Genomic DNA, 144,179 nt, shown 5'->3' with positions numbered 1-144,179 from the left:
ATAAATAACTTAATTTGCCACATTATACAATAAAATCATAACCGAAAATGGGTTCGTAAGTAGGAGATTTTGAACTTTAAAGCAGTTTTCATAGGCCTTATACATTATTTTTTTCTGGGCTTATAAAAAGATTTATCTAAAAAATACTCGATTGTTTCAAAGGCCAAGATGTATTCTACTCGCCGTATTTAATTAAAGCATCTGAAACATTTCTAGGCGACCAAATTTTCAAACCAAAAACACATGATTTTGCATTACTACGTTTGGCATCGCCTTAACAGGTGTGTAATAATATTGTTTTAAGGTAGAGAGCAATTGCGGTTAGTGCAATGAGGCTAAAAAAGTAGAGGAGAAAAGGGTAAAAATATACACATATCCATATATCCAAAATATAACATAACTTCAATTTAAATTTTCTCAATTTATGTATTGTGTAATTTCAAAAGTTACTTCAATTTAATTGTTATGTTATAATATGCTCAAAATACCATGTAATTAGGTTCTTGTCTCAGACGGTGTAAACTTGTCTATGACACGAAATAAAAACTCTTCCATTTTGTCAGCCTTGCCAAGCACGTTGTTTCATTCAGAATCTAATTAATGTCGTATTATTAATAGTTACTCATCAATATTTTCTTATTTCACTAGGACTGGTTGTCTTTATGTAACTCATCATTCCAGTGTGACGCGGCCGTCCACCGTGGATTTCCGCTCGCTCAGCAAACTAAGCAACGCAGTACAGTAATACATTTGTGAGGCAGAGACCAGTCCCGCTTCCGAGAGCCGTTCATTTCATGTGGGTGGAGGGGTGTGGAAGTCGCATGAAACCATAGACATATGAATATTAGTAGACCTGCCCTAAGTGATTAAAAGCGTATTATCCCCACTCCCCATACCGGTTCCATTGGAGCCGGCTGTGCTCGCGTATGGCCTCAAGTGAAATTTGAAAACGTGACGTCATCATTCTTGTGCGAACTATGGTCGAGGCATCATCGGTTCATTTTACGAAATAACACGGCAAAATGTTGACTTGTGCTATGAAAACTTGTAAAAATAGATGTGAAAAAGAGAATAAACCCAATTGTCTTATTACATTCTATATATCCTTTTTTTTTCTTTATTTTAAGCATATTCACATCGTATAATATGGATCAGTTGTAGAAACATATTCTATCACATCGAGAAACGTCTGGACGCCAAACACAAAGCTGGTTGGTTTGCTGGGAAGTAAATTATGAACATTTATAAAATTGTCTTAACTAAATACTTAAACGAAATATTCGACTCTGAAAATAGAAGAATTTTTTTGCCGAATTTGGACTTCGCAAATTTGTTCATAACGTGGCGAGTAATTTGCGCTCCCATGTAAAAATGTCTATTCATTCAAAAGCAGATTTTACTTTTAAGAACTAAATGGTGATATTATAATGCGAGATGCCTATTTACTGTCAGATTGCTTTATTGACGAATCGCAGTCAGCTTTACCCCCTTCGTTCTTCAACAGTTGATTTTACCCCTCGCCATTATCTTCTCGTCTATTAATTCCTATGTCTGTGCATGAAACGGTAGCTGACATGGTCGCGCGTTGTTTAGTATGAGGCGCGCCGCAAACTAAGAACACTTCCGAAGTTGAAGTTTCAGTTTGACGGGGTCTATCTTGTGTTTGTGTCTAGTAATTAACGTGTTATTATTATTATAATTTTTACGTAGGTAATAGTTTGCAGATATAATGCTTTTAAAAATGTTTGTGTCTTCGCACTATTTGACCCCACAAACCGCCACTGTTAAGAAAGATAATATAAGTGGCTGGACTAGAATACTAAAATAATATACATGTCTCTATGCATGGCCCTGTAGATATGCATTCTATCACGCAATTGTATTTACTATACAAGACTAAACCTACATCCGTTAATAGATAATAATTGCAATGTTACGATGTTTCCAAAGGCAAGGACAAATGTCCTTATTTCATAGAGTTATGAAAACGATTCACGTTTGTGCATAGTATTGTGCAGAGTATTTAAACGGGGTAGGCAGTAGGAAAACAGCGCATTTTTAGCTTTAAGGCGAAGCTTAGTGCCAAATCACTATTTTGATTAATCTTTATAACGAATTGGTGTACATTATGAAAACCAAAAAATATGTTTTAGTTTAATTGAAGGTTTTCCTATCGCTTCGCTTGAGTAGAATACAAATAAAAAAATAAATTAGTCAATAAAAAATATAAATGCAAATTACTACAAAAAATATTTTCTCAATAGAAATGTATGAACGCATAAAGGAAGCAACTTTTAAAAAATATAGTTTTATAGCTAAGATTATCTGTGACATTTTCACTTGATTAACTTTTTTGCTTTCTAATAAAATTATTTACAACATAAGTAAAAACCAGTTTTTTGCTTGAAATCGAACGTTTCTAGACTTCGTTTGTCGAGCGATTTTAATGCCTATTACCTACGATATAAGGTATACCAAGAATATACAATTTTTTGTCTTGTAGCTCCCTCTTACTAGACGTTTGATTGGGATGGATTACAGATTTTTTATTTATTTCTTTCATTTGCGAGACACACCTTTTACAGGGTTTTCCAATAAGAGGTGTTATTTTGATATTCAATCGTAAAAGATCAATGGTTTGGTTGCTTGTGTGGCACGTAGCGCCGTCTTGTTGAAAGTAAACGTTGTCCAGATCAATACCATCTAATTCCGGCCATAAAAAATCATTAATCATCTCTCGATAGCGCAATCCATTCACCGTAACTGTTGCTCCAGCCTTATCTTCGAAAAAGTAAGGTCCAATGACTCCGCCGGACCATAAACCGCACCAAACAGTCACACGTTGAGAGGCTTTTCAACAATAACTCTTGGGTTTTCCGAGCCCCAGATGCGACAATTTTGCTTGTTGACAATGGGCCTCGTCACTCGAGATGATTTGCATTTGATTCACTCAAGTTAATTTTAATAATTTAAATGCGTTGTTGAAGCGTGTATCCTTCCATTTTTATTAATAACGTAGTTTCTACTTGTCAAATGTTAAAAAATAACAGCTTTAAAAGTAACATCTACCGAAAAAGCGGGCTATTCAAAATAACACCTCTTATTGGAAAACCCTGTATATTTATTTATCAAAAAATTATACACATAATATATTATATTTTTGACATATTACATAAGTTACATTTGACATATTACATATTTTTTATAACAAACTAAGTGTTAATGTATAATGTTATTAATAGCAGCCCAATTGAGAATAACTCGTTTTAAATGAGAGATGAAATATCCAAAAAAAGCTACATTTATGCAAATTACAACTCAATTACTGGATAATATATGTTTTTAAGAAAGCCAACGTAATATCAAGGACAATCATTTCGTTGATGAAATTTTAATAATTAAAAATAATCTTGTAATAACAGTAATTAATATAGGTACCAACAAATGGCACTGATTCCTACATTTGTGATTTTTACCAAAAAGTTCGATCTTTTTCGACACTAAAACAAAAGAGTCCCTTGAATGCGCATTGCGCACATGTGTTCATTTTTGGTTAGAATACAATCCAATTTTTTTTTAACATTATATGTTCTTCATTTTGCATACTGTGAGTAATTAAGGGTGGGCAGTGCTTATGTACCTAGGTGGAAAGCACGTTTTAACCTAATAGGTTATAAGCACAACCATGTTTCCTCCACTGCATTATAACAACAGTACTAATTGTTAAGCTAAGCTGCTCTATATATATATATGCTGCTATGAAAAAATAGCTGTTTCTAATTTTGAAATGTTATGTTAGGGCGGTCACTTGATTCGTAGCCGGAACTTCGCGCGTATTTTGGTAGGTGGAATGCACAACCATGTTTCCTCCACTGCATTATAGCAACAGTACTAATTGCTAAACTAAGCTGCTATCTATATATATATATTTCTAAACTAAGCTGCTATGTAAAAAAAATAGCTGTTTCTTACATATATAATAGCCTAATCTGCCCTAGAATGTGGCCCGCGAGGCTTTTGATGTGGACCGCGAGCATTTTTTAAAAAAGGGCTAAAAAAATTACTTACCATTCATTTTCTTTTTTTTTCGCGGTTTTCTTTCACGATGTTTCAGATACATTTTTAAGATATTATTACAAAACCCAGAAATAAGTATAACATGGCTGACAGCTACTTACAAATGAACTTACTTTACTAGAAAGCAGTTTAGACACAAATAAATAGGTGGTAATAAGAAATTAAATGTGTTATAAAAATGTATAACAGCAATGCTAATTAATCTGGGGACTCGCCCACAAATTAAATTACAATTGTAGATTCATCTGCAGGCGCATTTTAAAAGTAAACCATTATTGTATTTGAAGTGCAGTCATAAAAATTCTAGTCACAAACTATGAGCTGCAAAAATTGGAGGAAACCATTTTCGTATTCTTGATGTAGTTTTAATTAAAGTTGGGAACTCGCACAAATATTCAGTCTTAAATTAAAAGCAGTTCTGTCTTCTCTTATATTCTACTCTTATATTATGTTTTATACTTACATTATGTACAAACTGTGACACTATTCTTATATTACGCTTTATACTTACATCATGTACAAACTGTGACACTACTCTTATATGATGCTTTATACTAACATCATGTACAAACTGTGACACTACTCTCATATTATGCTTTATACTTACATCATGTACAAACTGTGACACTACTCTTATATTATGCGTTATACTTACATCATGTACAAACTGTGACACTACTCTTATATTATGCTTTATACTTTCATCATGTAAATACTGTGACTTATATTTTGTTTTATACTTACATCATGTACAAACTATGACACTACTATTAAATTATGCTTTACACTTACATCATGTACAAACTTTGCCATAGAAACTAATGGCAAGGCATGGTCCTGGGATTAAATTTACATTAAATTAAGAAAAAAAGAGTTGCGTTTGAACGGATGTATTTTATAATTTATTTGAATAGATCATTTTAAAAACTAAATCATTTGACGTTTTACACAATATTTCACCAAGCTATTTAATCGTTTGCCTGCAAGATTTCCAACGTTCACACCACTGGCTCCACTGTTAATGTCCGCTAATAAATCATCCATACTTTTAGCTTCATTGGCTTCTGAAAGAGTAAATGGAATTACAACTAGAGCCATCACTAGTCCAAACACCATCTTCGTTTTGCAGTGTTCCCTGAACACCTCTTCAGGGTAGCATACGTTGGGGTCGCAGCCCATCAGGGTGATGTTCTTCTGTAGGGTGCTATAGTAAAGGTCAAGGAGGTCATCGAAATGAAGGTCCAAAAGTTCTTCATCCATAGCCAAGAAGAGCATGTAGGCAATATCAGTAACTGTTGAAGCGAATCTAATCACTTGCCAATCTATCAATATAACATCGGTCACCTTCCCTTCCTGGAAAAGATAAATTAAATTACATTAGAAATTTTATACTTTTTTTAAGTTCTGGTCTTGTAAAACTGTTTCAAGCACAATTTTCAATTAATTATTGTGTTGACAACCATTACTCTAAATGGTTAGTTATCGGTTTTGTAGGGTTTGAAACACGTTTATTAGTAAGATCCAAAATCTTATATTATAATGTTAGCACTTTATACAAAATAACTATAATGTATTGTCACCATGAAACAGGCAGTTGCCTAGTATGATGATTCAAAGTATCCTTGTCTTGTAAACTTCAATTAAATACCACGTATTTTATAAATAAATAAAAAAATAATATGACTTTTTTTTAATTTAATTAAAATCAAATTAAAAAAATATAATTTTTAAGTTCTGCAAGTATTTTTTGGTTTTTGTTATTGTTACAGCTGTTTCGGCTTTCAAGGCCATTTTCAAACTATGGTTTTAGCCACGTTTAGACGACTTATTAATGTGACTTTCTTTCTCTCTTTCTTTCTTTCTCAACCAGATTCAAAGAACATTTAAGATGTTATAATAATAAAAAGCACTTTTTCGAAATTCGCAGAACATCTCTTAGTAAATAATCACGTCCCGCTTGACAACAATGAACTTAAACCCTTGCATATAGAAAGAATGGGCCTTAGATTAAATTTACTTGAGCAATTAGAAATCAATAAAAGAACCAATGACCCTAATATAACATTAATTAATAAAGTAAGGAAAATTATTTATTCCCCGCTTCTAAGTATGTTCACAAAACCTAAACAATATAACACATTTAAATAAATTAATAACTGCTACATCATTATTAAACAATTAAGATAACATTAATGTGGGGAAAACAGACTTTAAAATACCCCCACAGAATATAAATTCTATTGTCCAATTATTTTATCAGTAAATTGGTTTAACAGGTAATAAATCATTTTAAATTGGGAAGGGGTAAAATAGAATCATAAAAATAAGTCGTCTAAACGTGGCTAAAACCACAGTTTAAAAATGGCCCTGAAAGCTGAAACAGCTGTAACAATAACAAAAACCCCAAAAAATACTTGCAGAACTTCATAATTATATTATTTAATTTGATTTTAATAATTTTAAAAAAAAATGGAGTTCTTAGAATTAAACACAAAAACAATAAATATAATAATATGACGACCTCCGTGGTCGAGGGGTTAAGTTCTCGACTAGCAAGCCGGAGGTCGTCTTGTCACTTGTCTCATTTAAGGCGATGTAATATTTTAAATTGAGCCGCTATCAATAACAACCCTTACGTAGATGGCGATAAGGTTTAAATTCCCGCTTAACACCATCCGCCTGTTTTGATTTATGCAAGAAAAAAACATGGCCAAAAAGTGCCTTTTATTTTATTTTGTGGATGTTCAGGCATAAATATCTTTTTTTTCCTATCATTTTATAAATAACTTAATTTTCCACATTATACATTAAATCATTACCGAAAATGGGTTCGTAAGTAGGAGATTTTGAACTTTAAAGCAGTTTTCATAGGCCTATACATTATTTTTTCTGGGCTTATAAAAAGACTTATTTAAAAAATACTCGATTATTTCAAAGGCCAAGATGTATTCTACTCGTATTTAATTAAAGCATCTGAAACATTTCTAGGCGACCAAATTTTCAAACCAAAGACACATGATTTTGCATTACTACGTATGTCATCGCCTTAAATAATATATAGTATATTTGCGGTGTTGTAAGAGTATCTTATGAAGATCAGAGTGGAAGATACTCTCAGTGTCGCCATGGTGAAGGAATACCGTTCAGAATTGAAACGTTACTTGAATTGGCTTTAGCATTTTTTGTTGACCAGATCTGAATAGCCAGGTACTTCCTCACCTTCCTCTCCCCCATTAACTCAACCAACCTTCAACCTCACAACATACAATTAGGGATGCAATGATCTCACTGGCTAACAGATGCTTGAGAGCAGTTGGGACTCTTGTGCAGTATTCACATAAAAAACAACAATCTTTTTAAAGAAAGACGAAAGTTCCCGGGTTACGAATAACCTTTCAATAGTTAAAAAACTCCTACCATCGTTAAAAGCGGAAAATGTTGCTTGTGCAATGATGGAGAACTTGACTGGTAGAGGAATGTCCCAAAAATAATTAAAGCAAAATATGGTAAGTGGTTATGGGATGGAACTTACTTACCAAGATGAAAATTGAAATTTTTTTGTTTATATAAATAATCGCCTGCAATATACAGGGTGTATCGGCACGTACCCGACAAACTTTAACCAGCTATTCCTTAGCACATTTGGAGTAAAAAATGTTATGGGTGCTTTGCTGTCTGGTAACATTTTTTTTAATAAAAAATTTACTATTCATATTTTCACCACATGTCACCAATGTTTTATCCTTTGTCAAAGTTTGAAAACCCATCTGGCAATATTTTGTTTGAGTTTCGTTGAATAATGTACGTACGTACCTACGCTGGCGCGCTTTTACAATCACAACGAAATGGCACGGCACCATTCGTTTCATTTTTAACTATTATTATTTAGTGTGTACGAAAGAGCGAGGACACTTTTTGACACACTTGCTAATAACAGCTGTTGAACACGAGATTCAATGCAAATGACAGTGACGGAGTTTGGATTTTTTATTTATTTTTGTGTTTTTAAGGGAAAAAAAATGTTACCGGACAGCAAAGCGCCCATAACATTTTTTACTCCAAATGTGCTGAGGAATAGCTGGTTAAAGTTTGTCGGGTTCTTGCCGATACACCCTGTATGTAATAGATGGGTTATTTGGATTTGAATAATGTACACCTATGAATTATTTAATACCTAGGAACATCAAGTCAAATTTGAAAATGTCACACTCATATTTGCTTATTAACATCAGAATATCATCATTTAAATAATATATATTACTTTAAAATATCTACAAATGTTTACGTCTCTAGAAATATTAAGTACCCTAGAGATGATATTTCACAAAAATGGCCCTATAAAGATTATCCTAGTATTATTGTAGGAAAAAAGAACAACACTTCAGTGCAATCACGTCATGATAACTTTATATATAGTTATAATTTATATAATATATTATTATTATACAACCATGATAATGCGTTAAATACGAATATGCCACACGTAATGGTAGATAATAATTATTTATACATTAAAAATAAAACATTTTAAGAACGATAAGTAATTGGTGCAGTAAAGCTCAATGTCCGTTTGATACTATAATAATATTTGAACACGATATAACACTTCTCTCATCACTAAATGTATGTGCATACATTTCGTTAGTGTTAATGACACCAAATGAGTAAGTAAAAAAATTTTGAAAATACCTCCATATTCAAAACAAAATATATAGAAATTATGATTGTCTCATGGAATGGAAAACCATCTTTAATCGCATTTGATTGGTCTTTTTTAGATGCGTAATAGATATCAAAATATGACAAAATTACTACAAACTCCCCTGAAAATAATTAGCTTACCGTTTTTATTTTTATTTTATAGAACTCTGTTATATTTATGCTTTATTTTAACTATAAACGATGATTTTAAAACGCGTGACAAACATTATCAACACAGCTAGTTCGAGGATGCCTTCTCATGGCCAACGAGTTGTCCCTTGAAATAGTAACATTAAATAGCAGAACTTTTTATAAATCGTCGATATTATTTTTTTTTTGTTTACATTAATGAGAAAAAAATTTATAAATTCTCAATGCACAGAACAACAAATATATATGACCGCCACATGATTGCTTCATTATAATTATAATATTGCGCATATTGTATAAATATTATGAACTAAATAATAGTTTAATTCAATTTACCGAGATGTGTACAATATAATATTTGTTTTATTTACCTCGTATTTGAATAGCATATTGTTATTCCAGCAGTCTCCGTGGCAAATAACATTGTAAGGATCAGTTAAACTGGCGTCTAAAGAATTAATCAATGGTCTGCCGATATCCTTTCCAAAACTCTCAACTTTTGGTCTATTTTTTGGTTCTATGCTGGAAATAATCGTTTCTATCGTGTGCCCAGCAATTTCTGACATTCGTTCTCCGTAGTTTTGTGAATGGGGAAGTTGATCAGTCATGGAAGAGAATTTAGCAGGATCTTTTTCTTTCAAGACGAATGAAGTAGCGTGGAACCTGGCGAGATTTTTAATGACCAAGGAGAGGTGTTCGAAGTCCATCGACGTCCTTTTATTGTGCATGACGAATCCATCATCAGACAAGTCTTTCATGAGCATCATCTCTTGGAATTCTTCCATGCTGCTTTTGTAGAGTTTGGCGAAAGCGAATCGGTCTTCCGCTGGGATGCTGTACTCTTCTTGTATCTTATCCAGAGTGGGTAAAACATCTGTGTACGAATAAATCTCATTCTTATAAAACGAGGATATGGGTATTGATTCACGAGTACCAGGTGTAACTGGGGCTGTTTTCATAATCAAGTTGATTGTCTTTTGGCCATTTTTCAGTGCTTCTATTTTGATCCTGGTTATTTTTCCAATATAATTATCCCCAGTGAAAGCGTCTTCTTTAAACTTAACTTCAAAATCTTTTAAGTTTGCGTTCTTAGCAATTTCATCGACAATCCTTTGTACATCATTGCTGAGGCTTGATGGAACGCTTTCGCGATTAGTAGTCATCTTGTATAATGGATGGGTGAACGATATAACCGAGCGAGACGAACGAATATTATATTGCAACTGATTGGAGAATCGCCTGTGTCTCTTTTATATAAACGGAAATCACGACGTGGAGCACATCAGTTTAGAGGCACACAAACATAGTTTTATTTTATAACATACATAAACGTATCTTATAAAATGAAACTATTTTTAGCATTGATAAGAGAGATCAGAAGTTTGTGCAGCTTTTGTCTTCCATTGGTACTGAAATTTTAATACGCGTTCAAACCGTTCAGTCAGTGAACATTAATATCTTCAATTGGGGGACCTCAGAAAGCAAAAAAAAAAGAAAGCAAACCTTCGATGCCAACGGCTTGTTTTTTTAGCAAATTCGTTAATGTTATGAGTCGCATTGTATCTCGTCCAACTGAAATGTCTGTGTGAAACATCAAATTAATACATAATTATTTTTTATTAAAACACAAATAACATTGTTTACATCACTTTATTTCGATACAAAATCTCAACATGTTTCATGAACCAAGTTCACTTCATCAAAGTTATAACTTTAGTATACTTGTGCTCCTGATGAAGTGAACTTGGTTCATGAAACATGTTGAGATTTTGTATCGAAATAAAGTGATGTAAACAATGTTATTTGTGTTTTAATAAAAAATAAATAATGCCATCACAAAGTGAAAAGCAGTTAGAAGAAGTTTTCTTCGAAAAACATAATTATTTATTAGCATTTCGTCGGGCGTTAAAACCGTTACATCGGGATCTGGGTCCTGAGTCAAATATCTTACCGCTCTGCCAACTCAGTATGTATAGATATGAACAAAATGGCTGAAAGCAGGATCTTAAACAAATAACAGCTTATTAATTGCAAATATGCGTATGACTATATTATAAAATGATTACAAGATAATGGCGATAAAATATATCAATACATTTATCTTGAGTAGTAATTTATAAATGCTTTCTTTATTTGATATCAAATTTCTTCTTGAATGATTTTCATCAGTGTTTTCATTTATTTTCGAGTGTGTTCGCGTGATTATTTATCGCACTCAATGGAATTATTGTTCGAAATGAGTCTTATAATTCAATTTTCAGCCGCAACCAACTCGTGCGTCAGTTTTTTGTCTTGTAACCGACTTATACCAGTTACTTTACATGGAAAAAATGTAGGTGAGAAAAGATGAATGTGCACAAAAGACATCCAGTTGTGGGTTATAATAGAGTAACATTCAGAGAGCAATAGATTGTGATCTGAAGAGATCTAAATCAGGGGCGGATTAACTATTAGTTAATCTGAACGCGCAAAATCGGGCCCCGCTGTGACTAGGGCGCAATAAAATATATTATTCAACAGATAATCACATACTTTACCACACAAACGTGCTCTCACTTTGAAGCCGTTTCGGACACTAAAGATAAATAACTTGCGTCGTGGTTTATATAATGCGGTGATGCAAGTAACAATATCTAGCTATTAAAAAACTGTTTTTATTTATTTAAGCATTGTTTTAATACTTTTTAAACTGATTTTATTCTCTAATCGTTTAAACGACATTGACGTGGTGATAATTTTTATATTTAAAATTCTCCTGTATTTAGAATTAAAGAATATAATCGAACTTTAAGCTATTTTTAGAGGTTCTGTAAATATTTTTTTACGCAATTGTTTCAAACATTTTAAGATGTTTTGTTTTCTCATTGTTTGGAAGAATAAATTATTTGTTCAAAACATAATATTATTTTCAAATAAACAATACAGAAATTTCTAAAAACTGCTTCAAAAACCGCAATTATGCTGCGCTTGCGATAATATCCCCTTAACTACTTACGTTGTCGAATTACTCGGTCATGGGTACCTTAATACAACACGTTCAAATTTTGTTTTATGATTATTTTGCATTGAAATATTTATTCAAAAATAATTATTATTTTACTAATTATATTTTCAGAATGTACAAGAGAATAAACGGAAATAGATACGAAATGAATTTGTTTAATTCACATCCTATCTACTTATGGTTACCAATAAATGACAACTGTGACTATTGGTATGTATATTGAAAAACGGTGTCAGAAGTACAGTCACTCGCATGCAAACAAAAATCTCTTATTATTTCAATAAATATGTGTAATGCATAAAGCCGGGAATACACATGCCTGTAGCTGGCACACTTGCATGCAAGCTCTTGCACATGCCAGCTACTATCATGTGTATACGCTAACTTGCATGCCTGTACCTGCCTTGCAAGTAGATTGCACAACATTTGATTTACTGGCATGCAAGTTGAGGGAGGGGACGAGGGGGGCTATGAAACCGGCATGTGTGAACGTCGCGTCAGGTACGGGCATGCCAGTAGCTTTTCTCTCATTAAATTAGCCACACATTGTACTGCCAATTGCAATACGATGATATTTAATTCACTTCGAATGTTTTCCATTGCCAAAAAGCTTGAGACTACTCAGTCTCAGAGTGATTTGAGACACGTACTGTCTAGTGACTGGCATGTGTATACGTCTTGCAAATACAGGCATGCAAGGACGCAACTTGCATGCAAGTTTAACTTGCATGTGTATTCTCATTGCGCCAGTAACTTGTACATGCCATTAACATGCATGCAAGCTACTGTTCCATTTTACAGGCATGTGTATCGCCGCCTTAACGTTCACAATAATAAATCTTTTAAATAATTAATACCGTATTTGAGGTTTTTAAAGAAAACAAATTTAAACAGTAAAAAATATGTGTATTTTGAGAATAATAAATAGGTAAAAGCACAGTCATAAAATATAATACAAATCACGAAACAATTGCGAAAGTATAAATAAATGATAAAAAATAGCTTAAAAATAATCAAAACAATCATTATTACTAATTTAGGAAAACAATTTTAGTAATATTTAACAGAACTTAATAAAAACAAGCATTAGTTGCAGAAATTACAGTCAGAAAATAAAATAATAACATCAAAAGTTAAACAAGAACAGTAACGAAACAAAAAATTATAACTTATCTAATAAAGTGCTATCTGAGTCATTTGCGGCGAGAGAAATTAACTGCATATAAACATCATTAATTTTTTTAAGACAGAGTAATGGACCAATAGATTCGTGAGAAAGTGCTTAAACATAATCCTTATTGAAACTAGATGCTATCTGAGTTATGTTCAGAGGAGTCATCAAATCGCAAACATTGTGTTCTTGACTCGGAATTGGGTGGAACAAGTAAATTTAACACTTCAGAGGGAAGTGAGCTCGATTTTTTTTCTTGGAACTTCTCTAAAACTATTTATTATTGGATCTGATGTAATTAATAGCATGGTTAACATATCTCTGTTTGTTGATGTTCGGTTGATTTTTCTGGTGTGCCTAAATCTTCTACAGTCTTTATTTCGCGCCTCTTCTGACAGCTGCCCAATAGGTACAATGCACGAACTAATCACATCAAATGAATGGTATAATAGTTTATGAACAGTTGGTGGCATGGTATACCAATCATATAGGTTAAGATATAACTCCTTAGTGTCATTTTTATTTATTTTATTTTTGTTTATTGCAGAACTTCAGCTTTTCTTTTGTAATGTTAATAAGAGCCGATGAGTACCACGCTGGGAAGTTGGTTGGTTTCAGAACTTTCTTTGGAACAAAGTCATCTATCAAGGCGTCGATGAGTAGGTAAAAGCTGTTAACCGCCGTGTTAACGTCCTGTGCGTTTAAAACAGAAGACCAGTCAGTTTTTGACAGAGCGTCATTGACTAGGTCATAGTTGACTTTATTGAATAACTTGATCGTCTGGGGTGAGGAAGTGGTTGTGGGGGCGTAAATATTGAGTTCAATTATTAAGGATGTGTGATGTGCATCTTCCGGAACCAGAGGAGAGTCAGCAGGAGAGACGCAGACTGTGGTGTTACAGAGCACTAGGTCAAGTGTTCTACCGTACCTGTTTGGAATGTGGTTGTATTGTTTTAAATCCGAATAAGATAGACAGTTAAGGAGGGTGGTGGAGCAGATGTCAGTACCACGGGGATGATATGCGGTGTTCCAGCTGATGTTAGGCATGTTGTAATCGCCAATTAATAGAAAGATATCGTTTGGATAGTTTGTGGTTAAGTCGGAAATTCTGGACGTATGACTGTTGAGAAAGGATAAACGCTGAGTATTTGATAGCTTTGGACCGACTCCGGGTAAGTACGAACAACAGATGTGAATATTGGATTTACGGCGTTTTGGGTCTTTTAATGCTAGTGAAATCCAAATTTCTTCAGCTTCCGAGCTCCACGACTCGCGTGAGTGAACAGTAAATTCTTTTTTTATAGCAATTGCGACACCACCTCCTTTGATTTTACCCGTTAGGGGCGTGTCTCTATATTTTCTGTAAATATTATACCTGGGGTCGAAGAGCTCGTTGTCAGATATGCTGTCTACTAACCATGTTTCAGTAATTAAAATTATATCGAATTCATTTGACAAAACATTATGATAAAACTCTTTCGTTTTACTACAAAGGCCACGCGCGTTTTGATAAAAAATTATTAATTTTTCTGACATAAGAGGGCGAAGTAAATTACCGATTTATTGTTGTCTGCCACAAGTCCACTGGGATATGCATTAGGCGAGTGTAACGCTTGATAATATATTGAATGTGCAAGTGTGTAGGTATGATTGTTAAACATTTTAGCGGCTGTTATGGATAGAATGAGTGTGTTGTTGTGATGTGTTGTGAGCGTGGGAGTAAAGGATGGATAGTTATGATTTAATGAGTTATAAAAGAAGTAAGTAGACAAGGTAGAGGGTTTTGTAGTTATAACAAGTTTGATAATTGAGCCAGGCCAGATATTAGGATTGCGGGAGAGGCATCGTTCTTCCTTATGTATATTTTGGAGTTTCGCACCCATAAAAAATTGAAATTGTTAGCGTTTTTAAACTCTTTCGCGGAACGTAATAGATATTTATTTTTTCTTGTAAGTTGGTCGTTAATAAATATTTTCCCTCCGGCTAAACCTATGCTACTGCAATCGAGTCCTTTCTTCTTCTTGATGGCGGCAATCAGTTCGTCCTTCAGTTTCTTGCTAACAAGTTTGGCCACAATGTTTCGGGGGCGGGTATCGCGAGGAGTAGCAAGTCCGGAACCATCGGGTAGAGGATGTAGGCGTATTTTTACCCTGCTGGCGTAAACAATGTCTTCTCTGTTTATCTTTTGTCCCACTTTGGTTGCAATTTTAATAATCGTGTCGGCAATGTCTTCGTTGGTATTTTCAGAGATGCCGAAGATTTCGATGTTGTTTTCGAGCAGCTGTTGGTCGTGGTTATTATTCCTTTTGTCTAGGTGGTTAACTATTCTCGTAAGCTCCGCAATCTCGCCTTCGAGCCTAACTGATTTTGTTTTTTCTTCTTTAAGGTCCAGGTCCATTGTTTTTAGTTTTCCTTCATAATCATCGATTTTTTTTGACATGTAGTCTATTGTTTTTATGAGGTCCCTTATTTCGGATTTAAAAGACATTTGAAAACTATCACATTTTAAGTCGATGTGCTTCAGTATTTCGGAGTCCTCGGACTGCAGCTTCTTAGGAGGCATTGCAAGTTATTTAAATATTTTGGAATTTGTTTACCTCAGTCACGGCCAATAGGAGTGAGCAACAACAGCAGTAAGCCAATAACGAGGCAGCAGAAGAAATGGCGGCGATTACACCCAATCACAGCTGTCAAAACAAGAGTGACAGTTAGTTTTACACGGATCACTGATATTAGGTTATAAATGCTGAGTTTAGATTTGAATTAAAAGCAATTTTTTCTGCACAGAGTCCGTGGATAACAGTCACACTTATGGATTGCACTTAGCACTATTCGTTTTACTGGAACTAGATTCCGATGGTGTAGAAATGAACAATATTAACGGTTAATACAACAGGTGTAACTTGAGCCGGTAAATGTATCTATGGACTCATGCACATACTGTTCAAAATGTTCGATGTTAATGCTATACCCAGAAGCTATTGTACTCAAAATTGTGCAAAACTCACTTGCAAATTAGGGTTAGAGTAGAACCCGAACGAAATCTTTCTTTTATAACTTGCGATTGAACACTAATCAAACGTTCCACAGTGTGATTTAAGATCGCCTGTAATTGAATTTCTGCACGAGTTTCGCTAATTGTGATGAATTCCTCGCTCGGACCACATGCTTCTTTTGCTTTCCTCAAGCTATAAAATGACGGATATAGGTAATGACCGGCTTTAATGGCGTTTTTACGCATGACTTTGTATGAATGCGAAGTTAGTTTGCAATCTACATAAACACTTAGCGCTTATTCGATGGTTAATGTGCGCTGTTCCTTTAATTGTCGACGATCCCTCCATACTTTTGCCACTTCATCAGAAAAAATTTCCGAGATTTCCTTCAAGAGATCGGCAACGGTACGTTTTCCAGTTGCACGAACTGACATCTGTGCGGCAAACGAAAGTTCGACAAAGGTCCTCGTATTCACTAAGTTACACACTTTCATTATTTTATTTCAATCACTGCACGCCTCAAAATCCTTGGCGGGCCTTCCAGTGGATGTAGATGGCTGATTTCTGTCCAATTGAGAATTTTAACGTAAATCTTCAATTACAAAAACGTTTTCACTGCCTTGAAGCCACTCACCAAATTTAACAACAAATCTTTTGAGAATCCGAGAGGCTGCGATCCACTTTTTGGTTATATTCAAAGATATTAACTGTACTTGGGTTTTCAATTTTTTTTCACAGCTTGCACTGAGATTTTGACGTTCAAATTTACTTAAAATATGATTATATTCCCTGAAACCTTTCTTTCTTAGGTAAACTTCTCCACGTCTCGAAAAATTCCTGCCTGGAAATCTGGTATGTGGTGCCTGTGAAATGACAAAATATGATTGGTGAGCATTAATGAGCAAAAATATCGAAACTGATTTCAATAGAAAATTAATTGTTCAATCCATAAAAATAAAATCACGGAACCTTATTCATACTTTATCCGAAATAAATTCTCGTAGTTAGAGAGAAATAAGAATTAAGAAGTTAGAAATTAAATATTTTTAAACCACAAAAAATACACAAGTTAAACATTATTTAAAAAATAAACTGTAATATTTTTTATTAAAATTTTACAATTATAATATACTGCATACCTTCCAAAGTAGCCTCCATTTTTTTAGAACCAAAATAAAATACTTTAAACACATTAACAACCTTACAGCTCCCGCGACAAGATGCGAATAAAAGCAACTGATAATTCATTAATTAATTTACCTAACTTTGGGGCTCTGGTATGAGTCAACCCGTGCATTAATTACCCCAATTACAAAAGCATTTGTCACACTAACTACCTGTTCATACCCCCATGACGTCATTTTTCAAGAATTCCAAAGTGAGTTTTTTTCCGTCTAGCTGTATTAAACGAAACACAGTGCGGCGTCGCGAGGAGGTAAGAGAAACGAGGGGCGTTCATAATTATATAGTCGTTTCACCCATACAATAATATTATTTGAATGTGTTTCTAATGCGTTCTGTTCATTTGACTATGTATAAAGTTATTTGTAGTCATTTTATTTATTCGCACTAATTTGTTGTGGTAACCCATTTCTCATGCGTTTCGTTATTCGATTTAAATCTAGAAATAGGATCATACCATATTTTTTGTTTGATTAGTGTGACATGTCAATGAAGCATAGCTAGTTCTGTACCAATAGGTGGCCAATACTATGTTGTATTTCAATGCTCTTGACATTTACATTACGTCAGACACACACACACACACACCCTCACACACACACACACACACACACACACACACACACACCCACACACACACACACACACACACACACACACACACACACACACACACACCCTCACACACACACACACACACACACACACACACACACACACACACACACACCCTCACACACACACACACACACACACACACACACACACACACACACACACACACACACACACCCCCTCTCATACTCGGACACACACAAAAGCGGAGATGTATACCATTGTTAGATAATTATATGTAACTTGTTATCAACCTTATATTCACAATAAAATACCCGCGTCATCGTGATAAGATAAATATCAATTTAAAACTTGACAGATAAATAAAACTGGTTTTCAGGGGCGTGCCGTGATTTTTAAAATAAATAATCAGAAACACAAATAATTTGGCAACATTTCGTGCGAAAATTACATAAGTTCATGAACTTGGAATTCATAAAATTTGCAATCAAAGTAGAAATCTCTAAAGAATTATTTTTATTACCTAGTTTTGTTTTAGTAATGGCATTTGAAGATACATTTATTTTGGAATATTTTTATGTTGTTAAAAACGTTTTTTTTATTTAAAATCAACAAAGTTTCTCTACGACGCTGTTTATTATAAATAGGCCGTTATCTTGATTATCAGTACACAAAATACGTGGTTAGGTACTTTTTCTGTAAGTAAGTAATTAGATAAGAACATTATGTTTTTAAATGTTTTGGTTTTATTTTATTTAAAATATATTAATGTTCTTTTGATGCTTCAAGAGCGCATTGCATTTCAAGGAATCTTTCTGAAAAGGATTGTATTTAATATATAGTATAACTGTATTTAAAATATATTATAATTATATAATAAATAATTCACATAATTGACTGTTTTCCAAATTTAGTCATTAATTTATTTTATTAAATCTAAACATGAAATAGAACAACATGCAGAAAATTAATTTGACATGATTTAAATAATTTAATTATACATGCTTTTAATTCCCAATGTCCGAATAATCACCTGACATTAGCGGAACGTCCCTGCTGTTGATAAACGTTATGTTTATATTTAAAAAGAGCGGATAGCTAATCAAAACCAGTTGAAGATAAACAGCAATGCGGGGCGCACGCTATTGAATATTTGCTAAAATGGCCAATAACCTAGATAATGGTTCCGCGGCTCCGTTAACCAGTGAAGATATAAAAAACCTTATCGAACAAATTGCTAGTGAAGTTCAAATCAAAGACTATGAAATTGTATTTAAGGAACAAGAATTCACAGGAGATAACTATTTGGGGGAAATTACACGCGTTCAAATAAAACCGGTAAACAATGGCCAAAAAGGACTTCATTTGGTTGTGAAAAAAGCGCCCACAGAAGGAACCTCCAGATCCACGATGCCAATACACGACGTTTATGTTACAGAAATGTTCGCCTACACCGATATCATCCCTGCTTTTTATAGGCTCGATGATCAGTTTAACATTCCAAGTGAAGATAGATTCCTAACCGCTCATTTCTACAAGGGACTCAACGAAGAATTTAAAGAAATCATCATTTTGAAGGATGTTTTCGATGACGGTTTTGTCATGAGCAACAAAAGAACTCCTTTAGATTACGACCACGTTGCTTTAGTCCTTAAAAACTTGGCCAGGATACACGCAGGCTCTTTTGTCATGAGAGAAAAATACCCAGAACAATTTTCCAAATTAACTGACCATATTCCGAAAGTGGCTAACTTTGGAGAGCAAATGATGTCGATGCTAGAGAACATTGCTCGCACGTACATCCACAGGATAGAGTGTCCCAAAAACAAAGCTAAGTTAATATCTTTCCTTGGAAAAACGAAAGAAAGATTTTATGAAAAACTGGACTCCAACTTATCAGAACCGTATAATATTATTTGTCACGGGGATACGTGGAATAACAATATGCTATTTAAATACAACAAGGTAAATAATTTTCTTATTTTCAAATTAGTATTTATTACATTACATTTGTAACATGTTATCATATTTTCCTACTTGCTACGCTAGCTTCACCGCGTTGTAGCAAGTAGTCTTCGACTTTTTTTAGTAAAATCACAAAAGGTATTAAAACAGATTCTCTATCATAGTCAATAAAATTATCATCATTTATTATCTGGCCATTTAGGCCGTTGGAGAACCGCTTATTAAGTAACGCCATTACACGCAATATTGCGAATTCGACTCATTGTACTCATGCATACATACTCATACATACACCGGTCGGTGGCCGAGTTGACATCGCGCTTGGCGTAGTGTGTTCAATTCCTCGGCTGGCTAAGTCCTCCATCACAACACAAGCAACTTTTTCAGCTTACTGTGGTGGTAGTAGGAGATTTTCAAATATTGTTACGTAACCCGGGAATGTTTGTCTTTCTTTAAAAAAAAAAATACATACGAGTGATTGTGAAGTGTTTAGATGGTGTTTAACCTTTACTCGATAACTACATAAGCATAAGATCATTCTCTCGTCAGTTTCTTTTTGCTGCTTACCAGAGCCAGCCGACACAAGTAGCAAACTGGCGCCAAGATATGGGACTACGATATTTTGGTATTTAGTATATAATATCATTTAATGTTGACTTTTTAAAAATTAAAAATTAATTGTATTATAAATTTTGACATTAATAATTTTTATATTGATAATTTTTTTACTGGAATATAATTTAAGAATTCTAGAATAAAGAATTTTTGAATTCTTTATTAAGAATTTTAAAAATCTCCATACCAAATACCCTACCCACAGGTATCGTTCAGAGCAATGATAACGTCACGCACCCCTCCGCCTCTTACCGCTCGAATTGCGGTCGTGTTGGCGGGTAAAAAAATTAACTTTAATTAATTTAACTGTGAAAACGAACTTAAAAAGTAAAACAAAAAATGCTCGAATTTAAGTTTTAATATCGATATTGATTGAAATAATTGTCTCAAATCCCTTATTGTCTTGGCCATCAATAATCTTGCAGGACAAGGTGTTGGCCGTGAATTGTTTCGTGTTCCGTCAAAATTGCAGTAGGTACAAATAAAACAAATTCACAACACAAAAAAAACTCCCGCAATAAATCCGCCAAACTTGTAAAAACTTGAACAAAAATCTCGAAATTATTTATTAATATTAATAGCGCTCGATATTGTGAAAATTTTGGTAGCGAGTAGGTGTCAAACAAAGATTTTGGATTGAATCATCGATACAGTAATGTATTTTTACAGACAAAATTATTTATTCATATTCATATTGAAATTTTAAAGCATAAATTGCAAAAAGTGTATTTTCATAAAATAATTAAATATACGCCATCTATGAACGCGTTAGTTATAACGATCGTTGCGTTTATTTTGATCGTTATGTTTATTGATGCACCAAAAGACAACCTTACGATAACGGATTACTTTACACAATAAAGAAGTTACAATATTTTACATTGCGTGTTTACTAAATCATTGTAACGATTTATTGCAGGATAACAAAGTGGAGCAAGTGGTGTTCATAGACTGGCAAATAGTGAGATTTGCTTCTCCCTTGGCTGACGTATGCTACATGTTCTGCATGTCAACAGATCAACAGCTGCTAGACTCTCACCTGAACCAACTTCTGGATCTCTACTATGAGGCCCTCGGACTGAGAATGAAGAACATGGGTTGTGACGTTGAAAAATCCCTACCTAGAGAAGTTTTCATGGAACATTTCAGAAGTTACATGCCTTTTGGTCTGGCGATGGCAACTGGAGGTCTACCAATAGCCCTGAGCGATCCAGGAGATGCCAAGCCAATAGGAGACTATGAAATTAAAGATGGAATAGTCGAAGTTAGCGATACACCTCTTAATGAGGTCACTTTCCAAAGAATCTCTGGATTGGTAGATTTCTTCGTGAAACACGATTTGATGTAAGACTTACTTTACCTGCAGCAGTAGGACAATGTATTTATTTAACCTGTTCATCCCCGCATAATGTTTCCACAAATAGAGAATATTATGTGATAACACCTTAGATAGTTATTTGATTTTTTTTGTATAATTTTATTTTGCTCTGTAGTTTATTTATTATTAATAATTGTGTTTAATTCGAAAAACTCAATTTAATTTTCACTAAACAATAATGGTTATAAAATTTAATAATGTTATTATTAAGTTCTGCAAGTATTTTAGTCTTAATTATATGATCATATAATAGGTCGTCTCAACGTGGCCTAGCCACAGTTTGAAAATGACCTTGATTGCCGAAACAGCTGTCACAATAATAAAAACTAAAATACTTGCAGATCTTAATAATAATATTATTAAATAAAATTTCTATAAAAATAATATATTTATTTATTTAGTTTATTTTATATGAATAGTACAAATTATACTGTATTTATTATACATAATTAAAGTGCCTCAGTAACAATCTTTTGTATTTTTAAGTGATAAATTGAAGATGCCCACTAACTCGATATAATTATTTAACTCCATAAGTATTCTGAGTAATGAAGAATACATATGGTAGTTAGTCCTTAGTTAATTTCTGCACTGAAATAAATCCCGTCTTTTAGTGTTAAGTAGTGGAATCCGAACACAACATTTATAAAAAACATCAAAAGTACATAAACAATACACAAGACAACATAATAAACTATACACACATTCAGCAAATACTGAAAGTGGTAAAAGAAACATAGGCCACGAGGGTGTACACTGTACACATATACAATCTCCTTCCCACTAGCTTGACATCAGTAAATAGAATGAATATATTTAAGAAAAAACTGTTTGCTCCTAAGATCAGCGAGCTAAATTAAAATGTACTTATGTAAGTTAATAAAAAGGTAGTAAACCGTAATATTTAAATTTTTGTTTTTAATGTGTACTTTTAAGTTAAGAAAGTGAAATCTGTATATTTATTTTAACTTTAAATAAAGCCAATGAATGCAAACAGTTTTGGACTATTAAATGCATCATTTTGAATTTTATGTAGAAATACTAAGGACGGGTTGTTTCGGAGAATTTGAACAATTCATCAAATTTCAACGTTCATTTTCGGGTTCTGTGAAAGTCCTATTCAAGTTCTGTTATTAAATCATTGTAGGCTAGTTGCTTGACAAAACTGAAATAAAAACAGAACTTGAAAAAATCTTTCACAGAGCTTGAAATTGAACGTTGAAATTTGATGAATTGTTCAAATTCTCCGAAACCACCCGACACCCACCCACACCCACACCACACCCACTTAAAAATTTAAAAATTGTACACCCACTTAAAAATTTAGGCGTATTAGATCTATCAAAAAATTTATATATAAAGATGCAAAAGTCGGTCATTTTGAATACATGTAGGATAACAAAAGATTTTTTAAATATTTATGTTGAGGGATCAGTAGGATTTATAGGCCCTGTTAGAAGTTCTACCGAGCCGAACCCTCTGATATGAAAATATCTGGAGACGGTGAATTTTTTTTCCCATTTGATATCTGGTGATTTGACGTGTTGTTGTTCTTGTATTGTTTTGTATTTATTTTACTTATATAATGCACTTACATAGTGTTGATTGACTAGCTGATCATTTGTGGAAAAGTGAGTGGAAGGGTTAAGTTTTTCCTTTGGGGAAGACTTAACCCGGACAACTAAATCGGAAGTTTAAAAAAAAAAAAAAAAAAAAAAAAATAATATATGATAATTATTAAAATATATATTATAATTTTAATTATATTAAAATATTATTATTATTAAATTATATGATATTATACCATATTTTTAAAAATTAAATATTAATAATATGATAATATTTTGGAATCAAAGAAAAGACTGCGATTGACTTGTACGAGGAAAGATACAAGGTAAAAGTGTCGCCATGTGGTATTTTTGTGAAAAAGGAATGGCCATACTTGGGGGCAAGTCCAGATGGATTGGTTGGAGAAAATGGTATAGCGGAAGTAAAATGCCTGCCCTCAATCGGAAACAAAACTATTTTTGACGCAGCTCTGGAAGATAATATCTTCGTTGCCGTGCAGAATGGAATACTTGTGTTGAAGAAGTCACATAATTATTCATTTCAAGTTCAAGGACAATTATTCATTACAAGAAAGGACTTCTGTGACATTATAATTTATTCTGAAAGTGGAGTAGAAGTAATAAGAATATATCCTGACAATGAATTTGAGCTAAAAGTGTTACCACGCCTGACAAAGTTTTTCAACGAATCACTTTTGCCAGAGTTAGCGGATAGCCGAATTCAACGCGGTATGAAAATTAGAGAACCTGACCATGTTGTCAATGCTCTACAAGCCATATATGATAATATTTTGTAATCCTACATGTATTTAAAATGACTGACTTTTGCATTTTTATATACAAATTTTTTGATAGATCTAATACGCCTAAATTTTTTATAAGAGAGCTAGGTATAATGCCAGTAGCCGAAATTACAAATGGTAATATTTTTATAGTGAGAATGCCAAATTCTTTTGAACTCATTTCCCAAATCTGTGTATTTTATTATTTTTTCAAAAACAGATCTTTCGTTGAAACGTTGCTTGAAATGGCTTTAGCCGTGTTTGGTGACCAAATCTGCAAATAGCCAGGTAGATTCACTTATTCAATAAATAATACCCGTTCTGCGGTCTAAATTTAAATAATGATGTTAAAATTGTACTACCTACATGTAAAACCCCTCAGGGCTAAATAAGTAGATTTTTTTTTTCTAAATATTTATTACGATAACCATGGTTTACCGAGATTAACCAAGGTCAACCATGGGGCAGGACCACAATGATATTTTTTCCGTGGCCCAGGAGACACGCTTGTACACCCACTTCCAGTTATATTATTTTTTTCTTCTACTTTTTACGTCTAGCAGTACATTTTTGAATTGAATACCACACAAGAGTCTCAATCGCTCCCGTCTGGAGTCAGTGAGACTATGGCCTATCCCCAATTGGAGAATGTTGCGAGACTGAAGGTAGGTGAGGGGAATGAGACGAGGAAGAGGAAGGTGGGGAAGTACCAGGATATTCAGTTCTGGTCACCAAACACTAAATAAATAATATATGATAATTATGAACTATAATTATGATAAGGTCACCAAACACGGCCAAAGCCATTCCAAGCTAGCTTAATATTCTGAATGGTGGTTTTACACCAGGGCGATACTGAGAGTATCTTGCACTATGGCCACAAATATTCTATATATTATATTTAATTAAATTGTGAAATAACACCAAATAATCAAATAAAATTTATTTGCACATTCCGGAATTTGAACCCGCGTCCTTCGGATTGCTTTTCGAGAGCCTTACTCCTCGACCACGGAGACCGTCGAAGTAATAATGAAAAAATCTGGTCATGAAAAAAAAACATTCACAGACCTTTTACCGTTATTTGTCCTAACTTGGAGTTTTTTCTACAAAATTGGCTCGTCTATATTTTCAGGTTCTATAAGTACTCTAGGACGTACCTAATAGTATTACTAAGATGTTTTGCAAACACGCCATATTTGTATGCCAAAAAATTCTCGAGTGTTTAAAACAAATTTAAAAATTAAATAAACATACCAAGCTCTGCTTATTTAAACAAACATCTGACACCTTGATTAAGAATAGGTAGATAAAACAATTAAAAAAATAGATTTAATAAAAAAAACTCTTCCCTCGTGCCCTTCGGGGTCTTGTAAAACAAAAATCTATCATGAACTGTTTTGTCATCCGCGTAGTAATGAATTGGTGAACATGGTAAAAGATCGATGATTTGCAATAAAACAAAGTAGTAAAGGGATGTTATGCTGTAAAAATGTAATTGTATATTACAAAGAAATTAAAATCAACCAGCTATGATTAAAGGAAGGGGGGGGGGGTAAATTAACGGTACTCATGGTGAGGCACTCTTCACTCGATGATTTTCTAAGTAAATCGGTTTTTAATTTCATCGTCATTTCACTGTTGAAAATATTACTGCGTATCGACAGAAGACAAAGGGCGCGGCTTCAGTTGGATTTCTTACTTCCAAGGGCGTAGGGACGCGGGGGTTGTGCAGCGGGGTTGCAGGAATCGCCAGATGATTCTCTTGTAAGGGCGATGGTCTTTGGCGATTCAGTGACGGAAACACGGACAGGCTATATGGCCCACATATGTCTATAACGGCGGCGGTGAAGGCGAGAATGGTGGCGGCTTATCTATTGTCTATCTCAAGTAGGGAAAGCAATAAATCTCCAACATTATATGGCTGCTTAAAATGAGAAGTGTTGAAGTCCCACCCGCTCCGCTATAGGTGTCACCAAAGATAAAATGTAAAATGTTGTATGAAAAAGTGACAGTATTAATTTATAAACACATTGAAACGAAAGGAAAGAAGCAACCGCAAGCAGCGTTATGCGTTGTTTGCGGTTGCTTCATTCCTTTCTCAAAGACAAATAAATAGCACTATCTTTTTTATGTCAATACAAACATGGGATGCTAGGAAGAGGAATGTAGGTATATTTTTTACAATGCGTAATAATACAAAAAATAGTGCAATCTGGTAACTGAAATTCATAACTTTTATAACGATGATAACGAAGATTTACATTACCGCCATCTTACTGTTTTCAGGCAAACGTTTTTAAAATAAATTCTAGTTAGAAAAAATATTGTTTTGGAAATGAACAACAGAGTTCTTGTGTGTCGAAAATAGTTGATTTTGACAGGTCTACACTCGGCCTTAAGAGTGATTGTATACCTAACAAAATCAACTATTTTCGACACACACGAACTCTGTTGTTCATTTCCAAAACAATATTTTTTCTAACTAGAATTTATTTTAAAAACGTTTGCCTGAAAACAGTAAGATGGCGGTAATGTAAATCTTCGTTATAAAAGTTATGAATTTCAGTTACCAGATGGCACTATTTTTTTGTATTATTTATTTAATTAGAATATAAACGAATATATACAAGGTAACATTTAATTTAATTGTATGTATTTTAATATTTTTACAGAAAGCCTGACATTTTTTTTTTTTATGCTTCCGATTTTGTTGTCCGGGTTAAATCTTCCCCATAGGAAAAACTAAACCCTTCCACTCACTTTTCCACAAATGATCATCTAGTCCAGGGGTCTCCAAACTTTTCAGCCGGCGGGCCACATTGACTACTTCAGTGAGTTCAGAGGGCCAAAACCGTTTTAATTTCTAGACACTCATATTTTCTGTCCTAGGGATGGGGGGGGGGGTAGACAATAGATTTTTCAGGGATGAAAAAATAGCTTTAGATAACGTAGCTTTGAAGATAATTTTTGATACTCGTTTCTCAGACCTTGATATCTTTGCGAATCAAATAAAGATTTTTCAAAAAAATCCTCTCGATATATTCGCGCGATACTTGTGGACGCAATGTATTGGTGCCAAGTACCTCGCCAACGAGCATATTTATTTATTCGCACGAAAAAATTCGCGGAGTTTTCGCCCCTTCTGAGCAAGGTCTTAGCCATTAGCTGTCACGGGTCCTTGATGACACTGGTCATAAGATGTCGCGGGCCGGATGGAAGACACTGGCGGGCCGGATACGGCCCGCGGGCCGTAGTTTGGAGACCCCTGATCTAGTCAATCAACACTATGCAAGTGCATTATATAAGCAAAATAAATACAAAACAATACAAGAACAACACTTCAACTCACAAAAGATCAAATGGGAAAATAATTCACCGACTCCAGATATTTTCATATCAGAGGGTTCGGCTCGGTAGAACTTCTAACAGGGCCTATAAATCCTACTGATCCCTCAACATAAATATTTAAAAAATCTTTTGTTATCCTACATGTATTCAAAATGACCGACTTTTGCATCTTTATATATAATTTTTTTGAAAGATCTAATAAGCCTAAATTTTTAATTAGAGAGCTAGGTATAATGCCAGTAGCCGAAATAACGAATGGTAATATTTTTATAGTCTGAGAATGCCAAATTCTTTTTATTTCATTTCCTAAATCTGTGTATTTTCTTATTTTTTCGCTAACAGATTTTTGAATATTACAGGAATTTGGTATAGCGACATCAATGATATAAGTTAATTTTTTTAATTTTTTCATGTAAAACTATATCGGGTCTATTATGACTAATCGCTTATATTATTATTATTTCTTCATATATCTTTAGTCCTGATTTTCCATATTATGACATGTATGATGATGTATGTGCCAATTTCTTAATTATGTATATCTCTATTAAAAACATTTTGGCATTTGGTTTTACATAGTTTTATGCACAATAATTAACACATTAAATTCAATAGATAACAATGAATTAAATGAAATAATATAAATAAATAATTTTTTAAGTACTTAAAATTTTAAATACCAAAATACTTTTAACAAAATAAAATTTTATTGATTCTGTGGTCCAGAATAAATATCTAGGTTCAGATATAAATGCTAATACTTCTTTATTTGCGTACACCGGGTTCGAACCCGCGACCTTCGGAATGGGAGTCCAAAGCCTCACCCCGGACTACGCCGGCCGTCAGATGCACGCATTGTAAAAAATATGCCTACATCTGGTCAAAAAACAGAGTACCTGTGTTCGTTCTACCTCGGTCAACAAAAACCGTTATAAATAACATTATTGTTTTCTAAGGCCCACAGAAACGCCATCGGGCCCAAAATTCGCTTGTATTCAACAGTCCTTTGTGAAGCAAAACGCCAGATTTGGCAACATTCAGTTCATTTACAACAATGCCACTCAGCACTCAGAACTAAAAAGCGCCTTGCGCGGGTGGACATTTTTGTAAGTTGTTTTACAGTGGACGGTAAATTGATATCCCGACCTAAAAATGTCCGACCGCCCTCTGCAATGGAGCGAACTGGCGCGTTATGAAATGATACATTTTTACTAAGGATATCGGTGTAAAAAAATTGTCGCACGCCTGCGCCCAGTAGGTACGTTTGTATACAAGATGCAACAAGATATTCATTCAAACTTCTCACTTTCAATAGACAGTTTGTTGTCAGGTCTGGTATGTTTCTGGATGTCAAAAAAATAAAACATATTTTTTATATACCGCACAAGAGTCTCAACCGCTCCCGTCTGGAACAGCGAGACTGTGGCATCCCCAATCTGAGTACTAGGGTGAAGGTATTGGGGAGGGGAAGAAGATGGGAAGACAAATGTAGAAAAGTACCTGGCTATTTATATCCGGTCACTAAACACGGCAAAAGCTTAGAAATAACGTTTCCATTCGGAATGGTGGTCTCACACCAGGGCGATACTGAGAGTAAATTTCACTCTGGATCGTGCTGCAAACACACTTTATATTATGTTTAATGTATTAATTGTGAAATAACACAAACAAATAAAAATTTATTTGCGCACGCCGGGTTTGACCGTCAGATGACCTTTATGAGCGTTGACTCACACTTGCACCATAATCACGTGGCACTAGCAATTACGCTTGCTCGCTTAGACTTTCAAAATACTCTAGCCACAAAATATGGCAGTCAGGTTATTTGTGTTTGGTCTTTTCATTCATGTTTTTTTAGAATAATTTACAAAAACAATAATAAATATCGAGATATGGCCCGACTCAACAGGATGACGACCTCCGTGACGTCGCGGGTTACAATCTTGGCGTGCACGAGTACCAACCTACATTTTATTTTAATAATTTGTGTTATTTCACAATGTACATAAGTATTATATTTGCGGCATTTTCCAGAGCGTTAGATACTGTCAGTATCGCCCCGATGAAAGACCACAAATCATTATTTAAATTTAGACCGCAGAACGGGTATTATTTATTGAATAAGTGAATCTACCTGGCTATTCAGATTTGGTCACCAAACACGGCTAAAGCCATTCCAAGCAACGTTTCAATTCTGAATGGTGGTCTTACACCAGGCGATACTGAGAGTATCTTTCACTATGGAACGTACCGCGCATATACCATACGTATATTAATTCATTAATTGTGAATAACACAAATTAACCAAATAAAATTTACTTGCCCACCCCGATATTCGATCCCGCAAACTTCGAGGCGAGAGTTTTACAGTATAGTGTACAGAATAGCATAACCTAAGCCAGTGGCCGTTTGGCTTGAATAACTGAAACCGATTTATACATTGAATATTGGCGGACATGGGAAGAGTCGATAGCGAACCATGATAGCGCCATCTGTTGGGATATTTAAAAGAAGCTTTTAGTTCGATGTTCTACCGTATTTAAAATTTCAAATAGGCGCCAGCAGACGGCCTATTTTAAAATTAAATTAAAAATCTTAGTGTTCTTTCTTAAATTGTAGTATAAAAAATATTAAATTAACTTCAAAAAATGGAAAAATATAATACCAATAATTTTTCGTTTAGTTTTGTTAAATAAACGTATCCAAAGTTTTATAATCTGCATTTTAAAAACAAGTACAATTAGTGTTTATGAAAAAATTAAACTACGAACCTATTTTATTTATTTTTTAGTTTTTTTTTCGTACATTTAAAGAAAACCCCTTCAGGTATTTTTTGACGATATTCAGCCTTTAATAGTATTTTTTAAAACGCACGTATTACGGTCTGAAAAAGGTCATATTTTCGATTTGATTTTAATAATTACTAAGCCTATGTTAATTTAAAAAATATATTTAAAAAAATTTACTTGTTGAAAACACTATCATAATCGATTTGCTTAATAATATAATCATTATTTTAAATTAATAAAAAACTACACTCGGCCTTAAGTAAGGTCTGTTTTCATTGCACCAAATTAACAATTTGTTGATATTATCTTGAAGAATATTAGAATGATAAATATTTTGAAGAATTCTCAGAAATGTTGAGGTCATCGGCCAAAAGTAAAAACCCGTCCTTAGATAATAAACAACGTGATCGTCATCTCCTTGTATGCGTTCACAGTTCGTAACAAATGCATAAAAAAACAATATTTTTTTAAAAGAGCTAAAAGTGTTTGGAAATGTGCAACACAGATGTCACTGGGTACTGTATTGGTGATTTTTAGACCCAGTGACATCTGTGTTGCACATTTCCAAACACTTTTAGCTCTTTTAAAAAAAATATTGTTTTTCTATGCATTTGTTACGAACTGTGAACGTATACAAGGAGATGACGATCACGTTGTATAAATTGTTGATGTGTTTAAAGCAAGTCTATTAAAACGAGCACACTAGAAACTTATGTGAACACAAGATGTCAAAAAGTATGCTCTGTAATTATTCTAAAAATAAAATTTATGTTATAGCTGAAAACAAAAATAGCCATTTCAGTTATAAATGATTTATTGTAAAATTAATTATAAAATAATCATAAAATGTGTTGAACAAATGAATTCAAAATATAATAATGTTGAAAAATATTCCTAGTTCTAGATTCAAAATGTTATTAAAATTGTAAAAATGTATTTCTGTCATATTAAAAAATTTAAAATTAGTAATTCTAAGACACATAAAAAAACTCGAGACAAACAATAACATTAATTAATACACTCAAAAATAATTATTGTAAATGCTTGCGTGAAAAAAAAAATATGGTTAAAAATTAAATCTAAATCATGTCAACGAAATTTGATCTAAGTCGGAAGACAATTTGTCAAATTCACCACTTATATCTAGTCATATTTTATCTCATAACCTTATTTTTTTCTGGAGCGTCAATATAATGAAAAAATGTAACATAAAAATAGAGAAGAAGAAAATAATGGTTGAAAAAATATTTGTTTGAATGTTTGTTATGGAAAATTATCTGAAATTAAATGAGGTTACGTTTCACGAAATAATTCAATATGCCATTCATCCTGGCCTTGGTTTCTGGACTCACGTGTATCATTTTCTCAGCTGAATCAAAATCAGCGTCTAACTTCCTGGCCTCTCCGGGTTCCTTCAACACAAATGGCAAAGCCATGAGCTCCATGACGAGCCCAAATAGCTTGGTCTTTTCAAAGTGTGCCATGAACACTTCTTCGGGGTAGCACTGTTTCACATCGCACTCCATGCTGGCCAGGGTGAGCTTGAGGGTTCTGTAGTAGACATTCAGGAGGAATTGCAGGTTCTTCTCGATGCTTTCTCCGTCCATCAACATGAAGAACATGTGGGCCAGGTCTGTGCAGGGACTGGCGTACCTGGAGATCTGCCAGTCAACCATGATCACTTCGATCACCCTTCTGCCCTGAAAATCAATAATATTATATTTTATTTCACTGGAAAGAATGAAATACGTGTTTTATATTACACTATCCATATTCAATACAACAAAGACACTAGAAGAGATATTGGTGAATCGATTAGTTCTTCTCCCATTTTGACACAGTTACTTGTTTCATTTTAATCTTATCCGGCACTCCATCTAGTTATAAAATACGCTTCGTTGTCAGTTTGTTTATGACTCCATTATTAATTTATTGATACAGGTTAGATATTAATAAAATAAATATTTCAGTAAACCCATGCAAACTCTCTGCATATAACGAACACAATTAGTAAATACATAAAGAGGGTTGTTTAGATCTCCATCAAAGGTATTTCTTATTGTGTTGGATTAAATATTTATACCAAGTCAGTGGGCATCTTCAATTTATGACTAAACAAATACAAAATATTGTTACTGAGGTAGTTCAGTTATGTATACAACTGTATAATTTTTACTATTCAGATGTTAAAGTTCCTAAAAATGGCGTTAATGAATAAATAAATGTTTCCCAAAATTAGAATAAATGTTGTGTTTACCGAATAGTGAAAGAGCATATTGTTGCCCCAACAGTCTCCATGGCAGATGACATTGTAAGGAACAGTTTGAGATGCATCTAAAGCTCTATCCATTATATCTCCTGATTTTGCAGCAAAATCCTCCAATTTCTTTCTGGTTACGGGGTCGTCGACAATGCACAACGTTTTTAGAATAGTTGCCGGGACGGACTCTCGCACTTTCACCCCATAGTTCATGGAGTTGCAAATGTTTTCGATGAATTTAGAAAATACTGTTGGTTCCTTTTCCTTCAACGCAAATGAACCGGCGTGCACTTTGGCTAAGTATTGCACGATTTTAGAGGTGTGCTCCATGTTAAATGGCTTCCTCTTGTCCCACATCATAAAACCTTCGCAGGAGAGGTCCTGCATAATGATCTTCTCTTTAAATTCGTCGGTTATCGCTTTGTAACATTTTGCGGTCCTGAATCGTTGGTTCGCTGGAATCTTATAGTCTTCCTGGAGTCTGTGAAAGGTCGGCAGGACCTTGTTGTACATATAAGCTTCAGTCCGGTAGAATTGCGCAATGGGGTTGATCTCTCTCGCAATCGGGCAGACGGGTGCGTGCTTCATGAAAAGACCGATGGATTTCAGTGCACTGGCTTTTGCAGGTTTAATTTTAACCCTGGTTATGTCTCCCATAAAATTGTCTCCCGTAAATAAATCTTCCTTGGCACTTATTTCACAATTCTCCAATCCATACTCCCTTGCGATTTCTGCAATCATTTTGAGAAACTTTACACTAAAACTGTCCATGGTGGGATTTTTTTCGAAAGAGTGCTGAATGTTTTAACAAATCTTATATATGATATAGGTATTTCAATAATGGCGACTCTCTTATGAACAGAGACAACCAAAAAATATAGATCGTTATTTGAATTGGGCTTATTTTTATTTATAAATATGAACAATTTTATTCATTACAAAGGCTTAAAAAAATGGCATTTAATAAAAATCGATAAATATTTATAATGACAACTTACGTTTCCTCAGTGCTTTTTTCATTGCTATAAGCCTGGAAAGTCTGCCTTGAAAAGACATTTTGAGTTCCTTAAATAATTTCCTGTCAATCACTTCACTTATTTAATGGCTTTTCTATATTTTATGTCCAATTTAACAACACAAATAATGTATTACAGTCAAGAATTTAAATCGGACAGCAATAACCTAGTGAATAAATCACATAAAACGTTCCTACCATGAATAAAATTATCCAAACTTGCAGCAATGGTCTTAATCATATATTAACGCCGTAATATTTATGTAGGTACTTCTTATGATCAACAAAATGCAACAATCAAAATTTCAGAGGGTAGGTATCTATTACAAAGCGATAATTTTAAATTCTACAATCTCTTCCAGTATCCTACAGAGGTTTGTTTTTGTTTTGGGGAACATTCCATTGAAATGCATTTGAAACAGACACAACATCTTCAGGGGGCCTTGTGTAAAATTTTGCAAATTTTAGATACGAAAATTTAACACATTCTTTGCGGGAAACGAGAAAACTCGTCATACGCCTTTTTACAGTAAGACGCGGGAGAAGAGTTTACTCGTTTTGTTGTGCAAAGCGGTAAGGAGCGGGAATCTTGTAAACAAGGGCTTCTAAATGGGTGCGTGGTCATGTGTTTTGTCGGCGGTACCCGATCTATCTACCTGTCAATACAATGAGTTTGAAACACAACAAAAAAATTAAATCGTTGTCGCGTATGTTCCGCTCACAAACTACGCAGTGAAACGCGGTACATGTGCAAGTTTTGCAATGTGCCCCTGCATAAAGGAAAGTGTTTCGAACGCTATCACACATTGAATCACTATTAGGTTATAGTTTTCTTTTTATATGTATTGAAAATTTATAAATAATCTTGTAATTTTGTATGAATTAATTTCGATATGTTATTTCGATTGCGAAATACTGATTTTTTTATGATTCCAAAGAAGGTAGAAAGTTTTTGTTCATAAAAAAGGGTATTACACATACATTGCTAAGTAAATAAATAGAGACATCTTTTTCAAGTAAAACACTGAAAGTTTCATCGAAAAATATCAAATAGATCATAAGATATTAATATTTTGCGGAAAGTCTAATTTTGGCGCTAAAATTTAAAAAAACACCCGCGCTTCGCCCCCAATTTGGCGGTAAAATGCCCAACCATATAGTGTTAACAGCACAGACATAGGAATTAATAGACGAGAAGATAATGGCGAGGGGTAAAATCAACTGTTGAAGAACGAAGGGGGTTAAGCTGACTGTGATTCGTCAATAAATCAATCTGACAGTAAATAGGCATCTCGCATTATAATATCACCATTTAGTTCTTAAAAGTAAAATCTGCTTTTGAATGAATAGACATTTTTACATGGGAGCGCAAATTACTCGCCACGTTATGAACTAATTTGCGAAGTCCAAATTCGGCAAAGTAAATTTCTTCTGTTTGCAGAGTCGTAGTTAGTTTCAGAGTATTTAGTTAAGACACTTTTACAAATGTTTCATAATTTACTTACCCCAGTAAACAACGATGAGCACACTTGAGAATCGCTACATTGTGATGTGATAGTATATGTTTCTAAAACTGATCCATATAATACGGTGTGAATAAGCTTAAAATAAAGTAAAATAATGCTTACTTATGGAATGTAATACGACAATTGGGTTTATTCTCTTTTTCACATCTATTTTTACAAGTTTTCATATCACAAGTCAAAATTTTGCCGTGTTATTTCGTAAAATGAACCGATGATGCCTCGACCATAGTTCGCACAAGAATGATGACGTCACGTTTTCAAATTTCACTTGAGGCCATACGCGAGCCCAGCCGGCTCCAATGGAACCGGTATGGGGAGTGGGGATAATACGCTTTTAATCACTTGGGCAGGTCTACTAATATTCATATGAGGCAGTCTTTCTAACAGGGAAAGATTTTTTTCAGATCGGTTTCTAGGCTTCATGTCTCCAGGCCATAGGTGGCTAACATGCTCTAATCCCAATGTAAGGCGCACTTGCGTCAATATCAATACAGAGTAAACATATTATAATATTATCAGAGTGCTCAGTATAGTAATTTCTTGATTTATTCAAACATTCGATTTGGAAAATATATCAAATTAATCAGACATCCTTGGAGTTGGCAGTTGTGTAATAAAACATCAGTAAATTGATCCTCATTATATGTTCTAAGAAATATCACCAACACAATGCTGTTGGATCAACACGTCCATTAAGTCGCTAATTATTATCAATTAAATGACCATCAGTATTTTTAGTTAATCATAATTTATTATGCGTTCCGTCATGCATGCATAAAATACCTAATAGCTTATTCTGTAAGTGTGTTGAGGCGTGATAAACATTTTAACAAGAGGGCTGCATTTTAGCATTTTAAAATAGTTATCGTAGACGTCATTTATAAACATCTAAGACTGCTGTCATCTTAAATGTGTTGCATTTTTATTAAATATGGTATTAAATGTTGTTCATTTTTATTAAATATAGTATTAAATGTGTTGAATTTTTATTAAATATGGTATTAAATATGCTGTATTTTTTGTGTAAAAATAAAGGTAGCTAAATTTTTTCGAGGGTTTATTACATAGGTAACATGCTATAATACATTTAATAAATGTTAAATAACATACATGAAATGTTAAATACTACACATTAAATATTAAATACTATACATGAAATATTAATTTAGTAACTAAATAAAATATAGTTACTTGAAATAAACAGGACAATGAAATTTATAATCTGTTTACGTAAAAATTTCTATTATTGAAAATATTTGACAAATTTCACGAGAACTAAATAATAATAATATTTGGCTAATTTATATAGCGCCGTTTTCGTGAGAAATCACCTCAAGGGCGCTGTACAAATATATTTCTTAAATAGGTACCTAATGCTAGAACTACTGACTTATCTCGACTTATATCTAGTGATTTACGACTAAGGCCTATAGAAACAAATAGTTTTCTTCGGGCACACAGAAACACCCACAACACATTTCTGAGAGTTTATACATTTGGTTACAAATATTGTATAACAATAGATTTAAATTAATTAAGAATTAACAATTTTTAAAATTTTAATTTTTAGACGGAATCATTTGATAAGAATTGATAACAATTTGACCAGATCTGTGGACACACAATCCACGTAATGATATGTTTTTTACCATTCTGGCATTAAAAAATCCACTTTGAAAGATGCATCAGATTCACGACATTATTACACATTTTTGCTAGTCACTCGTATCATTTCAATAAACTTGTGTCATTTTTTTACAACACAATACAATAACTCTACAACAATGGATATCTAGTTGGACTAGAAATAATAACCATCATGGTGATCCAAGGTCGGTATAATCTCAATTACAAGACCCAAATAAAGTATACGAGTAAAGTGTAACTCTAATGAATGTATTGTGGCATGACAAGTATTTTATAGCGCTTTTTTAACATTTATTTATTTTGTTACTTTGTTGACACCAAATGATGTTTGATGATTTTAACCTCGACTTGAATACCGGAGACATTGTTTTACATGATTTATTGGTGTTTGCCAAAATTATACTTAAGGCGAAGCTTAATGCAAAATCACTATTTTGATTAATCTTTATAACGAATTGGTGTACATTATGAATACCACAAAGTATGCTTTAGATAAATTGAAGGTTTTCCTATCGCTTCGCTTGAGTAGAATACAAATAAAAAAATAAATTACTCAATAAAAAATATAAATGCAAACTACTAAAAAAAATATTTTTTCAATAGAAATGTATGAACGCATAAAGGAAACAACTTTTCAAAAATACAGTATTATAGCTAAGATTATCTGTGACAGTTTCACTTGATTAACTTTTTTACTTTCTTATAAAATTATTCACAAAATAAATAAATACCAGTTTTTTGCTTGAAATCGAACGTCTCTAGACTCCGTTTGTCAAGCGATTTTAATGCCTATTACCTACGATATAAGGTGTATACCAAAAATATACACATTTTTGGCTTGTAGCTTCCTCTTAATTTCACGTTCCTCTAAATAATGTTAAATTAATAAAACTGATGCATTACTTGTTAGATTTGGTAAAATATACGAAGTCTGTTCTATATTATTTATACCGGGTGTTAAGATACGTACCTGAGTATTCCTATGTAAAAGTAACCAGAAAAGGCGTTCTAAAATAAATAAATATGGTCACGGATTGGAACTAACAAATTCTTTACCAGAAATGATAAACTTGATTTTTTTAACTCTTGACAGGCAAGATGCCAACCAAAACGTCTGTAACCAAGTGGGTCTTCCGACGACCCCTTGCATTTTTATGTCATATTGGCTTTTAAACAATAGAAATCCCAAGTATTCAGTCAATTATTATTGGAAATTATGTATTTGCGCAGAAATACGTAAAATACTAAAATGATATGTCAAGTATTTAAGCTAATATAAGGAGGATAGTAATTTTGGGTACTACCTACACCCCCACTTGGCTGCGGGATAGTTAATGTTGGTCCAAATTAATGTAAAAACTGAATATTTTAACATCCGGAATCACGGGTTAAATAAGTCAGATACGCCTCTTAACTCTTAACACCCTGTATAGAAAGTTATTGATGTCACCTAACCTAATACAAACTAACTAACCTAGTACTTTTTTCCTTTTTGTGCATTGACATCCAATAATAATGGGTGTTCATATTATGAGCAAGAAAGAATTTATGTCGAAATTAGCATAAAATTGGGTATATTTAAACATTTTTGGATGATTTATTAGTACCTATTTCTGAACCATTGCATCTATAATTTGAGAAAAAAAATTGCGAATAAACCTTCTTTTGAATAAATGGGTAAACCAAAATCTCATTTTCGCAGTTACATTTTCAAAGACTTAAAAAGTTATTTTTACGCCTCCGTGGAACGTATCATTTGCGTATCCAATATATTATCAATCTTATTTTATTCTAGGGATGACCAACTACCATTCAGTAGAATTTTATTTTTATTTTAATTAATGATCATGTATTGAACACTGAGATTCTAACATAAAACAACCTATTTGTGCCTGAATACCATATTCGTGGATGTCACCACAACTTTTTGTATTGTCGAACGAGTGGTTAAAATCTGTATCTGGTCCTCGATTCTCGACGAAGTCATCCCACTCGAACATCGAGTGGTTCGACCCACTCGTTTGAGTGGAATGACTTATGTAATGGAATAACTTATGGAATGGCGTATGTAACGTCGACAAGATTTGAGAATAAGAATTTCGATCAATGTATGTACTTTCGACGGCGATTGCGAGCGGCCTGGATTGGAGAATCGATAACCTAAACTCATCTATGGGGATATCGACCCGCTATCTGAATGACAAATTCGAAATATTCTTTGAAACCCTCATTAAGTTTACAAGATTTTTCGCACCACATCCTAATAATGTATCAATAGTACTTTTACAATAAATAAGGTAATATTAAATAACCTGTAATGTTGTAATATTATTTATATTATATAATGTAAGTACATGAATAAAATCAAATAAATGAAATGTTAATAACACGAAATTTATCGTTTATTGAGTAAAGCAGTTCCCACAATGTAAATTCCTATTTCTAAAAATTGAATAGCGTATGTAATACAATTTTAGAATCTCTATTAACCCTTAAGGAACTTTTGTTAATCCAATTTTTTGGCTTATTAACCTATCATGTGGATTTAAATAAATAGGGGAAAATATTTTTTTCAATGTGATTTATCAAAGATATTGATATAGTTATTACAAAGTAACACTGCTCCAGTTGCATTTTTTTATGGAAGCAGTTTTGCAGATCTGAAAGACATGTAACCCAACTTTACAAGCGGATTCCCATTTCTGACTGTCTATCCATGACCGATATGCGGTGCCTTTCCATCTGGAAGTACATCAAAATAACTTTATATTGACAAAATACAGTAACACAAATGTAAATTTAGGGTCAGTGAAGGTTTCTCTAGTGGACTTGTGGTAAGCTTGAAGTAACACAAGGTAAATTTAGGGTCAATGAAGGTTTCTCTAGTGGACTTGTGGTAAGCTTGAAGTAACACAAGGTAAATTTAGGGTCAGTGAAGGTTTCTCTAGTGGACTTGTGGTAAGCTTGAAGTAACACAAGGTAAATTTAGGGTCAGTGAAGGTTTCTCTAGTGGACTTGTGGTAAGCTTGAAGTAACACAAAGTAAATTTAGGGTCAGTGAAGGTTTCTCTAGTGGACTTGTGGTACGCTTAAAGTAACACAAGGTAAACTTAGGGTCAGTGAAGGTTTCTCTAGTTGACTTGTGTTACGCTTGAAGTAACACAAGCATGTCTTTGTCCGGTTATTATGACGGTAGTAGGAGTTGTTTCAAACATCTACATATTCATTGTCAGGTTATTCGTATCCCGAGAATTTTTTCTTTCATTTTGTCTTTTTATTGTTGAAAAGGATGCATAAATTTTATTTTAATAATATGTATATCTATATGGGACGTCTGGGATCGCACTAACCTCCCCACATCCTGTAATAAAAAATATTATTATATTTATGTAAAACAATGTTTAAAATGATTGTAACTTTCCATTGATATAGCTTAGTTTGAGTAAAAATACATGTTACAGATAACAGTATTTTTTTTCTTTATTAAATAATTATTCAATTAAGTAAAATCATTAATGTTAACAAAAATAATTCATAAAATTAATTTTCACTTCTCTTGATTTTTAATGTTTCTCTTCTATAGAAGCTGGCGCTTGTGTCTAGAAGAGTGGTGAGCATCAAGATGAAGAATATTTAGGACGGGTTGTTTCGGAGAATTTGAACAATTCATCAAATTTCAACGTCCATTTTCGGGTTCTGTGAAAGACTTATCCAAGTTCCGTTTTTATATCATTGTAGGCTAGTTGCTTGACAAAACTGAAATAAAAACAGAACTTGAAAAAATCTTTCACAGAACTTGAAAATGAACGTTGAAATTTGATGAATTGTTCAGATTCTCCGAAACAACCCGTCCTTAGTGTTTGTAGTTATGATTTAATGAAATATGAATATTAAAATTTACAATTAACTAAGAAGATAGTTTCATCATTTTGGTGTTTTTACGTTGACTTTCTCTTTAATCGCTTTTAGTAGGTGTTTATCGTTTTCGATTGTTTTGATATTTTCGGGTAGGCTGTTGAAGTATTTTTTCCCTAGATATATGTAATGATGTTGAGCAAAAGAGGAATGAAAAAAGTAATGGATTCATTCATAGAAGCTCTAAACAGCAACAATAACAGCAAATGTGAATAATAACGGGATTTCTTTGTAATTGTGTTTTTAAACGTGTATATAATTAACATTTATTGATTTGATATATTGATTCATAGAGATACAAGGATCACTAAATTACAAATAATTATATACATTTTGAAGTTTCAAGCTCATTAAAAAAATGTTTGTTATTTTTTAAGATAAAATCTTTACATTTGTAAAGCCGGAACGGTAATTATACGAAATTCCCTCTACAAAAAAAATACAAAAATCACAAAGTTCACCCCGAAAATTATTAAAAATATATTTTGTTCTATTGTTTAACATGCGTTAGGTATGAACAAATTCACAGTGTTTCTTTAAATGCTGCTTTAGATATTTGTTAAGAGATTTCTGCTCTATTTTAAATATTTCACGTTTTATTAAATATTTTCGTTACAACAGAGCCTAAATAGGCTACAAAGTAAAATCTTTACTTAAAATCACAACTTTTCTAATTTTTATATGTATAGACTGTTCTCGTCAGGCTATATATGTATGTATACGTATATCTTCAATAGTAACGGAAAAAATATTATTTTTAAAATATAATGAAAACTTATTCACATCAAGTAATTCCTATACTGTTAACAATAAAACAGTATACCTCTTACAAATAAACTTTTTTTTTATTCTACGCAACTAATAAAAAAAACCACTTACCATAAATTAATGGTTATATAAGAGTTGTGTAAAATTGTAAACATTTTTATTAGTAAGGCCCTATATGTATTATTTGTATTAATATAATGAGAAAATCAATAATTAGTTTCTCAGTGAAGTAAATTGCACATAACCATATTGTAAACTGTTGATTTCCCAAAAATGAAATAAATATTTTAATTTATTGAGAAATTGTCGGTATGGCAAGAAAACTATGGCTAAATTACTCTACTTATATTTAAAAACGAAATTATCAATGTTTGTAATGTATCTCAATGGGTACATATTCAATAAATATGTAGAAGGTGAAAACTATTAAAATTGAACCAATTAACTAAAGGGCTAGTCTGCTTATGAAAAGTAGGTAGCAATTTTAATTATATTAGGTGCATAATAGCACTTTTATTCACTTACTGTACTGTACTTCTACAAATTCAACTGTTATATTTCTGTAGTACCAAATGTATTGAAATCTATTATTTGGGAAAATAAATACCTCGTTAAAAACAATATTTAACATTAAAATGTTGGCGCTATTCCAGAATCACGGTAACAGCCAGAGTTGTATATTCACTAAAGAGGAAATGGTCGGCCATTGAAGATCAGCACAAAGCCGTTGTTAAACAATTAAATAATACATATAAACAATTGACCTCGATGGTGGACCAAACAGCCTTCCATACCCGACCCGCTTTGGCCAGGGCCTGCGGTCTGCTGGTGGCTATTTTAACCTAACACACTTACTACACAACTGACGCATAACTAGTAATTCTTTAAACAGTAAAACACGCTTCCAAAAAGTGTGTTTCTATTTCCTCCTATTTGATAAATCAAAACCAAAACTTCCCTCAATCATGAGAATTGTAAGTAGTTACTTAAATATCTATCTACTTAATTGTAAATCATATATTGTATGTAATTTTTTTTATTTAATTTAAGAATAAGGAATTGTACAACTTTTTTAACTCTGTCCAAAGACTCTTTTAAAGAATGCGGCGCTTCCCTCCAGTCACCTAAATCTGGATCTATCTGTACTTATTCACTCTGGTAACCGGATAAATCATCACATCTTTAAAAAGTTATATAAAGTCATGGAAAGCGATGAAACAAAAACTTTACTAACTGGGTTATGTAGGTTAGGTTAGGTTAGGTTAGGTTAAAAAAAATTCATCGTTTCTAATGACTTTATATCAATTTTTAAAAGTGTGTTGAATTGTCACTGTGTTGAGTTATTATGGAACCGTTTCCGCGTTTATTGTATTTTTATATGTATTATAAAATTAAAAGTATACTTTTCATAAATACGGAGATAATAGATAAATTTGACAACCCTGCCTCGTGGATTGATGAAACGTCAGCAAAATAATTATTTAATGCAATGGTTACGTAACCAACCTATGTATCTTCACGATAGCTCCAAAACGTTAGTGGGACGTGAGAAACATAGCACGTTAGACCGCGCGCTGCACACCGACAAAATATCTACAATAGTTCCGGTACTAACAAATATAAAATATTTGGACTAGCTTGTTGTGAAGTTGTGGACTCATCATCATGCATTCCCAAGAATCTGTCGAGATCCCCGGAGAGCATTTCACAAGTGTTATCCGCGATGTAATTGAAAAGGAAAACATCACTGACTATACAACGTTTGTGACTTCTGCTTCAGCCAAAGGAGAAAACTATATTGGACTACTCTTTAGAATCAAAATAGTTGGACTTAAAAATGGGGAAAAAATTAAACTGTCTTTGGTACTGAAAATTCCCCCACAGTCAATTCTCATGAGGGAGAAATTCCCTTTGGAAGCTGTTTATATAAGAGAAGCCAAAGTTTACAATGTGCTTCTTCCAGAATTGTGCTCTTTACAAGATAAGTTCAACGTTCCACAATCAGAAAGATTCAAACCTGTCAAATGTTATAGAGCTGAATCGGAAACACTAAAAGAAATGTTACTTCTCGAGGACATGTGTGACAGGGGTTACAGAATGATAAATAGAAGAGAATCATTGGACTGCAAACATCTAAAACTGATACTTAAGAAACTAGCCAGTTACCACGCCTTGTCGTTTGTGCTAAAGAAAGTGGACCTAGAAAAGTTCAAGGAATTATCGAAGATGGCCTCAGGGATGGAGGACTACAATCCCAAGTTCAGATACTTTCTGGAGCTCAGTAGGAACAGAGCCATAGAAGCGTTGGACGATCCCTACATGGTGGAGAAAGTAACGGAATGGGGTGCTGAACTTGTTGACAAAATGGCGTTTTTTATTTCCCCTGAGAATGTCGATCCCTACTCCGTGATGTGCCATGGAGACTGCTGGATCAATAACACTTTGTTCCGATTTGAGGTAATTTACTTATTTATTTGTATCTTTAATTTGTTTACCTTCAAAGAAATACTCAACTACTACTATTAACAATGATGTTTGTACTTTTACCTTATCCACAAGAAACAATAATGTTAAAATTTTACTTGTATTAAAATATTGTATTTATTATTTTCTACGCATATAAATCAGATAAGGAACAACATCAAAAATGTAGTTTTAAAAACATAACCAATCGAAATTATTGTTCAACTCTCGTCTCACATTATAAACAGAAATCAGAATCCGTTAAAATTATTGTTCAACTCTCGGCTCACAATTTAAACAAAAATCGGAATCCATTAAAATTATTGTTCAACTCCCGGCTCACATCATAAACAGAAATCGGAATCCATTAAAATTATTGTTCAACTCTCGGCTCACATTATAAACAGAAATCAGAATCCATTAAAATTACTGTTCATCTCTCGGCTCACATCATATACAGAAATCAGAATCCATTAAAATTATTGGTCAACTCTCGGCTGACATTATAAACAGAAATCATAATCCATCAAAATATCCATTTAAATCAAGTGCAACTTTTCACAACATCTAAATTACATCTATTTTTCCAAGAGAAGGGGACTTTTTGGACCGTAGCTCAGTATGTAATTGTTTCAAAAAGTCAGTGTGACTGTCAGAAAAACCTGTAGGTATGTGATAATATGTAGGTACCCATGTCATAAATAATTATATATGTCTACCTACCTATTTTGAATTGGCTTCGAATTTTAGTAGTATTAACAAATTAACAGATGAGTGGGTATATGTGTGTGAGACTATATATTATAAATGTGAATGAAGCAAAAAGTGTGAGCCGAGACAGAGTTGTGTGGTGATTTATCATTTGTGCGTGTCCCTGGAGCGAACGCTGGATAGTTAGTTAGTTATTTATCTTCTTTGTGAAAAATTATAATTGGTTTAGTGTTCATAATTATGTAAAGATAACTTCAGTAAGAAAACACTGTAAATTTATGAATTAAATAAATAAAACAATACGTATATAAAAATGAGGGTAGATAAGAAAGGCAAATACTGGTATGTGACAACAATATAATTAACGGCGGTAATTCTTAATTACATAAACCATAGTTAAATTTTGAGAATTTTATTTCAAATTTATTTTAAGGAACAATTAAAACAGTAATGAACATATTAAAATATGTTTATACAAAATAATTCACGCCCATCTTGATACTGCATTATATTTTAGCAATATTGAAATAAATGTTCCTGATTCTCAGTTTTTAAGACGCCACAGCATATTTCACCTGAATACATTAAAAAATAATATCGCCTAGTTTAGCCCTCTGTCCCAAATGTTTCGACTATATAATAAGATGGAGTGTGCTGAGGTACACATTTTGGTTGATAATTTAAATGGATTCAGAAAAAATAATTCTGCCATTGCTAAAAAATATGTTGCGCTGATTATATTATATATTATCTATTCGTATCTCTATTTTTTTCTCTTGTGTATTTATATATAAACCTTTTGGAAGAAATTTAATGATCGTGAACACCCTATCAACATCCGTTGAGTAGTTTAGAAGAACTAAGCGCACAAACAGGCAGACGCGGATAGTGACTTACACTCTTTATTGGTAGATATGTATTTTCTTATTCTTAGTGAACAATAATTTGAAATAATAAAAATATATCTGTAGATCTTCATCGGTCAGCATTTTTAGACGTTTCTGTAGAAAAAAACTGTTGCATTCACTTCCACTATCTGACAAAAATGAGCCATTTTTATTAAGCCAGAGCTCATTCTTTTCGTAAAGACAAATTTCATAGGTCGAGCTTACCACGAAAATAATGACAAAAGAGCCTTCCGCATAGTAAATATTTACTTAAAATAATGACAAAAGAGCCTTCCGCATAGTAAATATTTACTTAAAATAATGACAAAAGAGCCTTCCGCGTAGCAAATATTTACTTAAAATTATGACAAAAGAGCCTTCCGCATAACTTACTTACTTAAAATTTAAATTATGAAAATAACAGGGAATATTACGAATTTACACCAAAACTCACAAATCTACAGCCGAAGATACACCTTGCTTATAAAGATTTCTCTCCTTATTTATGTATAAATAAATTTGGTGTTCCAGTAGGTCTTTTTGTGTGAAACCGCACAAGAGTTCCAACTGCTCCCAACCGTCTGGAGCCAGTGTGACTATGGTATCCCCAATTGGGGTATGTTGTGAGGCTGAAGGTAGCGGGGAAGGAGAAGAGGAAGGAGGTGGGGAAGTACCTGGCTATCCAGACATGGTCACCAAACATGACTTAAGCCATTTCAAGCAACGTATCAATTCTGAATGGTGGTCTTACACTAGGGCGATACTGAGAGTATATTTAACTCTGGGACGTGCCGCAAATACACTATTTATTATTTTTATTAAATAAATTGTGAAATATCACAAATTTATCAAATAAAATTTACTTGCGCACGCCGGGATTTGAACCCGCGACCTCCAGATTGCTAGACGAGAGCCTTTCCTCTCGACCACAGAGGGCGATTGATTAATTGATTTTTCTTCATAATCTGCAATAAACGCAACTTCTATAAAAAAATCTTCCCAACAAATTATGAACATTACAAAATAATACAAATTTAATTTCGTAAAATGGCTTGCAAAGTATGTACTTTCAAGTAGTTAGATTATTAGCAAAATATATATGCACCTACTCTTACTGAGTATTGAGGTCAACCACTGTATGAATAATCTTTAAAGTTATAATTTGCGACAGTTAAAAAAATTATAAAATATTTCTGAGCTACCAAAAATTACGAGCATTAAATACCGTTTTACAAGTTAGATTTTATTGTGTTTTCTTTCGAATGATTTTTTATACAGAAATTCTAGACGTGTTTAATTTCTGTGTTACTATCAACTAAATCAGAGTAATTTTAATTAAAACAAAAAAACTATTGAGTCGCCCGCACCATCTAAAATAAATAAAGAATTTCAGCCGTGAGGACATATTTTTTATTCGTCTTTTAAATTCCAATTTATGGAAAAAAAAACTGAGAAACGAGAGTTTTATCAAGTATTTTGCAATTCTTTTTTTCCACAGTAATTTGTTTGTAATATACATATAATTGTACTAATTATCTTTTTAAACTATTGTAATTTTTATTTATGCATTGCATAGTATTGTCTTTCAGTATTACTTTAAATTTTTATATAATTTATTAATTCTTCTCCGCCAATATTTTTCTAAATTTAACATTTCCTAAATCTGTCACTATCATGTAAATGAAATATTTTTACTATATATTCCTGTTCAAATACCCAAGAATATTAATAATACGTCTAACTCCAGTAAAATACTGGCAGTATTGACTTGTTATGGCTGACAACTCTGGCCGCTAGTGTAGCACGGCGCAAACTTGCACAAAATACATTAAAATGTTTGAAAGAAAACCAAGCCTCAGAACTCTTGCCGTTAGGAGGCGCTAGCGTAGCATACTGCCATCAGAATGCATGGGAAATGTCAAATGTTGGAATTACTATAATTGTTCTACAGTATTTGCTTTCACCTACCTCAGAACAGGTTATACCTAGTGAGGTATGTAAAGTAAAGTATTCAATCAAATTACATAGAAAATTATTCATGGTAACCATTAATACCGTTGTTCTCTTTTTTTGGAAGTCGAATAAAAATTAAAAATATTAAATACATATCTAACAGAAATGGGTACTAATAAGTGTTTATTTAAATACATTTCCGACAGCGGTATTAAATTTTGGTGTTGTAAATTTAACTGTAGGTAAACTGAAAGTAGCAATAACCTCATAAAAGAAAAACATCTAAGAATAAGAATTTTAATACGATACTTAATTTGTAAACATTCTTGATAAGCAAAAGTTGAGTCTCCTCGGTTCATTTTATTGTTTTTTTTTTCGCTTTTAGCAACCCTGTTATAGAGGTGCATACGTGTAGTTAAAAATGTTAATGCTCGATAAAGGTGTTGAAGTGTGACAGTTTATCATCAGATTGTGTACCAAAACGTTATTACAACAGTTACAGTCATATCCCAGTGTTTACAACCATTTTTCGTGTCGGTTTAAGTTACAATGGAAAATCACGATGGTGTTGATATTCCAGAACAATACCTCGGTGCTATCAGTGATGTTATTAAACAAAAAAGAATAAAAGAATTTTCAGTGAGTGCATCGCCCGCTTCAAAAAAAGGTGAAAATTTCCTCGGCCTTCTTTACAGGTTAAAAGTTGAAGGCATTACAGAAAACGGCGAAGTAACTGATTTTAGTCTGATCTTAAAAGTACCCTTTCAATCTCCGATAATGCGGGAAAGATTTCCTTTATCAGAAATCTACACGAGAGAAGTTAATGTTTACAATATTATACTTCCAGAATTATCTGCCTTGCAGGAAGAATTCGATATTCCTGAAAGTGAAAGATTTCACCACGTCAAATGCTTTAAGGCAGACTATAAATTAATGGAAGAAATGTTGCTGCTAGAAGATATGGTAGAAAAAGGTTTCAAATTAGCGGACAGGAGAAAATCTTTGGACATCAAATACCTGAAACTGGCTTTGAAAAGCTTGGCAAGCTTTCATTCTTTGTCTTTCGTCCTGAAAAAGCAGAACCCTAAAAGATTTCTTGATTTGGTTAAGTACACCGGCGGAATAAGTGATTACGATAAAGACTATATGTATTTCTTTGAACTGTCGCGAGACAGAGCAATAAAAGCAATGGAAGATCGCCTTCACATTGAAAAATTACAGGATTACGGAGTCGACATGCACAAAAAGCTGGAATATTATCTCAGTTCGGATACCGTGGAGCCTTATTCGGTCATCTGCCATGGAGATGTTTGGAATAATAACTTATTGTTTAGAATTGAGGTAAACAACTATTATATGAAATCCTATGCCCGGACTGGTGCGATTCTAATTATTTTCAATAATAATATTATTGAGTTAAATCCAAAAGCTGAAATCATTTAAATCTATCCTCGCGCTGCATCCGATGTTATAATAATTTGTTCAATACAGTAACACAAACCTGAATCTTTACTTTACAAATGTTGCGTTATACTTGTCTATTAATACAATATTGTATTTTCTAATAACTCCATCTTCATTTGTAACTTTGTTAACCCCTCCAGCGTTTGAAGGTCATATATGACCAGCGTTTGAAGGTCATATATGACCAGCGTTTGAAGGTCATATATGACCGGGCGTCCATATTTTAAAAAAGTAGTTTTATCTTTTTTTCTATCATACAGATATACAAAAAAAAATGACGTTAGAAAGAAAAATAATTACTCTTTCCAGTTTGCCTCAAATATTTATACTGGAAACAATTAATAAAATCCTAATAATAGGCAAAATGAATAATCCATATTTCGCGCCGCTATCGCACATATCGGTTTAATTATAAAAATTAATTCTTTTTTTTTTAACGAGATATAAGTGAATGAACAGTTACGAATTGCCCAAACAAAACGAATTTGTTTTTGAAATATCGAGTTCTGTCAATTTTTTATGATTGGAGTAAAAAGTCAAGTAAAAATGTAGACATTTTTCACGTTTGATATTAATATTTTATTATTTTGAAATAGTATAACTTTTATTTTAAATGCATCCACCGGAAAGATAAATTTGTCTTGTTTCTAAAACAGTATTTTTTTTTACGGAAAATTGAAAAATTAAGATATATCGCATTTGAAATACACAAAAACCTTGCAAATTGAACAAATGTGATGAAAGTACTGAAGGGTTAACTATAAAATGTTATAATTAGTTTGATATTAAAATTAGAGCCAAAAACATTACAAGCAAATAACTGTATTGTTTAGATTAGTATGTTATACAATACTAGCTGTACCCCCTAAGCGTTGCTGTGGCTCATTCTGTCTGTGCAGATACAGAAACAATAGCGCGTGTTGCCTCTACGTCCAACAGATAGCGTTGTTTTTCAAAAAAGCATGTTTTTTCCTGTCACAGGTGACATCTATATAATATAAAAACACACGATCATTCGAATGCAAATTGCAAAGAAATCGGTAAAAAACTTTCGGAGATTTTAAACAAACGAACATATTTACTTTTGTATTTATAAAAAAAGAAAAACGAAATTTCCCACTAATGCTTATTCTGTACGACTAATAAAATATGTGTAATTAATAATTACAGGAAGACGAGCCCGTGGACGTTGTTCTCCTGGACTGGCAAATTACCCGCCACTGCTCTCCTCTCACTGACATAGCCTACCTCTTCTTCAGCGGCACGGACTATGATCTGAGAAAGAACCACTTCCAAGAGTTGTTGGACTATTACCATGACTGCCTGGCCAAGAGTCTCAGCTACATGGATTGTGACATTGAAGAACACTTCCCAAAGTCTATTTTTGTGGAGCACCAGAAGAAGATACTTCCTTACGGGCTGTTCATGTCCTTCATGCTTCTTCCAGCTGTCCTGGGAGAAGCTGAAGATGTCCCAGACATGGACGCGTTATTGGCAAAGGAAGAAATTCTTCAAAGTGATCTGAAGTTTGAAAATAAGCAGGCTTCGAATCGCTATCAGATGCGCATGAGAGGGGTGGTTCAAACATGCCTTGACATGAATTTAATATGAATAATTACTGATTATTTTCTACAAAGTGATCTGAAGTTTGAAAATAAGCAGGCTTCAAATCGCTATCAGATGCGCATGAGTGGGGTGGTTCAAACATGCCTTGACATGAATTTAATATCAATAATTACTGATTATTTTCGATTAGCACAAATTGCAGCACGCCAAATTAAAATTGGAAATTAATTTATTTAAATATTTTAGTATAACGTAAAACAATGTATTATGTTTTTAGGTACTTGTTGTATTTTATAAAATTATTTGTATTTTAGTTTTATTGAATTTCATAAATAATATTATATTAGTCTAAATTATTGGCTCAATCTCTAATTTGAATGAATAGAATGAAGATACAGGTAAACAGAAAACAGGGACGATTTACGCACATTTTATTTTTTAGTATTTAGATAATAATGAGAGGTAAGTATTTCAGTTTCCAGAAAAATAAAATAAATTTTAGTAGCTATTTCATTAAAAACGGATAATTTGACGTATTTTCTTCACATCATGTTTTGACATAATTATGTTAAAATAGTTATTTTTAAATTATTTCTCAAGTAAACATAAACTAAGAACCTATTATAGGAACACAGTATCATATTTTGGGTTACCTAAATAAAAAAGAAAAAAATTAAACTTAAAAATTTCGCACCAATAACAATGGCCGCCAAGTGAACAATCGATTTTAAATTTAACGAAATAACTATGTATTATTTTCACTAGTACAACGTGTTTTTTTTTAATATAAAGATACATATTAAGCGTGTCTCTATTTTCTGCATATTTACCAAGATTCTACTAAGAAAACGCTCGTTTTTTCCCTGAACTAGGTCCGGTGGACATTTTTCAGTGGGTCATTCATGTGGCTATTTCATGAGTAGGTATAAAAATTCTTTGAATGGTTATCCTTCTCATGAGAGGTGCTAATGAACATTGTGTGTCTAATGTTATTATATAGTTGCTCAATCTATCAATTATATCTATCAATTATCTTTATTTATCTATCAATTATATAGTTGCTCAATCTCATATGTAATTCACAATTAATACCAACACATGATATTTTCTTATTAACACTGTCAAAAGTTATAAAAAGCAAATAATTATACATTAGCTTAGATTACCCAAGGTTCACACAAAAAGTTAAAATATGTGTGGATAGTGTGTGTAGAGTTTGACAGATAAAAGCCTATTTTAGTTTTTTGCATCAGGCATGATAATATACTTTGTGGCAATCGATTTATCGTATTATATGTTTTTTCATGAGGATGATAATATACTTTGTGGCAATCGATTTATCGTATTTTATGTTTTTTCATGAGGCATGATAATATACTTTGTGGCAATCGATTAATCGTATTTTATGTTTTTTCATGAGGCATTATAATATACTTTGTGGCAATCGATTTATCGTATTTTATGTTTTTTCATGAGGCATGATAACATACTTTGTGGCAATCGATTTATCGTATTTTATGTTTTTTCATGAGGCATAATAATATACTTTGTGGCAATCGATTTATCGTATTATATGTTTTTTCATGAGGCATGATAATATACTTTGTGGCAATCGATTTATCATATTTTATGTTTTTTCATGCAGTATGATAATATACTTTGTGGCAATCGATTTATTGTATTTTATGTTCTGACTTACCATTGCGTGCGAATTGGTGTACTGAATGGATCAAAAAAATATATTTATCAATGATTTAGTATATTAGTATATTAATATATTTAATAATTTTGTTTTTGTCAGGAAACATCGCTACTAATTCAGTATCTTTGGGCATTTTCGGGGTAAGAGGGGACTGCGGGCAGGTGTTCCAAATAAGGTCGAAAAACTTTTTTTGAATTTTCGATACTAGTGGTGTGCACAAATACATTCAAACGTGTCCTCTTTAAAATAATTTGCCTTAAATTCTTATTATTAGTAACATACATGTAACTTGTTATTTCCAATTACCTGTTGTATTATACTAACATGTTATTTCCAATTACCTGTTACATTACACTAACTTGTTATTTCCGATTACCTGTTGTGTTACACTAACATGTTATTTTCGTACACTATGACTTAAATAAAGCATTTTTTAATTAAGGAAATTATAAATCTTTTCTTACATTATTTGTTTGCTAATTTATTAAATTAGAAAAGGAAAAGTCCGCCAGAGAGACGAAAGACGAGTGGACGTATTTTAATAAGTTAGACATGTGAGTATGAAAATTATTTAATAGTTGATAAATAATAAAGTTACTAAATGAATTTACATGCATTTATTTCTAAGAAAGACAAATATTCTCGGGTTACGAATAACCTGGCAATATTTTAAAATATCCTACTACCATCACAGTAAGCAGTAAATATTGCTCGTATTGTGGTGGGGGACTTAGCCAGCCGGGGAATTGAGCATACGAAGCTGGGGTGGGACTAGGGCTGCCACCTCTCCGGGTTTGACCCGAAGTCTACGGGTTTGCATGGTGCATGTCGGGGCTACGGGTTTAACACCGATATATCCGGGTCAGACCGGGCGGTGGCAGCGAAGCGAAAGACGACCATCACGGCGCGGACCAAAAAATTAATGAGAAATATTCTGACACCAAAGTCGTTAAAGCAAATTGTAATTGTCACGTTATTCACAACGCTGGAAGAATTCGCATGAAAGCTTTAACATACGACGTGGAAAACTTGATTATAAAAGTGTATGCGGAATATTCGAACAGTGCAAAATGCACGAGAGAATTACAAACATTTTATGAGGAGTTCGAAATTGAATACTGAAAAGTTTTAAGACATGGGCCAACTAGATGAATTAAAAAAAGCCAATGAGGTTTACAGGAGAATTCTTGAATACATACAGAAATATTATGATTTTGAGGATTCTGTATTCAAATTTTTTTCCAAATTCGATCTAATAAGTGCACTAAGTTACGAAGTGAAGTGTGGAAGCTGTATTAGAAGTATTTCCTCAGTTCGTACAATCTAGTGATTCTACATTGCCTGTTGATTTACGATGGGTTCAGTTATTCAAAGTCACCTTAACCTTCACCGAACTGCCAAAAATAATTGGAAAAAAAATTTCAATCCCCATAAGCAATGCTTTTGTTGAACGCGTCTTTTCTTTAATGGGAAATTTGTAGACATACGAGCGAAACTCCTTGTCAGTGGACATGGCAAAGTCAGAGTTAATTGTGAAGATTAATTACAATATGAATTGCAAAGAATTTTTTAAGTTTTTGAAGAAACCTGAGCAAGAAAAGATGCTTAAACAATCCCTACAGAATGAAAAATATGGTTTCAAGTGCTATGTTTTTTCTTGCTTTTCAAGTCAGTTTAGCACTAGCTAGGTCATTTATATTTAAAAAAAAACATTACGAATAGTAATTTACCATGATATTTTGCCTTAATTAAATAATTCATACTAAAAAAGTTTTATTTTAATTAAATAAACTATATTTATAAAATCTCCGGGTCTACTGTTTTTTAAAGGTGGCAGCCCTAGGTGGGACCCAAACGCGATGCCAACTCAGCCAGTGACCTGTCATATTGGTACCTATAAGTTCTGATTAAAGGCGATTTATAGATCACATCTTCGATTTAATCATAGATCATGCAATTTTTTATGTGAATTTGGATTTTTATTCAGTTTTCCATACAATCCGGTAATCCGTCGCCATTAACTCTCAAATTGTGTCAGAAAGGCGTGATTCTACTGTTTTTACTTTATTTTGATTTATTTATATGAATTAAAATGGAAAAGAATAGTATTGGGTGTTAGGATGGAAAATAAAATAATGTATTTGTTTGTATACTTTGATAATAATAATTGTCTTTATTCTGGAAAATGGGGAGGTTAGTTTCATTTATCCCATGGGCCAGACGCAGATTGGATTGGGCCAATGTAGCTTTAGCTAAGTTTTGGAATTTAAAATAGAAGGCCGTAAAGCCATGACACTTTTGAACGCGAAGATGACCAAAAACCGAAAACATTTCCATCAATAAAAAAAACATTTCAATAAAACAACAAAAGATTAAATTATTATTATAAACCGCCCACCACACAAAACTGTCAGGGCAGAATCAAAAAATTACATTTCGACAAAAGTAAATTGCACTGAACTGGGTTCAGCGGACAAACTGGTGATTTACTGCGTTTAGTATCGCACATAAGTATATTTATGAGCCCATATTTCAGACAAGTTATCAGCTGCTGCCAAAAACACATCACTCTAGGCTCTTGGTGAAAAAAATGCCTTCCTCTGCTTTTGAGATGTGTACAAATCATTATCGAGCAAAAACCAAATCCGGTGGAGTTTCTTTCTATTCGCATGTACTTAAAAATCACTTATTATTTCAATAAATGAAATTATTCACAATGACTTTCGAATAAAATAAAGTGAAACAGCGAACGCAGAAACACATAAGACTTGAAGGACAACCTAGTGACAGTACGTCGTATTCTACTACTCTGCTCGCTCGTTTGTTCCTCAAGATCGGGGGTAAAAGCGACCCACCAGGTGAGTGGTTTATTTATGCGGCCCACTGACGGGTGAGCAGTCTGAGTAAGCATGACGTCGCTCGCTTCGACGTCATCGACGTCATGCTTACCGCGGACATGCTCGTCGCTCGCTAGTGGGCCGTGGTGTCGCGAGGAGGCAAGAGAAACGAGGGGCATAATTATAATATAGCCGTTTCACCCGTACGCATATTCTTTCATTGGCTACCTCTTCCTAATGCGTTCCGTTCGTTTATTTTTGGCATGGAACGCATTATAGTATTTTAAATGGATTTATATGGGAAAAATTGATTCGCTTAACGAGTGTTTCATCTAACAAGTAAGATTCTGGAACGAATTAAGCTCGTTATGAGAGGTCCCAGTGTATGTGTAATAACTTTAATCAATAGTAATGGAAAATAAAATCTTATATTTAAGTCGTCTCATAAGTGGCATAACCTCAGTTTAAACAGCTGTCACAATTACTGTAAAACCCAAAATACTTGCGGAACTTAATAATAACATTATTAAATTTGATAACAAGTCCATTATGACTTGAGGTGTTTATAGAGTCCGCTTCAGGTTCAACAGTAGAGCCAGCTCACAAAGTTTTTTTTTAAATTATCGTCTATCGTTGCTTTTTACCATATGACCAGTCCATTCCCATTCAATTTAGCGATGCTTTCAGCAACATCTTGGGTATTCGATTGTTCAGTTTTGAAAGACAACCATTTATTAACAGAAATGAGACAAACTCCCCAGATTTCACTTGTAAACATTTACTGTAATGATCATCCACGATAAAAATTGCTAATAAATTTTTTTTTTCCTTTTTCCAATACATGGATAATATTTTCCGATACTTACCCGTTAAAAGGAAGCTACAAGCCAAAAATGTGTATATTCTTAGTATACCTTATATTGTAGGTAATAGGAATTAAAATCGCTTGACAAACGGAGTCTAGAAACGTTTGATTTCAAGCACAAAACTGTTTTTTATTTAATTTGTAAATAATTTTATAAGAAAGCAAAAAAGTTAATCAAATGAAACTGTCACAGATAATCTTAGCTATAATACTGTGTTAATTTTTTTAAGTCGTTTCCTTTATGCGTTCAAACATTTCTATTGAAAAATATTTTTTTTAGTAGTTTACATTTATGTTTTTTATTGAGTAATTTATTTTTTATTTGTATTCTACTCAAGCAAAACGATGGAAAACCTTCAATTTATCTAAAGCATATTTTTTGATATTCATAATGTACACCAATTCGTTATAAAGATTAATCAAAATAGTGATTTGGCATTGCTTCGCCTTATATCTTTGGCATCTGTGTATAATCATTATCTCTGTCAGTGGATTTCTTTAGAATAACTATGGTTAAGGCACGGGGCAACGTTCGAACACGGTGCTTGCTTGGTTGGTTTCAGGCTCCCTCGTTGTGTGAATTTCCGTACAACGTGAAGGTAGCAGTTAAAGATAAAATCATCGCAAACAAACGTCAAGAAGAGTGAACGTAGAAAGAAACATGGCGGATGTGTAAATTGTTCGTTGTTGCTACTTGGCAAACTTACATCAGTGATTGTTACTAAAATATTAAGTGTGTATTTAGATTTTATTAATACCTCCGTAAAATGGCGGAAGCTGCCGTTGAAGGCAGGCCACCTCCGGCCCGGTTCTTTTGTCACAAATGCAATATTGAATTTGAACATGATGTTTTACAGGTATTAAATAAAATCAATATTCAATATTTTTCATATTTTACTCTATATCTAGTAAACTGAAGAATCAGTTATTATAAATGTCATTTAAAGCAGAGTTTTGTCATTTCGTGCTGCCTATTGTCCGTTATATGTATTAGTTCAGACAACGCAATTCCATCAAAACATGACAGGGTTTGAATTGACGTAACCTTGTGAAATCTGTATTTTTATCATTGAAGAGCAAATTGTTTAATCTCGCAATAGCCCGATGTGCGTAATCTAGTTATTAGGTAGTCACCTGTTTTATCTGCTTCGAAAAACAAATAAAAGTAATTGGGTTTGGGTGTATTTATAGAATATCATTAGATTCCCAATTCGTAAATATAAATTATTACATTTTAACGTAGTACCTGTTTGTTGGCAGACCACTGCCGTGACTTTTGACATTTAATTAAATGTTATCAAATTGTTGACTAAGCTCTGTCCACTTGTGTTTATAAATAATACATCATCTAGTATTTCTGTTGCAAAGTTCAGACAAAATGGTATTTGCATTCGGTATAGTTGAAGGCAGTGAAAGAAGGGGACAAAAGGTGAAATCTTAGCCTGAATTTATACAAATACACGAAACAATGATTTGCAATTCAATCTAAAATTGTACGAAAATAAATCTTTATTTTGTGCAGTGCGTTTATTTCTGTCGGTATTATATTTCATTGAGCAATTAACACCCATTTCAAAGGCATTATTTGCAACGCATTTTTTATATACTTGCAGTGGGCCATTATGTTTTAGAAATAAACTATTTTCAACACTTGTGCAATCAAAATTGATGTGTAATAATGAATATTTTATTATTGAGGAAGTGCCCTGCTAATCTCAAATGAGTGTCAGTGGTTCATTTATAGGTTTGATTCGTTTTTAAAGGAACGCGATTCCTATGTGTGTACATTATCATATCTGAGAATGAATGTGGATTTTAATACCTATCTTTCTATCTTATCTTGCTCACAATATAAACGATACAACTTTTAACCTTTGGAATACCAGATTCCCATAGCTACAACTTCCGTCGTGAGGGGAATGAAGGTGCTCTGCGCGCCGTGCGCTTGCTAACTGTAATTTCGTATTAACTCTAGTCTTTTACAAATGTTTTTGTAAGTAATTGAAGAACTCGGGCGCAGATAATGTCTACCTTCATTTTTGTCACTATTGAATTGAGTATGCCCTCTTTGACAAAACAAAATAAGCTATCTGTCTTTCGAACAACCATCGCATTTGGTTGATCGGTTGGATCCCTGGCCATAATTGGTTGATCGGTTGGATCCTTGGCCATCATTGATTGATCGGTTGGATCCCTGGCCTTCATTGTTTGGCAAAGAAACCCATGAAAAGGTATTGCTTGATATATGACATATCCAACTCACAGTGGATACAAATCTTGCTTTGCCGATAGGGATCTTTGGAACCAGAGGTTAATATGTATATTTATTATCGTTGTTATTTTTAGTGTGAAGAGCACTTGAGGTGAACCTTCACAAAACTGCGCTACAGAAATTAACTATATAATTATCAAATAATAGCCACACCTCTAACTTATGATATTTCCCATACATTCTGATGGCAGTATACTATACAAACCTTGGGTTCTGCGGTTTGGTTTTCTATAATTTTTTTTTACAGTTTTTGTGTGAAATATTTTCTTTGTTTTACGTTAATAAATTATAGAAATCGAAAATTAAAAAAATATATATTTGGTAACCTGCGTAGACCTTACTCCTTTTTTCATATTTAACTACATATGTTTTATTAATATTGATCAAAATGCAAATTAGAAAGTGCACTTGCCACCAAGAACTACATAAATTCAACTATTTGCCGCCATTCTCCGGAAGGCATTCCAACATACTACACTAGCGCCTCTAGTGGCCAGCGTTGAGTATTGCCAATTGTATAATAATATTTTACTGGATTTGGTGAATTATTATTATTATTTTTCTGAGGAATTTGTTTATTATCTAGTAAGCCACAGCAGCGATTAATTTTTTTTATCATCACCACCACCTTTCATTTTGTTTGTATTGCATTGTGACTGATATCTTTAAAAAAACACATTTTTCAGATCTTTTAGTATCTATATTGTTTTTTTATGAATCAAAATGCACCTTATCTGTAAACCATAAAACCAATCTCAATACCTTGACAAATAGAACACATGAAAAAGAATAATAAAAGCTAACATTCATATTTAGTTATAAGGTATGTTATTATAGCCTTCTTGAAACTAAATTCCGTGCAGTTAAACACATCTACTATTTATGAGAAAGTATTGCAAAATGCAAGCAATCTAGGTACAAGTTAGCATCTAAATGACTCATTCCTCATATTGTTGTTGCAATTAAAAATATGTTTTTAGTATTTCTAATTGGTGTATGGAACGTAATTATACTAAGGGGGTATTTCACTATCTCTGATTATGTTCTGACTAAGCACTAATCCGCGGATTAGTCATTTTTTCGTTTTCACTATATCTGAATAATGCTAACGCTCGGGTCAAAGTTCGATTTGACTAATCAGTGCTCGAACCTCACGTTAGGCGCTATTCCTCGAATCAAAGATGGCGTCAAAACATTCCGAGTTTGACAGCGGAGAAGTGAGTCGAATTTTGTTGAATGAATTTGAATGCTTGTATGATCCATCCTGAATTATGTGATTGTGTTCAAAATAAGAAACAATGTATTAATTCGACACGAATCTATCTAAAATGACCTGATAATCAACATAACATAACCGAAAAAATGCACACTTTGCGGTGTGCGGACTGTGACGCATGACAGCCGTGGCAGTAGATGGAGTAACTGCAAACATTTTGCGATGTTGCCAGCCTATTTCGAGTGTTATCTATCCGGAAGCTCGGCAACAATGGTGAAACGGTCGCCGTTGAATAACGAAGTTATTCTGATCTTTAAAGCTAGCCAACGGATAGCTAGTCAGATATTTAGCCCGACATAGTGAAATACCCCCTAAGTGAATCAGGGCTCTCCATAATACCATTCACATTTTTAAAAATAAATGTTAAGTCCTATGCAAGTCTTCTATCTGAGAGTTTTAATAATTTTAATTCTTTCATTAAGGGCGGCTTGCACAAACTATTGCAAATTTTATTTAACGAAACGAATTTAAGACCCTAAATACACTCAACTTAAATGCGTTTAGTTGCGTCCTGCACCACGCAGTTGGGTGGCAATTCTAGTTAAACGTCATTAACGCATCGGTAAAACAGTTACCGCGTGGTTACCGCCATTAACGCGTCGATAAAACAGCTACGATGTTTCATTTTACTTGAAGTGTCAAAATATTTTGTGATTGTGTGTGGTTTAATAGTGTGTTCATTTATTTTACGAAGAAAAAGTTAAAGCAAATAGACATAATGATGAAATAAGACAAAAAGAGCTTCTGTTGTTGGAATTAAAAATAAAACAATTATCCGAGTAATTTTTTTTTTTTTATTTCTTTTACATATTACATTGTTTTAAAGTATTATAAGAATGCTGTAGGTATGATTAGAAGTTTACAACCTTGCAAAGTACTCCTCGATAAGGAGTGTTAGCTCCAAATTACGAGCATCTCGCTGATGTTTTTATTGGTGTTGAATTTTAACTGAGGTTCAATTTCTTGCACTAATAATGATGTAATTTCTTTACTGAGACGAAATCTTCTTTGAAACTATTTGGCACTAAGTGTTTCAAATAAATTTGTTCTTGTGTTTATTTCTCCGACTAAAACGGTCTACTTATATATCTCGTATATTTAAGTATAATTTATTTATCATAATATGTCTATCTATAATTTATTTGTCATTATAGTCAGAATACAAATCCCAAATGTTCATTGTGAATTCAAGTTAAAATGGGATAGATTTTAACCACAATCAGAAATCGAAGAGATAACCTAAAAAAAAATTGACAGTACTGCTTTACGAGTAGGGCTAAACACGTTTAACTCGGTTAAACAGCCCCTTTTGGGTATTTAACTTTGATAGTTCTTTAAACGCATTTAACGACTCAAATTTTTTGATGCAAGACGCCAAGTCGACTTAAATCAAATAATGTGTTTAAAATGATATTTAAACCAAATTTAACTTATGGTGGAAGCCGCCCTAAGTGGTTATAATTTATGTTTTTATGCTGAATAATTTCAATGGAATCAGAGTGGGTTTTAAAGAGAGGGGGCCAGATAGAAGAATTATATTCAACTTGACTTTAAACTAAAAAAAATATATATAAAAATATTCTGCCATTACGGCGCTCTGCCACTACGGGGAATGAAGCCAAGCATTTTTAATCCTTTATTTTTTACTATATTAAATTTGATGTATGTGAGAAATCCAACAAATCAAATCCAAACAAATCATTTTTTTTATTATTATTATTTTAATATAGATCATATAGGTTACATTAATACATACATATTTTGCAAAATATAATATTTAGGTTCATAATTGGTCATGTATTATCCACCCTCTTGTATGTTTTCACCCTGTATGATTACATTTTGAGAAATGGTTATAATACATACATATTTTGCAAAATATAATATTTAGGTTCATAATTGGTCATGTATTATCCACCCTCTTGTATGTTTTCACCCTGTATGATTACATTTTGAGAAATGGTTATTTTTATACACACCTCTAGATATGTCAGCTTAGAATAGAAAATCAAATATTGATAAAAAAGATCTAAAATATCTACTTTTTGAAATAATATATCATTTTTCCCGTCTTCATATTTTGATCATTACTTATTTGCAAAAAAGTTATGGAGGAACAAGTTCTACCCATTTCAAGATAAAAAAAATTTATGCATTCGAAATATATACCGTTTATAAAGTTTAGTTAGTCGGTTTATAGCAATCGACCTGTTATGCTTATAATTATTATGTTGGAAAGGATAAATGGCTAAGACGTCATATAACAGTATGACACTTTACCCATATACCCTTTCCATCGTCTATATAGTGACCGTACAAATATATATTTTTAAATTGTGCTCATGATTTGTTATTTTAAAACTTGATAATTATATTTAACTTATCACCATCGGAAAATAAGTTTCTCTAAGGGTAATTAAAGTCAAACATACTAATTTCAGTTGTCTGTGATGTGCATTATTCCTGCTTGAAATTGATCTCGTCCAATGAACTCAAATTTGCTTTGAATTTAAGTGTTCATTTAAAGTTGGAGCTGTTTGTGTGAAGAATAATTCAGACAAGCAATAAAGTAGGAACCTACCTATTATATAATATTTTAACTGTAAATTATTTGAATTGTCTTTTCCCAAATTGGAATTGCTAGTATGATTGTGTAAAAGGGAATGATTGTGAGCATTATGCACATAATTATACTACTCAGAATGTTGTCATTGTGAGATAAGAAATTGACATGGAAGGATTATTTACTGGCGTCAAGTAAAATGTCACTATGCGTTTCTTGTAGGATGAGCAAACGTTTAGACTTAATATATCATTCTCAAAAGATATCAATTCTTGGACAAAATACACCTAGAGATAACCAACAGATAAGAATCGATAGATATTTCCAAGCAGTTTTTCAGATGATGATTTATATCAGGGCTATCCAACTGTTGGTAGTCTGAGGACCACATCTAAAGCCCTACCATTAGAGTTAGGATTTTCAAAATTTCATAGAAGAGAAAAGTCACAATGCTTTTAAGGTTTTACTAGAGAAATCTTTGTAAATTTATAAAACAGTCAAATCATTTCTTATGTCTACGTAAATAGCCTAAAATTATTCTTTTCGAAAATCAATAAAAGATTCGAAGATATGATGGTTTCCCAATTAAAGTCACAAAGTGCTGGAGATGCTGAAAAACTTTTCATGCAGCTGTTGGTAACACTGTTGTGTTCGTTGCTTCCCCCCTCCCAAACAAGTTTACTCCCACCTCACTGGAAACAACAGTCTTGGCTTGGCAGTAGTTTGTAATGGAGCTCCCGCTGTGTGTTCGTTCAGTTATTCAGCTGATGGCAACACTGTTGTGTCTGTTGCTTCCCCCCTCCCAAACAAGTTTACTCCCACCTCACTGGAAACAACAGTCTTGGCTTGGCAGTAGTTTGTAATGGAGCTCCCGCTGTGTGTTCGTTCAGTTATTCAGCTGATGGCAACACTGTTGTGTCTGTTGCTTCCCCCCCTCCCAAACAAGTTTACTCCCACCTCACTGGAAACAACAGTCTTGGCTTGGCAGTAGTTTGTAATGGAGCTCCCGCTGTGTGTTCGTTCAGTTATTCAGCTGATGGCAACACTGTTGTGTCTGTTGCTTCCCCCCCTCCCAAACAAGTTTACTCCCACCTCACTGGAAACAACAGTCTTGGCTTGGCAGTAGTTTGTAATGGAGCTCCCGTTGTGTGTTCATTCAGTTATTCAGCTGATGGCAACACTGTTGTGTTTGTTGCTTCCCCCGCTCCCAAACAAGTTTACTCCCACCTCACTGGAAACAACAGTCTTGGCTTGGCAGTAGTTTGTAATGGAGCTCCCGCTGTGTGTTCATTCAGTTATTCAGCTGATGGCAACACTGTTGTGTTTGTTGCTTCCCCCGCTCCCAAACAAGTTTACTCCCACCTCACTGGAAACAACAGTCTTGCCTTGGCAGTAGTTTGTAATGGAGCTCCCGCTGTGTGTTCATTCAGTTATTCAGCTGATGGCAACACTGTTGTGTTTGTTGCTTCCCCCGCTCCCAAACAAGTTTACTCCCACCTCACTGGAAACAACAGTCTTGGCTTGGCAGTAGTTTGTAATGGAGCTCCCGCTGTGTGTTCATTCAGTTATTCAGCTGATGGCAACACTGTTGTGTTTGTTGCTTCCCCCGCTCCCAAACAAGTTTACTCCCACCTCACTGGGAACAACAGTCTTGGCTTGGCAGTAGTTTGTAATGGAGCTCCCGCTGTGTGTTCGTTCAGTTATTCAGCTGATGGCAACACTGTTGTGTTTGTTGCTTCCCCCGCTCCCAAACAAGTTTACTCCCACCTCACTTGAAACAACAGTCTTGCCACAGTGCATACAAAAATGCATTGACCTAAATGGCGAATACGTAGAAAAATATTCAAACTTTAAAAATGTAAAAATTAATTTTTTCTGTATTTCTAAAAAATGGGAAACTTTCTTTGGGAGTACCCTCTTACTGTGGAAATAATGTTGGAACATTATTAACCTTTCCTTATCTGTGGTGTGTATTTACTACACATTGCTTCTAATAACTCTATTACTATAATAAATTCTGGGTTCAGATTTTAGGTATTCCTCTGTTATACATTTATGCACTGAATTAAAAAATAATATTTTACATAGTTTTCAAATTCAATTAAAAATCAGAGTGTTACACCAATATAATCAACCGTGTGACACTGCTACGCGAAGAGTGTGCGAGGAAATGACACGCTATTGATGTCCCGCTTTAGTTCGCTATGCAGGAACATCAGAAATCCACACGTCCGCAGTTTTACGTCCAGCGCCCATCCAGCACCTGCAGCCAGTCGGTCGCGGACCGTCGTTAGATAAGGACTCCTTGCACGTTTGTTTAGCATCTGCCGATGGTTTTTTCATGTTTTCAGCAATTAAATTACAATTATTATCACTTTTGATATAAAATATAATAAACATAAGCGATTAACTATGAATGTTCATATTTTTCCCATATTAAATCGCTTATTTTGAGATGTGTATTGACTACACAGCACCGGAACGCGTGGATTTTTTTAGCACTAGATTGTTTAGAAGATAATGAATGATTCATTGGTATTGCAGAGATCAACAACCAATATATCTATTGCACATTAAAATTGTTCATTATAGTTTTTTTAAAAATGTATGCATCCAACCCAAAAACTGCAAGAATGTACAATCTTCATTTTTGCAAAGCTAATTAAGTGAAAAATGGGAGATGTATTATTCGGTGACCTGATAAATCATCAAAATGATAATTCATCACATCTTTAAAAAGTTATATAAAGTCATGGAAAGTGATGAAACAAAAAAAAATTATTAACTGGGTTAAGTAGGTTAGGTTAAATTTTTTTCTTTTCATCATTTCTAATGACTTTATATCACTTTTTAAAGGTGTGTTGAATTGTCGATGTGTTGATTTATCATGGAACCGTATTATTCCATGTTTATTTAACGCCCAGAGGACTTGTACATGTAGGTGGTACAATTTTAATGACAGACAGTTTTGAAACATGAGAAAGAAATAATAAAAATAAAATTACATTAAAAAATAATATATGCACGAAACAAAATTAAAAATAACAAGAACATAAATTAAAAAATACAGCAATTTGACTGGTTTACAAAAATATAACTTCCATTTAGGAATAGTGTTGAAATAAGTCTTTTACGTGATCCACAAAATTTGCAAAGTTAATATTAAATATATCAGATGGAATATTATTGATTTCCCATAGTGTGAAACCGTTGTATTGGGGAGTTCGCAATGTAATTGCGCTTATGTGTGTTGCAGTGGAATAGTGTATTTTGTCTTGTTGTTATTGTAGGTATTCGTAAGTTTATGAGTTGCAGAAGTTCGCAACAGTCGAATTTAGAATCTTGAATAAAAAAGTTAGGTCATTTATTTTATGCCTGTCTTCCAATGTGTGTATTTAATAAGAAATGATATTATAAAGTACGTGTGTATTCAATTCCCAACAGTGCTAAATGTATTAAGATTAATTTTAAAATTGATATTTGGGTGCTACATGCTATCAATGACTTTGTTAAATTTAAGGTTAAACGCAACGCTCGTTGTATTCTACGTGTTCACAGATGGCGTTAATTAAAGAATTTTGTTTAAATACGCTTTTGCAAGGTATTGCTTTTCAGTATTAAGACAAATTATTTGTTTGCGCCCTCATATATGCAATATGAATATGAATAAATAGTTTTGTCCATATAAAAACTCAATTCTATCGAGAAAGGCATACAAATACAATATTGGATTGAATCATCGGTAAAATATTGTATTTGTGTGCCTTTCTCGAAAGAATTAAGTCTTTAAACGAACAAAACTATTGATTCATATTCATATTGCGTATATACGGGCGCAACAAATGATTTGTCTTAATATTGTAAAGCAATACCTTGTAAAAGCGTATTTAAACAAAATTAATTGATTAACGCCATCTGTGAACACGTAGAATACAACGAGCGTTGCGTTTAACCTTAACAGGGTTTTAAAAAAACACTTTAGATTTTATAAAGAACATAGATAAATAAATAAACTACGTGGAAAACAGTGTTGTCGAAACAATCGTTTTTATGCAAATCCATTCAAATTATTCTCCTTCACAGCAAAAATCGTTTTAAAATCTCAAATCACATATGTATGTACATAGCCTATGGTGACAGCCAGACTTCATTGAAACCGACGGTTTGTGGGATCGTTGCTTAGCATATTTGTCATAATTATGGTGATATGGTTTTATTTTCTCATTTTTTCATTTGTTAGTAATGTTGCAACATGTCTGGAATTTTCTAATTGTATGCAAATTTTTGATAGTAAAATGAAAAAATATAGATTTATGGAGAAATGGAATTTTTTTCTCTCTTGCGTGGATTGTACTCAAAACTTATGAATGATTTGATTAAAATACAGAAATACCTTCTTACTTATTACATATAAATTTATTTGACTTTCATTGTGCGAAGGCTCACTGCAGTCAAATGAAATGCTTAACAGCTCATGTCTCAGAACTCAGACTGCCAGTTTTTTTTCCACGTAAGGGCTCAATTACCAAATTTGAGCCTCCAGACTGCCGATCTATCGACGTCCTTAGACTGTGCTAAAATTCAATATAATAGACAATGAGCATTATAAAACAAAAATGTCGGTCAGAGTAACCTTTTGCCATCTGAACAAATGTCGGTCAGAGTAAACTTTTGCCATCTGAACAAATGTCGGTCAGAGTAACCTTTTGCCATCTAAACAAATGTCGGTCAGAGTAACCTTTTGCCATCTGAACAAATGTCGGTCAGAGTAACCTTTTGCCATCTGAACAAATTCCATCCATTCATCCATTTGTGATCAGATTTCTCTTGAAAGTTCTTTTTTGTTGTTACTGAAACATGGCTCAAGTCAAAAGAGTTACGAGTGCTTTAAATTATATCTTTTCCCGTACATATTCCCTACAGATAATCTGGTTCATCTGATCATCCGTATGGTTTCGGTATGATAAATAGAAAATTCTATTGTTCTGCACCGATTATCGTAGTGTCAAAATATAAATATTGTTCAAAAGACAATCAAGAAGACCAGATTATGTTTATTACTTATTGTGGACATGCGTTACTCTTCGGTATTGTGAATGTCATGTGTATTTGTGATTTTTTGTTGAAATTTTTTGACAAATACTTTCACTATACCATCCCAAAATATTATTTCTTCTTGTAACTTTAATACCCTTTCCGTATGGGGATCGGTACGAAAATAAGTGTCGTGTAAAGCTAGCTTTAATATCAGTTTTGTCTCAATTTTAGGATTACACCTGTCCATTTTGTTCTGGAGGTTTCATAGAGCAATTAGAAGACACGGATCCATCCCGCGGACCCCCGCCCGCCAGGACTGGCAGCACCCGGAGACCCTCTACCTCCGTCGATGACCCCAACGTCATAGATATGACCAATCTAGACGATTCCGAAGAATTCTCACAAGTAAGCATCAAACCAATTGGCATCTTAATCTGATTGTTCTCCTTGCAGATTTATGCCGGGTCTAAACGCATGTAATATGTAATCTAACGCAAATTTTTTGTATTTGTGGCGCTATGGTCCTTGCAGATAATGTCCGTGATGACAATTACACTGATCCATCGCCTATCAGTTTTGCAGTGCACGTTTTGCCGGCTGTCATAACGGGTGGTGTGTTTGGTTGGCATTTCAATTCGCGTTGTGTGCATCCATAAGCTTCGCGTTTTCATTTTTTTAACTGAAAGTTTTTGAAACATGGAATAGTTATTATAAAAATAGAAATGAAGTGTGATATGTACCAAAAAAATCCTACAACAGCAAAGCCTGTAGACTTTTTCTTTTTATAAGATAAATGTTATAAAAATTTAAAAAAAAAACAGTAATGTGACTTTCTCCGTGGAAGTTTTAACAAAACTTTAAAATATGTTATTAATATATTATTAATCTTTTCTAAATAACAAATGTAGATCCTAGGAAATAAATTGTACAGCGCCCTTGAGGTGATTTTTCACAAAAACGGCGCTCTACAAATTATCCAATTATTATTATTATTGTTTTGAAAAGTAATTAATTGTTATTGGTACAATACGATTTTAAAAATAAAATAAACAAAGGTATGAATATATATTCTAGATACTCTCAGTATCGTCCTGATATAAGACCACCATTCAAAATAGAAACGTTGCTTGAAATGGCTTTGGCCGTGTTTGGTGACCAGATCTGAATAGCCAGGTACTTCCCCACCTCCCCCTCCCTACTACCGTCAGCCTCACAACTTACCCCGATTGGGGATGCCATAGTCTCACTGGCTCTAGACGGTTGGGAGCAGACTATTGTGTGGTTTAACATAAAAATGAACGTATGTAATTGCACAAGTGCTGTAAGTAAATATGTATTACTACAGATGACTCTTGATTAAATTAGAAAAATATATCTATTTCAGCCAAGTGTATTTTAGCCAAGATTTGATAAATTTTTAATAATAGTTAGGTACATTATATTACACTCGTCTAGACCTGCAATTACCTAATAGCGGATAGGAAGAATTGTTCAAAGGCAACGAGCCCAACTATAAGGAATTTGTAAAATGCAAGGCAAAGGATGACATTTTTCTAATACCAATTTGGCTACAATTTAATTACAGTGCCGTTAAGAACAAATGCGGCTCGCTATTATTATGGTGCAGGTGTATACTGTATAGTAGACTAGTAGACTCTGGACTGTCTAAGTCTGCTTTTACCAGGTTCCAGATTTTATCCAGGTTTTATCTCCCTGTTACGTGTACAGCTTCGATCCTTTTTTTTACTAAAATGCTCTGTTGGGTCCAGCTAACATTGCAGTGATTAAATAATATATTTGCAATATATGTCGGAAAACATATTTGTGACATTGAATAATAATAATTTGATGATTTATATAGGGCCGTTTTTGTGCAAAATCACCTCAAGGACGCTGTACAAATATATACATAATACTACACTTCTACAATGATCTACTAACTATATATGGTGATAATATACAGTACTATACTTACCTGGTAGGTCACTTGAGATTAACACATAAATAACATTAACTAATTGTTTATTAGCGAAATTTAGATACACGATTTATTTATTTATTCATTTTCACGAAATCGACAGTTTACATTTAATCAGTTTGTTTTCATAAGTATTATATAGTAAAATATAACCAATTATGGATTTCCTCCTTGTGACTTTAACTGAGACAGCATAATATGGAATAAGTTATTTAAATAAATTATACATTATTTAGGACTTAATTGGATATAATTGAACTTTCTCTCAGGAATGGCATATTTAATTTAAGTGTATGACAGCTTAAAAAGGTAAGTTTTTAGTTTAGACCTGAATTCTGTTGGAATTGTTATGGATCTTAGTTCCGGTAGGAGTTTATTCCAAGCCTTCGGCCCAGATTCTCCGAAAGCGCGATCACCAAACATAGTATTTGGCTTGCGCTTAGGTTCCATCAGTCTGCCTATAGCTGATGATGTTGCTGATCTAAGAGTTGACTGCCTCATACCAGTGTTTTCTGGGACGCATAGTTTAGAGATGTAGGGTGGGGCTATTTCATTGATGGATTTAAACAACATCCAGCACAATTTGTACTGTATTCTTTCAGGACACTTGAGCCAGTAAAGTTTACGAAGGTATTCTGAAATGTACAAATATTTAGAAACCCAGGTTATGAGCCGTGCTGCTGCATTAAACACTGATTGAAGTTTGTCAATTTGATATTTTGGTATATATTTATACATCTACATATAACAATATTTTCATTTGTTTTGTGAAGCCGTCACAAAAGATTAGAAGATTAATTAGATTAGATAATTAATTTTTTAATAAATTATATTATTATTTTTATAAGCAATAATTGTTCGCCTGAAACACTCATCCACATTGAAAAAATCTCCTGATAAAAAATACATGACGCCAACGGGACTCGAACCCGTGTCAAACACGGGTTCGAGTCCCGTTGGCGTCATGTATTTTTTATCAGGAGATTTTTTCAATGTGGATGAGTGTTTCAGGCGAACAATTATTGCTTATAAAAATAATTGTTATCCTTTGTGCTATGCATAAATAAAATCTTGTCTTTAAAAACATTAATTTATCAAAAAAAAAATAATAATTAATTATATTATTGTTGAATTTTTATTATAATAATTAATATTTATTATATTTTACTGAACATAAAAAAATTATTAACTTAATATAATCTACATTAATGTAATTCTTTAGATTACATTTAGTAAATAAACCGGTTTTTAAATTTGGTAACTTTTGATACAAAATAAACTGAACATCCAAGGGCCTAATTCTTCCTAAACAATTAAGGACTTGCATTTATGTAAATGCTCCAAATTGTATGTTGTTGTTGTTTTCTTTACTTCTCAAGTTGTATGTAAGTTTTCATTGTTTCCAACGTTTTTCACCATTTTTTCATGACATGTTAATGTTATAGACACTAAATAGATGATAATACGCACTTGAAACACATTCCGTAGATTTTAATGAAAACCGATGTCACCACTGACTTTGACCTTAGCACGCGCTTTGTGCTTTCTATATTGTCATTCTATTTGATCGAAATGAAAATTTCATAATAATGATGGAACGAATTTCTGTATTTAAAATTTAAGCAAAGAATTGTCAGAATTTTTGATTTCTTGTATCGGACATCGTATTTCTTTATGGTTCTTTTATTCTTCTTTATTTCATAAAACTAGTAGTATCGTCCTACGCGTATGTTTCTCTAATCCTTGTTATAAAAAAGTCTAAATCAGACACTGTTAGACTGGATCATATTGGTTACTGTGAGGACCAGTCTAAATTATGTGTATAAATGATACATCAATGGCAAAACCACTCCAATCTGCTAACAAAGAAACCAAAAGCCACAAAAATAAAATTGTCTTCATTGAAAGCATAATATTAATTTGTTTATTCACTTGTACTGTGTGGCATGAATGGGAAATTTTTATCAAATTAAAATATATAAATTTCCATACTGCTACGACAAAAAAAATACAAATTAAAAAACACTCTTTAACATTTCTCGATCTGAATACAATTTGAATTGGAATGGATTTTACAATAAATTGAAGACTTTTACCACTGAGAATATCTTCCACTCTAGAACGTGCCACAAATATATTACAATATACTATTTTTAATTAATAACTTGTGAAAATAACACAAATTAATCAAATAAAATTTACTTGTTCACTCTGGGATTTGAACCGGCGACCATCGGATTGCTAGTCAAGAGCCTTAGCTCTCGACCATAGAGTCCATCGACTCTACCTGTAGTGAAAACAGAAATCTGTTTTTGACATATCAAATATTGTCTCTGAATATTGAGGGAACATCTCACTCAAAAGTGGATTTCCTACATACTCGCCAAATATTTGGATAATAAATCATTATGATTGCTAATATCATATTTCCACTGGGGAACTGCAGCTCGCAAGTCGAGTGAAGTATTTTTAGCACAAAAAGGGCACAAAGAGGAGTGTATATTAAATATTTATTAAATTAAATAAATGAGATTATTTTAGTAAGAATGATATTAGCCTTCTCATTAAAACTCAACTTTTATATGTGACAGTTATACCACAGTAGTTGACAATTCCGTCAATATAATACTACCGCGAGAAGTACTGTTTTGTCTTTTTAATTCAATTTTTATTTAATTTTGGACAATTCTTTGATATGTACTATTATCGATCGTGGTTTACACTTTGCAGCTGCAAAAACTGCACTGTGATTAAAATTAATTTAACCCATTAAATATTGATAATGTAATTGTCGATTAATGATGAGTGACTCTGGAATTTTTCATTTTGCCACAGTTTTGCTGTGTACTAATTATTACATTCTCAGAGACTTGAAAGACGTTTGACAGTCCGACAAGTAAGTTGTAATAATTACTCCATTACACAAAATGCCAATATTTACCCCCTCGAGCGACTGCCCACTCATTCGATAAGCCACTGTATTAATATTTTTATGACCGATAGTATTTTTTTATCATTCTGTATTTGACCTAATAAAAAACCCATTTGTCTCAATACACCCTCCAATTTAACTCATAACGAGGATTAATCATATGGGGGGCTAATTTAACTCACCTATAACTCTAATAAAATTGGTTATAAAGACTACCTTATGACTTGGTTAGTAATGGTATCTATAAAGGAATCCATTTATTATTACTCTGTAATCGAGTTTTCAATAAATATGGTTCCTTATCAGCATTTTCCTGTCACAGTTGTTGTGAAAGAATGTTTTTTTATCCAATGGAGTTATCAATGCAATAATTAAATTAATAAAAAGCTTGATGCCTAAATATAGGAAACTAACTAACCATCGTGCCATTTTCACGCAGGGTATGCAGAGAGGACGGACCGCCAAACAACTCGGTCTTGGCACACACTTCTTGCCTCATTCACATTCATACATACTCTTCTATTATTCTGACTCTTGACATGGTCCTACTCGAGTATCTGATTCACTTGATCGTGCCATGTCTTCCTTTGGCATCACCGACTTCTGCTACCATTCGCATTTGCATCATATATCCTCCTTACACTCCTTTCTTCGCTCATTTGCTCTACATGCCTAAACCATCTAAGCGTCCCTTTCTTAATCTTACTCACTACGCTTACATCAACCTTGCACTCTTTGCTGATCTCCACATTCCTCACACGATCATACATGGTTTTACTACACATACGCCTCAGGGATCTCATTTCAACAGCATTCAATCTACTTTCATCCTTTCTTTGCCAGTTCCATGCCTCACTTCCATACATCAGGGTAGGTACCAGCACTCCATTGTGGACTGCTAACTTAGCTTCTTTGGACATTTTTTTGTTAGCGACAACTGCGTTCAGTCCTCCGCCTAAATATAGAAAACTAATACTAAGCAAAAATCGTATCATCGATACAATAAAAAAAGATTTAAATTAAATTTTGTACATGATAGGAAATTACGCAGAAACTTTGATGAAGTTTGTCTTTTTCTGAGAAAAATTATGCGTTTTTTTATTTAACCTTTTGAACGCGTTAATTCGCTCCGTTTTATCTATATCCGTACGCGGTACATATTTTCAAATACCTATGCATGCAATTAAATGTCAAATTATAGCATTCTGGCATGATTTATTGGACTATATAGACAGAACAGATTATTCTCCACAATATGAAAACAAATCCTCGTGTGTCAACACTCTTAGATGTTTATAAAAACAAAAACATAAATTTTCATACAAAGACGTACCGTATCTTTTGAATGTGGTCCCGCCATTCACTCGGCGTCATAAATAAACCACTCTCGGTGTGTGTGTACTTAGGCCACTGTGTTTATAGACACAAGTGGGACACCATGATCACTTATCATTCTTAGTTATGAAAAGTTGTGAATGACAAACTAGTACTAACGCCATCCGTTGACAAAAATGTAAACTAAAGGACTAAAAGGCGCGAAGAGGCGCACTTGGTTATCGATCTTTTTTTATGAAATACAATTTTATTTTTGAGAAATTCTTGTAGATGTCAGCATCGTGATAGTTCTACAAATGTCCAAGTGAGCAAGAAATACATTTATGACGAAAGAGAGCGGGAATATCGGCCGTCAAAGTTGCCGTATCAACTGTTGATACAGCCGCGTGTGAGTATAGACTTTTTGCCGTAACAACAGTTGATACGGCCGCGTGCAAAGAGTTAAATTATGCAAATACGGAAAAAAATATAAACACTTTAAATTTACATCTCAGTATCAAAATGTTATACTTTGACAAGGTTCAAGTATTTTTCTTGCATGTGATAAAAGATCAGGGGTATGTGTTCATACTGAAAAGCTGTGCTTGCTCCAAAAAACAGATAAAAGAAATTATTCATTTCTCTCAATTTTATGTAAATACAGTAAAACTTGGTTGTAACGAGTACCAGGGGGACTGACTAAATTTACTTGTTTTAGCCATTAATCGTTATATCCAAAATAGGTTTTTTAAAAGTCTTATGTTCCTACCTACTCTCTCGAGGAGGTATTATTTCAAAAATAATTTTTTTACTCAAATTTACTGTCAATGATTGTTTTAAAGATTTTGCTGTCATGCTTCTCAATTTCTTCTTCAATACAACCAACGCATTATAACTATCATCACCTGGTTCAAGGCTTCCAAGAAATATATCACCAAAATGGTCTATCTTATTATCACTACCTTGTGCTTTTAAAACCGCACTTGTCATAAATAACTATCTTCCGGGATTCTTTTGGTTTTCAGCTGTAAAATTTTACTGCCACAAACCAGTGATCCACAACTTGCTGCCCCATTCTTGAGGCCCGCATGTCAATTTCATATGGCCCACTTGTCTATAAAGAAAAATCTACATGTTTGGGGTAATTCTTAAAAACACTGGCTGAGAACATTTTTTTATAGAGTTTTGGTTAATTTATGCTGCATTTCCAAAATTTAACCAAATTTAAAGAACCGGTTTGCATAACACGAAATCAAAATCAACAGAAACCTTAAGGCGAAATAGGTAGACTCAACCTGAAATTTGTCATTTTTAGGCCAATTTTAGACGTATGGACACTTTTCTACAAAAACACACTAATTGATTTCGAAAGATCGTTATTTCATCTACTAAAGCAAGACGTTAAATTTTGAAAAATAATATTATTTTCTTATCACAATAAAGGGTTACCGTTGGTCGATGCGCAGATTTGTTACATTTTCAAAGGTGAATTTGTATTATACAAAAAATATTTCAAATCATATAATTATGCAGTATGAACAATCGATAAATTATCGATTATAAGAATTTAGTTTTTGCTTCAAATAAAATTACTAATAAATAAATCCGAGCACGCGTTTTGTGACGAAAATCCCTCAATTTGACTGTTTATTTATGGTCTTACAAATTGGTTAGTTCAGATTTTTTACAAAAATAATTTATTAAGACATTATTGAAACATAAGAAATAATTTATGACCAAAAAATATATTTTTAAAGTATATAATAGTAATTAATTTCTATTCGCGTTTGTGCATTTTTTTGCCGAAAATTTTTTAATAATATTTTTTTAAAGTATATAATAGTAACTAATTTCGATTCGCGTTTGTGCATTCTTATTAACTCGGCGCAAGCTGAAATTTTTTTTAAGAAATTCCTCGCTTAAAAATGGGGAGGAAAATACCTTTGGAAAAAAGTTTTATTAGAAATCACAAATTAGGACATCAAAAATGTATGTGGGAGATATATTTTCAGAAAAACAAAGGTTAGTGATATTTAATTATCCATGTACATTGTACGTACTTTATATGCTACAGGGTCATTCGAACAAATCAGTCAGAATACGCATATATTTTTTATAACATTTAGCAATAATTTTGTGTTGTTTATTTTCCGGGAAAAGGATCAACTATGGACTACCAGGATTTTATGTCTGTCATCGATGTTCCATGTATAAATTTTAAACTTATGCCAAAGTACATGAAACTGTTTGTGATTGGTGGTCAAAAAGTGCCACGAACCAAATGAATTTTGATTTGTGATGTGCGATTCAAATCATGTTTTTGCTGATAATTTCTATTCTATTGTCCAATTCAACATATTTCATATCTTTTGTGTTGCTTTTTGTCAGTTTCATAATGTCATATTGTGAATTGAGCCTCTCGTTTTAGGAAAATAAACAAGGTTATTTTTGACTTACTTACCTATGATTTTTCAATTGAAATTTACCTCGTGAATTTAATAACATTTCGAAAATTAAACAATAGTCAGGTCTTTCTACCTCCGTTATCCATGAAAACAAATACATGAAAGCGATACAATATTATGCAATCGCATAACTACATATGTAGTATGGTACCATAGAAAATAGTTGGAAATAAACCTAATTTTAATACATATACTACTTCAGTTGTAAGGAATAAACCCTATTTTCAATATCATACGTATCAAATCAAGTAAAACTTTAAAGATAAGTATTACAAATAAAACTTACTTGTAATACCTATCGTACAGACGAATAAATATGTAAAACGAGAGATTTTTACTCACTTTTGTAAAACCTATGTAAAAATATATTTTTTTAAACAAATGAATAACAATATTTGAAAAAAAAATTATAAAATATATATTCATATACCTACCTATTTTGTATCTACTATGTCAACGCACTGCATTTGTATTTATTTAAGTTTACGCACTCTGATGTATAATTTACAAATATGTATGTAACTACTTATTAGGAAGAAAGCTACATCCGAGAATTCAACAACAATAATTGTTATTTCATCGGAACCATGCTGTAGGCTTCGTAAGACGCGCGGGGTGTACGGCTCGCAGTGAAATGAATACGGAATCTCTATCTCGTTATAGAAAAACGTCCAATCCCGAGACCGTCTTTTGACGAAATTTGAATTCTCAGCCGCTAGTTAAGACGTCTTAACACTTGAATTTTGCTGTCAACCCCCTCCCCCTCAACCCCCTCCCCCTCAACGAAAACAAAAAATAATCCGCTTGTAGGTCGCGGACTGTTAATGTTATTAAAAATAGGCAAAGCGGCCCCTCTGCTGAAAAAGTTGTGCATCACTATCATAAATTTACCCCGTGCAAGGATGTAGGTACTCGTAACTAGGTACCTTCATAAACAAATTTATTGGTTTTTAAAACAAAATTGACAATGAGTTGTAATACAAAAGAAGACGTAAAAAGGGAACAAATTTGCGAAGCTCAATTTTCGCACGACTTTCCGCAGATTTCGTGTCAATTTACATTGTGCCTGATGTATAGCAATGATTCACATAGCCGACAATCTTACTCAGGTAGTGCCATAAAAATATGAATCCATCCCTAACGGGATAGGGAATTCGTGAATAATTCCCAACTATTTTTTCAGATCCAACGACCCATTCGTATATTCAGGTTGTGATGACAAAATGATTTCCTCGGTGTATCAGTGAATCGACCTCGTTATAACAGTCAACAATCATATGAAGAAGGCTGAACTAAAACATTGTTTTGTAATTGCTCATTATTGCCGTGATCGTTATAACCACTTTCGATAGTATGTGAATTCATTTTTTCTATTCTTGAGGCATGCACAACTTCTATGCACTTCACACCCCTGTAATTGATGTATTGTCTGTTAGGTAAAATCACCAAACCACAAATATAACTTTTGAGATAATCATATTTGAATGCTTTTAAATTTTTTGTCGCTATGCAGGTAACTTAAAAGCTAACTTAAAATTTGCATTATTGAAACTTTAAAAACATACAAATCTGATTTTACCCTTTAATTGCGGTATTCATTAACACTGGAACATAAGTAGTATGTATGTGAAAGATATTTTCTTGCAGAGGAATGAGGATAACCGCTGGGCACACTGGCAGCCTCCGTGGAACTATAGAGATGAGAATACACCGAGAGTCAGTTCCTTGCCAATATATATTTACAGCCTGAAATGTGTCTCGTGTTCTTTGAACCATAAAATTGCTTAGTTTTAATTAATGAACCATTTTGAAATATCAATCATCATTTCCTACTCTATGACTAAGGCCCGGTTTTTCATCACCAAATGTTTCCTTCAAATATTTAATTCCACATGTTTCCTTGAAATCGGGCAGCCAAATCGGATAAGTCTGCATTCCGTTTTATCATTTTTATTTAATGTTACAATATCGGAGGTACTTCAAAATACTAGTATAATTGCTAATGCATAAATGTAACAGTCTGCATGAGAGAAATATATTCAAATCGGCTATGCTCGGGACACGCAGTGGTGGTCTGCATCCGCCTCTCCGCAGTCAATGTGTTAGAACTGCATACTTTTTGTGGTCTCGGTGGATATGAAGGCTCTCTGATTAAACTTAATCTACAACTTTTGCAAATCATGAACTCAATTTCCCTCTTACATGAAATGAAATGTTGGATAACATAATATGAAATGTTGTATAACATAATATGAAATGTTGTATAACATTATATGAAAAGTGAATTCTTGAATATCGGTTTACACAACCGTTAACATTATCAACCGGTTTTAAGAAACATGTGAATAATGGGCTTGATTTAAGCAAAGAACGGTCGAGCCAAATCAGTCAAATTGACAGTGGCAGTATATCGCATTTCAAATCTTAAGTTAGCTATCAGCTGGTGACTAAAGAGACTTCCGTAATGTGTCAAATAGATAGGCTAAGCCTAAAAGCTATCATTTTTATAATTAGTCCAGCAAAGAAGAGCAATGAAAAACCGGGCCTAAATCCATTAATGCCTCCGCAATGCATGCCTAGTAAGAGAAATATAAATCACATATGAGTCGATCATTTCTTTTGCTATGTTCAACTAAAATAAAACCTTTCATATTGTGGTTTGATTGCTGCCAAAAGTCACCAAAGGGGAAGCCGTGTGGTTCGGCAATAAAGATATTTTGTTTCTTTTCAAATAAATTTTGGTTTGTACTATTATTTTTGATTTTTTTTTTCATGTTTTGATTTTTTGTGACTTCTTGTGTTAAAAATATACTTTGAATAATGTACTTTTTCAAGAGATTCAAATAATCTATAAAAAAAGGTTAGTTGGTGACTTTGCAGCAAGGCGAGAATTTGTTAATAACAATATTTAGTATTAATGTTTGGATCATTTCTACAGCACCGTTTTTGTGAGAAAATGTCCTAAAGGGTGCTTGCACAGATGATACAAAAAAAGGAGAACCAACGGCCATACGAACATCTTTCACACATACCACTGCAAATCGCATCTATGTACAGTGGCGTCCCGCCTTTGTTTTTACCTACACACAAAAAAAAGCGTAACTTTCATTGGCTCTGCTGCTTTGATAGTTCATGCAGTTTGATTGTAGCTCGGTGGCAGTTGGCACGCTTCCATGCCATATCTCCCTCTGTTTCTATTACAGATCTTATAGATCTTGAATAATTAAATATACATGTTTGATATATTTAGTTAATATAAAGTTACGAATAGAAGGAAACGCTCTAGTATCATTTAACTACAAAAATACTCATTATGTATAGCAATTTTTAATCAATATCCAATTCGCTGAAGAGAGAACCCCTAACAATTTTTTTTTTTACTGTATTATGTATTTATTTAGCAAATAACACAAATTCAAATTTACGCAAACATAAATCATCAGTTACTATTATGTTATTAGTAATTTTGTGACTCAAAGAACTTTGACATTTTGTGAAATCAATTATGTAAAAAAGATAAAAAATTGTTAGTAGGTTATCAACTTTCGTGGTCAACTAAATTCTATACAATGTCATTTCAGACATGTCATTTGTTAATTTAGTGTCTCTTGCATTTTTATATTAATGTACAGTACTCTCTCTCTCTCTCTCTCTCTCTAATCTACCACCCCAAAAAGCAGTGAAAGCTCAGATTATAGTGCAATACATACAAAATATGTTAAAAATTACAACAAACATTTTGTAAAAACAAACAAACACCGCCATCGATCTTTCGTAAGCATTGAGTGGTTAAAGTTGAGGTGTCATGTTTACGCTTACAGGACTTTTGTAAATTTATTCAAACAAAGAACATGGCAGAACGAAACTTACAGAGTACTAACCAAAATGTCCTAGAACAACAATAAACAACCCTTATGACTGGTAAAATGGTCAACGAGAGCAAGCTAGATGGCAATATAGTAATTGAGTGTGTTCAAGTAGGATAACTCATAAGCTTGGCTCGAGTCTAGGCACGCTGCAGACTACTGAATTTGACATATAAATACCGACGAATTATAGAGCTTGATTTTGGCCTTCAACTGGTAAAAATAATGGCAGATTATAGTAGTTGTCAGATAATCGAGCTGCGTATTGCTGAGATAGTACTGGATTTATTTTGTATGTGTGATGTTTACCTATTATTGCCCATTTAATAAAATCAATGGAAATAATTGAACATTGTACAGGGTATATCAGGATGTAACCGATATGACATGCACCATAGTTACCGTCCAATGCTGTGGGAACTGGACGGCGTACATTATTTGATGACAAACATTAGTTTCCTGTCACGGGCAACGGATTAAAGAAATAAAGTTGTTTTGTTCACCAGAGACCAAAATGCCATCTTTTTTTGTCCAAAAAAGCTCGTTAAAGTATTTTAGTTCATCCTTATACACCCTGTATGCATTGATTTATGGTGATTCCTGGTTGTTGCAGTTCTACTACATACATAGCAGTTTTCATGCAGCCAATCTTTGATTTTAAATATAAATGTTTTGTATTTCTTTCTTGATGTGTTTTGTTGTTAATACTGTGTGTCAACCCTATTAAAATTGCCTAAAAATATAACAATTTAATAATTAAATAGTAATGTGTACTGTATTTTATTTTCTAGGAAACACCACAGTTAGGCTTAGGACATGATTTAGCATTCCTGATGTACAATAATCAAATAAGGTAAAAACATTCATAACATTTTTATTTCGTCATATCATGGGTTAACTCCGAAATCAGCTTTTTCCAGATACACACAAAACCATACCCTTATATCCTCCTCCATGTGTGCCATAATATATGTACACACATATTATGTGTTTCTGGCTTACATGTGCGAGGAAATAAAGATATGGTTTTCTGTGTAGCTCGTAGAAGCTGATTTCAGAGTTACCTACTTGAAGTAATTACCCCGCGATAAAACCACACATTTTTAAAAAGGATAACTTAAATAATACTCTTGTGGTCACTGTATTATTATAAACAAAATATTATTATCTTTTTGCATTATGCAATGTTAGAACTCACCTTTATTGATAGTTAATGTTTTCCTTGAATATTATTGTGGGTTCCATGATAACTCAACACAGTGACAATTCAACACACTTTTAAAAAATGATATAAAGTCATTATAAATGATGAAAAACAAAATTAAACCTAACCTAACCTAACCTACTTAACCCAGTTAATAAAGTTTTTGTTTCATCACTTTCCATGACTTTATATAACTTTTTAAAGATGTGATGATTTATCATTTTGACGAGTTATCGGTCACCATTATTGTGATTTAAAAATAACTTTTGTTCCCGTGTGGCCACCTGAATACGTTTTTTGTTCGCATCAGACCTTAAATGTAACCGAGTTTCATAGTCTAGGATCCCGGTACAACAAACCCTGCGTCACCGAGTACACATGGTTTGTTATACCGGGATCCTAGACTATGAAGTTTTCATTTAACTAAGATACAAAGTGGCTTCATAGGTAGAAACATAAATAGATATTATGTGTTGAAGATTTTGATTTAATTTATTTGTGCTTTAAAACTAAAAGAGGTTAAAATAATTTTATCAACCATTATCTTGTGTTTCAAATCATATATATTATTTTATTTTGACATTTAAAATTTTCTGAAATTACAACACAGATAATAAACTGCCCTCCATAACTTAAGAGATTGTTGATTAGTTTTATCAGTACAATTTCTAAAGCAAAATACAAATTAAATTAATAAAACAATAAACGGTTGTGATAGATTTTTAGGTTAATAATGCAGCCAACCATTAAAACTTCAGAAACGTTGACAATGCTGTCAGCACTTTCTCTTGCTTTGCAAACATATGCCTAAAATATTAAAGAATGCATTAGAGACTACTACAAATAAATGCGTGGTGCAATTTCGAAGTCACTGCAAGATATTTTTGTTGAGATTCCAGAACCGCCGCCCAGCTATATTATATCCTGTGCACAGATGAGATAAGCTTTGCGAAGTTGGTGAAACACCCAAACTAGGATATTTGAGAACACGTCAAAACGAAATGTAGTGTGTTGCAGGGTGAAAGGGACTTCATATTACATAGTAAAATTTTAATCAATATTGTATTACATACGAGTTACTTTTATTCAGATTCCAGAATTGCTATTTAGTTCACGATCTGTTTTCTATAATAAGCATAGTTCTGGGGTTAATGCTAGAAGTCCCCATATCAGTTTTTGGTAATTTTATTAGGTATCAGAAAATACTCTACTATGGCAGAGGTGCTCTAGATTAATACTCTAAAATATTTTTTTACGTCAAGAAATCGATAAACAATCTTTATTACTGAGCGATTCACACATTTTATTTGACATAGGCACTTCTAGCGTTACACCAGAGTTAAACTAAACTTTGTGAAGTTGGCATAAAACATGAACTCTTAAACTATAAGAATTTCTCAGACTTGCAAACTATTAGATTTATTGTTTTTGTAATGCTTTACTAATTAAATAACTTCATCAACATCCGACAGACTTCCAAATTCCAGTCCGCTGAACATCAGCGGCTCTGAGTCCCGCCTGCTGCAGCTGATGGAGCACCTGACTGGCAACATGGGGGGGGCAGGCTCGCCAATGGTGCTGGTGGGGGGCGCTCCAGGAGACTTAGTTGTGTCGGGCGAGGGGCTGGACGCCGTCATGTCACAGCTGTTGTGGCAGGCGGAGACTGACGGGCCCCCGCCACTGGGGGCGGAGGCCATCGCCAGCCTGCCAGAGGTGGTGGTGTCGGAGCAGCAGGAACAGCAGAGTATGCAGTGCTCCGTGTGCTGGGAGGCTTTTGTTAAGGGTAGGCATTTAGCTTTTTCTAATTTCATTTATTATTGCAGATTTCTATGTATGTATGTGTTATAAAACCACTGTTACGAACGGGGCGCCAGTGTTAAGAACCACGTAGGGCGCCAGTGTTATGGGCCGCGTGGGGCGCCAGTGCCGGCTTTGGCAGCGTCAGTGGGTAGAATCATGGGACTCTAATTATTCAGCTCAGGTTTGGGTCGGCAAGAAATACCTTTACACGGGGAACATTCAACAATCTAGACTCCACTTCCCTCGTCAAATGAAACTCCTATGGGAATGATAAATGAGTGAGTGTGTATTTACAGTCAACAGGTGCATAGAATAACACAAAATGAGGACACAGTATACATCCTAAATTATTTCCTGGCTGATTGAATTGAACAATCTCTTTCTCATATTTGCTCTGTCTGGCAGACGTGTTTAACAGACATTAAAAGAAGGGACATAATGAGGCAAAGGTTTGGTATACGCTTACATGAGTTGTCCCGTTGTTACGGGGATACAGGAGTTGCGAGGCCAGCGAGGTGTTACTCCCAAGGTTGTGATCGTCTACACGCGCAAAACGGGCGCGTGCTAGACTTTGGTAATGTTGCGGGACCAGGGTCCGGCGCTCAGCGTCCGAGACCGGTTTTGGAGTTGCGAACCGCACGTGTTGTTGAGACCAAGGCTAGAGTTGGAATGGCGATCGCCACCGGTCACAAAAACCGTTGGGGTTTTGGCGTTGATGCGCAGTAGAATGCGCGTCGCTCTGCGCTGCCAGGATCTACGTTGAATTTAGTTTCGCGGGATTTTTAAAATGCGTTTGAGAGATCTGCTTCGTGACACCACATATAACCGTTCTATGAATGTGGAGATATGGAATGAAAGTAAGGTTATATTTTACGACCAGCCGGGTTTGGATTTTAAGAACAGATTATACCTAGTGAGCTATTGAATATTATATACAAAGTGTGAAATAATGTTAATCTGATATACTGAATATGAAACGATAGTAGTAAAACATGTAAAAGTAACAGAAAATAATATAGAAACTAGAACAATACTACATATAATACAAATCACTAAAACTACATTACCAACGCTACTATAATTTGGAGGATAGTGAGGTTAGTTAGTGTGTCTGATAATTGGTTGTGTTGCAGAAGAATGTTACATTTTGTCTTGTGTTCCTAGTCGGCACATGGAATTTAACTGTGGCAACGATGGCGGGGATAACCAGTGGCGGCTCGTAACTTGTGGGTGTACTGGAGTGCTAATATTATAAAAAATGGTATTATTGATGTTGTTGTAGCCGAAAACGTCTTCTTTTTTTTTAGAAAATTCGATTTTTTTATATGAGGATTTAAAACTGTCTTTTTCAATCACCACTAATAAGTCACAGGGTCAAACATTTAATGTTGCAGGTTTAGATTTGAGAGTTGAGTGTTTTTCACATGGACAAACTTATGTAGCCTTTTCGCATGTAACTTCTAAGCAAAATCTATTTGTCCAATGAAAAAACAGCTGTAAATATTGTACATAAAGACATTCTGTAGTTACTGGTAGTATAGTCCGATTTAAGATAAATATTTGATCTTTACAGCTATTATAACGTAATAATGTAAATAATAGTAAACTGTGCAAAAATTGTATAATTACAATAAAAAACCAAACACATTATTTATACATTATCTTTTTAAACTATTGATAAAAGAACTTTTTGGAACTATAAACTGTAAATGTCAATGTGCCAAAAAATGGATTGGATAGTACTTGTGTATAAACCGCTCGGATACTTATGACACATTAGTACATTGCACCCGTGCCAAGCCTTAGCGGGGCGCTAGTTATAGTATTTTTAAGGTAGAAACACACCGGATCGACGTACGCTGCGTAAGAAACGCATTAAGAAATCTGGATTAATTACAATCCATACATTTTTTGTGGAAATAAATGCTTTATCACACGCATCGCAAACCCACGCTTCCATCACTGCGTTGATCTGGGCTGTCCAGATCAGCGTTGGGACATGTAAAGATAGAGGAGGAGGCGTCACGCCTCCAACGAGTTAATTTCTCATCTACGAGTGGTATTATCTATGTATCTACTGTTATGTTTAGTATATCTATGGTTGTTTGTTTTGACAGTTGGCTTATCAAAATTAATAAACTAAGTAAATCGTCTTCAAATTCACTCTCTGAATCGCAAGACATGACAAAGCTATGAATTACCCTTGCTTACCCTTCTTTCTTTTCTCTTCCACTTTAGCCACATAACATTCCCCTAATCAATATGCCATGGTCCCGCTGCCTTTGGGTTATTGGGACTACTTATTGTTCTATCTGTTTGTGTAATTAATGATGTGGACGATTGTTTTCAGATGAGAAGGTACGCGAGCTGCTGTGTGGTCATCTGTACCACCAGGCCTGCATCACCCCCTGGCTGACGCTGCACGCCACCTGCCCCATCTGCAGGAAGAGCCTGTCTCCGGAGGGGGCCAGGCCCGCTACCCCCACCGCCGATCTCGGTGAGAACCACCCTCCTTTATCATATGGGACTGTGCACACCAGAAGATGTAGCACGGTCAATTCGATCAACTTAACAATATCGAATTGTTAGGGTTAACTGACAATGATTTTTTATCGATTTCCCAAGCACGGTTGCTATTTTTAGGCATGTCGATAGCCAAGCCGATATTGACCATGAAATAAATAAGAAATCACCCTACAATAGCAACACTGGTGGGTATTGTCTTTTATTGTGAATTTATTCATTTATATATAATTAACGCCTTTCGGCTATTACTACTAATTGCTGACCTTGCTCGCACATACCACCCACTTAATATTTTTTACATTTAAAAAAATGTATTTATTAATTTTATTTTAGCCATTTATACATACAAGGTTACAAAAGTCTGATTTATTATTAAGCAAACATTATTACATTTTTATTATTTACTAGCTGTACCCCGCCACGTGTTTCTCTGGCTTAGTCTATCTGGGCAGATAAGGCGTTTTGCTTTTACGTCCAACAGATGGAGCTGTTTTTTTTTGTTAAACATGTTTTTACCTGTCACAGGTGACATCTGTATAATATAGGTATATAAAAACACATGCGTATTTGAATGCAATGTTGTATCAAAATTTCAAAGATATTTCGGAGATTTAATATTTTGAACAAATGAACATTTACATTTTTATTTATGTAGATTACATTTTCTTTTAATTAATATGGCTCCTTCAATCCAGCTTGAATCTTGTTGAATATCAGTTGGTTCAAACTTAATACCAGTCTTTCAGACTTAATGTCCAGGCAGTTTTTATAGGCAGCGCTTTATAATATTGCATTCCTTTGTATAGTGCAAATGTGAATGGTAGCAGAAGTCGGAGACGCCCGAGGAAGACATGGCACGACCAAGTGAATCAGATACTTGAGTCGGGCCATGTCAAGAGTTAGAAAAATAGAAGAGTATGTATGAACGTGAATGAGGCAAGGAGTGTGTGCCGAGACCGAGTTGTTTGGCGGTCCGTCCTCTCTGCCTACCCCTGCGGAGAAACACCGTGGTGGTTAGTTAGTTAGTTTAGTTTTGTATGGTAAACTATTTTGTGTATTGGCTTTGTCCTCTTTTGGTAGCCTAATTTCATTGCACATTCTTGTGTTATGTCTGTGAATAGCATATATGATGGATTTAGTCAATATCGTATTTGAGTTTTTTCATTTCAATGATATTTTAGATAACTCTTCACTTTTCTGCCTTAGAATTTATCTTTGATTTACCTTGCATGTTGATTTCACTGTACATTATGTAATTCGGCTAATTTAAAAAATTTCAGGCACGCAGCACGGCCTATCATTCCTTTTTCGCGCATGCGGTGTGCCTTTGCCACCCGGCGTGTCGGGGCAGACGGCCGCCCCAGCTTCCGCCGCCCCCGGGGCACCTGCCCCACCGCCTGCCGGCATCGCCTCTGTGTCCTGGACGGCCAGCGACCCCGCCGCCCGCATCATGCGCCCCGTGCTGTCCCTGCTGCGCTCCATGTCCGGCCCCACCACCTCCTCTGGCAACCCCGAGCAGAGGCCCCGCCCCCCCCCGCCCCCGTCCAACTACGACATGGACCTCGAGTTCGACTAATTACTGTCATTGTTAAATTATTATTGTTAATTCATTATTGTCTCTTTCCGGGAATTTTTCAGAATTGAATGAATTTCACCAAAATTGGTTTGGAGGTACGGTATTCGGATAAACATCAAAAGTTTTGCATTCTAATTCAGGGGCATAATTTAAACGTATTGGTCAAATCCACTGAAAGGATGAACAATGAAAATAAGTCCGTTATGGGCGTGTGTGTGTGCCTAAAGTAAGTTAAATTTTTCCTTGCTCCCGGTGAAATTTTCAAATATCGAAATTCTTTCTTGAACAGTTTATCAATTTCATTTGCCGGCCTAGGAGTCGAAAGTTCCAATTCGAGTTCAGTCTTGAAGATTTAATTCAAACACCAATCGCCGAAACTAGTTCCTAGAAACTAACAAAAAATTCCGAGATAATTATAAAGTAATTTTAACTGTTTTGTTTTTTGTTTTATTGTTTAGCAGCATAGAATAAAGAAGACCGCTAGAAATTACTTCCATATAGGTTTGAATGGAAATCAATGTCACCACTGACTTAGTACCTTTTGGTCCTAGCCCATTTAGCACGCGCTCCGTCTATCTAAGTAAAGAATGTTCAAACTTATAAAGAACTTTCTACATGAATATATGATGTAGTCAACAATAATGTGTTAATTGTTGTAAAGTTAGTTTTTGATATCATACCCCTGAATTAATGATTACATGCTTATAATCTGAATGAAATTTTCGATTGATTGTATGCAACTCGCTTGCAGTTTGTGATTTTATGCAATCACATATATTTTTTTCTTACACTTTTGATGCGACCCAATCTTATCTTTTACTTACTTATCTTGACTCTGATACCCATTTTAAAGCCTTGTTAATATTTCTGCAATACATATGTTTACAGGGAAACTCTCTTTTAAGGTTTTCCAAGGACCTGGAAAATATTCTTACGTGTAATATGTGGGATTCTTTGGGCAATTTTTGCATTTCAGTCTCCAAGAAAGATAAAACTTCTAAAGCATGGAATCTTTCTTGTAGGAACTCTATAAATGGGTTTCATAGTAACTTCTACAATACGCAATCATCTTCTAGGACAAGAAGTAAATTCTTTTTATAGGTTGTAAACTACTTTCTTCTAGTAAGATAAATACATAATGAAAAATCTGCGCTTACGATAATGAATTTCCCAAACTGGAAGATTAGAATTTGAATAATTTACATTTGACACTGATGGTCGACGTTTAATCAAAGTAAAGCATAAATAAATGATTCTTAAGTTCGATAATGCTCCTAGATTGCTTGCAACTTGTCTAGAATTTCAAGTATGTACAGCTGGAAGAGAAACTGAAAATTCAATTTATGATATAAAGTGGTGATGGGACAAATGACAAATGACAGATGGTAAAAATGATATTCTAAACATTATTCTCAAGGTATTGACATTCCTGGACTTTGGAAACCTATAGAAAGTGAAGATGATTTCAGCATTAGTCTGTTGTCAAGCTAGATCCAATTTGTATGCAATCAAGATTTGGAAGTTAAATTCTGGTTGCATTACTTCTTTATTATTATTTACTGTATCAATTTTGTACGTTTTGGTTATTTTTATGACGACTAGTTAGAAGTTGTAATGATGGTTGTTGAATAATGTGGTTGTTGTGTTAAAGCAACATTGAGTTATGGAGTGAACTCCGTTCCCAGGATGATGAAATTTGTGTATAGAAGTCAGATATGTTCTAATTATGTCGTATTCCTGGAATTTGTTTTAGATTTAATATTAAAAAGTCAAATATATTATTAGACGGGTGCAGGACTATAGCCAAATTTGTAAGGGTTAAATGTGTCATGTTTTGTTTTTCACATTTATTGTCCAATCAATCTTTCTATGGGTGTCACATACAAGTGGTTTTGTCAAAATCTTTTGCAGGCTCTAAGTTTTGTACATTTACTCTGGAACCTGTGGAATTTTAATGTAAAAATGTGAAAAAACGCTTTGATGACAAATTGTGATTGAAACCAATGTTTCATTGTAATTGGAACATTAGTGTACCCTTTGTCTTAAATATTATATTATACTGGAAACTATGCATTATTGCAAGCTGTATGGGCGTGCCGCTGATAACTCCGCCGTAACCTCTCTCTCTTTCTCACGATCATTGCATGTAACAGAAAGAAAGTTTGCAAAGGAACACTAAGCAGCAGGACTATACCATTCTCAAAGGTTCTTCGGTCAGACATTCTTGGTGTGCTGGAACTTTGTGTTTTTCTTTAATTTGACTTTAAATTAACAGTTATAGCACTATAGCCACTGCTGGAATGACAACATCACTTATATTGGAAAACAAGCGTGCAAGGTCCAACTTGAGAGTGCCGTTGCCACGCGTCCGGGATATATTGTACATACACCAGTAGCGCTAGTGTATTGTTATTAGGTGTTTTTGTCTGTGGTCCAGCAGTAGCTACAGCACTTTACATTGAGAGAATCATAATTGAGAAAGTACCGCATAATAACTTTGTCCATTGATTGCAGATTATGTTATAATATTTAAACCATTCTAGCCGTAATAATGTCGTCCACCCAAAAAACCTACTTATTATGCTTTCAACTGCAATGTGATAACTAAAATCAGAATTTGCAATAATGATTAATGTAGCTTTTTATTTTTGTTTTTTTAAAAGACCTAGTGAAGAACTCGATACTAAATTTGACCTAATTATGTAAATAAATGCTATGTAACCCATGGGTATATATGTAGGTAACTTAGAACCAAAATCAAAAATGCTGAGTTTAACAATCTAGAGTTTTTAACTTTATCTTGAAATACATAATAATATAAATTGTAATATTGTCACTTCCATTCATTATAATATATTATTAAATAATTTATTGTACTCATTTTAAACGCAATAGCTCCCGATAGTATTATGTTTTAAGTTGGGTTATTGTAAATTGTATATTTTTAATGAATACAAGTGAAAAGTTAAAGCAAATTTTAAAGTGTTTTTCTTTGCCATATATGTATATCGTTGCAGAAAAGTGATTCTGCTGCATCCGCCACTACCTATGAGCATATTTATGTTTCCTACTTCATTTCATAAGAAACCTTTTCAGTCTATTTTTTATAAATCATAATAAAATAAAAATAAAGTAATTAACATTTATTAATTGTGTAATTTCTGTTCAGTTGTTCTACCAAGACAGAATTTTAAAGTACTCAGTACGGATGGAGTTCTGTGAATGAAGCCAGTAGGACTATTAATGGGATCCTCAAGAGACAAAACATCAAAATCTGTAATGAGATGTAATCTGCTCCGGGTGCCAACTTATTAAGGCGCCAAGGCTCTAATAATACCTAAGACAGCGCCCTTGAAGTTTTTACTAGCGCAAGGCCCTTTGATTCAGGGTCGGCCCTGATGGGAAGAAGGCTCAGACATACGAGGGTGGTCTGAAAAGATGGCGGTACTCGTCAATAAAAGCAAGTGAATAGAGTTGTGCATCTTTTGACAGTTACTCACCAAAGTTTCAGCCATTTTGGACGCGCAGTTTTTAGATGTGAGTCGATGTGTGTGTTTTTGTGAAAATGGAAAAATTGAGTATCGAGCTGTTATTAATTTTTTTTTATTTTTGACAGGCAATACGCCTACGCCAATCAAAGATGAGTTGGACTCTGTATATGGGGACTCTGCACCATCATTTACCACAGTGAAATTTTGGGCTGCTGAATTTAAACGTGGCCGTAGGAGCTTGGACGACGATGAACGTTCGGGACGTCCAAAAACTGTAACTACTGACGATAACATTGCTAAACTTCACCAAATAGTGTTAGACAACCGCCGAATTAAAATGAGAGAGATAGCAGAGGTTATGAAAATGTCCAAAGAACGTGTCTATGACATATTAAATCAAGATTTAGACATGAGAAAGCTGTTCGCGCGTTGGGTGCCGCGTTTGCTCACGTTTGACCAAACACGTGTTCGAATGAACATTTCCAACGCTCTGTTGGCGCAGTTTAGGCGCAATAAATCCAAGCTTTGGCGCCGATTAATTACTGTGGATGAAACTTGGATACACTATTATATACCCGAAACAAAAATACAGTCAAAACAATGGACTGCAAAGGGGGAACCGGCTCCAAAAAAAGCATGGGATAGTCACGGAGTTATCTTAATTGATTATCTTCAAAAAGGAAAAAATATAACAGGAGCATACTACGCATCATTACTTGACAAGCTGAAGGCAGAAATTGCTGAAAAACGGCCACATTTGCAGAAAAAGAAAATCCTGTTTCACCAAGACAACGCGCCGTCTCACACCTCAGCGGTTGCCATGGCAAAAATCCACAAATTACGGTTTGAACTGCTTGACTATCCGCCTTACTCACCAGATCTAGCCCCAAGCAACTTTTTGTTTCCTAATCTAAAAACTGCGCTCGGAGGACAGAGATTTTCGTCAAATGAGGAGGCAATCACCTTTGTGAACAATTATTTTGCAGAAAAAAACGCCGAGTACTATTTGGACGGGTTAGAGAGATGGGAGCATCTCTGGGAGAAGTGTGTAGAGTTACAAGGAGACTATGTAGAAAAATAAATAAAAAAAACTTAAGAAACGAATTCTTGTGTCATTGTTAGTTCGGAAACTTTTCAGACCACCCTCGTATATGGTTTATAATTGAGTATGTAGGCATTTAAGGCGATGCACTACGTCGTGTAATATTTTAAATTGAGCTGCTATCAATAACAACCCTTATGTAGATGACGATAAGGTTTAAATTCCCGCTTAACACCATCTGCCTGTTTTGATTTATGCAAGAAAAAAACATGGCCAAAAAGTGCCTTTTATTTTATTTTGTGGATGTTCAGGCATAAATATTTAATTTTTTTTCCAATCATTTTATAAATAACTTAATTTGCCACATTATACAATAAAATCATAACCGAAAATGGGTTCGTAAGTAGGAGATTTTGAACTTTAAAGCAGTTTTCATAGGCCTTTACATTATTTTTTTCTGGGCTTATAAAAACTTATCTAAAAAATACTCGATTATTTCAAAGGCCAAGATGTATTCTACTCGCAGTATTTAATTAAAGCATCTGAAACATTTCTAGGCAACCAAATTTTCAAACCGAAATCACATGATTTTGCATTACTACGTATGGCATCGCCTTAAGTAGAAGTACAGTGAAATCTCGATCAATCATTCCTCGAAGGATCATTTTTTCGCATTTATGGTTTATTTCTTTCAGTCCTGAATTTACGTCATACAAAAAAGGTTATATCGATCATTTCTTTATGCATCGTTTTATGGCATTCGTTGCTTAAATCACGCAGTTTTTTGTACATATTTTACTCGATCGATCGTTTTTAAAATATAATCTTACATTTTAAAACCATATTTCGTAGCTCAACGCTTGGATTGGATCAACGGTATCCTAAACAATGAGTGGAACATTCGAAAGAGAGAGAGATAACGTCTTATTCGTTATGCCCGCGGCGGCCGCCTCTTGACATTACATCGCTCTAGTTCATTTTTGTCCAAAAGACCATTTTTGGCGAAATTGAGTTAAGTATGCAGTTGTTCTCAGAAATCATTTATTTATACGATACAAATGAAAAAAAAAAAATTGAATTATTTTTAATGTGTTTTCAAGACGCAGTTTGTCTTAATTCCACCAAAATTAAACAACATTCCAAGTGTGTTTATCCAACACTGAATCCTACAATCAATTTAAAAACGTGTTTTCTGCGTAATTTAAAACATTTGGAACGAATTGTACTTAAAAATAATAATTTCTATCACTTTAAATCATTTTAGTTAGCTTACAATGAGCTAATTTCATTGTAGCGTTTTTCGTCAAAAAAAACTTTGAAGCGCTATTTCTCCCGATTTGTTGGTCTGTTTTATAAAAACGAACTAGAGCGACGATTAGTATTGTTGTCATCAAACATTTGAACACAGCGGTAGTGCGCACATGCAATATTTTTACTTATCTAGGTTTCAAATGTTTCAAAATGAACAAACAAACTAAGTATAGTACATATTTTAAATTTCGATTAAACTTTACAAATTACACGAATTAAAAATTATGCCTCCTATATGTTGAATTAAAAATATTTTTTAATAAACAAATTCAGTTACATTTATGAGAAAATAGTATCGTTTTATAGAATATTAAACATTTAAGCATGTGTAATGTTAAGCACGCCACTGATGTAAAATTCGAGTTGTCACTGCTATTGCTCAAGCTGGAGAGGCTTTTGTTAGGTTATGTATCACTGGTACCAACAGTAACATACAATATACACAGTGACTAGTAAATATATCTATGAATTTTGCTCATTACATACAAACGGTTAAGATACGCGCTGCGGATGCGAATGGTAGAAGTAGGAGCGCGCATGGAAGACATGGCACAATCAAGTTAATCATATACTTGAGTCCGGTCAAGAGTCAGAATAACAGAAGACATATGTATGAATATACATGAAGCAAGGAGTGTGAACATAAAACAAGTTTAAGGCGTAAAACATGCATACAGAATATTATTTTTTATTAAATAAGAGTATAACAATAATTTGTAAATAAAAACTTTTAAAGGGAGTTCTACATAATATTAATGTTAAAAATTGGAAATAAAACATGCTTTTTTTAAAAAAGAACTAACCTCCACGTTACTTATATTTTAAATGAAATGTTTAAGAATCTCAGAAACAAAACACGTGTGCTCTTCAAAAAGGTAATAACTGCCAACGCCCTTTACCTACAACCAATTTAAACTCATGATGAAAGAGAAAGGGGCCTTTTTGGCCCAGAGCTCTGCATGCCAGTATTTAAAAAAGTCAATATCAAAAGATTTTGATATTTGACCGGTCGGTGGCTGAGTTGACATCGCGCTTGGGTCCCACTCATGCGTAGTGTGTTCAATTTCTCGGCTGGCTAAGTCGTCCATCACAACACAAGCAACATTTTCAGCTTACTGTGGTGGTAGTAGGAGATTTTCAAATATTGTTAAGTTATTCGTAACCCAGGAATGTTTGTCTTTCTTTTTAAAAATTAAAATAATTAATTAATCTGAACTACGAGAAACAAATGCAGCGAGTAATTGGCGGAAAGTACGCATAACAGTATAACTGTCTCGCTCCTTCGCATCTGTGGTATGGGCTATACCGCGTAGCTATCTGGGTGTGTTAAACTGAAATAAATAAAATGACACAAAAACATAAAGAAAAGACGAGAAGAATGGTATCGAAAGCTGAACGATACACTAGCGGACAACGCGATTTGTACTAGTGTACGTTTGCTTTGAATAAAAGAAAAAACATGTTCAAGTTAAGGATTTAAAATAATATGAATGAAATTTTACAATTAATTTTCGAGATATCGTGTATAAGATGGACCGTGTAGATTTTGCATAACCCTCTTCAGGTAGGGTGACATGAATAAACCGCTCTCAGGGTGGGTTAAAGACCATGATTGTTGATTTATCAAAATGTTTAATACAAACATAGAGATTTTTGATTCCAGAGAAGAAAGAATCTTACAAAGCCGTTTTTCCATAGAACATCAGTTTTCGGAAGGGCAAATGTGGATACACTTCCATGTTGTGAGCAGTACCTAATCACACTGCAACACCTTCCCATCTTGTTCTTGTAAATCGCCTGAAATAAAACAACAACGAAATAAGGCACAGGTATTTAAATATGCAAAAAGGTTCAATTCCTGATAGCGTCAACACGATTAGTATATGTAAGCTCTATTGGATTCACATTTGGAGAGAAGAAAGGACTTAAGGCCCGAACAAACCGCCGCGATCAAAGCGCGTCCGCGATCCCGTGCACGGTGGCGATCAGATGTTGTGTATGAACTTGTAGCAACGTGTTCACATCGAAGCGTTCTCTGATTGGCCGCGGCGTCCTGTGCAGCGTCTGGACGCGGCGATCGCTCGCGTCCGCGATCAGTTGCTGCTTGCAGGATCTGCACGCTGCACGCAACGTAATTATCTCTGAGTTTGTGGTATTTCTCATGATGTCGGATACAAATACAGAGAGAATGATCAACGAATTTAGCAAGCATCGTTTACTTTATGACACTTCACATCCAGAATATAAAAATAATAGAAAGAAGTATCATGTTTGGAAAGAAATAGGAGAATTATTGGGATTAAGTGGTAAGTTTTAGAAAAAATACATTTATTTTTATAGGACATACGTTTTTATGAATTAATATTTTCACGAATTAACATTTTCTGTTTTCACCTAGCGATATTTGTTTATACTTGAGTAAATATCAATATTATATCAGTGAACAAAACTACAAAAAACATTAAAAACACGCTTCTTTTAGAAATTATTAAGTATAAATAAATATAATATACTGACACAATCATACCGTGCATTACTATCTTCATCATCTGCAATAGCCGCTAGAAGTAATAATTCTTCTTCAGATTCGTCTCCAAACATGATTATGATTATTTAAATGGTTCCCGCTCCGAGCTATACCTACCACACAACCGACACGAACGTACGAGTTCCACGGACGCCAGCTGATCGCTAGTTTGGTGTGAACGGTTCTGCACGCACACAGGACGCTCACCGTGCACGCCATCGCGGACGCATAATGATCGCGGCGGTTTGGTCTTGCCTTTAGTTCAAACTTAAAACAACTAAATTACTGTCAAACTTGTTGTGAAATCAGATATGAGCGCATCAGCCGAATGCTGCCTGCTCATTACATAATAATAATAATAAAGTACTCGCAGTTCTCATGGGCAAGGTCACTATATTCTCGTTTCACTAGTTGTGAACTTTGATAGTAGTCAGGCACCTTGCAAGTCACAACACTCCTATTATAACATGCATGGTTTTCTCATTCACTATGAAGATTTGCATTAGAATATTGTACAGCCATGTGACTCATTAGACCAATGATACTCAACCTTTTTTTTCTTCAGGCCACGTACACATATTTGTAAAGTAACGCGGGCCATACGTGTATCCACTACTGGTGTACGAGACAATTAACCGTCCGTACAATTACTGTATATACGTAGGAGGCTGGGTACACTTGTCAACGTTTCAGTCTCGGCGAGTGTGGTGAAAGCTTGTAGAGAAGTTTGAAGCCAAGTTCAGAAAGGAATTTATTTCCAAATCTGAGCTGACGAAAAGAATTTATTACTGGCAAAAACTGAATTAAGTACCGAGTAAAACACTTGAAAATATTTCCTGAGACTTGATAATGGTTCTTCAGTAGAGAGGATTCCCTCTCAGAGGTAGTTGTTGAACTGACTTTGTATGGAATTCGGTTCTCTATTTATAGAACAAATTCAAATCGGGCCCTCTCGGAGGAGATTTTCCTCTTTAGTGAGGAGTAAATTGGTTAGGTATTTTTCCTCTCCGTAATTAGTTTGCTGAGAGGAAAGTAATATGTTGATATGATACCTTTAACCATGTCAGTTCAATCTACCAAAACCATCTCCCCCAGTCTCGTTTATTTATTTTATAATAAATTATACATATTTTTATATTGGGTTTGAAGTTAAATATCTTTGGTATGAACATTTCCCAAAGAGTAACAAATATATTTAGGTATAATTTTTCATGTTATTATGTTAGCTTATAATCATTTCTTGATGTTGATATTTATTCCGTGGTTATATTTTCAATGATTTTCCCGTAAATTGAGTCTGATGTTATCACAAATAGTCACATTTGAATTTGTAATCATTGTTTGATTAAAATCTCAATGGAATATGCTGGGCTGTGATTGGTTGAAGACGGCGGCCATCATGGAATTCCCTCTGGTGAGTAGTGGAGGGGGATCAACGTAAATACTGAGTCGGTTCCTTAGCGGAGGTCATTTCGTGGATTGGTGGCTCCGAGTGAGGTGGTGGATGGTTATTTTCAGATGTGTTTCAGGTTCTGCTGCTATATCGCTATGTAATTATCTTGATTAAACACATATAGCATATCATTTGATGTAAAGATTTTAAATTGTGTCGGCGACACGGTATCAAGCGGTTTCGGGGTTTGAGTGTTCTTGCAGTTTTTACGTAAATATGAATTTTCTTGAAAATTCTTGGATATCTGGATACGTATGATACAACTGGTATGATGAAAAAAATCATGAAACCCTCCCTCTTTTACAAAACACTTTTGAGAATTTAAAAATTATAAAGTAAAATAGAATAATAATAGTACATATCTGTTCGTCATAGTGAAAAAAGTAATGTGTATCCAATTGATTATTTCAAAATTAATGTAATTTTAGACATTGAGATAAATTTTCAACAGTTTTAGACAAATCGGGTTTATAATTGTTGCATGCTACCCTCAATACGTTATAAGATGAGAATCAGTAAGTCGATTCCTGTATATACGTTTTTTGCATATTTCATTTTGTATATATTAATACGATCAAGATACAGAGCCCTATTTGGCCTCCCCTGGCGATGCAGCGCCTCACAGATGTTCACCGAAGGAAGGGTGCATGGGTTCGCTGCTTTGATGCGCCACAGAATAGCCGGGACGAGTCAGCGCTACCAGAGATCGGACAACACTCTTGTCCAGGCCGTTGCCCAGTGGCAGGGAGCGCCTCTACACCAGAGATGGAGAATTTCACTCAAGCCACCATAAAGTCCTAATGTGCTCATCAATGTATTGATTATTTTTATTTATTTCTTTATTCATTTTATTTTTATGTATTAACTTAAATGTAAACTTTTATGGCAGGCAGAGCATTGCACACACCGCTCTGTCCAGCTGAAATAAACATTATTATTATTATTATTTTATAAAATGGTCCGAGGTGATCTATGTGCAGAGTGTGCATCAATTTGTCGGGCTTTGGTATAGCGTTAAGCTTACCTTCCCATTTCCCATATTGACCTTAACATATGCACAATTTATGCAGGCCGCCACATACTTCCTGATGAAACGAGTCATCTTGGGGAACTAAACTTCACTATATATCAGATTCTCACACTGTTCGAAACCTGGATGACCAATGTCATCATATTTCCTTACTAACATCCATTTAGCATTATTTGGAACTATCATTTCTGATGCAGAAATCATTTGTCAAGTCCTTATTATGGAAAGCCACTCTTAAGCTGCTCCACGATAGATGTAATCTTTAGATCCTGAAGTTGCAAGGAAAAGCAGCCAATGATCTGTTTCTACTATTGAAACATTCACCTAGAGGGGTGAAGGATTGTGACTCAGAGCATCTACATGTTTCATATGGTCACCGGGACGTTATACTATACTCATATCGTACTCCTGTATGGTGAGCCACCATCTAGCTATCCTAGGAATCATATCCTTCTTAACCAGTGTTACCCGGACAGCAGTGACAGCAATCTGTCACAACAGTGAAATGTATGCCAAACAAATAGATGTGGAACCTTTTAACCGATTCAACTACAGCTAAGGTCTCATCAACTCATAGCTGTGAATTATTCCTCCTTCGAAGTCACACAACTGAAATAAGAGGCTTGGGCCGCTTGTAACACCTGGTAGTGTCCACTCTTGCCACAGTGCCGGCAATCCTCCGCCTTCTTCAAGCAGTTGGCTGCATAATGGCCCCACTTCCCGCACCTATAAAACGTCTTGTCGGCTTTGGCACCATCCTGCTGGTCCTGTTTTTCCCAGCGGTGAGGCTTCAATGCTGATGGGGCACGTACCGTCGCAGGTCTATCTGATCTGGAGGAACCGCCTTCGTGGGACTGGTAATTTTCTTGGGACGCCAGGAATCCCACATTCAGTTCCTTGGGGTAGAGCACCTAAAGCTTCTGACGTGCGCCTGGAGTTCTGACGGAAGACCAGCGAGATGGCATCCCTGTCATCCAATCGGCAACTCTTTATTATCATCCGATTCTCGTGATAATAGTGGGTCATAGTCTCCCAGCCTTGCTTCTTCCGCTGCATCAACTCCTCCATCATGTCAGCGTACTCCGTATGCCGCGGGAAGGCTCGCTCCAGTGATGATTTCTTCTCCGGCCACGACATCTCGTAATTATCAAGGTGGTCGTAACACTTTCGGGCCGATCCACGCAGCCGCGTCTGCATGTAGCACGCCTTTGTGTACTCATCCCATCCGTGCACCCTTCGCAGGACCTCGAACTTCTGCAGCCACACCACTGCCGTGACCGCCTTGTCCTAAGGATCAAAAAACGGGATTATCTCCGATTTAACCATTGAGCCGCTGCTCCGCGCCGACGAAGGTCTCGGTCCATCTTGACGGCTGAAGCCGGAACTCCCATCCCTAGCCCTGAAGTCATTCCCTCAAGTTTTGACTCGAGCAATCTTTCCAAGACCACACGTGAAGGCTCCATTGTTGTATCTTCCAAATCGCTCGGGCTTTGGCTTTGAAACATTTTCTTTTTTCGCGCTAAATGTTGAACACAAACAAAATGGCGGCAATGGTGTAACGTGTGTTATTATTCTATCAACATACGATCCCCACTGAAGCAATCTCAAGAAGATGGATCATTCTTAAAATCAGAAGGAAAGAGAAAGGAAGGGACTCCAGGAGGATTTGAAACAAAATACTATACGCTAATGAATCTTAACACTAATCTTTTTTTAACGCTTCTGTTTGAGGAACGAGCTTCGCTATTCCGTACTACCGTGATTGGAATTGCAACTTCACGGAAATGACGCAGCGAGCTATGGATGATTCGGGGACGGACCTTTGACACACACAGAAGGAAGCCGAGGATCACATTCACCTCAATCCTGTCATAATTTGCGTATGTTAATATAAAATTATCTCCAAATGATTAGCACTCTCTCTCTCTCTTACTTGGCATAGTTTTAAGTTTTGTCAGACATAATAATGTATTTTAACACATTCTTTGCGGGAAACGAGAAAAATCGTCATACGCCTATTTACAGTAAGACGCGGGAGATGAGTTTACTCGTTTTGTTGCGCGAAGCGGTAAGGAGCGGGAAACTTGTAAACAAGGGGTTCTAAATGGGTGCGGGGTCATGTGTTTTCTATTGTCGGCGGTACCCGATCTATCTACCTGTCAATAAAAAGAGTTTGAAACACAACAAAAAATAACAAGGGTAAAAATAAACAGTCAGAACATTGCAATTATTTTATTACCTGATAATTTTAACAAACGATTATGTTTTTGCATTTTCGTTCGTCTCGCCAGCAACTGCTTTATACCGCTTTCGTACAGACGTCTTGTATTCGTGTTTCTGAGTTCATTTTGCTTTTATTACACATTTTTGGATATTAAATTTTCGTATTAAATACCTAAGAACTATTTTGTGTTGGTGAAAAATCTCAAGTTTTTTTTAACTGCCTCTTGTTTCTTGAGTGATATTGTTTTTGATAAATATTATTTTTGAATGTTATACATAATTTAACTTTCCTAAAGATTATAATTTTACTTTCCCCGAAAATGAATCAAGATACATACGAGAGTGACGATGAATTGTTTGATGAGTGATGATGAAGGTAGTGTTATCTCCGTATGCAGATTTATGGCACTATGTGTATATGGATAACTATTATAACAGTGTTCAAAACAGTGAGATTCTTTTGAAGAAAAAAATAAGAATTTGTGGTACAATACGGAAAAATAGAGGACTTCCGGACTCTCTGAAAACGGTTTATCTGAAAAATCCTGTCCTGTTTTTCCCAGCGGTGAGGCTTCAATGCTGATGGGGCACGTACCGTCGCAGGTCTATCTGATCTGAAGGAACCGCCTTCTTGGTCGTGGTCGTCTATTGTGTCAAGAGCTTTCTTGAATTCTATGAATAAAGCCAGACATTTTTTCCCAGCGTCTATATCCCTTATGGCTACTCTTGTTAAATTTTCTATAGCATCAGTGGTATGTACTTAGATTTTCACTTAACTGTAGTTTCTATTTCACCTAAAAGAACATTCTTGGACGTCCTGAAAGTTTTGTTTTGTTTGATGAATTGTTTTACGGTGGTGTAGCGAATTTCAAAACTAACACCGTTCCGAAGAAGACAGCAAACCAAGCCCACCAGGTTATACCTATACCTATGTAAAATACCTCCTCTTCGCTGATGATATTAAACTTTTCAAAGCTATTAAAAGTCACATCGATTCTGTTCTTCAGCAGAATGATATTGATGACATCTACAAGATACAGGACACATTCCACACGGTTTTACCATGTCCTAGAAATAGAAAGAGTACAAAAGAGGTTGATATGTGAGACCTGTATATGTGTGAATATACATACTATCCATACATGTATCCATCCTTGATATTGATATTTAGGAATGCTTGATTTCTACACCTTAGTCCACCAAAAAATATTTTTAGGTAAACATTTTTTTAAAGTTAATCTCTTGTACTATACATACTTGGGATGGGTTGTTTCGGAGAATTTGAACAACTCTTCAAATTTTTAAGTTAATTTTCAAGTTCTGTGAAAGATTTTTTCAAGTTCTGTTACTATTTCAGTTGTGTCAAGCAACTAGCCTATAATGATATAATAACAGAACTGGAATGGGACTTTCACAGAACCCGTAAATGAATGTTGAAATTTGAAGAATTGTTCAAAATCTCTGAAACAACCCGTCCCTAGTCCACCGATTTTGAAAGAGGTTGGTTTATATGTGCCTAACAAGTACACATGTGGGAGATCATGTATTCTTTTTTTATGCTCCGAAAGCTAGGATTTCTGCCAATCAACAGAGCGGCTCAACAATTCTGCTTAACCAACGACATTTGCAATGTCACTTAAGCAACTATCTTTCGATGCATGTCACAAAATAGTTAAGCCTAAGACACATTACGCTATATGCATTATAATAATAATGCATCAACACTTATGTAGCTTATGACGTGGACTATGCAGATTATATGTTGAATGGTCACTATATGCTATAATCTTCCTCGGGAGAGGGGGTCAGATCAATTGCTGCAGAATATCATGTTTGTATGGGATCTGTCACCTGACAGCATAATCACGGCACTCTGCAAATAGATCTGACCCCTGCCATAGGTGGGAGAGGGTGTTCATTTTCAAGTATCGCCGGGCCACAGCGTATCATCGTCGCCACTCCCACACTTATAACACATCATCTGTGTTATAACCGTGTCGCTACCCTTAAAGTACCCTGATGCAGAGGCGGCTCTAGGGGTCCAGAAGTGGAAGGTCAATCGAAATAAAATGAAATGTTAATACGTATTGCTAATGTGTAGTGAATATTATAAAAACGCCAATGTAAGTAATTATCAAATATTTTCCAACAACCATAATACTCATGAGGAAAGAGAAAGGGGCCTTTTTGTCAATGTAATTAATTAATTTTCCAGTACCTACTTATTCTGAAGCTGGTAGCACAATATTGTTTAATTTAAGATATACACATATAATTAATTAAGGTTTTTTTTTTTAAGAGTTTTTCCTATAAGTTTTTTAATCACTAACTCCATTGTTTAATTAAAGTAATAGTACCTATACATTCATTTTATTGCGCCCGCAAATCCACTGATAAAAATTATAACTTTTGTTTTTAATGACTTTATTTTTCTCTCTTGTAACTAATTGTCACTTTATTTGAATATGTTTGTAATAATCCAATGAATTGTTTGCGATTTCTTTCGATACGATATCCACAGAATTTGACATTTTAAATTATTTCATGCAAATTACGTCAACAATGATAAACATAATTTTGCGAACTAATATTCAAGTTCAAGATGGCTATCGTTTATCACACAAAAAAACTTTCGTAAGCATACGTTAGACATGACAGTGTACACCGCCTTTGTCTTTATAGCAAAGAGAAAGAAAGGAGATAGTTTGTGGACAAAATTTAAAGTGAACCAATGGTAAGTACATAGAGCAGCTTCTCATTTGGACGCTAGATGGCACTGGAACCCGCTATTACAGTACGAATATTGAAACTAAATTATTTTATCAGGTGGTTTGTTAAAAAAAAATATATATTAATACTAATGCATATTTTGGAAGGTCATTACCACACTGCCCCATGACTTTTTATGCTCCAAGTACCTCAAATTTGTCATTTTCTCTGCAATATATTTTTGAATAGCCGTTTTATGGAGAACATGAAATAGAAAGACAACGGTCACAACTAGGATCCATTTTCTTACTAGGACAGGTGTCTTAAACCACTCGACCATTAAGATCTATTTATTAAACGTCATATTTGTCTACATCATATTTCAAATTCAGTATTAACAATATCATCTTGAAAGTTTTTAGATTCTCACGGCCAAAAGCATTTTTGTTGTTTGTTTTTGGGGTGTTATGCCGTGTTGCACACATCTTCGGATCTACCGGATCTGCCCTGATGATGGACACTGCAACGCTGTCCGAAACGTCGGCTAAAGAAGGAGTTAGCGCAACACGGCATAACACCCCAAAAACAAACAACAAAAATATCATCTTGAAACTAACTTTTCCCACATTTTTGACAGTAACCTTTTTCAAATGATTACAAAGTTTCTAATGAAATTGGTTTGTAACCTAGATAGTTTCTTGAATAAACAGATCCATTTTTTATTTATATCTCCATAATAAATAATACACCTTGAAGTATGAAGAAGTAATCGAATGAGAAACTTCAGAACTGTCAATCTCTTCAAATGCTGGGCAATGACACTTTGATTTGTTTGTTTTTAAATCACCTTTCAAAATCGATTTGTTCACTTATTGCACAAATGTGTAATAAATAATAAAAGTTACATAATATTTAGAATCAACATCCGTTGTTCTGTATTACCTGAATATATTTTTCATTAGAAGAGTATGTAAGAGGCGATGTAAGAATGTGAATGAGCCGCTGCGAAGGAAACTTAGTTAGTTCTTATTGGGTGCAAACAATTAAAACAAACGAAATGTTGGCCAGATAAAGATTTATTGTTTTCCGTTTAGGTGGACCATTTTAGCACATATAAAATAATATGATAGTTTACTTAAGGGGAATGAACCTAGAGCTGTGGGTGGCACCAATACCGGGCCGACCGTGCTTTACGAGTTTGTAGGTCACAGAGAACTCCCCCAGGTAGTGACCGATCATCTCAGGCTTGATTTCAACCTGGAAATAAACAAATAAACCTCATTACACACAATGTACACACTTCAGATATTTATTTTACCGATTTGTTTGCAGGAAATACGAGGAACCTGACTATTGTAAAGTTATCCATAACTTGAGATGGGGTCTTTCTTTAACTTTTCCCTAACTGTGCTAAAAAAATACTCGCATTCCGGTGCTGTGTAGTCAATACACATCTCAAAATAAGCGATTTAATATCGGAAAAATATTAATATTCATAGCTAATCGATTACGTTTATTATATTTTATATCAAAAGTGATAATAATTGTAATTTAATTGCTGAAAACATGAAAAAAACCATCGGCAGAAGCTAAAGAAACGTGCGAGGGATCCACATCTAACTACGGTTCGCGGCCAACTGGCTAGCGGCTGACGGCTGGCACAAACACAGCTGTGCGGTCGTAGGTATCGATGGTCTAAATCAAAAACTACAACTGCAGAAGTGTGGATGTCTCATGTTCCCACATAGCGAATTAAAGCGGGACATCAATAGCGTGTCATTTCCTCACACACTCTTCACGTATTAGTATCACACGGTTGATTGTATTGGTGTATTTGTTCCCGATTTTTAACAAAAAAACTCTGATTTTTAATTGAATTTGAAAACTATGTAAAATATTATTTTTTAATTCAGTGCATAAATGTATAACGGAGGAATACCTAAAATCTGAACCCAGAATTTATTTTATTTATAGTTATTAAAGTTATTCAAAGCAATGTGTAGTAAATACACACCACAGATTAGGAAAGGTTAAAATCTTCTTTCTCATTGATATAATAATCTATACACGGTGTCCGGAAACTCGTAGTACAAGCGGGAAACTGGAGAATCTACACCACATGGGGAACCCAAAAAACATAGTTTTTTGATCTGAGCATTTTCAAAAAAAAATAAAAAGTGGGTGTGTCAAGCCTACGCAAGACAGAAGTGAAACTTCTTTTGTTAAACCGTATGAACCACAATCAATTACGTATTTCACTCGTATTACACTCACGACGCAGTATACTAACCAAGCAGCTGATGCTTGGCGTGGCGCAGTTCGCTGGTGTCTGAGAGAGAGGAAAGAAGAGAAGAGAGAGAACGTTCGTGAGCGGCTCCCCCACCTCAACAAGCGCATATGGTGAGAGAGGGACAGTGAACGGTGAGCGGTGGTGGGGGTACCCGCATTTTCGTGTCGATCCTGACTCGGTTTTACTCCGTCCCCGAATTACGCGCCTAAAGAAGTTTCACTTCAATATAATATATTTTTAAAAATAATGTACAATGTACAGAAATAGAATCCCACACAAGATCGCGTAGTGCGCTCTAGCGAACGGATATTTTATCAGAGGGAGATAGTTTTAATTTTTTTTCTGTAAATTATTACATATTATCAAAATAAATAAATTAATTAAATAAATGTAATACAATTATCATAATATACGGATTAGATAATAATTTTAATCCAACACAATAACGCAAAGCGCGCTCTAGCGGAGTAATGTTTTATCACAGTGAGATAAGTGTTTTTATTATTTTGCAATATTATTTTCTTTTAAAAAATGTTCTGACCTACTAAAAAATAAGATATTGAATGAAAAAGGCGTTAAAAACAAAAAAATAATGTGCGATGGCCGAGAATCGAACTCGGATCAACTGCTTGGAAGGCAACTATGCTGACCATTACACCACCAACGCCAGTTGTCGGGATGAGCTAAGAAGCATTTATATGTTACTTCAAAACTTTGAAAATTATTACATATTATCAAAATAAATAAATTAATTAAATAAATGTAATACAATTATCATAATATACGGATTAGATAATAATTTTAATCCAACACAATAACGCAAAGCGCGCTCTAGCGGAGTAATGTTTTATCACAGTGAGATAAGTGTTTTTATTATTTTGCAATATTATTTTCTTTTAAAAAATGTTCTGACCTACTAAAAAATAAGATATTGAATGAAAAAGGCGTTAAAAACAAAAAAATAATGTGCGATGGCCGAGAATCGAACTCGGATCAACTGCTTGGAAGGCAACTATGCTGACCATTACACCACCAACGCCAGTTGTCGGGATGAGCTAAGAAGCATTTATATGTTACTTCAAAACTTTGACTAGATCAAATGAACTTTAATCGGTGGTGGGGGTACCCGCATTTTCGTTTCGATCGTGACTCGGTTTTACTCCGTCCCCGAAAATTCATTACGCGCCTAAAGAAGTTTCACTTCAAAAAAAACCAAAAAAAAATATTTTTCGGCTATTTTAGGGTTAAAGTTTTTTCTGGTGTTTAGGGTTGAATAACAGATGTTTTAACCCTGCAGAGCAGAAATATTTTATGATTACACCGGGTTAAATGAAGGGTGATTTCAAAATAATGCTTCAAATCCGAGTTTCTTCATTTGTTTTACCATCAAATAGTTTTATTTAGTTGGGTACTTTGATCTTCAGTAATAATTTATAAGAATTTGATTAAAAAAAAAAAAAAAAAAAAAATCAACTTCAAACTCGATTTACTCGATAACGAAAGCTCAAATAAAAAAAAATATACTACAAAATCGACTCCAAATGTGATGTAGATTCACCAGTTTCCCGCTTGTACTACGAGTTTCCGGACACCCTGTATAAACAAAAACCTAAATGTTTTTTATTCCAAATCTTAAATCTCTTAAAACTTCTTAAATGATTGCTTTACAATTTAACATTTCAATATGCATGTTTTTATATACCTATATTATATAGATGTCAACTGTGACAGGTAAAAACATGTTTTTTTTATTTTTAAATAGCGCCATCTGTTGGACATAAAAGCAATTATTTCTCTATGTGCACAGACTGTGCCACAGCAAAGCACGGTGAGGTATAGCTAGTTACAAATAAAGCACTTTAATGTCTCGGTTTTGTATTAAGATCGTCCAAAGACCTAATATATATATTAATACAACCAAAATGCGGTACAACGCTAGTCAGAAGCATTCTTGAATATAATTCCTCTTCCTAATCTGGTAACCTTTATACAATATACATTCACATAAAATTGAAAGATTATAGCATTAATTTTTAATACTTATACTCTTTCAATCATATGTAAAATTGAAAGAGTATAGCATTAATTTTTAAGGCACATAAATTATAATTTACATATTGATAATATAAATTATAAAGATTTAATGCAATTTACAACTACCCGAATTGTCACAGCGAAGAAATATTTGTGGATGTTTATTGTTACATATTTAAAATCATTAATGGACATTTAGACCGCCTTGCCCTGGTGGGTGATTAATTATCATGTACCCAATAAATACATATAACATTAGCCTTCCTGCTCCATTCAATGTAGTTGCTTCTCGCACCAATTTTATGTACAATTCTTGCTCTCGGAGATCGTGTGGGGAACGAATCTTGCTCTGTCGACATATATATAAAAAGCATATATACATGCAATCCTTAACCCCTCAAGCCAATTTGTTCACTTTTGGGAACAAACAGCCAACAAAACACCACTCTTTACATTCAAATCAAGAAGTTAACCACAAAAGAATTACAATGTACAACTTTATGAAACCAAAGGTTTAGAAATCAAAAAGTTAAGAATAATTTATGAAATTTTTTATTAATTTTTTTTAAAGTGAAAAGATAAAAAAAGTGGGGTGACAATGATGTTTGTATTATACTTGTCTACTAAAATATGTATTACTTTTTTCGTTATCATTAATTTTTTTTATTTAAAAATTATATTTATTTTTTGATAATAAACTTCAAAAACGTACTTCATCACCTTTTAAAAAACAGTGTTTGGTTTTTGGATACATTCAGAAATATTCCATTTATTTGGATTTTATTGCAAAACGGAAACTCACACAAATTTTCCAACCTTCTAACGGTGTCTTTAAGAAATATAATGGTCAATATGCCAGAGGTCTGAGGGGGTTAACTGTATCAGCTTGTTATTACTATGTTATGAGATTTTTATAAAAATTGTAAAATTTGTGTAAAAACCCAATGCCGTCAAAATAAATAAATGATCATTAGTCGATTAATCTCCTGTGCAATGAATGGCCTCAGAGGTCACCATTTAAGGGCCATATTTCACCGGGATAATGCGGTGGAACAAACAGTTGGGCTACCACGATGTCCGAGTGAGCGAGTCGCCACACGCTAGCACTAAACTCTTTACTGGTTGGCATGCTTCGATGACGTAGCCGATTCAGCCTCCAGATTGTAGCAGGGATCCTCCATAGAGCTCTATACATCTGGTTTAGTGTTCCAGTTATGATACAACATATTAGATAGTTACCTGATTGAAGGTCTTGCCGTTGTACACACCAACGATGGATCCGACCATCTCGGGGACAATGAGCATGTTCCTGAGGTGAGTCTTCACGATCTCAGGCTTCTCATTTGGTGGGGCCTCTTTCTTGGCCTCGCGCAGCTTCTTCACCAACGCCATCGGCTTGCGCTTCAGTCCGCGGGAGAACCGCCTGCGAGCACGCGAGTGCATCAGCTCCATAAGCTGCTCACTGAAACAGGAGGAATACCATTAGAAATCTATCTGTTGATAGCTTAGCAAAGAGTTATTACTACGAAGCTCTCAGCAGCATGACAGTAGTGACAACAAATGTACAGTAAAATGCAACATTATACATAATCTAATAGAGGATTTTACTAGCAGGCGTCTACCATAATAATACTTATTAACTCGTCATATGTTGGGACCGCATATGTGAGTGCTGCACATTATCTACGAATTTAAAAAAAAAAAAAAATTATGTGCGATTTTGACCCTTATGTATAAGGAATTAGTATGAAGAACAAGGTCACAATCGCTTGGGCTATTCTCGTTCTTTACGCAGCAAATACCGGAATGACTTCTAGCTTTTCAGATTTTTTACAAAGAATTTTTCTGTGGAATGCCAACGAAATATTTGCCGCGTTTTTAGTGTCAAAGCGTCTTCTTTCATTATTTTTGATATAAATTGATTGTGGAAATAATAGATTTGAGGTATCATCAGAAAGATAGTTTTATCTACATTATTTTGATGTAATTTTTATAATATTTCACCCAAGAAAAGTGATGAAAATTAACTTCGTAAGAAATGTCAAAATATTTACGTCATAATGAATAATTAAATTTTTAGCATTATTTATTTACAGGTTTCTTGTACAAAATAATATTATTAGTAACAGTTGTATAAACTACCGAAATCTGGAAGAATTGTTATCATATACTTATTTAATGCGACACAAAAAAAATTTAAGTGGACACTTGACGTTTGATTTTGGAATTAAATTGAGCTTGGAATTTCCTGGCACACCACAGGTTAAAGATAATAGAAATTCTTAAAACTTCCGTATTTCCCTTATTTGTTAACACACTTTGGTAAGTGTAGTTCTACATTTTATGCTGGTCCTACTTAACGAGTGGAACACCGATCATGCTTCAGAGACATTTTCTCTTTGAGACCGCTCCAATATCATCCGCGCTATGCGATTTAAACCATTATGCTTCAAAATCACTTAATGTATCTTCTACCATCTCCCCCATAAATAGCTGTTTCTTCTGTTTCCCCTGAAGAGTTGTTTTCCATTAAGTAATCAAGTTAAAATCGAGTGTTATTTTTTTTCAATATATTAGTGAGGCTTTACCTAAATTTAGACAGCCATCGCTAAGGCCTAGAGTGATGCGACATAAACATGGGTAGCCATTGTTCGACTAGTAAGAGGTAAATAATGTAGTAATTAAAAAATAGCAAATTGTCGAGCTTATTAGCTTTTGTCAAAACATGTGTAGTTTTTATTCCGATATTTGAGCAAAACTCAAAAGGGCAATTTTTGCACAGCTCTGCGTATTTTCATCCAGCAATGGAGATCATTCTGAGGATTATCTGCTACGGCTTTCAACATGTTAATTAAACCCAAACTAAGAACCTATTTTGTTAAAATAGTTTGTATTTCTTAAAAAGAATCATTGTTTATGATAATGATAAATATGCAGAAAAGTGGGACCCGGATAATAGGCACATTTTATTTTAAAAACACTTCATACCAGTATAAAGTAGATAACAATAATAATGCATAGCTATAACCAATAGCTATTTATTATTGTATCACTACAATGTAAGGATGCAAGAAATGTGGCATATTTCAAATATTGAAGTACTTTCTAAATTATAACCCGCAAAATGAGTTACAAAAAGAATTTACACGGCTGCACTTTAACACTGAAGGCATAAGTTGTCCATTTTTCAACAGTTCAAGAATAACACCAGGAAAAGATAAACACAGGCCATGGTACACTGAATTTGGAGGTACAAAAATAAAAGTTAAATACTACTTAAACTATATTTACACTTTAACCACTCACTGCCGAATAAAAGATTAATGCAGATAAACTAACGAAACCACAAACCTCTCTATGAGGAAACACTACAGAATGGCATTTGAAAACTTGTTTGTATTCCACTTCAATTTCATTTTATGTCACAATTTATCACTTTTCACTTCATAAATTAAAACATATTTATATAGTATGATCATACTCATGTTAAGGTTTGAAATTAGGCAACCATTCAAGATGAACTAAGTTAATTTAATTTAAGCTGACAAGAAGCAGTGAATTGATGAGTTAGGCCTTAGGAACTATTTAGACAGGAAACAAAACATTATTTTACCTCTTGAGAAATGCAGCTAAGCCAAAAATAGGTTTTCATAACAGTGCAACTCACGAAAGTAAGCCATCTATCCACTAAAGAATGATAATGGTATTTGATAAGGAAGGAAAATGGTTGTATTTAAAAGTTAGGTTAAGTCATGGCACTCACTGTGGCATATCCAGAAGCTGGTCCAGGTCGACGCCTCGGAAGGTAAACTTCCTGAAAGCGCGCCTTTTCTTTTGCTGATCTTCGATCTATAAGAAAAACGAAAATAAGGAATGATACGAAATTTGTGACGTTCATTTTACAACAGTATTCAAATGTCAATAACAAATTAAGTTCGTAAATAGAATATCATCGGTTTCACAGGTCGACGTAAAATAACAATACGAAATGTTTGATGTAGAATTTACATAAGATTACACAGATACATGGCGATTTTTGAACAAAATACAAGAATACTCACATCGGCCATGTTTTCTAACCAAACGACAATTCAAGAGAAAGAGAAAAAGAGCCGCTGTCAAACTACCATTTCCGGCGATGCGTTTTAATGTGTATCGAAAAAATCATAAATGGCCAGTTAAGTGGGTTGTTGTAAATAATAAAAAGAAAAGTAATTTAAGATGACAAACGTTACCAAAAACTGTATTAAATTTTTTTATTATAATAGGATTGTAATTAATATTATGAAAAAGATATAAAATGATGTATTTAAAAAACAAATATTTAAGATGTGACTGGAAATTCTTTCATTTTTTACGCTTTGATCTTTGCTACACGGTATCACTTTATTAAGTTAATGACACGCCAACCGGTTTCAACCATCATTGTTTATATCAGATTCTGTCCATGATCTTAAACGATGGTACTGTGGTGTTCGTTGGCGTATTATTAAAAAGTTAATAATGCATATAAAATTCCGGCGTATCATTTTAAAACGTTTATCAATTTTAGGAGCATAGGGAGTGGGGCTAACGGATCACTCAAGAAGTGGAAACACGACTTGCCACCCCAAGTCCCAAGTAGAGGTGAGGCGTATTTATCTTACCCAGTAAAAGTACCGGGTATTTCCGTGCGATACTTTGAACTTGTGACAGATCTCCAAAATACCTAGTTCCAAAATACTCATGAGTATTTTATACCGGGACTAAATATTTTTAATACGTACTTTTACCAGGTATTTTTGATGGGTATTTTTAGTAGGTATTTTGATGGGTATTTTTAGTAGGTATTTTTCATAGGAATTTTCGATGGGTAATTTTGATGGGTATCTTTAGCAGGTATTTTTGAGGGGTATATCTTATTGGTATTTGCGACGAGAAAAATGTATTTCGAAATGATGGAATTCCGTAGCCACCCCCCCCCCCCCATGGAATTCGAAAAACAAATATTTCGTGGGGAGTTATGTTTTACAGAAATTCTCTAACAACCCCCCCCCCCTCAAGGATTTCGAATAATGAAAGAGGGAATCAAGCTCAAGTAGAATGTTTGTGGGGAATATGTGGGCAGAATTTATGCGATTAGAATTACTCATTCTGAATCAATCCTCAAGTCGGGATTAAATACTTCTGAGTATTTTGTCACCGGTATTTTTACGAGGTATTTTCCTGTACCTTTACTCATTGTACCCAGTAACGAAAAGTACTCATAGGACCTACCTCTAGTCCCAAGCCAAAATGTGAGCTACCATGCTCAGGCTGAATTATAATAGAGAACAGTATTACGAACGGTGCCTCCGAGATACAGGGTCGCGTCTCAGAAATGTATACCTTACCTTAGCACTCTGGAGTATGCCGGAGTGGATATTCCATTTGCCTAAATACTCGTAGGATAAAAAAATTGACCATTCAAACAAACTAGGGGCCTAGGTGAGCGGAGACTCACCTCTGTGGACTCTTCCCTCGTGGGTTCTTCAAGGAGAAACCGAGGATGAGTTGAGAAGAGAGCTGAGGCCACCTGCGTGGACTCTTCCCTAGTGGGGCCTTCAAATAACCAAGGGAGAGTGGACTCAGGTTCATCATATAAAGAAAAAAACAAAGATTAATGACTGGTGCAATTTAATGGAAGGACCATCCCCAGTAAATACTTAATTGAAATGCTTGGAGTAATGCAGAGATCACACGAGGAAAGTACAATACTGTTTTGTCCCAGCTACGGACTCACTGTCCTAGTGTGAACAATAGTTTGGAAGACAGAACAACGAACCAAAACACTGTCCCAGAGATAGACGGGCAAGTTATCTCCACGGGATAGTGTCTTACACCAAAACCTACTAGATCACAAGTACGCAACACTCATTCAAAGCAGCCTCCTAATTTGTATGAGATGAACTAAATTCGTTTTATTTTGTTTTTATTTATCAAAACATTTTTAAATGTGTGAGTTAATTTTTAAAAAGAAATTAAAATACTTTTTTTCATTTCTCATACAAGTAAGGAGGCTGATTTGATTCAGTGTCCCGTTGTGATGTAGAAGGTTTTGCTTACACCCTTTGCCTTTGCCGTTTTTATGAAATAAGTTCCTTCGGGGACGTGGTAAGGAGACGAATGAAAGAGAAACTTTTCAAAATGCTTTGTATACGAAGTGTTATTATTGCTAATAAATTATTTTATTTTATTTTAATGCAATGATTACGGCTTACGATTTTTTTAGGAATTTGATGAGACGGGGAATGGGATAGGTACGCTATTAAAAACTAAGCAAGTTTTGATATTTTTCGTATATCTTCCCCCTCAGTCTCACAAGAACCCCTTCAATTAAATTATAGAGAAAAAAATTGTTTTCCTATGGGTTTACGCCTTTCGAAATGGCCCCTTCACGACTTAAGACTGCCCTGTTCATAACCCGAGCAACGCCGGGTACAAATCTGCTTGTATTTGAACATTTCAAGTGTATTCTCATTACTTCCTTCTTCATTCCCTGTAAGCTAGCTTCCTAGCTTGAAAGCTGGCGACACCCCTGGTAAGCGTATCAGACCGGCTCAAGTGGCTCTGTAGAAGCCCGAGTAAATTTCGCCTCCAATAAACTGGAAGTCTTGTATAGGGCTAGCATATTCTTCAGTAGTGACCACCTGCTGCCCTTATATAAATCTCAAGTACGCCCAACAATTGAATTTCGGAGTCACCTCTTGGCTGGAGCCCCACAATACTTGTTAAACCTACTTGATTCTCTGCAAAGGAGGGAAGTCCATCTGATTGACAATCCATTGTTAACAGACCGATTACCATCTCTAATGCACAGACGCATTGTGGGAATTCTGAGTCTGTTCTACAAGTATTTCAATGAAGTCTGTTCTAAGGAGCTAGCAGCATTGATTCCCAGTGCACCGGTGAACGTGCGTGAAACTTGACGTACACGAGCGGAATACTCGTGCACAGTTGATGTTGGCTTCATGAGAACGAACCGCTTCTTCGATTCGACTTTTGTGTAAGACGGCTCGTATGTGAATCGAGCTACTGGCATCTGTTTTTTCTTTTTCATATAATCCGTTCATACAGCCCCTACCTTAACCCGCCTCACAACGCTATCCAACTGGGTGGCGACATTATAGCTCCCCTGCCCTTACACTGTAAATACAGGGGCGCTCGTGGCGCTCTTGTGAGGTGGAAAAAAAATAAAGGAAAAAGACGTTTCACGTTTTCAAGTCAAAATGTGTCAATATCCAGATATGATTTTTTTTTTAACAAAGATTGGTATTAATAATATGTTGTTCAATGGTTCAATTCATGTTCATGGCGAATGTGGCCATCATAAATAAACCAGTGGCCATTTTGCTCATTATTAGGGTTGCCATCCGTCCCGATATATCGGGACTGTCACTTTTATTGAGCTATCTGTCCCGACGTCCCTTAGATGCCTTAAATGTCCCGATTGAAATTACGCAATGCAAATTTTAATTTTCCGTGCGTCCCATAGCCCGTACGTGCCGTGAAGTGCCGTTGGACGGGCGCAGGCGGCCGGTGGTGGCAGGTAGGGGGGAGAGAGATAGACGAGAGCGCCGCTTCGCCGCTAGTTAGTCGCTCTTTGAATTTTGAATGCCAGCCGTATAGAACGATTGTTTTGATTTTGAACCGCGCAGTGTGTGAGTTTATTCATTTATTTACGAAAATGTTTGCAGTAAGAAAGAGGAAGTGCCATTTTTCGGACGACTATACAAAAGAGTGGAGTTTTATAAAGAAAGGACGTGCGAATGAAGAAGCGTTCTGTGTTACGTGTAATAGTTTTATATCAATTACTCTTGGAGGTAAGGCTAACGTAAAGCACCACATTTCTACGACCAATCACAAAAAAGGTTCGCTGTTATATCTACATCAAGGCCTATATCCGGATTTATAATTAAAGAAGATACTCAAGAAGAATTGCTTATTGCGGTGGCGGAACTAACGACAGCTTATAAAGTTGTCAAACATCATCAATCTTTCAGTTCACTTGACTGTAACGTAAAACTGAATGCTACAATGTATCCCGACTCTAAAATCGCAGCAAAATAGTCCACAGCAAGAACCAATGCTACAGCAATTGTTAAAAATATTCTCGCTCCACATTCTGTGTCACAAACAAAAGAAAAATTGCAAGAAGTTTCGTATTATCGAATAGGCACCGACGCGTCCAATCACAAAGCTGAAAAGATGTTTCCTTTACTTGTTAAATATTTCACTGAAAACGATGGTATCCAACACAGAAACTATTGAAGTTTGATTCTTTAAAAGATGAAACATCGGACACTATTTCCAAATATTGTCTCGACACTTTAAGACAATTGCAGATTCCACTAGATAAGCTGATCGCTTTTTGTGGTCACAATACTAATACCAACTTCGGAGGGTTTGAAAGACGCGGCCGGTGCAATGTTTTTCATAAAATAAAAGAAGATTTGGAAAAACCTATAGAAGGAATTGGATGTTCAGCCCATATTCTGCACAATACTATATCAACCGCTGCTGGAATCTTGTCTCAGATGTCGAAGTTATCGTCCTCAAAATATTTAATTATTTTTCAATATACACTGTTAGGACAGAGAAGCTGAAAGAGTTCTGTTCGTATGTTAATATTAATCGTCAGACTCTTTTGTCACACTCAAGAACAAGATGGTTATCATTAATGCGCGCGGTTGAAAGAATCCTGAAACTATGGACACCACTCAAAAGTTTTTTTGATTCGGAGGAAAATCCACCTAAAATAATTTCAGATTTCTTTAAAAGTCCGATCAGTGAAATTTTATTTCCTCTTTCTGCATTCCAACTTGAGTTTGTTTCAAAATAACATAAAAAGCGTTGAAAAGAACAAGGTGTCTATAGTTGAAATCAGAAAAATATTAAACAAAACGCATAACACCCTGATTGAAAAGAAATCTGCCAAATTTATTGGCATGCAAACCAAAATCCAAATGAACAAACTTAAAAATTAGAATCCAACTCCTGAAACAACAGTTTTGATTTCAAGATTTGAAGAGGAAGCTGTAGCATTTCATAATACAGCTTCCGAGTATCTGAAAAAGTGGTCTGTTTCGTTTGATAAATAAGAGGTGTTCGATTGGAAGACACTATCTGAAATCCCAGAATGGGGAAAAATCAAAAACACTATTTTATACCTGAATAGTAATGGTGTGAAGACTTTCAGCGATAATCTCTCTGAGCAACATAATTATCTTAAGAGCTTTCTAGAGGCTAAGCTTGGTTCGGAAGAATGGAATTCGATCGATTCGGTTGCAGAGAAGTGGCTTTACTTTTTCAAAGAAACTGAAAATCCGGAAAGAAAATGCCTTCTCTTGAAATTATGCGAGTATTTATTTTCTATTCCTGCTCACAACGCCACAGTAGAAAGAGTTTTTTCATTAATGTCGGCCCAGTGGACTCATGAACGAAATCGCCTGCTCTCAGAGACTGTGGAGTCAATTTTACAGTGTCAAGTCAATTATAACATGACTTGTACAGAGTTCTACAATTATTTTAAAAGGTACCCAGAATTGTTGAGAAAAGCGAAATCTTCTGAAAAGTATGGCCAGCCAAGTACTTCTGCAAGTACCAATTAAAGTAACCTATAAAACAAACATATTTACTTACTGATTATAAAATAAAGAAATTGTTTAAGTATTACAAAATTTTTACTTGCTCCATCCTGAAACGTCCCCGACGAGACCCTGGCCGAATATGGCAACCCTACTCATTATGCAACTGTGCCATCACTATTTATCCGAGTGGTATATTTATGCCATAGAGATAGTTGATTTATGTGCCATAGTCGAGAGTGGTTTATTTATGGGTTTATTTATGGTCCATAGAAAACTTCATCCTGATAACCTCGAAAATAAAATATTTTAATTTTTTATCTGTCAGTTGGATTCGAGGGATGGAAAATTATTGTAAATAATGTCTTCCCTCGTCAAACTTGTGCAAAGACTCTCCATAACATCAACCATCACCAAGATCACGAAATGCGACACGAATTTGACCCATTTAAGGTTCATACATAAGCCTCATCTCAATGTGAAACCGAAACCTGGTTTTGGAGTTGCCTACAGAAGAGTAGTTCACTATCCTGAAGATTACACCGTTAAACCTCTAGAAGTAACTAATTTAGCGGGAAGAGATCCCGTATCTGGTAAATACGTATTTATTTGTACGGTTCTTACAGATATTCCCTCTTACATACACAACAATCCAGTTATAAAAATTCAGTTCAACAAACAACTTCTTACATAAAAACTCACCCAAACAACAAAAACTCACTCAAAAGAGAAGCAAGAAACAGAAAAGACTCAAGTGATACAAAATATGGTAAACTGCATGCAAACTCTCTTTAAAAAAGCACTTGATTTCGACACATCGACGAATTGAGACAACTATTTAGGTCGGGAGTCTAAGTAAACATGCACAAAATTGTTTTTAGGGTTTAGTTAGGGTTATTTTAATAATTTGTGCGTATTTCTTAACCTAAAAGCCTAACTTTGATTTAGAAAAATTGGATTATTTCTTTTAGTAATTAAGTTGAAACCAAGTGCTGTTTATATTTTTTGCGTATTAAGCGTGCAGGGGAATTCAACAAGATTAATCATATTATAATTTGCTCAACAATTGAAACTTATTTGAAACTATAAATTGTTGAGCAACTACTTCAGCACATTCTATCTTATTAAATACTCGACACAGTTGGGTCAGAGGGCTAAAATAGGCGATATTATTTTTAAATATATTTAGGTGAAACAGAGTGGAAGATACTACCAGTATCGCCCTGGCGTAAGACCACCATTCAGAATTGAAACGTTGCTCCAAATGGCTTTAGCCGTGTTTAGTGACTAGATCTGAATAGCCAGGTACTTCCCCACCTTCCTCTTTCTCTTCCCCACTTACCTTCAGCCTCACAACATCCCCCAATTGGGGATGCCATAGTCTCACTGGCTCCAGACGGGAGCAGTTGGGACTCTTGTGAGGTATTCACTATAAAAAAAAAAAAAGTTACATATTTATCCTCATTTAGCCTACTTACTTTATGTTATACTGATAAAATCAGGTGCTTGACTCTGTCAGTGTAGAGCGACACAAATAATAAATAATAAGGATTTATTCCAGAATGTGTTCAGGGGTAGTGCAATGCCATACAATCCATATTTTGAAATTATAAATAAAGTAATTAAAATAAGAAAAAATAATAGTACATAGTTAGGCACAAAAAATGCAGAATTTAAGTGAAAAAAGATAAACACAAAAATGTGTGTAAACAGCCGTTTATTGAGGATATTTGGACATCTCCCGTCTCCAGAGGGCCATCAGGGGGAACTCCATCCAGGCAACCATGGCAGTGATGATTGTGTTACTTGATTGGCGTAGTCTGCGCCATAAACTTCCCATGTGGTGGCGGAGAAGCGCTCTGAAAGAGTGGACTCGTCCCTCCAGGAACATTTCCGTAGCGCTGCAGTATCTGTAGGCGGAATAGTTGGCGATAAGCATTATTGACGCGATATTATTGTAGCGACTTTTAGCTTATGCCATTGTGATGCATTGTAATCCACCCGTAGTTCTGACGTGTACAGTGAAGTGCAGAATGCGTTGAAAAGTATCTTTTTTACTTTTGTACTGCAAAAGTGAAAACGTCTTGACAGCAAACCTGCTCTAATGGATATCGCTCTTCTTTGCCTTTCCATATCCTCGATGTCTTTCAGGTCGTCTGTGATAATATGTCCCAGGTATTTGACGCTACGACTAACATCCATTATCCTTCCGTCTCGCCGTACTGAAGGTGTTAGCATGTTTTCGTTTTCGCATTTGAAAACAATAACGATTGATTTGGACGAATTATATACAACGTTATGATTTTTTGCAAAATCTTCACATGTTTTGAGTAGTTTCATTAGTGCCCTAAGTGACGGTGCTAGAAGAACCATATCATCTGCGTAATCTTATTATTTACACATACTCCTTGAACATGGCAACCTATTTTAGTGTTATTAAGTCTTTGAATTAGTTTTCTTTTTTTTTTTGTATTAGGCAATTCACCCTAAAAAGAGTGCTATGTTTTGAATTAGTTCATCAGTGTATATATTGAAGAGTGCTGGAGACATGCTTCCTCCTTGCCTTATGCCAATTTTAAAATAAAATGGGTTGGAAAACTCGCTAGACCATTTCACCACATTTTCTTTCTGTGTGTGCCAAATATCTTCCGAAACTGCTCTTTTCCTAAGTTTTTCCTAGAGTTTATTGAGACAACTGCTTTGCTTAGATCTAGAAAGCAGGTATAGATTGCTTGTTTATGTTTTTCTTAGTTTATAATAGCTGATGGTTTCTTAAGGAATATATTGCCATAGATGTTGACAGTGCAGATTTGAATCTGAACTGGTTATCCTCTGTCTTGATGGTCTGTTACGACCGTCGATAAAATTTTTTCAAACAATCTTGCCAAGGCGATTGAGAGTGAAATTGGTCGGTAGTTATTGATCACGGATGGATCAAGTTTTGTTGATTTAATTATGGGAATAATTACCGTCTTCGTCATTTCATTCGGGATGTACCTATAACGCATAATATTTGAAAATAATTTTGCAAGGATAATGTGAATCGCTGGCCCCGCATAGTTAATGTGCTCAAGAGCTATTGAGTCATGTCCTGTTGCTTTTCCTGTAGCCACTTTTCTTACAGCTCTTTCTACCATATGTGGAGTAATGCTGTTAGTGGTAATGTTACCTTCGGTTTTCAAACTAAAATTTACATTCAGAGATTTTTCTGCTATTTCTTCACCCGCCATGGAAAGGAAGTTACGAAATTCATTAGCGACATTTTCCCTTCCTTTTACTCCATTCACACAGAGAGGAATTTTTAATTCTGAAGAGGTTTTTTGCCAAAATTTATAGAAATCTTTATTTATTATTGAGGTGGCAATACCACCCATTCGCTGTTGAATTTCTCTTTGAAAATCGTTCGGTACTTCTTTCTGTCTTCGATAGCCGGCGTTGAGGCTGGTTTTCCGGCCTCGAGCCATGAAATAGATTATATTGTATAAAAGCCCATGTTTTAGTATGATCGCACATCTCAGCTCGCAACTAGTATCCACATATCCATAATGTTTGCACTCGGTTAACAATAAACGAAGTAATCAATCCCGTAGTATCATTATATGAATCTCTCCCAGAACCTTATACTAATAGTGGTACAGCAGACAACCATACAATAACAGTATAAAAGTTTATAGAAACAGATTAAGATTAGTTTTTATTTTAACTTAATTACCTGTGTGTTTGGTTCTCTGAGATAAGTGATGTGTACATTACGGGCTGATCCCGCTCAAATTTCTTTACAATGTGGATTATAGTTTGCGTACAAGTGTTGTTGTTCCAAAGAGATTTTACTAAGCCATTTTAAATTATTTTTAGGGCGTGTTGTGGCGAAGGGCATTGGCGGTGGCATCAAACACAAGTTCCATTGGATTCGTTGGATTCGAGATGGACCCGAAGAAGGTCCTCCCCGGGAGGAGAAAGTCATTGAGGTATTATTAAGAAGACTATTTACTTACAACCAGAGATGTGCAAAATGGGTACCCAAAACCATTTGAAATGCAAAATGGAAATGGGTCAAAACTTTTCCATTTGAAAATGCAAAATGGTTTTTAGAAAAGCATTTCAAATGCAAAATACCTATTCTCAAAATGCATTGAAAATGCAAAATGGTTTATCAGGTCAAACAATTAAAATAATTATAGAATTTTTAAACAATTTTGTCATTTAATAATGGACATCAATGTAGAACAAACATATTACATGATGGTAAATCCAAAAACACCACGACTACAGATTATGAAACCACAAAAAATTTGTGCGGGACTAATGTTGCCAACGTAAAAACATAGAAACTGCTATCTAACATTTAATATTACAGCGTCATGGCCCCATGTTCAGTATTTGAATCAGTATTTTTTGTAATGGTATCACTCAATTGCCAGGGCTCCTACCAGGGAGCAACTTGACAAATGTAAATTATCTCTCATATCGATGTTGAGGACCGACTGATATTTGGGGCTTATGAAAAAAAGATGAGTGGAGATAGTAGGAAGAATGTTGCAAAAAGCATTTAAAATGGAAAATGCATTGAGAAAAGCAATTAAAATGCAAAATGGTTTTTAGAAAAGCATTTAAAATGGAAAATACCCATTTTGCATTTTGCATTTCCATTTGAAATAATGCACATCTCTGCTTACAACATACTATAAATTAAACTTATTAGGTTGGCCACACACAAAAAAAAAGATAGTTTTGCCCGCAAAGTAACTACTATTCTGGTTTTGGCTTCTGATGTGATGGGATCACAGCGGTCTGCTAGAATGTTGTCTGTAGTTCCACGCAGCGCAGAAGCGTGATGAGTGAAGGCATCTGGTTCATCAGGGCAATTGAAGTGGGGGTCACGATTCTCAGCACCATACTATTTATACCATACATCATTTTGTGCCTCTTTTGCTATTCGGATCGGGGCCTGTCGCTTCGATGGGTGCCTCGAGGTGTACTACTCCATTAACTGAAAGTAAAGTCACTGGTGGCCATTTGTTTTATTTGTAAAATATGTACTATTTTATAACATTACAAAAAAAAATGTTTTTGCAAATATCATTACAAAAAATACTCTCCGGTACGATAACTGTAAACTGTAAATTACCTGTTCTGTGGGTTTAAATATGGTTTCCTTTTGATAAAATATATGTCCACACAAAAGACAAGAATTAGAAGATGGGGAAGGCTTGGTTCACATTTTTAAATTCATACATATTCATATAGTTGGGACCCTTACAAAGAGATTGATATAAAATTATTGTAGAGCAATGCCTTTGCCGCCATTCAAGTAGGACCGGCGTAAAAGGTAGTACTACCCTTCCCGCCCGAAGTGTGTTAATATATTTATGATATTTTATGTATTTTTTACTTGCTTTCAAATGAATTTTTTATGTAATCATATTTTTTAAACAATGTGTAAAATTACACATTGTTACTTGTTACGCGCGACAAACTCTAGAAGTATTGGTTATTTATTTGGGCTTGTCTATTTCTGGATTGTATTACGTCCTCAATTATTTGCGGAATAATTTATATAAAAAAATGGCGTCATTCAGTAATTTATTTTGTATGTACTGTGGGCATGTTAATTACATTTTTGTTTTTATTGAAAAATGTATTTAAATTATAACAACAACTCGGTAACAAAATGAACGCTCTTCTCTGGTTTCGCTTACGACTTTAGAAGCTTATACGCAAAGTTTACGCCAAGTTGGATTGTTAAGTTCGTCTCCATATCTTTTGACGCTGACTGATTAGACTTTCCTATTGGTCGATAGATGAGCAAACTACATTACGCAGATTTGAGGGTAACTTCGTGCTCTGTTTTATATTTTAGGAAATATGCATTTATATTATCTAGGCTTTCTAAGCGAGGCGGCGGAATTCGAAGAGGAGTTGTATTGTGAAATTACTCCAAGGTGGGGTTATTTTCAGATTGGAATTAACTTTAGAGGGCAAATCAACTCATTAATCATGATTTGAAAAATTTTCTTTTTTTAGTATTCAATATTTATGTTTAATTTAAAATATATCACTCCGAGAAAGACAATATTGGTGAATTATTTGTAAAATCAACGTTGGAAGATTGAATTTTAGAAGAATCTTTATATAATATTACACCGTTCTCAACATTTGTTTCGTTTTTAAGCCACATTTTGTGGTAGCCCTAGTATTTTAGTAGGAAAGGATGTTGGCAGCCCGCAAGCTTGCAGGTGTTCAGAGTATTGCCATTTAAATAAAAATAACCCATAATAAAGGGATTTTATATTTTCTTACATACCTATATAATATTTCCAGGAATATTAGTTAGCATCTTATCTTAATTTAGCACTGCGTACTAGATACTAGATACTAAATGCGCAGGAAGTGGGAAGATGCTGGTTTGTTTTAGATGTTTGTTTACTTTTATTCGATTTAAATTTACAAATACAGATTTGTAGTGTTCACTTTGCAAAAATCGCACAATTTATATTAAAAATTGATCAACATCAATGAGCATAGAATTAATTGTTTAAATTAAAATTTTCACATAATTTTTTTTTTCAAAACAATAATTGGGAATTAGAAGGGAAAATTTCCCAAATTCTAGGGAAAACCGGCATTCGACTGAATTAGCGATCCACGAAAACGGTCGACGATATCTTTAATATACCATTTTATTTTATTTGGTTTTACGCCCAGCCAGGCTTTTACATGGATTTTAAGAACAGAATATACCTAGCGAGCTATCGAAAATTTTACACAAAATTTTGAATGCATGAAATAACAGTAAACCGATAAACTGAATATCTTATTCTTTTATATATTTTTAAGTCGTCAGCAAATAGAAGGACTTCTACATTATTCAATTGGTCAACAATGTCAATGATGAATAATAAGAAAAATATTTGGCCAAGGTGGGACCTTTGAGGAACCGCACTTGTGGCCTCAAATATGTAAGATTGTACAGAATTAATCCTTACGATAAGTACCCTTTTGCTAAGATAACTAACAATCCAACTCAATAATTTAACTTTGATGCCCAACAATCGGAGTTTATTGTATATAAGTATGTGATATCGATTGTCAAAAGCTTTACTAAAATCAGTGTATATTCTGTCCACTTGTTATTTGAGACCAATGGATTCAGACGTGTAATTTTCATAAATTATTCATTAATAATAATAATAATACGAGAAGAGAGAAAAAAAACATTTGAAAAATATTATTATTTTCAACTTTCTAGAAAGCTTGGCCTGTTCCCAATTGATAAAATTACCAATGACACAACAATAATATCAAATGCACTAACAGCCATAAACTCAACCATCACTAAAGACAGCATCACAACCTTTTATCTGGGGATAAAAAAAACGGCCAACCCAGACCTCTAAAAGTTATACTTGACAACCCAAACCAATGACATACTGAAAAAAAGAAACAGCATAACTGAGTACCCTGGTATTAAAATTTATTACGACCAAACTCCAGCCCAAAGAAACTATCTCTCAAAGTTACGACTAACCCTAGACTGAAGAACCTAAGACGGTGAAACAGGTCTCACAATTAAATACAAAAACAATAAACCTGTAATAGTAAGTACTAATTGAAAAAACTAAAACCTATTACGGGGTACTACCAGAATATTAGAGGCTGTCGCACCAAACTTACTGAACTAAGATCATCGATTACAATCCATCCCTTCCACGTATATTTCCTGACTGAAACTTGGTTGGATCCGTCTATCAACACAGAAGAATTAGGCTTCACTTCTCACAACACATACCGCTGCGATAGAAGTATCTCCACCAGCATCAAATCAAGAGGAGGGGGTGTAATAATATCTGTCACAAAAACTATAATTTCATCCAGACTAAAATATAAACACAAAAATATAGAACAACTTTACCTACTACTCAAGACGAACCTAAGAAAAATTATTCTTGGATGTGTTTATATTCCACCCGGATCAATTACACAAATTTACGAAAACCACTTTGAAGATGTAGAGGCCCTCCAACTCAAATATCCGGAAGCTAGAATGCTGCTAATCGGTGAGCACAGTATTCCAAATGTAGACTGGACTACCCTATGTAATAACCAAACAGTTACAAACAACTAAATACGTCAGCTAATGCTCGTGAAATTATAAAGATGTCAAATTTCCTCGGTCATAAACAAATTAATAATGTATTTAATTCAAATCACCACCTGCTAGACCTTGCATTTAGTAGCGATCCTTCATTAAAATTAAGTAAATCAATAAACCCCCTTCCCCCCACAAATTCCCACCATCCTCCATTAAACATCACCATTATGAACAACTTTCTTAATACTTAATGTAACACTGTTCCTAATTATTCATACCACTTTGCAAAAGCAGATTATCCACTGATAATAAAAAACTTAGAAAGTGCAGACTATCTTTTTTAGACAAAAACACAAATGTCAATCATAATCTAGAATCTATTTACTCCATCGTCAACACGGCTATCAAAAAATATGTACCCTCAACCCAAATCAAGTCATCAAAATTTCCTAAATGGTTTAATAATTACTTAAAATACTTAACAAAAAAATCTGGCACAAAAATTTCAATGAGAGCAACTCTATCTCTGACTACAAAATATTTCATAAATACAGAACTGACTGTAAAATACTCGTCAATAAATTATATCAAACATTCATACTTACTACAGAAAAGTCTATTCCTTCAGATATCAAAAACTCTTTTAAACACATAAACTCACTAAGAAAAAATAAACCCAGCCTACCCACTTACATGTATTTCGAGGGGAAAAGTAATAGTGACACTAATGACATTGTCAATTTCTTTGCCAATTTCTTCAAAAGTGTTTACAATACAGATATCCCAAATGATCAAATTCCACCCTTTCATCCAAATGAATCGATCCTCATTCCCACTTTACATATATCGTCGCATTAATTCGTAGACTGCGTAACTCCAAATTTTTCGAAAATACGTTTTTAATGCCATCTGGTGTGAAATTAGACCCGCATCGACTAGTAAAACTCGAAAATTTAAAAAAAAAATTAACCTTTTAGATAAACACAAATTAGGAAACTGCGTAAAATTATGGTGCCATTTTTACTCGCGAATACTTCGTAACTCCTTAATTCAGTATTGGCCGGTGAGCCGTGCACGCTTGTTGTGTTTTTGACTGAGGAAATTATTTACGGTGTAATAGTTTTACCGTGAATTTAACTGAGATAAGTTTATTAATCAATTTTGAACATTTTATAACCTTAATTTTAATTGTGAAGTCACGAATAGTGTTTTGTATCTGTAGTCTAAACTGACGTCTTCTGCACCGTGTGACGCTCTGCCGTAGCTCTCTTGTTTTATGTGCCTCTGCGGTTTCGTAAATACCTAATAGGTCTTTGTTCTGTGATTATCTCTTCTTCAAGGTCACCATCTCTTTGCAAGTGGATCTCCTCCTGATGCATATCCGGATCCGGTTCTTCACTGTCCTCTTCAAACAAACCCAAAATATTTACGGTGGAACGTGCGGCAATTCCATCTCGTCTCTCCTCAGACACAGTCCGTTCTCTGTCAGGCATCTTCCGCGGGTCAAGCACATGTCTTGGTATGCCATCTACTTCGATGTTGTTGACTGAAGTAAGTCCTGTCACCCTTCCATGCACGATGTGCATCTCCCATCTACTGGTTTAACCGCAAGAAGATCGCCCACTTAGAGCTCAGTCAATACTTCCTCTTCTATATTCACTTGCGCAGAAGGGTGTCTCCACGAGTGTGAAGTGTGAACTATACTAGACAGCGCAATACCTCGATCATCCTGACTTTTTGCAGCCAAAGATTGTACCGAAACACTGCCTGCAGGGGATCGCTTCCACTTCTGGCTGCAGTTCTCTTTATTGTTTGATGATGTCGTTCAACTATACCGTTTCCAGCTGGTCGGTATGCCGCGTAGTATCGTAGTACCGTAGTGTAGATCTCACCCAGCACAAAACCGTCGCCGAATCTGTAATGATCTCCAGAGTTTGAAGATTTCACTTGAGAGTCAGATTTAATCCCTTAAGGAAGGAAAAGTACCAGCATTTACAAGACTTAAAACAGATATTAGAAAAGGATTACCACTCCTTTAACGATAACCTTCCGCATCATTAAAATGCATCTAAATAGACTGCCTCGACATACACATACATTTTTGTGTTTTATTTTGTAAATGTAAAATTCCTATCTCCCAAATTTTCCGCTAGGTTGTTCATAAAACTGTTCGCAGAAAAGTATGTATCTTTTGTAAAATGCGTATCTCCATTCTCGGTTTTTACGTAAACTTCCTAACTCCGATTTGAAATAGAAAGCCTTAACTTACAAAAGTTTAATGATTGAAAATAAATTTCCAAATATATTATATGTTCGAAACATAAATAAAAAGAATAAGCCGTCTTTCATTTTTTTTCACTACGAGGTTTTTTGTGCCTCCTGTAAAATTTTACATTTGGGAGTTACGCATTCTACGAATTAATGCGACGATATGTTCCTGATGTTATACACAAAATAAAATCACTCAATATAAATAAATAAGCAGGTCCTGACAAAATTAATCCAGCTTTTCTTATTAACTGTGTATTTGCCAAGACACTATTTCAAATATTTAACCAATCACTAAACTCTGGCTGCTTCCCTGATCTATGGAAAAATTGTTATCTAACATCTGCATTCAAAAAGGGAGATATTCATGATGTCACAAATTATCGACCCATTTGCATGCTCTCAACTATCCCCAAATTATTTGAAAAACTTATTCTTGACAAAATCTCCCTACATATCAATAAAATCATTGTACCAAATCAACATGGCTTTATGCCGGGCAGATCCACTCTATCAAATCTCTCTTTGTATGAACAATTTATAGCTAGTTCGCTTGAAAATAAAGCCCAAGTCGACTCAATATATACAGACTTCGTAAAAGCTTTTGACAAAGTTAATCACAAAATTCTTCTCAACAAACTTAGAAAAATTGGAATAGAGGATCAACTATTGGAATGGATAAAAAGCTACTTAATTAAAGTAAAAAACAACTCGAATTTATCACACAAATTCATGGCTACTAGCGGTGTACCCCAAGGGTCGCATTTAGGCCCAATACTTTTCTTACTTTTTATAAACGATATTGTCGCTTTTTTTTTTTTTTTTTGTTATTTGTTTTTGGGGTATTATGCCGTGTTGCGCTAACTCCTTCTTTAGCCAACGTTTCGGACAGCATTGCAGTGTCCATCATCAGGGCAGATGTCTTATTTGAAATAAGACATCTGCCCTGATGATGGACACTGCAATGCTGTCCGAAACGTTGGCTAAAGAAGGAGTTAGCGCAACACGGCATAATACCCCAAAAACAAATAACAAAAATACTTTTGGCCGTGAAAATCTTAAATCATATTTGATATTGTCGCTGTTTTCGATAATAATGTCGAAGTATTGCTTTTCGCCGATGATTTAAAACTATTATAAATTATAAACACAATAATTGACTGTATTCTCATTCAAATAAACTTAATCAAATTATTAGATTGGTGCAAACTTAACAAACTTTATCTTAACATTAATAAACGCTACATACATTTTTCAGAATAACTGAACCTTTCAAACCTTTTACCAATATAAAATCAACAATGTTCCCCTCACCTCAGACAGTGAAATTAATGATTCTAAATTTAACTTCCTTTCACATATAAATTCAGTTTCATTCTTCGAAATGGCAGAGACTTTCGAAATATTTCAACATTAAAAATCTTATATTCTTCTTTAGTTCGAAGTCAAGGTGAATATAATTCTTCTATCTGGTCCCCTCACTTCAAAATCCACTCTGACTCCATTGAAAAAAAACTGCATAAATTCCTAAGATTCATTAACTATAAACTCGGTCTACCAATTGAAACAATAAACTACAATCATTTGATGAAAGAACTAAACTTATTAAAACTCTCAAATAAAAGACTTGTTTCTGAATTGATTTTTATTTTTAAAATTGTTAATGGTATTATAGACAGCCCTGATTTATTAAGTCTAATTACCTTCCATATACCTACAAGAACTAGGCGATCCAAAATTCTTTTTAATTGCGACAACAATATCAGGACTGAGTCATTTAGATACTCCCTTATACATAGATTGCATGCAGTTGGCAATGTTTTCTCAGAAGTAGTAGATGTTTTCAACTGCACGGAATCTAGTTATAAGAAGTCTATGATAATATTTATGTTCAAAATTGTAAATGGTAGTATAGACAGTCCTGATTTAACTAACCTCATTGAATTTCATATACCCACGAGAGCTACTCGTTCTAAAATTTCACCTCAAGGGCGCGCTGTGTTCATTAATTTCAAAATCCAATTACTTAAGCTAGAGCGACCTTTGATGAAGCCATGTTGGTTAGGAACAATAATGTTGTTGATAGGTTTTACAATGATATCTAGAACTAATTTCTCAAAAAGTTTCCGTAAAGCAGACATTATAAAAATTGGTCTGTAGTTTGATATTTAGCTTTTATCGCCTCTTTTATGAATAGGTGTTAAATAATTCTTTTTTAACTGAGCTGGAAGACCCAGAACATAAAGACTTGTTAAAGAGTTTATATAGAGGATATATCAGACAAACTAACACAAGTTATGAAAAATATTGGAGGAATTCCGTCCGGTCCAACAGATTTATTGTTATCTAATTCTTTCATGCTTTTTTTTTCTATAGCTTCTATTTTGATGAAACATTGGCTTAGATTTAAAGATTCTTCCACTGAAATACCGGGAACAGTATTGACAGTAATATCTGTGTCGTAAACACTTTAAATTTATTTATTTATTTATTTACACATATACGGCACAACACGTGCCATTAACATAATTGACATACTTATAATAGTACAACAACATGAAGAATAACAGTATAAATGTTAGTAAAATTTAAGAAAATAGGTAAAAAGTAAGGTAAAAAGTAAGGTAATAAGTAGTGTATAAAAACTATAATGTATAAAAGTAAATTGTAAAGTGAATAGTTTAAAATATAAAGTATTAAAGTACAAACCATAATTTATTAGGAAAAAGTAAAAATAAAAATAAAAATTTAAAGATTGAAATAAAACAATAAAATGTACCAATAAGATACCTATCTCAAGGTACCGACAATGATTTAACCTTTTCACCGCGATCAAATGTACCGAAAATTACACTCGTACGCGGTACTCACTTTGAAAATCAAAACCTACCACTTTAAACAGCTATAAATCTCTTATTTCTTGACAGATTTATGATTTGCTTATCTTAAAAGCTTTATTAATTCTCTTGAAGTTTGTTGAAACACATAAATAAACAATAAACCACAGGATACAGATATAATATTATAAACAGTGACGCATCACAAGAAATCAACAAGAACTGTCGCCATTCGCATGCACACTGCTATATTGTTTATAGTAGTTACTTACCCGGTCTGATGGGATTTGGACCACTGCGCCGATATCATCAAAACACAATTATTTTTATAATTATATCTACTAACAAATAAAGTTTTAATAAAAAGTTAACACGAGGAGAAATATTTACAAATTTTGTTTTTCATGGTAGTTTCTAAAACATGGCCATACACACAATGTCACATTACACTCTGGGCATTTATACTGGGACATTTTCCTTTTTTTAGAAATGGCGCATACTCGGCAGGCTCCGTGTAGTTTTTGACTATTATTTCCCTTTATTGGGTGGGGCATATGTTTTGCTAATGCCTTAGCAGTTAGTCTCAGAGGTAGATCGTGTGAAGAGCGAGAATGAGGCTCAGATCGGGAAGTTTCATGATATTTTTGCAACAATTGTCGTATTACGGCTAATTGGAAATCTGCTAAACTAACATTTTTATTTGTAATTGATTTAAAAGCTATATGAGAGTTCAATAAATATAGATCAATAATATGGAAGGCCACTTTTTTATACCACTTAATTGTTTTTCGCAGGCAATTAATACTACTTAACATCAAGTCCACTTTGTCAACAGAACCCATACACTTATTATAGTCTAGAACGCACTTGGGTTTCATAATTGGTTGACGAGTTTTCCAATCAACTTTTCCCGTCATGTCCATAGAGTCGTCATGTAAGGTTGTTAGCATGTGAACTTCTCTTTTATCGCACCACTTTAAAGCCAACAGAGGTCCACGATGTTGTGCTTTCATTTCACCCTTTTTAAGTTTATTAAATTTTGCCATGCCTTTTCGTGTCTTCCGCACCGTACCACATGCATTGGTTTTGTTCGCATGGAGAAAATCATATAGTTGAGGGCTACTGTACCAATTATCAATAAAAAGATTATGTCCTTTATTTAAATAATCTTGAAGTAGTGTCGTTACTACAGCCCCCGAAACCCCGAGACATTCAGAGTCAGTTATGTCAGTCCCTTCGCCACAATAAATAATGAAGTCTAATATAAAACCCGTCTTCACGTCACACAATACAAACATTTTAATTCCAAACCGGTGACGTTTGGATGGTATATATTGTTTGAAAATTAAACGCCCTTTGAAAACAATTATGCTCTCATCGATGCATAAATTTTCATAAGGTATCAAAGTTTTTTTGAACAATTTTCGGGTATGGTCAATTAGGATTTTAATTTTGTAAATTCGGTCACCAGGAATTTGTGTGTCGGGGTTTGAGAAGTGTAACATTCGCAATATAATTTCGTAACGATCCCTAGACATGGTTTTTCCGAAAATTGTACTAGCGAGCAATGGGTCAGTGGACCAGTGTTCTTCGATAGTAAGATGTCAGTTTCTAGTCATTAACATTAACAGTGCAAAAAAAATGTACATTTCTTCGACAGATGTGTCAACCCATTTACGAAGTCTGGATTTTTGGGAAGGTTCTTCTTTTGATATGGTGGCTATATAATATCGATTAGTTTCGATCACTATTTTTGTCACTATTTCTTTGTTCAAGAAGTAATCAAAAAAGTCAATTTCCAATGAATTACCAGAAAATAAAGTGGATGGATCAAAACCTGACACAAATTCATCAAATTCATGAACTATTGGAATAAATGGACCAGAGGTCCAAGAAGAAAAGCAGTCTGCATTTACGGTATAGTCTAAGTTAGGTGTACGAGAGTCATGATCTTGGCTTGTCCCGGGGGCGTTTATTTCACTGTCACTAACTTCTTCATTAATTGGTATATCTTGATCATCTTCACTTATTTCTAAATCAGAGTCAATGTCTAAAAATGTTTCATAAATTTCGTCTTCCGTAAGATTGCGGTTTGCCATTTTTAAGGGAGTTCAATTTTGATATATAAAAGGTAAGCCCATAAATATAGACAGATATATTACAATTTAGGTTGTCCACAAAATTTTGAAATAAAATCACAAAAGAAAGTCACTCAAAAAGTCTTGAGTAAAATAACTATTTTTAAAACACTTCACGTCACTTAAGTTCACAAACAAACTAATATACCACAGAAAAATAAATTACTTAAAAAGATTCGCAAAATAGAAATCGGTCAATATTTTACATCGACGCATAAGTCCATCAAAGCAGACTGGATCACCTTAGAAATACTATGGATGACACAACGGTTCAGCGGCGCGACATTCAAATGACTGAATGAAGATTTAACGAATCATCGCCTTCACAATGTTTTATGTAAACAATTTATTATATTTTAACCAGCAAACGCCAGATGTCAGTAAGATAAAGGATTGAACTAATTTTTGGTTCAGTTTTCTGCTAAATTCGTCGCATATTTACGTAGTATACAGCCGCTAAAGTCAAACGCATGATTTGATGCGCGTAGCGCTGGGGGCACGAATTATTTTCGCATGAATTGATGCGCGTAGCGGCGAAAAAGTTAAATATAAAAAGTAATAAATCCTGGATTATGTTAACCGATATGATAAATTTTACAAGTACTTATGATTTCAAGTGCATTAATAGTTTTAGAAGTATAAATAGATATGAATCGGCAAATAGATTAATAATAATAATAAATAATAAATAATAATAATAATAATAATATCTTGCAAGGCAGATAGAAATATTACACCTTTAAATTTATACGATGAGAATGTCAACATTTTTATAAATCCCAACCAGGAATTATTAGATTCCTGGTCAAATAAAATTTTACACGCAAAACACTTCAATTATCTCAACCAAACGTATGTTGACAAAATTTCGTCAAACAAATGGTTGAGTATTGGAGAGTTGAGCGCAGAAATAGAAGGATTTATGCTTGCCATTCAGGATAGAGTCATTAATACTAAAAATTATAGAAAGCATATAATCAAAGATACAAATCAAATTGATGATTTGTGTAGAAAATGTTTGGCTTTTCCGGAAACTATAGAACATATTATATCGGGATGTTCTATATTAGCACCGTCCGAGTATACATTTAGGCACAATCAAGTTTTAAAAATAATTCACCAAAATTTGGTAATTAAACATAACTTGATTGACTGCCGTAATGTAGTACCATATTATGAATACGAACCAAATTCATTTTTAGAAAACGAATTTTATAAAATATATTATGATAAAACTATACTAACAGACCGAGCGATTAGTCATAATAGACCCGATATAGTTTTACATGACAAAATTAAAAAAATAACTTATATCATTGATGTCGCTATTCCAAATTCCTGTAATATTCAAAAATCTGTTAGTGAAAAAATAAGAAAATACACAGATTTAGGAAATGAAATAAAAAGAATTTGGCATTCTCAGACTATAAAAATATTACCATTCGTTATTTCGGCTACTGGCATTATACCTAGCTCTCTAATTAAAAATTTAGGCGTATTAGATCTATCAAAAAAATTATATATAAAGATGCAAAAGTCGGTCATTTTGAATACATGTAGGATAACAAAAGATTTTTTAAATATTTATGTTGAGGGATCAGTAGGATTTATAGGCCCTGTTAGAAGTTCTACCGAGCCGAACCCTCTGATATGAAAATATCTGGAGACGGTGAATTATTTTCCCATTTGATCTCTGGTGATTTGACGTGTTGTTCTTGTATTGTTTTGTATTTATTTTGCTTATATAATGCACTTACATAATGTTGATTGACTAGATGATCATTTGTGGAAAAGTGAGTGGAAGGGTTAAGTTTTTCTTTTGGGGAAGACTTAACCCGGACAACTAAATCGGAAGTTTAAAAAAAAAAAAAAAAAAATAATAATAATAATAATAACAAGCTCTCTCATTAAAAATTTAGGCGTATAGCTCTCTCATTAAAAATTTAGGCGTATTAGATCTATCAAAAAATTTATATATAAAGATGCAAAAGTCGGTCATTTTGAATACATGTAGGATAACGAAAGATTTTTTAAATATTTATGTTGAGGGATCAGTAGGATTTATAGGCCCTGTTAGAAGTACTACCGAGCCGAACCCTCTGATATGAAAATATCTGGAGACGGTGAATTTTTTTCCCATTTGATCTCTGGTGAGTTGACGTGTTGTTGTTCTTGTATTGTTTTGTATTTATTTTGCTTATATAATGCACTTACATAATGTTGATTGACTAGATGATCATTTGTGGAAAAGTGAGTGGAAGGGTTAAGTTTTTCCTTTGGGGAAGATTTAACCCGGACAACTAAATCGGAAGTTTAAAAATAAAATAAATAAATAATAATAATAATAATAATCGGCAAATAGATTAACTATACCTTCGATGCTGTCGGCACATTTTTCTTTTGTTATTGGGAAATCCACAATGATTTTTTGTTGAGATTTAGAAAACTCTATAATTTTTTAACATTTTGGTTTGACCTCTTTTTCTATTATGCTAACATAATCTCTATAGCATTTTATTGAAAATTTACATTTACATCATACAATTCTTTACAATCTTTTTGTAATTTAGTAAAAGTTATGTAATCATTAGGATTTCTGGTATGTTTATATTTTCTGTGATTTTTTTTTAAATTCCCTTGTAAACCATTTGGGATAGTTGGTGTGAAGTTGATCCGTAGTTTTGAATATGTTCAGGAATGTCCGTTTGAACAATGAGATTTTCTGATGAGAGGATGCAAATCATTTTAAGCAATGATTGAAAATATTTTTGGCGGAATTGTCTTCAAAATGTGCTGAGACAAAAATTCGTGTGACAAAAATTATAACTATTTGACTGGATTTCCTTATTGTTGCTACTCGTCTCAGAACAGATATTGTCTAGTGAGGCCGTAACGTACATGCACAAGTATATTATTTAATGCCAATAAAATTGCCCGAATATTTAATGCCCGGATTGCTGGCAATGAAATTAAAATTATTGTTATATTTTCCAGATAATTGAAGATGGTTGCAGAACATCTCACATTGCTTTGGTAGCAGTTGACAAGGATCTTAAATACATTTTAGCCACCGAAAACATGAAAGCTGGAGACATCATCAAGACCTCAAGACATTTGTCCAGAATTCCAGGTGAGAAACACTTTTTTTAAACGTCTTCTAAACACAATCAATCTGATATTATTACTTATGTATTCACTAATCTAATAATGATAATTTTTCTAGTGCGGGCTTCAGAAGGAGATGCCTATCCCCTGGGATCGCTTCCTTTCGGTACTTTAGTAAACTGTGTGGAGAAATCTCCAGGTATGTTAAAAACCTTCTTTGAACGATACATACATAGAAGGTAGCTTAATGTCAATAACATCAATCTGTTTTTAAATATTAAACACCTTTGAAAATCTCAATTTGACTGTTTAGCATCCAGTCTAAAGTAGTTTTTGCTATTTCGGTACAATCAATTAAATGAAAATTGAGAATTGCGGTTTTTTCACATTTTAAAACAAATTTTATAGAATTATGGCTGCCATCTTTGATTTATTGTGCATTATTTTTGAAGGTATAATGAGGATTCTATTGATTTTAAGGTTATGGTGGACTTTACGTTCACGCAGCTGGAACTTCCGCAAAGATATTGAAGAGGGTGGATGACAGGATAATCCTCCAAATGCCATCCAAACACACGTTCAGTTTCGATCCCCTGTGTATGGCTACAGTCGGTAAGCTATAATGTTTTATTTGGGTAATGAGCAGTGGCGGCTAGCTCTAAAGAGCATTGGAACAACACACTCCCAAAGTTTCAGTCATTCGAAAAATAATCATTATCAACCGATAATAATATCATCGAAAATCAAAGCAAATAAGAGTAATAAAATTATCAAGTTAAATTCAACCGGCTCGAATTTTCATTCTTTCTATCACGTGTCATAAGGGGCCGTTCAAGTATTATGTAAGCACTACAGGGGGGTCTTTGATTTGCTTATTTTTGATGACATGGGGGGGGTGGGGGGGTCGAGATAGCGATTATGTCAGCACTGCTCAGCAGTAGTTTTTTTTTACACATTGGCAACCCAAACATTGTCTATGTTTGAAAACCGAATACATATTCGGGGATTCCCACAAATAATTAATACGTTTAGGTACTCGCTTAAAAAACAGAATACATTAACAGAAAAATGCATATAGGTACCAATTTTTACGTAAGCATGGGAGGGGGGGGGGTAAGAGCTTTGCTTACTTTTGGTGACAAGGGGGAAGAGGGGGTAAATAATTGTAATAAATCTGCTTACGTAATACTTGAACGGCCCCTAAGTCACGTGGTGCGAGCGAATTCCATATCGCTCATCGAGAAATGTGATCCCGGAACATCAATTGTCTATAAGTGCAGAGCGTGGATGTCTACCATAGTAATGAAATTTCTCCGAAACGTAAACGGCGCTCGCCAATGCCTTTTAAACTCTTCGGTGAGATGACGCCATTTTAGTTTGCAGTTTGCATACCGATCATCTGGCAGGGCGGTATAAGCTTCAAAATTGGTAATTGCTAGTATCTTTTACCGCTGAAAATTTACCTGACCCGACGTAGGAATAAATTGGCAATATCTTTAGCGCACTACCTATTTTTGTGAGTACAAGCCGTCGTTGGTAATGAGTCCATTTTTGAACGGCAGATAATCTAGAAAGCTCGAAGCAGATGGCGCTGATATGGTGTGGTGTTCATTTGCATGATATGACAGCTTTGTGATACGGTTTAGAAGTGAGTTTGTACTAGCTCGTCTTGATACTTGAAACAACTAGTACAAGTAAGAATAAATACTTATTCCAAATACCTAGTATTTCACACTTGTACTTACCTACCTAGCGTACACGTCGCCCGTACCAAATACTGCGACGAGACGTGTGCTGGCACTTAATGGGACAAATATTTGGGAATAGATCAATAAGTGAAAGGAAAAATATGAATTTAGAAGGTTTTTAATGTTTTATGTAAATAGCGCCCAAGAGTCCCAACTGCTCCCTGTATCATAACTGAGTCTGGAAACTGTGAGACAATGGCATCCCCAAATGGGGTGTCTTGTAAGGCTGAAGGTAGTGGGGGGGGGAAGAGAGTGGGGAAGTGCGTGTCTAGTTGGATCTGATTACTAAACTCGGCTAAAGCTATTTCAAGCAGCACTTCAATTCTGAATGGTGGTCTTACACCATGGAGATAATGAGAGCATCTTCCACTCTGAAATAATATCAATATTTCCAACTAATAAATTGTGAAATAACACTATTAGCCACACAGCATCCCCAAAGATGACATAGGCTCTGAGAGAAATAATTTTCCTCAGGGTCTCCTGTGTGGAGCTAATATAAAAATAAATACCCCTGGGGTTGATAATAAACTAAAGTTACATATTACGTTATAAAAAAACAAAATTTTACACTGAAGCCTTAAAAGAAAGTCTTATTTTACATAAACATATTCAGCACAATATTTAACCTTGTCCAGAAAATGATCCCATGCAATGCAACACTACAAAATGAAGCCATTTTTAAGAACTAATATTTAAATGAAATCTTAATGAACTAAAGGGTTTTCCAGTAAGAGGTGTTATTTTGATATTCAATCGTAAAAGATCAATGGTTTCGTTGCTTATGTGGCACGTAGCGCCGTCTTGTTGATAGTAAACGTTGTCCAGATCAATACCAACCAATTCCGGCCATAAAAAATCATTAATCATCTATCGATAGCGCAATCCATTCACCTTAACTGTTGCTCCAGCCTCATTTTCGAAAAAGTAAGGTCCAATGACTCTGCCGGACCATAAACCGCACCAAACAGTCACACGTTGAGGATAGAGAGGCTTTTCAACAATAACTCTTGGGTTTTCCGAGCCCCAGATGCGACAATTTTGCTTGTTGACAAAGCCACCGAGGTGGAAATGGTCCTCATCATTCAAGATGATTTGCATTTGATTCACTCAAGTGAATTTGAATAATTTCAATGCGTTGTTGAAGCGTGTATCGTTCCATTTTTATTAATGGCGTAGTTTCTACTTGTCAAATGTCAAAAAAATGACAGCTTCAAAATTAGCATCTACCGAAATAGCGGGCTATTCAAAATAACACCTCTTATTGGAAAACCCTGTGTATTATTAAGCATTCAAAAATACAAATTTACGATAACCCTAGACTGTGCCATATTTGAACTCTTTGAGAATCTCCCAACCTAGATACGCCTGACTTCTGAATATTCATATTAATAAAGTATAATACTTCTTATTCTTTTTTACTAGTTGTTATTAAAATACTTGTACTTCGAGCTTTGAAAACTTTACAGGTGTCCCAAGTATTTGGATTAGGGAAACACTTTTCTTTGGTGGGCGAGTAAGTGAGAAAGAGTACTGAGACTTTTGGCTCTAAGTTCAGTATCACCAGAATACCTTTCTGGCTTACTCGCCTACATAAGGAGAGTGTTTCCCTAGTATTCAAATACTAGGGAATCACAAAGGCACAATAGAACATTGAGGCATTGTCTGAGTCAATAACAATGGCATTCATAGTGAAAATATATTAAGATTTAAACACTTTTAAAGCAATTCCCAAAAAAGATATCAAGGAAAAAGTAAAGGGCGTTTGTTCATATAATACTAAAACATTTTCAAAATAATGCACTTATATAAATTTTGTTAGCAGGAGCTCACATCAGCACAACCGTAATGTAGAAAATAAAAATCATAATTGTTAAATTGTGTTATTTGACAATTTGTTCATTCAAAACAATATATTATATAGTATATTTGTGGCACGTTCCAGAGAGGGAGATAATTTCCATATCCTAGTGAAAGACCACCATTAGAAATCGAAAAGTTGCTTGAAATTAATAAATAACACACATTAAATAGCTTGAAGAAAAACACAAATTGAGGAGCGGGATGCAATGACAACTAATGATGAAAATTTTAGTTTTGAGTAAAAGACAATCAAAGTTTTATTGAAATGTGTAATATTCACTTGTAACTTGTAACTAGTGTTGTAAATTTTACGTGTTGTTCCATCTGTGTAATATCTACATAATAACTGTAATATTTATGTTGTAATATGGCAATGAAATAACATTCAGTTGGTAACACTACATGAACATGAAGTAGGTGTCAAAAGTGTAAGTCTCTGTAATGGCTGTAATGTGTGTGCTCTGCTACAATAAACGTTATTTTGGTTAAAAGATCACCATCTATTATTTATCAAGACTACAATTTATAATAACAAAAAGGTTATGGGAGCAAAAACAGCTTGTGTGCGTTTAACCTGCTATTGCATTCGGCTCCTCAATTTATACATAACGCACAATCGGAGCATTTGGTTCCTTAGAACAGGCAATCGGCCCAGTTAGGAACTAATATCGACCCGACAAGATAAAATAGCACTTTTATACATTTAAAATATTTTCAGTTATCATGCAATATTATTATTGTTATTTTTGCTGTATAAATTTATCTAATTATTAAGTCATTAGTAAGATTTAATAATTATGCAGAGGCAGCTTCATACTTTAAAATTGATTCACTGAGTGTACGGAGGCATCATAAGGATGCACTATTCATGTATAAAGTAGTTAACAATAATATTCAATGCCCAGAGTTGCTAAACAAGATTTCATTCAATGTACCTGCGCATTCAACACGCTCTTGTGTCCTATTCAGGGTTGATCAAAGCAAAACAAACTCTAAGCAGAATTCTTGCCTGAACAGACTATGCAATAATTACAATAGCGTATTATCCAAGGTTGATATTTTCAGTTGCGAACTTACCAAATACAAGAGGTCCATAAAAGAATATTTCTCTGATGGTTTGTCTCTATTGTTTATATCTCTATTATGATTTGATTTATATCTACAACCTCTCCATGGCTATAAATGTATTGTTTTGCAAATTTTTCGTTTTATACACGGTGTCCGGAAACTCGTAGTACAAGCGGGAAACTGGAGAATCTACACCACATGGGGAACCCAAAAAAACATAAAGTTTTTTTTTTTGAACATTTTCAAAAAAAAAAAAAAAAAAACCAAAAAAAAATATTTTTCGGCTATTTTAGGGTTAAAGTTTTTTCTGGTGTTTAGGGTTGAATAACAGATGTTTTAACCCTGCAGAGCAGAAATATTTTATGATTACACCGGGTTAAATGAAGGGTGATTTCAAAACAATGCTTCAAATCCGAGTTTCTTCATTTGTTTTACTTTCAAATAGTTTTAATTAGTTGGGTACTTTGATCTTCAGTAATAATTTATAAGAATTTGATTAAAAAAAAAAAAAAAAAAATCAACTTCAAAGTCGATTTACTCGATAACGAAAGCTCAAATAAAAAAAAAATATACTACAAAATCGACTCCAAATGTGATGTAGATTCACCAGTTTCCCGCTTGTACTACGAGTTTCCGGACACCCTGTATAATCTTTTGTTTTGTATAATTTTTTTAATTCATATTCCTTTCTCACAAATTTAAATAACTTATTCCATATTATGCTGTCTCATAACAGATTAAATGTAAACTGTCAATTTCCCAAAAATGAATAAATAAATAAGTAATAAAATAAAAATGGGTTTAGCCGTGTTTGGTGATCTGAATAACCAGGTACTTCCACACCTTCCTCTTCTCCTCCCCACTACCTTTAGCCACACAACATACCCTAATTATGGATGCCTTAGTCTGACTGGCTCCAGACATTTAGGAGCAGTTGGGACTCTATTGCCATATTCACATAAGTAAAGCGGAACAATGTTATTAAATATATATTCCTTGGTTCCCCAGTTCGATGCTTATCATTTCCTAAATTTGTACACTATATCCCCTCTACTTATAAACGCGGCTTACTTATAAGGTCAGAATAGTGAAAATTTTTTACTTATTGTGAATGTAATTTGTGTTGATTTAATCTGTCTTCCAGGTCGTCTGTCCAATGTGCTCCACGGAGTAACGCACATTGGTTCTCCTCAGAGAAACCGGTGGCTGGGGAACAGACCCCGCTCCGGTCTTTGGCACAGGAAAGATGGTCGCCACGGAAGGAAAATCCGCCCGCCAAAGCCAACCAAGTTGATCGAACATCCCAAAACTCCCAAGGGAGTACCCATCGTCTTTACAATGCACGTTTGAGCATTTCTTGTTGCAATTCTTACCATTAAATTAATTTAGTTACATTTGTGTTTTTAATTGTTTCACATCCTGTACTGTATGATTGTATAACTGCCTTAAACACAGTGTTCCTCATTCATACTGCTAAACTTTTTTTTTCATTAATGCCCAAATAAATTTCTTATTTTTTGTGTGGTTTACAAAGTATTCCCTTTCACACCCCTTAATAATAGTTATTTCTTTCCACTCCGTCAGCTGTTCTATTTAAGATTTGAAATGTGAGGGTGTCCACTAGCCTGGGCCGCAACTGTATGGCGGAAAAAAAATTGACTTATTTCAATAAGCGCTACCGATAAAAAGTTGTCTTAGGTCTTTATTGTTAATAAAAAATAAAAAAAGTCATTGAATGATATCATTTTTAGGTTCCATTTTGCGATCGAAAATTGATTAAAATACATTTTTTGTGAATTATTCCCAAGTGATAAGGTAATGAAAGAGTTATAATTACAATTTTCACAATAATTTATTTAGTATTAAATGCTGTTTCAACATTAAGAATTTAACTCATAAATATTACAGATATCGTATAGAAATAAACGTAATCAATTATTCCGGTATGAAATCACGCTTAGTTTCACTTTTTGGCATATTTTTTCTGGAGATTATGGTGGTAGTAATAAGGCCTTCCCTGTTCTTCTTGCCACACACTTTCGAAGATGCTTCAGTTACAACCTTCACACAGCGTTCTACAGATTGTGTGTGACAGGGGAGTTTCTCAAATTTTATGAAAATTTAACTGATTTCTGAAGTTAGGTTAAGATCCCCGAGGTCTTGTTTTGTTACACCTTCTAAAATGGGAGGATATGTGATCGGCGTATCTTGCCAAGATATCATAGCAATATAGCATTGTGTATTAAAATTCAATATTGGTACTTTAAATGTTCGGAGCTCTGTCCGGGAAAACTCTCTGGCTTTCAACAAACGTCTTATCCCAAGTTCTTTGATGATAGGCGATTCATCGGTTATCATTGATAAGACTAAATTTTCCGGATGAGCGTAGTAAGCATTTCGCTGTATTAGGGGATAAATGATGGCTTTTAATTCGTCCGGAAGATAGCGCGAATAGTTAATCATATTATAAAATGCCTCGCACCATCTTTGCACGACCCATGTAGTTTTATATCAAACCACATGGGAACATATACCCTCATGATAAATGTGGTTAATATGACCAGATTTTCTGATGGCGTTGCGCATCCAATATACAGTCGTAGGATACGACTCGCTGTAGTAAGCCATCGTGCATGTGACATCACTCCTGGGTTTATTCTGGCAATATCAGGATGACGTCCGCTGGGAACTGTTTTGAAAATATCAAGCAAGTATTTTTGATCGGTGCTTAAATCAGCATGCAGGACATCGGTCGAGTACTCCACATCAATATTTAAAAAAGATTAAACCGGCAAATTATGACAATTATGAAGAGCCGAACCTACGGGGCCGGAAAAAGCACGAAGTCCAGTAGTTGTGCCATCCAACTTAATAATCAAATGGCGTAGAAGCAGCTCGTTGCAATGAAAAAGACAGATCAGCAACTGTACTGGATTTAAGTCTCTCTCCATCGTTCGAATCACACCACCAGTTGTTCCCGTGTTAACATTTGTACCATGACAACCAATTGCTTTTAAATGGTCAAGTGAAATGTTTTGACAAGCAAAGTATTCTATAATTGCTTTGGTTATATTAACGGCAGTGCCTGATCTAGGGGTAATATGGGTCAAGAAATGAGATCCTGGTTCCACGATTAACGATACGTATTCTTCAAGTACCGTGCTTTTATAATATTTCTGTCCTTTTTTTATACTAACCAAAGTCTTGTCCTTTCGACTATCAAAAAATAATCCACTTACTTTATCCCAAGTTTTTGATTTCATGAGTATAGATCTGGTACGCAGACATGCGTGACGCAGTCTATTTTTATCTATTACTTTATTAGTATTATCCTGCGTTATTATGTTGCAATCATTAAAAACAGCAGAAGCGATTGCTGCACCAGCTCGATCCGATATCCTGAACCTGTCACAGATCTTGGAGAGAAATATAAAAGATGGAGATTTGCTGGTCGTCGGAAAAGCAGTGGTAGGTATTAGTCTTAAGTAACCTACTTGATTTTGCGATTGGAGAAGATGATTTTTATATTGAAGTGGAAGATAATGATACAGTGTCTACAAATTATTTTTTTTCACACACCTGGTCTTTTATTTTAGTGAGATCTTTTCTCTTTCTCTTCATAAATTTTTCCATTTGTTTCGTAGTCGGTGTATCAACACTGCCGATGAACATTTTTCTCTCACCTCTTTGGTGTTCGAAAAACTGTTTTTCTTTAAGGGAAACTTTCCTTGCTTTCGAACAAGTACAATAATTGTCTTTATAACAGTCGGGAGCTTGTTTCCTTAAATTGAGCTACTTTTTTTTTTGAAACAGGAACTGCGGGCGGGAACTTTTTGTGTCGTATTACTACAAAAATAATAAGATTCTAGTTATATACAGTAAAGCTTCATACTTTATTAAAGAAGATTTCATAAATGCACATGATTAAACTGATCCAGAATACTTTATAATGAGACTGAAAAAAACTAATTTTTAGCATATTTTCTCCAACTTTAAAGGCAAAGTGGAGCCTTAAGATATTTTTTGATTTTTTTAAAAGTATATTATTTTGATGTTTTAGATACAAAGACAACTTTTTATAAGTAGCGTCAAATGGAATTCTGAAGAAAAAAAAATCGGCCCACACTAGTGTCCACTTTGTCATTGAACAAGTGCATTACTCGCAAAAGTAAAACTACAATTGCATGGAACAATTTTTTATAATTGGAATTGCTTTGTTTAACAAACTTTTAGATAAATTAGATTAGATTTTTTTCTAGAGATTATCACAAATCCTCCTAAAGTTTCGCAGTACGAGTGTGGAACATGATGTATAGCAAATCCTGGGTGAGTAGCAGTAGCGGCTAGCTCCAAGGAGCGTTGGAGCAACGCACTCCCAAAATTTCGGTCAATCTAAAAATAATTATTATCAACCGTCATATATATAAATGTATCACTACAAATAACTAAACTAACTAATAAAAATCAAAGCTAATAACAGTAATACTTTATTGTTACTCTAAGAATACTATTAGAATTATGTTAAATTCAACCGGCTCAAATTTTCATTCTTTGTATCATGTGTCCTAAGTCACGTGGTACGAGCGAATTCCATATCGCTCATTGAGAAACGTCACCTGAGAACACCAATTATCTATACGCGCAGAGTGAGGA

At 34.2% G+C, this 144,179-nt stretch overlaps 8 protein-coding genes across 10 annotated transcripts; 5 read left to right on the top strand and 3 right to left on the bottom strand.

Moving 5' to 3' along the window:
* Positions 1–4,956: 4,956 nt before the first annotated feature.
* Positions 4,957–10,145, bottom strand: LOC149425871 (uncharacterized). The gene is made up of 2 exons (XM_089642021.1): positions 9,300–10,145; positions 4,957–5,430 (listed from the first exon to the last, which is right to left on the bottom strand). Exons 1-2 carry the CDS (start codon positions 10,089–10,091, stop codon positions 5,005–5,007), a joined length of 1,218 nt encoding a protein of 405 aa, XP_089498147.1. The 5' UTR covers positions 10,092–10,145; the 3' UTR covers positions 4,957–5,004.
* An 8,835-nt stretch (positions 10,146–18,980) lies between these two features.
* Positions 18,981–22,716, top strand: LOC149425870 (uncharacterized). Its single transcript, XM_089641996.1, has 2 exons — positions 18,981–19,822; positions 21,357–22,716. Exons 1-2 carry the CDS (start codon positions 19,019–19,021, stop codon positions 21,783–21,785), a joined length of 1,233 nt encoding a protein of 410 aa, XP_089498122.1. The 5' UTR covers positions 18,981–19,018; the 3' UTR covers positions 21,786–22,716.
* An 8,360-nt stretch (positions 22,717–31,076) lies between these two features.
* LOC149425869 (uncharacterized) lies at positions 31,077–33,306 on the bottom strand. Its single transcript, XM_089643759.1, has 3 exons — positions 32,563–33,306; positions 31,658–32,005; positions 31,077–31,082 (listed from the first exon to the last, which is right to left on the bottom strand). The coding sequence occupies exons 1-3, from the start codon at positions 33,304–33,306 to the stop codon at positions 31,077–31,079; spliced, it is 1,098 nt and encodes a 365-aa protein (XP_089499885.1).
* Positions 33,307–42,980: 9,674 nt separating this feature from the next.
* LOC149425867 (uncharacterized) lies at positions 42,981–52,617 on the top strand. The gene is made up of 2 exons (XM_089642005.1): positions 42,981–43,892; positions 50,084–52,617. The coding sequence occupies exons 1-2, from the start codon at positions 43,101–43,103 to the stop codon at positions 50,522–50,524; spliced, it is 1,233 nt and encodes a 410-aa protein (XP_089498131.1). The 5' UTR covers positions 42,981–43,100; the 3' UTR covers positions 50,525–52,617.
* Positions 47,999–49,073, top strand: LOC149425868 (uncharacterized). Its single transcript, XM_089645670.1, has 3 exons — positions 47,999–48,178; positions 48,314–48,575; positions 49,054–49,073. The coding sequence occupies exons 1-3, from the start codon at positions 47,999–48,001 to the stop codon at positions 49,071–49,073; spliced, it is 462 nt and encodes a 153-aa protein (XP_089501796.1).
* A 3,872-nt stretch (positions 52,618–56,489) lies between the features above and the next one.
* On the top strand, positions 56,490–89,667 carry Iru (E3 ubiquitin-protein ligase Iruka). Of its 3 annotated transcripts, none has more exons than XM_089642041.1 (6): positions 56,490–56,740; positions 67,263–67,436; positions 80,378–80,439; positions 82,278–82,573; positions 84,941–85,087; positions 86,397–89,667. In XM_089642041.1, exons 1-6 carry the CDS (start codon positions 56,651–56,653, stop codon positions 86,690–86,692), a joined length of 1,065 nt encoding a protein of 354 aa, XP_089498167.1. In that variant the 5' UTR covers positions 56,490–56,650; the 3' UTR covers positions 86,693–89,667. The 3 variants fall into 3 exon arrangements, with proteins under 3 accessions (XP_089498167.1, XP_089498165.1, XP_089498175.1); XM_089642039.1 differs by having other exon boundaries at positions 56,491–56,740; positions 82,263–82,573; XM_089642049.1 differs by lacking the exon at positions 56,490–56,740 and adding an exon at positions 56,838–57,312 and having other exon boundaries at positions 82,263–82,573.
* A 13,869-nt stretch (positions 89,668–103,536) lies between these two features.
* Positions 103,537–110,937, bottom strand: RpS15 (ribosomal protein S15). The gene is made up of 4 exons (XM_089642068.1): positions 110,864–110,937; positions 110,566–110,651; positions 108,042–108,264; positions 103,537–103,735 (listed from the first exon to the last, which is right to left on the bottom strand). The coding sequence occupies exons 1-4, from the start codon at positions 110,870–110,872 to the stop codon at positions 103,610–103,612; spliced, it is 444 nt and encodes a 147-aa protein (XP_089498194.1). The 5' UTR covers positions 110,873–110,937; the 3' UTR covers positions 103,537–103,609.
* A 5,692-nt stretch (positions 110,938–116,629) lies between these two features.
* On the top strand, positions 116,630–140,920 carry mRpL2 (mitochondrial ribosomal protein L2). The gene is made up of 6 exons (XM_089642060.1): positions 116,630–117,000; positions 120,263–120,375; positions 134,737–134,872; positions 134,966–135,046; positions 135,328–135,459; positions 140,671–140,920. Exons 1-6 carry the CDS (start codon positions 116,769–116,771, stop codon positions 140,874–140,876), a joined length of 900 nt encoding a protein of 299 aa, XP_089498186.1. The 5' UTR covers positions 116,630–116,768; the 3' UTR covers positions 140,877–140,920.
* The last annotated feature ends 3,259 nt before the right edge of the window (positions 140,921–144,179 follow it).

This window comes from Hesperophylax consimilis, chromosome 2 (genome assembly GCF_061612785.1).
Source record: "Hesperophylax consimilis isolate HC1 chromosome 2, BYU_Hcon_1.0, whole genome shotgun sequence".
Lineage (NCBI taxonomy): Eukaryota > Metazoa > Arthropoda > Insecta > Trichoptera > Limnephilidae > Hesperophylax > Hesperophylax consimilis.
Note: the sequence above shows the minus strand (reverse complement) of the source record. Positions and strands in the feature narration are given on the sequence as shown.

Excerpts from the sequence above, each read along its gene's own strand:
- LOC149425869 (XM_089643759.1), bottom strand. The coding sequence starts at position 33,306 with ATGATTGCAGAAATCGCAAGGGAGTATGGATTGGAGAATTGTGAAATA. Across the intron at positions 32,006-32,562 it reads ATATGCTCTTTCACTATTCG|GGCAGAAGGGTGATCGAAGT; the intron begins GTAAACACAACA and ends ATTGATTTTCAG.
- LOC149425871 (XM_089642021.1), bottom strand. The coding sequence starts at position 10,091 with ATGACTACTAATCGCGAAAGCGTTCCATCAAGCCTCAGCAATGATGTA. Across the intron at positions 5,431-9,299 it reads ATATGCTATTCAAATACGAG|GAAGGGAAGGTGACCGATGT; the intron begins GTAAATAAAACA and ends TATCTTTTCCAG.
- RpS15 (XM_089642068.1), bottom strand. Across the intron at positions 108,265-110,565 it reads CAGCTTCTGGATATGCCACA|TGAGCAGCTTATGGAGCTGA; the intron begins GTGAGTGCCATG and ends CTCCTGTTTCAG. Across the intron at positions 103,736-108,041 it reads ACGGCAAGACCTTCAATCAG|GTTGAAATCAAGCCTGAGAT; the intron begins GTAACTATCTAA and ends GTTTATTTCCAG.
- LOC149425870 (XM_089641996.1), top strand. The coding sequence starts at position 19,019 with ATGGCCAATAACCTAGATAATGGTTCCGCGGCTCCGTTAACCAGTGAA. Across the intron at positions 19,823-21,356 it reads TGCTATTTAAATACAACAAG|GATAACAAAGTGGAGCAAGT; the intron begins GTAAATAATTTT and ends GATTTATTGCAG.
- Iru (XM_089642039.1), top strand. The coding sequence starts at position 56,651 with ATGGCGGAAGCTGCCGTTGAAGGCAGGCCACCTCCGGCCCGGTTCTTT. Across the intron at positions 56,741-67,262 it reads TTGAACATGATGTTTTACAG|GATTACACCTGTCCATTTTG; the intron begins GTATTAAATAAA and ends TCTCAATTTTAG. Across the intron at positions 80,440-82,262 it reads ATGTACAATAATCAAATAAG|ACTTCCAAATTCCAGTCCGC; the intron begins GTAAAAACATTC and ends AACATCCGACAG.
- LOC149425868 (XM_089645670.1), top strand. The coding sequence starts at position 47,999 with ATGGAAAATCACGATGGTGTTGATATTCCAGAACAATACCTCGGTGCT. Across the intron at positions 48,179-48,313 it reads GCATTACAGAAAACGGCGAA|GAAGAATTCGATATTCCTGA; the intron begins GTAACTGATTTT and ends TCTGCCTTGCAG. Across the intron at positions 48,576-49,053 it reads TAAGTACACCGGCGGAATAA|CGTTTGAAGGTCATATATGA; the intron begins GTGATTACGATA and ends TAACCCCTCCAG.
- LOC149425867 (XM_089642005.1), top strand. The coding sequence starts at position 43,101 with ATGCATTCCCAAGAATCTGTCGAGATCCCCGGAGAGCATTTCACAAGT. Across the intron at positions 43,893-50,083 it reads ACACTTTGTTCCGATTTGAG|GAAGACGAGCCCGTGGACGT; the intron begins GTAATTTACTTA and ends TAATAATTACAG.
- mRpL2 (XM_089642060.1), top strand. The coding sequence starts at position 116,769 with ATGTCTTCCCTCGTCAAACTTGTGCAAAGACTCTCCATAACATCAACC. Across the intron at positions 120,376-134,736 it reads GGGAGGAGAAAGTCATTGAG|ATAATTGAAGATGGTTGCAG; the intron begins GTATTATTAAGA and ends TATATTTTCCAG. Across the intron at positions 135,047-135,327 it reads CTGTGTGGAGAAATCTCCAG|GTTATGGTGGACTTTACGTT; the intron begins GTATGTTAAAAA and ends ATTGATTTTAAG.